Below are 144179 nucleotides of genomic sequence, written 5' to 3'. Positions count from 1 at the left end.
CATAGTCACAGTCAAATTTAGTTCAATAGCTCTTGAGTTCTGAAGGCCACAAATGATGTACGGCTAGGAGCCTTGGTGGCACAGTGGCTAAAGTACTGTTAAAGTAAAGCCAGCTGCCTGCAATTACTGCAAGTTCAAATCTCACCAGGCTCAAGGTTGACTCAGCCTTCCATCCTTTCGAGGTAGATAAAATGAGGACCCGGATTGTGGGGGCAATAAGCTGACTTTGTATAAAAAAGAACACCGCTTAGAGGGGGGCAAAAGCTCTACTAAGCAGGTATATACAAAAGTATGAAGGCTATTGCTTAATGCATTGTAAGCCGCCCTGAGTCTCTGGAGAAGGGCGGCATATATAAATCGAACTAATAAATAAATAAATAAATAAATAAATAAATAAATAAATAAATAAATAAATAAATAAATAAATAAATAAGATTCTTCCAATCAGAGGTCCTACTATTATATAATTATTCCATCTTTATTTTTTTACCCCAAATAATTGTCTTCTCTAAAGAAACAGATCATTAGGAGAAGCGGGGAAGGGAGGAAGAAAACAGGAGAGTTTCAATAAATGAAAGATCTCATTATCTGGAGCCTTTGTTAGATTTCATACATTCAATAATTTCAGAATACTTTTTTTTATTATTAAAAAGTACAATTTCTTAGCAGGAAGCTACATATAAGAGATAGAGCCTAGATCTATGCTCTTTTTATGTGGCTATTTCTACTTTCAGGGACTTCTGTTTTAACTGAAGGAAATATTTTCAAAATGCTACCCTACCTTCCAAAGTACCAATAAAAGAGAATATTTGCAGCTCAGGGTTTAACTGAAGGATCCTTACTGCTCTCTGAATGTGATGGTTTTCTTGCAGATGTTTCATGACCCAACATCATCACTGTTAGAAGGACGTGAGGTTTGTTCTCGGTTTATATACAAGTGGCTTGGCCTATCATTGTTGATGGGAGTGTTCTTGGTGGTTTCTTGATTAGGCCAATGTTGATAGTTACCGTATTATTCGGAGTATAAGATGCTCCAGACTATAAGACGCACCTACCTTTTTTGGTGAGGAAAAGAAGAAAAAGAAATCTGCCTCTGCCTCTGAGCAATTTTGCCTCCTTGCAGCAAACAGCCTGCTTTACTTTCATTTTTGTTTTCAGCATAGCTTGATTAGCACAAGAAAAAAAAATCTGCTCCCAGCAATTTACCTCCTTGCAGCAAGCAGCAGAGGCCCCCGCAACACAGCTGAGAGCAAAACAGCTGAGAGTTGGGAGGCCGATCCAATCAACTTCTGCTAATTAGGCTGTGCTGAAGCTGAAACAAGCTGTTTCTTCTTGCTGCTTGCTGCAAGGAGGTAAACTGCTGGGAGGCAGAGGCCAAAGGGTGGGGGGGCCAGTGGGTGGGCGGGGCTACATTCAATGTATAAGACGCACCTAAATTTTCACCCCCTTTTAGGGGAGAAAAAGGTGTGTCTTATACTCCAAAAAATTCGGTAGCTTATTTGTTTGAGTTGCTCATTTTTTGATTGGGTGATCGTTTATTTCTTGATTGTTGGTTTAGTGTTAACCTTGGTGTTAAACTCAGCTCATCTGGGTGTTAATTGCTGGAAAGGAGGTGTTTGGTCTTTTTGTTTCCTTTTTAACTTTTTGATTGTCTCTTTTGAATAGTATGTAGATGCTTACCTCTATGTGTCTATTGATGGCTGATTTGTCAGAGTCCCAGGCTTCCGGATATTCTCTAGCTTTCTTTGATCTTAGCTTGCTCTAGGATGCTCACAGTTTTCAAGTTAAAACTATAGTGAAGTCTGTCCATTTGTTTTGCAGTTACGGAGTCTCATACTTCCAGACTGTTGTCCATCGTATGGTAATATTGTTCATCTATGAATTCATACTTCTTATCTCCCTGGGTATATATGAGGATGTAGCTTGTATTTTTTACAAGTTACAGGTTGATAAGCAATCCTAATGAGTCATACAAATCCAACTTATCAGAACTGGTTGTGTTGTGGCTCCGTTACCTGAGCCTGTGTCATCGGCAGGAGAGGACTCCGAGAGTGAAGGAGAGGAGTTGGCAAGGCCTCCCTCTCCAGGACCCTCCTCTCTGGCAATGCCTTCGCTGTCCGCCTAAGGACAAGAGATAGGGCCAGGGCCAAGCACGTCCACGCAGCCACAGGTGGACAGTGATGAGGGTAATGAGTCTTGGCTGGATCCTCGGCAGCGTCGCAGAGATAAGCGCGTGTAACAGAAGAAAAGGTGTGCCAGAGATTAGGCTGAGTCACTGGACCACATCCCACAGGGTATAAAAGGGGGTGAGGTGGCCATTCAGACTCTGTGACAGACAAAACTAACTACTATCAAGTCACATTGCATCTTTGGAAACAACATTATCAGCCTTGGATTTATTTTACGAACTGGACAATTCTTGACTGTGGGTATTTTGTTTATTGAGTAAAGTTCTTGGCAAGCAGCTATTGGGTTGCTGCCAAGCGTCTTATCGGAAGAATTGGTTGTCTGCCAGTTTATTTAACCCCTGGTTGTCTGTTTGTGTGCGTGTGTGAGACAGGGACAGAACGGGTTAGTGCAAGGAACCACCAAAACCAGGAGTTCAAATTCTTGATCAGTGGTCTTCTGAGGATTGGATAATTTACATCAGGAGTGTCCAACCTTGGCAACTTTAAGGCTTGTGGACTTCAATTCCCATAATTCCCCAACCAGCAATGGGAATTGTGGGAACTGGAATCCACAAGTCTTAAAGCTACCAAGACTGGATAACCTGATCTACATCATAATCTTAATAAGTACATATGATTGTTTTCTCTCTCTCTCTCTCTCTCTCTCTCTCTCTCTCCCTCCCTCCCTCCCTCCCTCTCTCTCTCTCTTCCTCCATCTACTGAAGAACTGTTTAAATGACTAAGGCAGGGGTCAGCAACCTTAAACACTCAAAGAGCTACAAAGGTCCTATCCAAAAGCCCCCTGTTCAATTCTGGAGCTGACCGGAAGTCCGGTTCCCTCACCATAGAGTCTCCTCCTAGCTCAGCGTCCTTTTTCCTCTATCTGTCCTAACCGAAAGCCCTATCAATTGTGGAGCTGATCAGAAAACCTGCCCCTTGCCATAGAATCTCCTCCTGGCATGCCGTGCTTCCTCCCACCCCCAACCAGAAGCTCCTCTCGAAATTGTGGTGCCAACTGGCAACAGGGAGCCGTAACAGAGGGATGAAAGAGCCACATGCGGCTCCAGAGCTGGAGGTTGCCGACCCCTGGACTAAGGCAACCACATTCATTCTGCTGATGAAGAGGAAGAATTGATTCCTACTAGCGAAAGCAACGGAGATGAAAAGGCCTGTCCAAAAATGTGAGATCCCGTAATTCCTCTCTGCTACAAAAACATGAACCTCATTCACCCTAATTTCTTCCTTTGCACTGTCAGTAGCTCTATTCCATCCAGATGAAATCCAGCAGACAGTTTAGGAAACTAAACAGATGGCTTTGATGTGAAACAACCAGACAGTTCATTCCCTCTTGCCTTCCATTCTTTCTTCTCATTTGCCAGATAACTCTAATACATGTTAATTCCCCCGATGCCCATTTCAAGAAAGAAAACAGGAGTGAGATGGTTGAAAACATCCATTTATCCTCTGGATAAATAGTATCAGAAAGCCAAAAGGACAACATGTATCTAGGGCAGAGGTGCATAATATTTTTGGCCCAAATTTAGTTTTTGAGTAGTCTTCCCTGAAAAAAATAGGTGAAGTCAGGACCAGAATCAAGTTTGATTTAAGTTTATGGCATATTATGAATAAGTTAAATCAAAAGCTAATAATTAATCAAAATAGTAAATTTAATTCTAACTTTGTTTCAAACCTAGAGGACAGTGTAGAAAGGTTTTTATTAACCATTTGCAGATGACACAAACTCTTAGAATTATCTAATGATCTAATATTATAGAGAAATACAACATGAGGATACCTGAGTTACTATAGTAGCTAGAAATCCTGATATCTGCTTTTAAAACACTATCTGTGATAGAGTTTATCCCAGCATTACTGCAATGTTCTGCAAATCAACATAATGACATTTTTTTAAAAAACCTTTACAATGGACTTTCTTTCTTTCTTTATCAAAGAAGATAAAATAGCAATAGCACTTAGACTTTTATATATCACCCCATAGAGTCTAAGCAATCAGCATATTGTCCCCAACAATTTGGGTCGTCATTTTACTAACCTTGGAAGACTGGGAGGCTGAGTCAACCTTGTGCTGGTCAGAATCGAACTCCTGGCAGTGAGCAGAGTCAGCCTGCAATACTGCATTCTAACCACTGCGCCACCACGGCTCTTAGCAATAGAGAAGAACGGAATGGAATGGAATGGAATGGAATGGAATGGAATGGAATGGAATGGAATGGAAGAGTAGAGTAGAGTAGAGTAGAGTAGAGTAGAGTAGAGTAGAGTAGAGTAGAGTAGAGTAGAGTAGAGTAGATAGAATGGAATGGAATGGAACGGAACGGAACGGAACGGAACGGAACAGAACAGAACAGAACAGAACAGAACAGAACATCCATTGGAATATATGTTTCATTGTGTACTCGGACAATTTGAGGTTTACAGTAATGACACTTTGATTCTTTAAATCTAAATCATAAATAAACATGAAGAGTACTCCAAATTTGTGGACCAGGGCAACAAAAGAAAAAATATGCTTTAGCATTCGAAAGTTCAGACCCACCTTTTGAAGTTATGCAGGATTTTGAAGAAGGCCACATTCTTCTGTCTCATTGTTGATCTCATCCACTCTCAGCAGGGTTCACGGGAGCACTAGGAAACAACTGCAGCCTTTCACAGAGTCCTAGGCCAAAGCTTCACAATATCTCTGCCGGTCGGTTGCTGAGTTTGTGCATTCCGGCAAGGAAGAGATGGGATTAAAGGCCTTTCTTTATTATCTGTGCAGATGTTGGAAGAAGTCAAAGGGAACCAAGCCAGAAGTCATTGTGTGTATGTTGAGGGGAATGGAACACCATGAACAAGGCTACAAGAACAGGTGGCTCACACACACACACACACACACACACACACACAACAGTTTTTAGAAATAAGTTAGTTAAAGATGCACAAGAGGGCCATTTTCATTTTTTTAAAATGCCAAGTGCTGACTCCATAATCCAACCAGGTTCGCAAATGTGAGCGTATGTGCCAGTGGTGAAATCTAAAATTTGTTACTACCGGTTCTGTGAGCGTGGCTTGGTGCGTGTGTGTGTGTGGGGGGGTAATGTGACTGGGTGGGCGTGGCCATTTTTTTTTTTACTTTTAAAACCATTTTTTCTACAACCTCTTCGGCGAAGAGGTTGTAAAAAAATGCTTTCAAAAGGCTCTGACGATCCCAGCTGAGTTGCCTGATCGGCAGAGGCTTTTTTACTTTTAAATGCCTCTGCTGATCAGGCAACTCAGCTGGGATCGTCAGAGGCTTTTAAAAGAAAAAAAGCCTCTGTCAATCAGGCAACTCAGCTTGAAGCGTCAGAGGCTTTTAAAAGAAAAAAAAGCCTCGGCCGATCAGGCAACTCAGCTGGGATCATTGACGATCCCAGCTGAGCCGCGCAATCACCAGAGGCTTTTTTTAAAAAAGCATTTTTTTGGCTGAAGAGGTTGTAGAAAAAGTGCTTTTAAAAGTAAAAAAAAAAAAGCCTCTGATGATTGTGTGGCTCAACTGGGCATGGGTGTGTGTGTGCAGGGATTTTTGCTACCGGTTCTCCGAACCACCGTCTCCATCGCTACCGGATCGGGGGATCCGGTCCGAACCGGGAGCATTTCACCCCTGGTACATGCCCATCTGGGGAAAATGTGGCAAACCTTTCTTGCCACAGTTTGTTAAGTGAACCACTACAGTTGCTGGTCAGAAAGTCATAAAAGTTGATCACATGACTCCGGGACACTGCAACCGTCGTAAATATGAGCCAGTTGCCAAGCATCCAAGTTTTGATGACAGGACTGCAATGGCTGTAAGTGTGAAAAATGGCCACAGGCCACTTTTTTCAGTGCCATTATGACTTCAAATGGTCACCAAATGAAAAGTTGTAAGTCAAGGACTACCTGTCCCAAAAGTGCTTTTTCAGGAGCCATGGCTTAGGACCTGGCTACTTACAGGATAGCCTCCCACCGCCCGGTACGCTCTCATAGAGAGGGGCTCCTCCGGGTGCCATTGGCCAAACAGTGTTGACTGGTGGCCCCCAGGGGGAGGGCCTTCTCTGTGGGGGTACCCACTATCTGGAACGAACTCCCCCCAGAGATACGGAGGATCCCGGATCTGCGCACTTTCCGCCGCGCTCTTAAGACCTTCCTATTCCAGCAAGCTGGCCTGGCCCAACATTTTCCCCCCTTTTTCTTTTAAATTGAAAATTTTAAATCTGTTTTTAAATTATTGGGATGTTTTAAATTTGTCTCGGGCTAAATTGTTTAATCTGGTTTTATTTTTGCTTTTAAAGTTTTGCATTTATGTCTTTTATTTTTGTGCCTGTTCACCGCCCTGAGTCCTTCGGGAGTAGGGCGGTATATAAATCTAATGAAAGAAAGAAAGAAAGAAAGAAAGAAAGAAAGAACTGGACTTTCTTTCTTTCTTTCTTTCTTTCTTTCTTTCTTTCTTTCTTTCTTTCTTTCTTTCTTTCTTTCTTTCTTTTTGAAGGCATTTCGCTTCTCATCCAAGAAGCTTCTCTAGCTCTGACAGGATGGTGGGGAATGGAAGGATTTATATTCCTTGCAGACAGCTGGACATTTGCATCCTTTTTAGAGGGTCATTGAAGCACTTGGAAGTTTATCTGTGTCCTCAGGGTCACCTGAGTGGTGCTTCTGGTTCCTGTAGTCTGCATTTTTTTCCTCTGGAAATCCATTCCTACTCCCACACCATTCCAAGGATGTTCATCCCAAATTGTATAGGTAAAAGTCTGTAGAGATTCTCCATCATCCAGGTCATGATTGTCCCAAAGCTGCCTTTTCAGGAGGCAACTGGACTTCCTTGTTTTTTTCTTTGAAGACGTTTCGCTTCTCATCCCAAAAACTTCTTCAGCTCTGACTGGATGGTGGGGAATGGAAGGATTTATATTCCTTGCAGACAGCTGGACATTTGCATCCTTTTTAGAGGGTCATTGAAACACTTGGAAGTTTTTCTGTGTCCTCAGGGTCACCTGAGTGGTGCTCCTGGTTCCTGTAGTCTCCATTTTTTTTCCTCTGGAAATCCATTTCTATTCCCACACCATTCAAAGGTGAAATCCTTCCATTCCGCACTATCCTGTCAGAGCTGAAGAAGCTTCTTGGATGAGAAGCGAAATGTCTTCAAAGGAAAAAAACCAGAAAGTCCAGTTGCCTCCTGAAAAAGCACCTTTGGGAAAAACATGACCTGGATGACTGAGAATCTCTACAGACCTCAAGGACTACCCATACTTAGTATCTCCTTCCTTCTCCTGATGGTCCCTAAGTTACCCAGTAAAGTTTCGTATCTGAGAGTGGACTGGAACAGATTTCCCTCCTCTAACCTTGCATTAACCATTATCCCCCCCTGAGGAAACTGAAATATTTTATTTGAGGCAGGTATCAGATGGAAACTATTATTAGATTTAAGAAAATGTAAGCCCTCATTAAATCATACAATACGTTTCAGATCAAGGTTTTGGCCCCCCAAAAATGTATACATGAAGACATATGTTTGGATTAAGATTTTTGCATGTTTGGGGTTTAGTTGTACTCACACTTGATCAAAAATTTCGTGTGTTTTTTTTTTCCCTGTAGATACAATAACTGATTCTGTTATGCCTTCTTTGGTCTGAAAACTCGCATTTTGCTATTTATCCCTTCCATGTACAAAATCTATTCAGTGGCTTCCAGGTATTCGCTTTTGTGTTTGTTTTTTTTTTGTTTTAATTTTGTGGTTTCGGTATTGGTTTTGCTTGTGTGTGTGTGTATGTGTTTTTGCCTTGTTAATGGCTCAGAAGAGGGAACCTGAGAGGATTCATAATCTTGGTGCTTGCTTTGGCAGAAAGATCCTACTTTTTAAACAATCTTTCAGCATGTGTGTGTGTGTGTGTGTGTGTGAGTGAGTGAGTGTGTTTGTAAAAAGGAGATATTTAAGGATTCCAGAATTTACCTAGAATAGAGCCACTTCAGGGGTGAAATTCATCAGGTTCTGACAGGTTCTGGAGAACTGGTAGCAGAAATTTGGAGTAGTTCGGAGAACCGACAAATACTACATCTGGCTGGCCCCAGAGTGAGGTGGGAATGGAGAATTTGCAATATTCTTCCCTTGAAGTGGGGTGGGAATGGAGATTTTGCAGTATCCTTCCCCTGGAGTGGGCTGGGAATGGAGATTTTGCAGCACCTTTCCCTTGGCATGGGGAGGGAATGGGGATTTTGCAGTATCCTTCCCCTGGAGTGGGGTGAGAATGGAGATTTCGCAGTATTCTTCCCCTGCCACGCCCACCAAGCCACACCCACAGAACCGGTAGTAAAAATATTTGAATTTCACCACTGAGCCACTTGGTAAACAGCAGACCTTAAAAGTTCCTACCCCTTGGGGAAAAAGAGAATATACAATGGAACATTTTCCTGGGCTCCAAGATCACTGCAGATGGGGACTGCATCCAAGAAATTAAAAGATGATTGCTCCTGGGGAGGAAAGCTATGGCAAATCTAGACAGCATACTAAAAAGCAGAGACATCACCCTGCCAACAAAAGTGCGTATAGTCAAGGCTATGATTTTCCCAGTTGCAATGTTCGGCTGTGAAAGTTGGACCATAAGAAAGGATGAGCGCCAAAGAATGGAGGCCTTTGAACTCTGGTGCTGGAGAAGACTCCTGCGAGTCCCTTGGACTGCAAGGCGATCAAACCAGTCAGTCCTAGAGGAGATCAACCTTGACTGCTCTTTAGAAGGCCAGATCCTGAAGAGGAAACTCAAATCCTTTGGCCACCTAATGAGAAGGAAGGAAGGACTCACTGGAGAAGCGCCTAATGCTGGGAAAGATTGAGGGCAAAAGAAGAACGGGACGACAGAGAACGAAGTGGCTGAATGGAGTCACTGAAGAAGTAGACATGAACTTAAATGGACTCCCGAGGATGGTAGAGGACAGGAAGGCCTGGAGGAACATTGTCCATGGGTTCGCGATGGACGACTTCAGAACTAACAACAACAACAATGGAAAATATCAACCATCTGTAGTGATCAGTAGAGGGGTCGTGCATAAGTGCACTAACGTGCCCATCATCCCTGTCATTGTACTTTTATTGTTTTACCCTTATTCTCGTTTTTGTTTGACAAATTCTAATAAATAAATAAATAAACCTATGATAAGAAACACCCTATTCTAGAGGCCTCACAGTGGATTATTCCTCACAACCACAACAAAGATGTCTTCTTTGTCTTGTGACTTGTTGTTAGCAGCTTGGACGCCGTGCCTTCTAACTTGATCAGATGTAAATGGTGGGTCACCATGAGGTGGGGACTCAGGGGCCATGCTGGGAATGGTGGTGTTCCCTCCCGAGTCAAGAGTCATTAGCAGGATCCCTTGAGGGCAAACATTTCCCATTGTGTGCTGGTTGTGTAGAGCATGAATGCAAAATAACTCTCTCTGTTCCTAGCACAGTGGGCTATTATATCATCCCAAGGGCTTCAGAGGCAGAAGGACATTTGTCTTGAAGGGAGCATAATGAAAGTTCATTTGACTGGACTAAATGGTCTCCAGTCTGGCCTTCTGCAACAGTGACAGTGACAGTCAGATGCTCAAGAAGCTCATTTAGTCAGGAGCATTTTGATCATATCCTTGGTTTAGGTTGAAGGGAGGGAAAGAAAGGGGAGGGGAGAGGATGGGAGAGGAGGGAAGGGAAGAGAAGAGGAGGGGAGAGGAGAAGAGGGGAGGGAAGGGAAGCGAAGGGAAGGGGAGGGCAAGAAAGAGAAGGGAAGGGAAAGGAAAGGGAGAGGAAAGGAGAGAAGAGAAGGGAAGGGAAGGAGAGAAGAGGGAGAGGAGGGAAATGAAGGAAAGGGAAGGGAAGGACAGAGGAGGGAAGGGGAGGGAAGAGGAGGTGAGGGCAGGGCAGGAAAAGGAAGGGAAGGGAAGAAATCAGCCTTTTAGGTTCCCAAAGCTGAATCAAGAATGATCTAAGGAGTTCTGACCATTGTTAGATTTATTCTGGTGTGGTATCATTTTGAAGATGGGCATATTTTCGTGCTAATGGTTTAGCTTACGCAAGAACTACTAGGAAAGGAGTTCCGCTTTTTGATCAATAGCTGAGCATAAAGGATTGCCATTCAATCAATGCTCAAAAGACAGATGTCCACAGGATGTGATCAAAAATATCAAGATGGGGACCACAATGATACGATCAAAGTTCCATCTGGTTTTTTTGGATCTCAGATATTGGTCAGCCTTATCTTATCCATCACATTCATCTTGAAAAAAGTACATTTCTCTTCTTCATTAAAATCTTTCCAAGGTATTTCATCATAACAAATAACTTCCACTGCCTTCTAAATTTACATGGAAGCAGTGTTGATTCTATTCCATGTTTCTTAGCTACCATACCAATAACAGAAGGCAGGGGCCTTATTATTCTCCAATAAGGAGCCTAGCTCATATATTGAAGCAAAAGTTAATATAAATTTGCTTTTGGGGGCACAAATCACAGTATTTGTACACCTTGGAGTGGAATTTCTCCAGAAACTCTACAGGACCACATAAATCGCCAACAAATATGTCAGCATTGTTTCACTCAAGCTCCAAAATGGGTTATTCATTAAGTTTGGAGTGAAATGATGAAAAAATATATAGATATCTGGCAAAATTCGGAAGATGTTCTCTTCAAAAACATGCCTCGAAGTTGATAAAGCGTTTCATTCTCCTCATTGCTTACGAGGGAACAAGCTGTGATGAATTCATCCTTGGATGAAAGGATGGTCCCACCTGCCTTGAAGGATGAGATGGTCCTTCAAGAAGTTTCCTCTTCAAGCAGCATTCACCGGACCCAACCGCCATCAGGTCATCTCTGATCAGCTTCCAACTTTCTTCTAAACAAACCGAATAGCTAAATCCTTTTTTCATTCTTCAAACAATGTGCGTTGACTTTCACTCTAAGTAGCGAATGATTTTGAAGATAATGTGGGCAAATTAGTAACAGATTAAATTCCTTTTCCTGGAAGGGACATAAAATTCCAATCCGTTACGTCTGTCAAGATCTTTTTCCTTTCACGCTGGTAATTTCAGACAGAAAATAACATTTGCAAAACTCTGTGCACCTTTTAATTCCTTCAAATGTGGACGAAGGCAATCTAAATCTCTAATCCAGCTGTCATATCGTTGTCCAAATGTGATTTTTTTTTCACAGCAGAGTTCCCCTCCGTCCCCACCTCCTTCGCTTCTGCAGCTGTACAGAAAAGTAGCAAGGACAATTCCCACACCAAGCTCGAACTGTATCAAATGAATATTTGCAGTGATAATGGAGGGCCGGCAAAAAATATAATAATAAATTTAAAAAATGGGCTTTATTTTCTGTTCTCCAAAGTCTGGGAACAGCGGTCTGATGCCAAAAGAAAGGAAAAAGGATTTAAATAGAGGAGGATCATTTGAAAAAAAAAAAAAACACCACCACCAAATAATGCTCCACACTCTGAATCAAACATTCACTCCCTGGCATGATTTATGGTTGTTTACATAAGGGGGATATTATTTGTTAGAAGGCTGGTTTTGTTTTGTTTTTTTAAATAGCGCATTAGGAATGCTCATTTGGGGTTTATGAGCGTGTGGGATCCTCGCATGCAGAAGTAAAGAGGCCTGCAAGGCAAATCCCCAGAGAACAAAAGGCATATCTATGTAGAAAATGGTCCCCTTTGTTGCCAAGGGTGGGAAGTCCCCCTCCCCAGCTTAAAATTTTCTTTATTCTTAATATTAAGAGAGGTGGGATAGAATATTGCCCCAAAGGAGGAATGGAGAAACGTGTTTTTAAAGGCAGAAAGCAACTCCAGCCTTTCTTAATAGCCTCAAGCAGAAGCTTCAAGTTGTTGGAGATTGAGGTTTTGTATCCATTCAGGAAGATTGGGCCAATCTACTCATCAACAAAACTCACAGAAGGTTGGAGCCAGGGGTGAAATGCTACCGGTTCGGACCAGTTCAGGCAAACCAGTAGTAAAAAATGCTACCGGTTCAGACTAACCGGTATTTCCGACAATCAGCTGTGCCGCGCAATTTAGATTTGCTAGAAAAAAGGAAATCCTATTTTCTAGTGAACCTAAATCGTGCGGCACAGCTGTTCCCCCATCTCTGTTTTACTTACCTTAGAAAAGGCTTCTTAAGCCTCCTTTTTCAACACTGCACGGTAGAGCCTGCAGTGCACATGTGCGCAAAGTGCGCATTTGGGGCACACCGTGTATGTGTGCGTGCAGCAAACTGGTAGCAGACTTCGGAGCATTTCAGCATTGGTTGGAGCTGATGGGATTAAAAATCTACATTCCCCCCACCCAAATTCTAATGATAGGACATGACCTTTAGGACCTAATAGGATTATCCCACCACCATTAGAGTAGCAAAAGGCACAAGGCTCACTAGATAGTACAACCCCCTGGAGCATCTCATTCAGAACCCTATAAAGATCCATCCGCTCACTCAGCCATTTGGTTGGCCACCCCAGAAACATTTGCTGCTGGCACTGAAGCTTCTGGTAACCAAATAAACCTTCTTTCCATGCAGTCAGCCTCCATTTTATTTCCAACTCCTTTCTCCTGGCTTGGAACCGGACCAGATTCTAACTGTTAACTTTGCACAGCAGAGAGATAGGTCTCCAAGTTTAAATAAATTCTTGCTCACCCATGGCAAAAAAAACCCCCAAAAAACAGCCCCTAGCTTAAAGGCCACTTTGCCAGAAACCCAGATTGGTTATTTTAAGAGAAAAAAAAATATTCTGAAGAAAGAATCAGTGTCTTTAGAGACAGAAAAGCACAAATTGTACTGAACTTCAAGGCCCGGGAACATTGCAATAAAGAAGTAGGTTCTCATAATCCTGTTTCTTTAATAGGAACGTTGTCAAAACTATCTAAATGAATGAGTGAAAATAAAAGTATTAATAGGTTTTAATTAGTGAACTGCTAGGCAACTGCTAAAATCAGAAAAGTGGATCAAGTTATAGGAAGAAGGAATAATACTTGGAAATCAGTGTTAGGGTAGGATTCTTCAGAACCTGTAGAATTGGTGTTAATTGGTGTTATGTGCTCCTCATTTCAAGAGCTGGTAAGCATGCAGGCTACCATATTCTGGACCAATTGTTCAAACTCTTGTATATCCCGTCTTTAAAAATAAAATCCAAGTAGGAAATGAAATTTCTGTTTAATGCTACTACACTCAGACAAGGACTCCAAAATAGCCTCTCAAGTCGCCCAGTTCTATGCTGCTATTTGTATGATACCGTTATGTGTTGTTGTTGTTGTTAATTGCGAAGTCGTGTCCAACCCATCGTGACCCCATGGACAATGTTCCTCCAGGCCTTCCTGTCCTCTACCATCCCCCAGAGTCCATTTAAGCTCACGCCGATTGCTTCAGTGACTCCATGCAGTCACCTCATTCTCTGCCGTCCCCTTCTTCTTTTGCCCTCAATCTTTCCCAGCATTAGGCTCTTCTCCAGGGAGTCCTTCCTTCTCATTAGGTGGCCAAAGTATTTGAGTTTCATCTTCGGGATCTGGCCTTCTAAAGAGCAGTCAGGGTTGATCTCATCTAGGACTGACTGGTTTGATCGCCTTGCAGTCTAAGGGACTCGCAGGAGTCTTCTTCAGCACCAGAGTTCAAAGGCCTCCATTCTTTGGCACTCAGCCTTCCTTATGGTCCAACTTTCACAGCCATCCATTGCAACTAGGAAAACCATAGCCTTGACTATATGCACTTTTGTTGGCAGGGTGATGTCTCTGCTTTTTTGTACGCTGTCTAGATTTGCCATAGCTTTCCTCCCCAGGATCAAGTGTCTTTTAATTTCTTGGCTGCAGTCCCCATCTGCGGTGATCTTGGAGCCCAGGAAAATAAAATCTGTCACTACCTCCATTTCTTCCCCATCTATTTGCCAGGAATTGAGAGGGCCGGATGCCATGATCTTCTTGGCATTGTGTAGCAACAGCAATAGCACTGAGACTTGTATACCGCTTCATAGTACTTTACAGCCTTCTCTAAGCTGTTTACAGTGTCAGAATATATTTGCCCCCATCAATCTGGGTCCTAATTTTACCGACCTTGAAAGGATGGAAAGCTGTGTCAAACCTTGAGCCAGTCCAGGATCGAAAGAATCAAACTCCTGGCAGTGAGCAGAGTTAGCCTGCAATACTTCATTGCTATTTGTACGATACTCAGTACCATTATGTAGGATGGGAACATCTTATAATAGTATTTTATTTCAATTTATTTCAGTAACTATGTTCTTAATTATTTATAGATTCCATTATGCTTAATGTTTTTCTCTTATGCACACACAAACATGTGTTGTGGCCTAAGCTTCCTGAGTCATTAAAACACACGAGTAGTCCCAAAAACCTCTTTTATTGCAACAGCTGTGAATGACATTCATTCACAGCTGAGTCCTAATTAGTTGCAAAAAGTCCTTCGGGAGAAGTCCTTCGGGATAATCACCAACCTTTATCTCCCTTGACACTCTGCCAAAGACCTACTTGGCAAAGCCACACAGATTCCAGAATCAAACAGAGATGCCGACTGGGAACAGAATTAACAACGTTGCTTTCCTGCAAAGGGCCCACGTGCCTTTGCTCCTCTTTTAAGCCTTATGGGAGAGGTCAATCATCTCCAGGCCTTACTCCCAAGTCGTCCCTTTTGCTTTAGCTGCTCTTGCCTTCTGGCAGCTCTACGCATGTGTGCACTAGTTACAGGCTCCTCCTCTACCTCTGCCTCTGTGCTGTCTGACTTTGGGGGCTCCAGAGTCCGTGCATCTCTACCAGATGGCCCTGGCCCCATCTCTACCTCTGACGCAGAGCCCTCGTCCGGGCCTTCCCCAGACTCCAAGATTGGCCCATGTTCCTTCCCAACCTCTTCACTGTCGAACTCTGCTGCCAGCTCCGCAGGCTGCTGGCAGACCACAACAACATGCATGCGCGCACACACACACATATGTGTGTGTAAGAGTGAGTGGTGGGAGGGAGGCAGAGGGGGAGGGAGGGAGGGAGAGAGAGAGAGAGAAAGAGAGAGAGGGGGGAGAGAGAGAGAGAGAGAGAGACTTCTTTTATGCAGTGTTTTGTCTGGCCTTAGAGCTATAATAAATTTGAATTGAAAAAAATGATCAGTGCATTGTTGTGGTCCAATTGGGTAGCAATGATTGAGATCCTTCCAGTTGGTTGGAAGATGGGTGGCCACATAAATATTTTAAATCAATGCATAAACATGCATAGTAACAAGGGCACAATTATATTATTTAGGAATGAGTAATGATAGCTAGGGAGGCATAATTAGAGTCTACCAGACATAAATAATATTTTGAAGATAAAGAAACAATAGATATGTTCCCATTTCCTAAGATTCGTGGAGCAATGCTCATGATAGAAAAATAAATAACTCTTATTTCTTTTGCTGGTTCCTACATAAATTGATTACCACACATATTTATACATGTATATCTGCTTAGAAGAAGATGCTTGCTTAGAGCAGGAGTCCCCAACCCCAGGTCCATGGATCGCCACTGGGCCGGAAACATGCCAGAAACTGGGCCCCGCAAACAAGTGAAATGGGATGCAGGCAATATGTGAAATTACATGCCCTCTGGCCCGCAGAAAAACTTCTCTCCATGGAACCAGTCCCTGGTACCCAAAAGGCTGGGAGCTGCTGGTTTAGAGGAAAAAAATTACATTTTTTTCAAGAGATGGACATAATGAAATTAAACCTATGAGATTTAAGAGCCTTTAGTTCAACTCTGGAGCATGGCCAAGGCATGTTACTCAAGAATGGTTAGTATAAATGGGGAAAGTATATTTACCCAAAGTCCCATAAGATCTTATTCGAAGCATAAAAATGGGCTTAAATGGGAAATTATACCTGAGACAGCATGGCTGGAAAATCAATCAAGAGAAATCTGTACAGATAAGAATCCAGAATCTAGGTGAGAGGTGGGTCAGTCCCTGAACCTCTCTACCCGATATGCATCATTTCAAAATCCTTCCATCAAAGCTCGTATCCGAGTTATTTGTTCTTTTTTTTTAAGCAATTCATACCTTGTTGACATTCTATGGATGGAGTTTAACTTTGGAGAAGCAGAGTAGAGAAAGAATGAATACCTTTGAACTTTGTCAAAGATTGTTAATAGCAATAGCACTTGGATTTATATACCACTTCATAATGCTTTTACAGCCCTCTCTAAACGGTTTACAGAATCAGCCTATTGCCCCCAACAATCTGAGTCCTCATTTTACCGACCTCGGAAGGATGAAAGGCTGAGTCAACCTTGAGCCGGTGAGATTTGAACTGCCGAACTGCAGCTAGCAGTCAGCTGAGGTAGCCTGCAGTGCTGCACTCTAACCACTGCACCACCTCGGCTCTTTAAGAATCATTATCCTCTCAGGGTTCCAAATAATAGATCCATTGCAAGCAAAAACTCCACGGCCGGTGGATTCCTCAAAGAATAGCTTTATTGGAAATGTCATATTGACACATATCTGGTGAACACCAACTCTGAAGGATCCTTCAGTTTTCACCTAATTAAAAGTGAAAGTCCCTCCCCAATTCCAAACAATCAGTCACATGACCCAATCAAGGCAGCATCTGCTGGTCTGGTGACATCTCTCCTCCTTCCTCCTGCCAGGTGTGAGAATGTCCTTGGTTCCCAAGAGAAAGTATTTTGTTTTGACTACATAGCTATCTCTAATCCCCCCTCCCTATCCCTCAGCTCCAGACTAGCTTCAGGCTTTGGCCAGGCTAGCTTCAGGGTTGACATATCCCATCTTGCTGCTGGTCATCCTCTTCCTCTTTCATTCCAATTTTCCTAACATTATGGACCTCTCAAGGGAGCCAAGTCAGAAAAAGTCAGAAAAGAAACCACGTGGAATGCAGAAGAAATCAATCCTGAGTGAGAACTCTGGATTGATTAGTTCTGCATTCCACTTGGCCCATTCTAAAAACGTCATATATTTTATTTGGGCAGTGGCACATTAGTTTTAGAAACCAAAATGGTGGAAGTCATTCTTTACAAGCTAGAAGCAAGAGTGTCCAACATTGGCAACTTTAAGACTTGTGGACTTCAACTCCCAAGAATTCTGCATGGTTGGCTGGGCATTTCTGGGAGTTGAAGTCCCCAAGACTTAACAGGACAAGGTTAGACACCCTTGAGGTAGAGCGTCCCAAAGGAGAGGCCAAATAACTCTATATTGATTAGTAAATGGACATGGTGAAGGAGAACTTGGATTGGGAGGCCCGTTTAGTCTGCTGGGTATGACTTTCCCATTTCTGATATTTGAAAATATGTCAACCTGTTCAGAAGGAAAGTGAATACAGTAATGTTTGGTGGCCATTGGATCGCAGTGAAAGAAATTAGGGAACCTTCATACTCCTATGGAAGTTTCAGGATATTCCTTCTGTTTCCCTGCTTTAACCCAACTAATAGCGTTCCAATATCTCAGGGGCTGCTCCAAAGAAGAGGAAGTCAAACTATTCTCCAAAGCACCTGAGGGCAAGACAAGAAGCAATGGGTGGAAACTAATCAAGGAGAGAAGCAACTTAGAACTAAGGAGGAATTTCCTGACAGTGAAAACAATTATTCAGTGGAACAACTTGCCTCCAGATGTTGTGAATGCTCCAACACTGGAAGTTTTTAAGAAGATGTTGGATAACCATTTGTCTGAAGTGGTGTAGGGTTTCCTGCGTAAGCAGGGGGTTGGACTAGAAGACCTCCAAGGTCCCTTCCAACTCTGTTATTCTATTTCTGTTTCTAATATTGACACTAAGGAGTAGAAAAGGTGAGATTTAAGACAAGAGATTCAGTTCATTCTTAAAACAACTAAAGATCAGCTTTAAACTCCTACAGTGGTCAGACATCCATTCAAATTCAGACTTAATGGACCGGCCTTATCTCTAAATGCCTTCTGATCCCAAGTCGTGTCTCCAAATTATCCCCGCTGCTGTTGTGCTAACTGAAAAAGTATCTGCAGTAGTCTGCATGTAGACTACCTCACATGCTACCATCTCAAGTCCAAACTCTGCAGACAAGAAATGGGTGAGCTTTTGAGGGCAAGAAGGGGGAAATAGCCATCTGAAGCATTTACCTTAATATATAAAGTCACATCCCTTCTGATCATTGACCCCAAGGCTTATACAACCAATATCACCAGGAAGAAGCTATAGGTTACACTGAAGATGCTTACAAAGTCCCAACAGAATTCCATCATGTTCTGTCATCATCACATCGTTTTGAAGGCCAATTCATCTTAGTAGAATGGGGAGGCTGATAACTTACTGATTAAAAAATAAGTCCAACCCTTTCTGGTTAATTCACTCCTTCTCCTGTTGTATGAAATTCCCTTTTCCAACACATGCATCAAAAGGGGGTTGAAACATTAGCACAGAAAACAGGTGATAAATCATGCAGAAATGGATTCAAAACCTTCCAGCGAATGGAAAACAGATGGCAAAATGGTTCTAATTAACTGTTTGATATGGCAGAGTGTCGTTTCCAGTGTTGCAAAATTGGTTTTGTCCCCCAGCCCTTCACCATAGCAACTAGGTTTGCTGGAAAGCAAGAATCCTTTCGTTGTAGAGACATAAAGTCACCCTTAACAATTCAGCTAAACCACATTGGATTGAGAGAGAGAGAGAGAAAAGGAGGGGAGAAGGAATATTTTCATTGATTTGGAACTTCCTTTAAGTAAGAATTCTCTTTTCCATCTGGAAAACAAAACAAAATCAATCACTTTTCTGTCTTATTGATGCTTCTCCTGGATTGTGGAGAGGTGGGTTGAATGGGTTACAATAGTCCTGTGACAAACACTCAACCACTAAAATATGGTTTGCATAGGAAAAACACAGGTTTCCTCAAGAATTGTTGGCAGGACATTTTATATTCTATTCAGTTTGAGACCAACGTATAGTATAGTTCCACCATGGGCTGAAATAAATTGCTGTCTTGATTGATTAGGATCATTTTCAAGTTGAAAATTTCAACTCCTAGTCACTAGTTAGATAATAGATAGATGAAAGGATATATAGATGATAGATAGATAGATAGATAGATAGATAGATAGATGATAGATAGATAGATAGATAGATAGATAGATAGATAGACAGATAGACAGACAGATGACAGATAGATGATAGACAGACAGACAGACTGACAGATGACAGATAGATAGATGATAGATAGATAGATAGATAGATAGATAGATAGATAGATAGATAGATAGACAGATAGACAGACAGATGACAGATAGATGATAGACAGACAGACAGACAGACTGACAGATGACAGATAGATAGATGATAGATAGATAGATAGATAGATGATAGATGATAGCAATAGCACTTAGACTTATATACTGCTTTACAGTGCTTTACAGCCCTCTCTAAGAGGTTTACAGAGTCAGCATCTTTGCCCCCAATAATCTGGGTCCTCATTTTACCGACCTCAGAAGGATGGAAGGCTGAGTCCAACCTTGAGCCTGGTGAGATTCGTACTGCCAAATTGCAGGCAGCCGGCAGTCAGCAGAAGTAGCCTGCAGTATTCTAACCACTGTGCCACCACAGCTCACAGCTGATAGATAGATAGATAGATAATAGATAGATAGATAGATGATATATATAGAGACAGACAGACAGACAGACAGACATAATAGAGACAGAATTCTATCTATCTAGAATTCTTCAGTTCCTTTTCTATGGTACTGTGGGAGGGAGTGTTTTTCTGGAATGGAGGTTGGGTAGACTAACAATTATCATCTTCACCACTCTATAATAAAAGGCTTCCCTAAAGCAGGCTGAGTAATCTAGAAATAAATTTAACCTAGAAATAAGGAGAAATTTTCTTAAAGTTAAAACAATTCATCAGTGGAATGGCTCATCTTCAGAAGTTATGGGTGCTCTATCACTGGAGACTTTTAAGAAGAGATTGGAAAGCTATTTATTCAGAATGATACGGGGTTGGAATAGAAGACCTTCCAACTCCATATGTATGTTATTTAACCTATTGCCTTTCAGATCTTGTCAAACTACAACTCTTAATCATCTCGTCAGGAGGATCAGGATGAGGAAAGCTAGGAGTTCAGTATCACCTAAGGAACCACATCATCCTTAAACCAAACTACTGTATAAGTGTGTAGTAAAATACATAATTATTCCACCTCCCCAAAATATATTGGCTAATCATAATTTGCGAATGAGACCTATGTCCAAGGCAAGGGTGCTATTCAGCAAGTTCTGACAGGTTCTGGGGAACCGATAGCAGAAATTTTGAGTAGTTTGGAGAACCGGCAAATACCACTTCTGGCTGGCCCCAGAGTGGGGTGGGAATGGAAATTTTGCAGCATCCTTCCCCCAGGAGTGGGGTGGGAATGGAAATTTTGCAGTATCCTTCCCCTGGAGTGGGATGAGAATGGAGATTTTGCAATATCCTTCCCCAGGAGTGGGGAGGGAATGGGGATTTTGCAATATCCTTCCCCCAGGAGTGGAGAGGGAATGGGGATTTTGCAATATGCTTCCCCTGCCATGTCCACCAAGCTACGCCCACAGAACCAGTAGTAAAAAAAAATTGAATTCCACCACTGGTTCAAGGTCTTTGAAAAACTACCCAGTCTATCATGGAAAGGAGAATTAAGCCAAATTGAAAGTGTATCCTGAGCATTTTTTTGATTTATAATATAGATGTAACTCTAAGAAAGCAGCTATCATATCGCACATTCAATTCCTTTCGGAGATTTCCATTTCATTTCGTTATTTCATTTTAATCCTACCAGGGCCAAAACCATTGCTCCCACCAAGGACAATTATTCTTGTAGCTTAAATTCCAGTCATACCATCAGTAGGCTTAGGCCACGTTGAAACCCCAAAGATTTATTCTTTCTTAAATGACAGCCGATGAAGATCCAGGATGCTGGGAAGGGTGATTTGATCTTGTCCAGATCGTTTGCAGAAGTACTAATGCTCCGGGAGCTATATTTTAGCCTCCCAACTAAGGATATTCTTTGTATACCAAGATCTATTTCAACCTCTCCCTTCCCCAACTCAGCGCAAATCTGCAGGATTCCAAACAGATGAATAGTACTCTCCCATTTAGGAAAAAAACAAAACAAAACCCCAGCATAAGAGAGCAACAAAATATTGAACAAAGTAGACTGATGGCATTTTTCAGTACAATGGTTTTTATGTCCCATGTCTAAGGCATCAGGTTAGAAATTGACACTGAGCTTGTCGATCAGAAAAGTTGGCAGTTCGGCGGTTTGAATCCCTAGTATAGGTCTCCTGCGTGAGAAGGGGGGTTGGACTAGATGACCTCCAAGGTCCTTTCCAGCTCTGTTACTGTTATGAGTTCTAGTCCCATTTGGGGCATGAAGTCAGCTGGGTGACCTTGGGCCAGTCAATTTCTCTCAGCCCTAGGAAGGCAGCAATGTCAGTGTCAGGGTAGTACAGTGGTCTAAAGCAGCCTGTTATTAAGAACAGCTGCCTGCAATTACTGCAGGTTTGAATCTCGCCAAGGCTTAAGGTTGACTCAGCCTTCCATCCTTTCTAAGGTAGGTAAAATGAGGACCCAGATGGTGGGGGCAATAAGCTGACTTTGTATAAAAGTATGAAGGCTATTGCTTAGCGCATTGTAAGCCGCCCTGAGTCTCCGGAGAAGGGCGGCATATAAATCAAAAATTTTAAAAAAAAAATTAAAAGGGTTCCAAGTAATACACCCATAGTAATCATAACTCCGAGGCAAGTAGGTTCCTCAAAGAATAGTTTTATTTGGATATATCGTATTGGCACATGCTGGTGAAAACCGACTCTGAATGTTCCCACGGTTTTCAACTCATTAAAAGTATAAGTTTTCTCCCTTCCCCAAACAGTCACATGGTCCAATCAAGGTGTCGTCCGATTTGCCTGGTAACTTCACTCCTCCTCTCTCTGACCACCTGTGGGAATGTCCTTGGTTCCCAGGAGAAAGTATTTTGTTTTGGCTACAAGCTCCATGTCAGGATTCCAAGTAATACACCCCCAATGAATTTCTATTCCCCGCTTCCTATCCCCCAGCTCCAGTGTGGCAACACTGAAGCCTCAATCTTATTTTTTCTTTTATGTACACTGAGAGTGTACGCACCAAGACAAATTCCTTGTGTCTCCAATCACACTTGGCCAATAAAATTTCTATTCTATTCTGTTCTATTCTATTCTATTCTATTCTATTCTATTCTATTCTATTCTATTCTATTCTATTCTATTCTATCCTATCCTATCCTATCCTATCCTATCCTATCCTATCCTATCCTATCCTATTCTATTCTCAAAATGGCCTCGGTCAGGTCAGCTTCAGGATTGATAGTCAAACCCCTTCTGAAAAACCTTACCAAGAAAACTGCAGGGATTAGTCCAGGTAGTTTTTGAGAATGGAAGGGGGAAAAAAATAGAAACTATAACAGAATAATAATTGGAAGGGACCTTGGAGGTCTTCTAGTCCAAACCCGTGCTCAGGCAGGAAATCTAACAACAAATGGTTGTCCGATCTCTTCTTAAAAACCTCCAGTACTGGAGCCCCGCTGCCAACTTCTGATGGCAGGTCGTTCCACTGATTAATTGTTCTCACTGTCAGGAAATTCCTCCTTAACTCTAGGTTGCTTCTCTCCTTGATTAGTTTCCATCCATTGCTTCTTGTCCTGCCTTGAGGAGCTTTGGAGAATAGGCTGAGCACCTCTTCTTTGTGGCAACCCAATAAGTAAAGGTAAAGGTTCCCCTCACACATATGTGCTAGTTGTTCCCGACTCTAGGGGGCGGTGCTCATCTCCGTTTCAAAGCCAAAGAGCCAGCGCTGTCCAAAGACATCTCTGTGGTCATGTGGCCAGCATGACTAAATGCCAAAGGGGCATAGAACGTTGTTACCTTCCCACCAAATGTGGTTCCCTATTTTTCTACTTGCATTTTTTACGTGCTTTCGAACTGCTAGGTTGGCAGAAGCTGGGACAAGTCACGGGAGATCACCCCATTACACAGCACTAGGGATTCTTTCGATCGACAAGCTCAGCGTCTTAGCCACTGAGCCACCACATCCCAACGCAACCCAATAGAAGTATACAAAATGTAGCGGAATGGTATTCTTACAATATTGGCTAAGAATTGTGGGACCGATAGTCCAAATGTGAAAGGAAGGCACCAGGTTGGGCAAAAGTGATACAATATAGAGTGATGCACAGCTTTCTTGCGATCTGAAGGTCACACTTGTCCCTTTAAGTAGCATGCCAGGATTGTAGGTAGAACAAAAAAATCAAGTATGACTTATTTCGGTTGCATCAACATTCTGCTAAAGTTAAATTGAGTTATTGTGATGACCTTCAGAGACTTGAACGGTTAGGGACAGTTCTTTGTGGAGAAAATCTTTGCGGTTGCTAGGAGTCAAAAACAACTCGATGGCATGTAATCAATCAATTTATCAGTGATGAAATTCCAGCTGTGTATTTAATCATCTCCTGCCTGCTGGTGCATGGAAATTCATAATTCGATGACAGCTTTTACAGGTCTCCAGGAGATACATTTGAAGGTTTAGGGAACCAATATGGCTCTGAGGTCTGTCTGACTTTATGCACAGCTAGCACGAGAGGTACAGGAATCAAATTCTATGGTTGGGCTGGTGACATCCAGCTGGCCACTGCTAAACACAGGATGCTGGATAAAATGAACCCTTGGTCTTACATCACTTCTATGTAAAACCCACACAAATAGCAAATGTATCTCCCGACACACATCGTCTTTCAGTGGGAGAACAGGTGCTGGAAGTTAAGCTTCTAAAATGGCTCATATCCTCTCCGGGAGCTGTTCCCACTGGTCTCTGGGCATTTTCCCATCGCACAAGACCCTGGCATCTGCCCATCAGGGTTGAGAGGAAGGGAGGGGAGGCGGAAGCGTGATAATGCTGGAATGTAGCTTTTTCTCTGTTTCTCTTTCAGGAGAAGGAGGGCAGGACCGACAAAGGTTCAGATAGGAAGTCCTGGGAATTCACACTGGCCAGCAAACCCTGTCCTTTCTCGTTGTTGTTGTTTTTTTTTTAATTGCATGCTGCAATCACTAATAAAATAACAGAAGAACAGAGTTGGAAAGGACCTGGGAGGTCTTGTAGTCCAACCACCTATACCAGTGATAGCTTTTTGCCATCGCGTGCCAGGAGCAGGGGGAGTCACGCATGTGCGTGCCCACACCCATAATTCTATGTGCCCCACCCCTAAGCATGCATGCATGACCCTCACACACACACACTCCCCCCACTCCTGGCACGTGATGGTACGGTAGACCCGTTTTTTGCTCTCCCCAGCCTCCAGAGCCTTTCTAGGAGTCTGGGGAGGGCAAAAACGGCCTTCCCCATCTCCCAGAGGCCCTCTGGAGGCCAGAAAGAGCCCATTTGCCAACTTCCAGTGGGACCGGAAAGGCTCCTAGAAAGGCTCTGGAGGTTGGGGAGAGCAAAAAACGGGGCTTCCCTACCACCCCCTGAGGCCCTCCGGAGGCAGGAACAGCCTGTTTCCCTACTTCTGATGGGCCCAAAAAGCCCGAAAATCAGATAAGCTCACATGCCCACTGATATGGCTACACATGCCACCTGTGGCACATGTGCCATAGGTTCGCCATCACAGCCCTACACCAACCCCCTAAACCCTATACCAGTGATAGCTAACCTTTCCGGCACCAAGTGCCGAAAGCACACACACATGCACACACACACACACACATATAGTGCAATGTGCATGTGTGCCCCGCCCCCATGCATGTGTGAGTGACCCCCATGTGTGCCCTGCGCATGTGTGCACAACCCGTGAGCCCCGCCCTCGCCCTTGCACATGCTCATGTGACCCCCATGCATGCCCCCCCCACATACACATGCAACACATGCACCCCACCCCCCATGCATGTGCTCACATCTGCTGCATGCGTGGCAAAGACCCGAAAACCAGCTGGCTGGTGGGAGGCGCGGGCGTATGCGCAGCGGAACTGAGCCGCAGAGAGGTTCAATCAGAATAGAGCTGGAAGGGACATTGGAGGTCTTCTAGTCCAGCCTCCTGCTCAAGCAGGAGACCCGATACCATTTCAGACAAGTGACTGCCCAGTCTCTTCTTCAAAACCGCCAGTGGTGAAGCACCCACAACTTCTGAAAGCAACTTCTGTTCCACTGGTTGTGTTCTGCCCCAGCTCCGGATTTCCAAAGATATTAACACACACCAACGGTCCTTATCAAATTTATTAAGTAGCAAGAATAAACCAAAGTCCGGCAAAGGTTGGCAACCAGCCCAGAAAACAAGATACAATAAGATTTTTCCAAAAATGCTCTGATGATAATTACAAGTTGTTTCCAGCAAGAAACTTACTAACCGCGTGTGACTTAAATAGGCTAAGGGAGTGGCCAATTATCCTCAAGCCTTACTCTCGAGGAGACCTCCTCCTCCTGAGTAGCCACTCCTGCCTTTTGGCAGCCCTGCGTGCCTGAGCATTGAGGAGAGGCTCCTCCACTTCGCTCTCTCCACTTGAAGGAGCCTCTGGAGGTTCTGAAGGCCCTGGCTGAGTCTCTGCCTCTGGCACCACATCCTCTTCAGCCTCCTCGCTGTCCGACGCGAGCGCCGGCTGCGCAGGCTGCTGGCGCGACACCACACCAGCCTCCTCCTCATCGGGATCAGCTACAATCCGCGCAGGCCGCTGGCGGGCCACAACAGGTTAATTGTCCTCACTGTTAGGAAGTTTCTCCTCAATTCCAGGTTGCTTCTCTCCTTGATCAGTTTCCATCCATCGTTCCTTGTCCTGCCCTCTGGTGCTTTGGAGAATAAATTGATCTCCTCCTTCTTTTGGCAGCCTCTCAAATACTAGAATACTGCTTTCATGTCCCCCTTACTCCTTCTTTTCTCTAGACTAGCCAAATACAAATCCTGCAACTGTTCTTCATATGTTTTAATCTACAGGCTTTTAATATTCATAGTTGTTCTTCTTTGCACTTTTTCCAAAGTCTCAACATCTTTTTTTGTAAAGTGGTGACCTTGGGACTGAATTTCAATCTTTTGTATGGCTTAGGCAATATCTTTCATTCATCCAGAAAAATTCCGAGTTGTTCTCAGGTATTTTGCAGGAAAACAAAACCCCTGAAAAGTACAACTAAGTGACAACTGAGAGAACTCCTCTTTGGGAAGATTATGTGGCTTTGTAAGCGGGAAGCTATTCCTGTGTCAAGCCTTCATTACTCAAATTCACCTTCCAGTGATGTCAACACCGTGTAATTTTCTCAGAAACAACACAAGTAAAACTAGCTATCGTCTTTTTCTGAGAGGCTTTTGTTGACCTCCTGGGACAATATTATGTCCTGCAATTTCTGAGTGATCTCCTTTTCAAGTAATATCCTGATTTGGCTTGGCTTAAGTTTTTAAACTGCAATAAATGATAGAGATAATCTCATTATTACTATTTCCTTTGTTTTTTTTATTATTTGGATTTATAGTTCTCCTTGCTGACCCTACGACATGCCAAGTAATTAACAATCTAAAATGAGGTGGTTGAATAATTAATTACACAATAAAAACAATGGCATATATTGATGCAGCCTGGATGAAGATGCATAGGAAAGAAAAAGGGTTAAAATGTACAGCTCATTAAATTAATTTTTCAAAATTTTTAAGACTTAAGTATTTCCTTTAAGTGGAAATAATTAAATACAATAACAACTTGTGAGGAAGTGTATTCATTTCCACTCACAGTATCTTTAACTTTAATCATCTGCTAATTCCAGTGTCAGGAGAGGATCCAATAAATATTATCAACCTCTAAGCAATTTATAGCCTTAATCAACACCTTGAACTGTGCTCAGAAAATAATTACATTATTAATACAAATAAATAAATACAAAAATATACAAAAAATACTGTATTTTATGGTCAGTAATCACCAGGCCTCGAACTTTTCATCTCTTTCAAACTTTTCCTTCAGGAGGAGGAGAAGGAGGAGAGGAAGAAGAGGAGGAGGAGAAGAATTAGGAAGAAGAGGAGGAAAAAGAATTAGGAGGAGGAAGAGAGGAAGAGAGGAAGAAGAAGAGGAGGAGAATTAGGAGGAGGAGGAGAGGAAGAGGAGGAGAGGAGAGGAAAAAGAGGAAGAGGAGGAAGAAGAGGAGGAGGAGAATTAGGAGGAGGAGGAGAGGGGGGAGAATTAGGAAGAAGAGGAGGAAGAGAATTAGGAGGAGGAGGAGAGGAAGAAGAAGAGGAGGAGGAGGAGAATTAGGAGGAGGAGGAGAAGAGGAGGAGTGGAGGAGGAGGAGAATTAGGAAGAAGAGGAGGAAGAGAATTAGGAGGAGGAGGAGATGAAGAAGAGGAGGAGGAGAATTATCTCTTCAATTACGGCCAACAGCACGATTCCAAAAGCAATATTTAAACATTGCCGTTCTTGAATCTGGAAAAAATTTGTAAACAAAGCTTTTCTCAAGTCCAATATGTGATAACATAAGTTTATAAAAAGCATTTGGTCCATGAGGAATTGCCCTTAACATTGAGTTCTTCCAAGGACTTTCTCTCTTCTAAAATTCTCTGCCTTTCGGGAAAGCATGTGTTTTCATCACCAAGCCCGTTTACACCATAACTATTACATAAATAAGCACACATCCTTTTTCTTCTGTTGTTTAAGGCAAATCTTTAAATTAGATCAAGTAACTCAACCCTGCTGTGAAATCAAACGATTCAAGTGATTGAAGATCCTACCTAGAAGGTCCTAGAAAGAACATTACAGGGAGCTGAGATTTATTTATTTATTTTATTTATTAGTTTGTCAAACATGTACAAGATTTAGATTTTACATTTTATTGAACTTCTATACCGCCCTTCTCCCAAAGGACTCAGGACGGTGTACAGCCATATTAAAACACATATAAATCACAAAATTTAAGAACAATTTAAAAACAAATATATAAAATTTGGCCCACGAAATTAAAAACTAATTCTAATTATTCCAACAAGCCCGGCTTGTTGGAATAAAAGAGTCTTCAGGGCGCGGAGAAAGGTACGCAGGTTGGGGATCATACAAACCTCTAGGGGCAGCTCATTCCAGAGGGCTGGTGCCCCCACAGAGAAGGCTCTCCCCCTGGGGGTCGCCAGTCGGCATTGTTTGGCCGACGACACCCTGAGGAGCCCCTCTCTGTGGGAGCGTATTGGCCGGTGGGAGGCTATCGGCGGCAGAAGGTGATCTCGTATGTACAAGATAGCAGGTATAAATATAAACATGGACATGAACGAAGGAAATGAATACAAATAAATGGGGACAGTAGGACAGGGACGGTAGGCATGATGATGCGCTTATGCATGCTCCCTTTACCAGGGTAAAATGCCTTCGCTACCGGATCGGAACTGTGAGAGCGCACATGTCTCTTCTGCGCATGCACAGAGGGTCAAAACCAGGTTGTGATGACGTCCCGGCAGGTGGGTGGAGCCTCCCATCACTGCCCCTACTGGTTCATGCAAGCCGGATAGATCAGGCCAGATTTCATCGCTGCCCTTTACGGACCTCTTAGGAATGGGGTGATGTCCATGGTAGATAGTTTAAGGTTGAAGCTGTGAAGGTTTGAGGATGTAACAATGGAGTCGGGTAAAGCATTCCAGGCGTTGACCCCTCTGAAGTTGTATTTTCTGCAATCGAGTTTGGAGCGGTTTACCTTGAGTTTGTATCTATTGTTTGCCCATGTATTGTTGAGGTTGAAGCTGAATAAGTCATTGACAGGTAAGACACTGTAGCAGATAATTTTTTGTACTACGCTTAGGTCATACCGTAGGCAGTGTAGTTCTAAGTTGTCCAAGCCCAAAATTTCAAGCCTGGTGGCATAAGGGATTCTGTTGTGAGTAGAGGAATGGAGGACTCTGAAATATCTCTGGACTCTCACAATTGTATTAATATCCGATATACAATGCAGATTCCAGGCAGATGAGCTGTACTCAAGAATTGGTCTAGCAAAGGTTTTGTATGCCCTAGTTTGCAGTACAATATTACCAGAGAAGAATTTGCTAAATTCTTAAATTAAATTAAAAGAATATTTGCTAGAAGTGTTGCCCTGTCCCATTTTAAATCACAAACTAATGCCCCCATCTGACTTTTGAGACAGTTTTGTATACTATGCTTAGATCAGACCGCAGGCAATGCAGTTTCAGCTTGTCCAAGCCCAAAATTTCAAGCCTGGTGGCATAAAGGATTCTATTGTGAGTAGAGGAGTGGAGGACTCTTCTCATGAAATACCTCTCAATCGTCTTAATGTCCGATGTACAGTGTGGATTCCAGGCAGATAAGCTGTATTCGAGAATTGGTGATTCATTCAAGATGAATAAGATCAGAGAAAGGTTTATAAAGCTGCAAGTAACTTTGCTTGGAAAAGAGAATTACCTATCCAGCTACCCAAATCCAGACTGCTACTATAGGGTCACAATGGGGAGGAGTTTTCTGTGTCTTTCTGTGGCTATGTAGTTTCTTGCAGCCCAGATATGGTTGCCCTAGGCAGGAGAAGCAGTGGGTAGATGTGAAACAGAGATATGTGATGGTCCATGACAAAGTGAAGGAAGTGAAAAGACAGGAAGTCTTCTCTCTTACAGTACATACAATATGAGAACTAGAGATCATCTTAAGGAAAAAGTGGCAGAAAATCTGGACTAACAAAGGGAGATTGGAAAATTTATGGAAGAGAAGGCTGTCCAGGAGAAAAAATCATGATCAATATACAGTGTTACCAGGATCAGAGATACCATACGTCATGCCTAGTTTCACCATGCCTGATGAAAGAAGCCCCCCCCGTGTGTGTGTGCGTGTGTGCCTGTGTGTACAAAGGGAGAAAGGGAACAGCTTTTTCCAACCACCAAATCCATCCACCCCAAGACACACATGACGTCAAAAAGTGGTCCAGAAGAGCCAAAATGGGGAAATCATGAGGAGACCAGGTTTAGTCTTCTGCAACATATACACTCAATTTTTTGGAAACGAATACTAGATATTCTTTGGGGAAATGCATCTTTCTCAACCAATAGTCTTTCTATGCAGATTTCTGATGGGAGGAAACATGGATGCTCATGGATTCTTTCCAACGTTACCATCATTCCTGCAACAAAGTCAGTCCCCTGGACATAACAAATCTCTACTTGAACAGCTTCCAGAAGATTTATTTTACATCCGTGGGTCACATCCGTGACCACACCCCAGAACACACTGTTTCCCCTATTCTGAGAACCCCCATAATGAATGGGAACATCTGAGGAGGGTTTTAAGGCATATGGACTTCTCCATGCTTTCTCAGGTCTGGGATTTCATTCCGATTTGTCTTCTGAGTCATCTGCTAGTCCAGGAGGAATGAAGAGCTTGGTGCCACACATTGCTATCATGGTTAATCAATCAATTTTTTTATTACGGTCACAGACCGTATGTTTTGTGTCATAATCCCAAAGGCCCTTCAATCACATAACAAACAAATATGAAAAGAAGGTGGTTCAAGGAATATTTTGACCATCTTGATCAATTGGACAGTTGTGCTTTCTCTCTCTCTCCCTCCCTCCCTCTTTCTCCCTCTCCCTCTTCCTCTCCCTCCCTCTCTCTTTCTTTCTTTCTCTCTCTCCCTCTCTCTCCCTTTCCCTCCCTCTCTCTTTCTTTCTTTCTCTCTCTTTCTTTCTCTCTCTCTTTCTCTCTCTCTCTTTCTGTTTCTCTCTTTCTGTTTCTCTCTCTCTCTTTCTCTCCCTCTCTTTCTCTCTCTCCCTCCCTCTCTCTTTCTCTCTCTTTCTTTCTCTCTCTCCTTCTCTCTCTCTCTCTCTTTCTTTCTCTCTCGTTCTCTTTCTCTCTCTTCCTCCCTCCCCTCTCCCTCCCTCTCCCTCTCTCCCTCCCCCTCCCCCTCTCCCACACACACATAGAGAATATGGGGTTTAGAAACTTTAGATGTTGATTTACACACCAGTGGAACAAATCAGCAGGTCTTGCAAACTGGGCTGGGTGTCTTCGCTTATGATTTATGGAGCCAGCTGCCCACACTATTTTATATTTTTTTTTACCAAGCCACAAATTGAGTTGGGAGTTCCTTGGAGAAAACTTAAAAACACTCCGCTGATTTATAGAAGACAGAAACGATTTTATGTCCTCCTCAAATGGGCTCTCAAAAGGCTGGAAATAAAGGCTAGCAAACATCTTCTTTTAAAACAATGTGGTTTGTATTTGGCACCGCGAAGCTTTCACGGGAATGCTTAATCAGTAAACGGATTTTGAAGTTCCGTCGTTCCGATTGAGCTTGTAATATGCATTATATAAGCGACATGTTGCTAAGCCGCACTCGAGCTTGTCCTTCAGAAAATTTTTTCGTCAAAACAGTCCAAAGAATGATTATTTGCATTTTTAGATTATGTGCTATACGGTGTCTATTTATTCAGCTTGGATTTATCCAAAAAATCTAAAACCAGAGGATGAATAGGTTATAAGATCAGATGCTCCACCTTCGTTTCCAAGAATTGTCTCTGTCCTGGATTGGCCAAGTGAGGTTATTCATCGAAGTTCCAAAATCCTGTCAAATGTAGGATATGCTGGGCTAATTGTATAGTAGAAAAAGTGAGGAATCGCTTATCTAGTTTCTGTAATAATAGAACTTCTGACATTCATACTTCTTGGCTGCATCTCTGGCTAAGCCTCTTCTTCTAAGAAGTTCTCCTTTGACCTTTGAACGGATTGTTTTAATTGTGTGATTTCGTGTTTACACTGTTGTAAATCACACTGGGATTTTTACAATGGAAAGAACTGCTAATATACTGTATGCACTATACTTACTACAGCTATAGTAACAAGAATAAGCAGGCTAGAAAGGAATCATGAGATACGTGTTTTTCCAAGACGCCTAGCTCATTAGCAACCCTAGATATGAGAGGTTCTAGGGCCGTGATGGCGAACCTATGGCACGTGTGCCACAGGTGGCACGCGTAGCCATATCAGTGGGCATGCCAGCTCAGCTCTTCGGGCCTTCTGGGCCCACTAGAAGTAGGGAAACAGGCTGTTTCCTGCCTCCGAAGGGCCTGGGGGGTTGGGGTAGGCCTGTTTTTCTTTCTCACCTGGCTCCAGATCCTCTCTACACATCTGGGGAGGGTGAAAACAGCCTTCCCCACTCCCTCGGAGGCCCTCTGGAGGCTTGAAATGGCCCATTTCCCAACTCCCAGTTGGACAGGAAAAAGCTGTCCCAGCTGGGGACAGCAAAAAATGTCGCTTCCTGTCCAACCTGAAGTTGGGAAACGGGCTGCTTTGGGCCTCCGGAGGGCCTCTGAGGGGGTGGGGAAGGCTGTTTTCACCTTCCCCAGATGCATAGAGAGGATCTGGAGCCAGGTCCAGATCTGGAGCCAGAAAGAAAAACGGGCCTACCGGGCCATCATGTGCCAGAAGTGGGGGGGGGAGAGGGGGGATTGCATGTGCATGGAGGGTGCATAGACTTATGGGTGTGGGCATGCGCACTTGCGAACTTCCCCCACTCCACCCCCACTCCTGGCACGCGATGGCAAAAAGGTTAGCCATCACTGTTCTAGGGTGCCTCAGGGGTGGGTTCTACTTACTTTTACTACCGGTTCCCATTGCGTGCGTACTCTTCTGCACATGCACAGATCACCTATGATGATGTCCGGGTCTGTGGGCGGAGCCTCCCGCCGGTTTTACTACTGGTTCTTGCGAACCGGTCTGAACCGGGGGCAACCTACCACTGGGGTGTCTCCAATTGAGGATATTCATTCACAACAATGTTGTTTAAAGACATTGCCTTACCGGAGTGGTTTCTTCGAAATCAGTTCTAAGCCCACAGTCATGATGGACCGCTACTTCAATTTATACAACAGAGAGACAGTTTTATAACAGATTTCCTGTGTTTTTATCTTGGTTATGGTTTCCTGCTTGCTTTAACGAATGCATAATTGAGTAATCACACAATTTTTGATGAGAAAATCATGGGTCACTGGCTTAAAAGTTGCATTAAATGACCCCATTTTTTGCTCATTTCCCCTTGGGCTTTGAATTTGGGAGTTTGTTCAAGAAACGTCCTTAGGAAAGAAGCATTTCACAGGCTGTTTTGCATTCCGTTTTATAGAATGGAACTGTTTTCTATTCGCTAAACGTGGCCCTCTGCATTTTCTGGGAATATGCAATTGTTATTGTTCATATGAGACATGTTAATTGCGGTTCTTGTTCTTGATTCTTGTGGTGAAAATCAAGGGAATTAGAAGTGGTTGCATCTCAAAAGTTTGTTAACAGGCTGAGTTATTCCTTAAACAGTCGATCAGCAACTGATGAACAGAAAGTGCTTCCATTAGACATCATACTTAGTGTTGCACTGAGTGTACACTCGTTACGCTGAGACATAGTTTCACAGGCTGTTCCTTCTTTATCTGTATTCCCCACTCAAGCCCTGGCTCTACTGGTCCTCAGTACCAACAGCAGTAGGTCAACATGTGCACGAACAATCAACATGTGTGAATCAATGAGGGCTTATTAGAAATATGTAGGGAACGAACCCATCAGTCGGGAAAATCATTTTGCTGGACTTCCTCAGTGTGAAATAACTGCCAACGAAGATTAGTCGAAACTAAATATAGGACCTCTAGTGACCTGTATCCCTGAGGAGAGTTCTGCAAAAAAAAATGGACTGGCAAAACAAAATAGAAAGAACTCAAGAACTAACAAGAAAGAGGAATGTATTTTTGGAAGTAACGTCTATCCAGCCTGCCAGGAAAAATGGCATTGTCTTGAGGGACAAAATGTCTTTCATGTAATTAGATCATTTCCCATCAACACGAGAAGCGTTGAATGTTAATCAAGTGCTTTGAGCAAAGTCTACATAATGATTGCAGATTCTACAAGCCTGAAAAGATCTGGGTTTACGGTTGCAAAATTCTTCTGCCCGCCCCCTTCAAAATGGCCTTGGGACATTCAAGACACAGTTGTTGTTGCTGCTAACCAAGGAACCCCTCAGAAAACCTGGACAAACAGGTACAGGAAACCATTTATAGGGCTTTGGAAAATATGAAATTTCTGGCAGGATCCTGCAGCCATTCGCGTTGGCTTCATGCTCTGCAGTGTAAACGGTGGTATGAGAGCAAAATACACCCATGGAACTGAAGCAGGAACTGGCAACCAGCCGCAGAATGTTCTACCTGACTCTTTTTTAATACATTTATTTATTTTGTGACTGTAGGCTGTGCGTAGTGTCACCTAGGTGGATAACGGAAGAAAGCCCCTAGGTTCTGGAAAACTGGTAGCAGAAATTTTGAGTAGTTCGGAGAACCAGCAAATACCACCTCTGGCTGGCCCCAGAGTGGGGTGGGAATGGGGATTTTGTGGTATCCTTCCCCCAGGAGTGGGGAGGGAATGGGGATTTTGCAGTATCCTTCCCCTGCCATGCCTACCAAGCCAAGCCAAGCCACGCCCACCAAGCCACGCCCACAGAACCGATAGTAAAAAATAATTGGATTTCACCACTGGATCTGACCACATTAAATGTACATTGAGCACCTTAGCTATGCATCTCTATGGTAAAAGATGAACCAAAACAAAAGAAAAGGGAAGATTTTAGAAAATAAATAAATTTGTGGAGTCCCTGGGGCTCTCCGAGTTTAGTTGTTTTCTTGCAAGTGTTGTCAACCCTGAAGTGGACCTGGCTGATGCCATCTTTGTGACTTCAGGGTTGCCACAAGGCAGAAGAGGTGACAGGGTATGGGGGGGAATAGTTAGCTGGGGTTTTGCAGTCAAAACAAAAAGTTTTCCTATGGGAACCAAGGTCATTCCAACAGGTGGCTGGGAGAGGAGGAGCAAAGTAACCAAGCAACCAGCCAGCACCTCTATTGGACAATGTGACTGATGACTTGGAGAAAGAGGGAAACTTTCACTTTTAATCAGGTAAATACCACGGGAACTTTCAGAGTCGGTTTTCACCAGTTGTGCCAATATGATATATCCAAATAAATTGTTCTTTGAGGACTCCATCTGCCTTGGAGTTCTGATTTCAATGGGTGAATTACTTGGAACCCTGACAGATGTTTCATTGCCCCACAAAGTAACATCATCAGTGCTGCTGATGTTACCTAGTAGGGTAATCAAATGTTTGCAAGAAAACCACCAAGCCCAGGGAGCATCAAGGACTCCACAATTTAACTCTGAGCTACAAATATCTCTTCTATCAATATAAATACATCTAAAGAACTGAAATAAAGAACTGTCCTTGGCGATGAATGGTCAATAGTTTGCTTGCAAGTTGAGCCAAAAGTAGAGGTTCTTTGGTTTGCATAAGTGCAAGCTCTGAAGGACCAGTTCTCTAAAACAGAAAAGACAATATTCTCAGCGCTACAGGCTGACTGGTTCAGCAAATATTTAATATTGCACTTAAAGCAGAAAATATCAAATGACTTGGTCAACTAGATGAAGGTCATCAAACCACTTTTGCTACAACTTAACGTGTTTCTCCCAAAATAAGACATCCCTTGATAATAAGTCCAATCGGACTTTTGAGCGCATGGCAATAAGGCCAATCGCTTATTTCAGGGTTCAAAAAAATATTAAGACAGGGTCTTATTTTCGGGGAAACATAGTAGTTTGAAACCCACGTCTTTAAATCTTGAACTTTGTGGGAGAAAAATATCACATCGACGTTGTCGCTTAGAGGCAGATACCGATCTGCTGGCAGTCCTGCAAAAATTGCAGCTGTTTGTGCAATTAAGTTGCCATTAGAACATGGAGTTGCTAAACATTCATTTATTTATTTGTTCCTTCCTTTATTACATTTGTATGCTGCCAAATCAAACCAGCTCGTTGGGGTTTTGAAGCAGATAAAATCAAAGTGGGATAACATTGCAAAAGGAAAATAATCAAATAAAGCAAGAAGTAATAAAAGAAGGATAACTCAAGAATCCTAGGAAACAATCCCAGTGTCCTTAAGGGCAGCAATGGTTCGTTGGAGATCTAAGGGCGGAAAACCCATATTGATAGTCTTCTAGAAGAATTTATTTATTTATTTGTATCCCATCCTTATTGTTTTTACAAGTAACTCAAGGTGGTGAACATATCCAACACACCAGTGGTGAAATTCAATTTTTTTACTACCAGTTCTGTGGGCATGGCTTGGTGGGCATGGCAGGGGAAGGATACTGCAAAATCTCCATCTCCATTCTCCACTCCAGGGAAAGGATACTGCAAAATCCCCGTTCCCTCCCCACTTCTGGGGGAAGGATATTGCAAAATCTCCATTCCCACTCCATTCTGGGGCCAGCCAGAGGTGGCATTTGCTGGTTCTCCGAACTACTCAAAATTTCTGCTACCGGTTCTCCAGAACCTGTCAGAACCTGCTGGATTTCACACCCACCTTCCTCCTCCTATTGTCCCTGTGAGGTGAGTTGGGCTGGGAAAGAGGGACCGGCCGAAAGTCACCAGTCTGCTTTCGTGGCTAAGGTGGGACATGAACTCACAGTCTTTTGCATTCTAGCCTGGTGCCTTAACCAGTAGACCAAACTGGGAATGCCAGATAAAACATCATTGCTTCTCACCACTAATACCTAGGGAATTGTTAGCACCATCTCTGCTCAGAAGATACAAGAAGATGGAGATCTTAAGCATATTTATTTTTATTTTCTTTATTTATTTAGTTTGTCAAACATGTACGAGATAACAGGTATAAATATAAACATAAATATGAACACAGGAAATGAATACAAATGAATGGAGACAGTAGGACAAGGATGGTATGCACGTTGGTGTGCTTATGCACGCCCCTTACAGACCTCTTAGGAATGGGGTGAGGCCAACAGTAGACAGTCTAAGATTAAAGTTTTGGGGGTTTGAGGATGCAACAACAGAGTTAGGTAGTGCATTCCGGGCATTGACCATTCTGTTGCTGAAGTCGTATTTTCTGTAATTGAGTTTGGAGTGGTTTACTTTGAGTTTGTATCTATTGTGTGCTCGTGTATTGTTGCGGTTGAAGCTGAAGTAGTCATTGACAGGTAGTACATTGTAGCAGATAATTTTGTGTACTACACTTAGGTCGGACCGTAGGCAGCGTAGTTCTAAGTTGTCCAAGCCCAAAATTTCAAGCCTGGTGGCATAAGGGATTCTGTTGTGAGTAGAGGAATGGAGGACTCTTCTCGTGAAATATCTCTGGACTCTCTCAATTGTATTAATATCTGAAATACAGTGCGGATTTCAGGCAGACAAGCTGTATTCGAGAATTGGTCTAGCAAAGGTTTTGTATGCCCTAGTTTGCAGTACAATATTACCAGAGAAGAATTTGCTAAATTCTTAAATTAAATTAAAAGAATATTTGCTAGAAGTGTTGCCCTGTCCCATTTTAAATCACAAACTAATGCCCCCATCTGACTTTTGAGACAGTAAATCCATCATTAGGTAGAGTTTTTTTTTTAAAAAAAAAAGATGTAAGCCCTCACCAATCAAGTTCTCTGAGCATTCATATCAAAGATGAGTTTTGTCCTTGTTTCATTAAGACCTAACTTGAAGTACAAGCTTTTGATGCTCCTCTGCGACAACTAAAGTGTTCCCTAAGACCACAAAACTTCAATTAGTATTCTTTAATTGCACCTTTAACAATGGTGTCATTCAGAATTCATCTTGGAATGAACACGTTTGGTTTGTCCCTTCTTCTCATAGAGAGATAGTAGGGAGGTAATTTTCTTGTTTCCCCTGGGGACTCTTTTTGTACAGAAAGCTGGTTGCATTTCAAAACCTTCATCTTGGACTGAGCTGACCTGCAATGGTTTTTGTTTAAACGATATTTTACAGTTTGGTTTGGATGAGTTGGTTCACAGTTTATGAGTGTGCTCTGTTGCAACTAGTCAAAGCTGGGACACCTGGATTTCTCAGAAGGCTTCCATCAGGAAATACAGCCTAACTGTAGGACATTCAGTTGGAGACGAAGCATGGGGTGTGGAGTTCTACCAGGGGTGAAATCTACTTACCTTCCCAACGGGTTCAGACGTGCACGTGCTGCACATCATGTGCACGTGTGGGTCCTCTGCCCATTCGCAGAGGGTAAAAAACAGGTTACTTCCTGGTTAAAACCAGGAAGTAACGACAACTGGGCGGGTGGGCGGAGCCTCGCACCACCTTTGCTACCAGTTCTCTGAACCACCAGCTAAAAAACAGGTTACTTTCTGGTTAAAACCAGGAAGTAACAATGACTGGACGGGTGGGCGGAGCCTCGTACCGCTATCGCTACCAGTTCTCTGAACCACCGGCCACTATCGCTACCGGTTCTCCGAACCACTGGCCACCATCGCTACTGGTTCGGGCGAACCGGTCCAAACCGGGAGCATTTCACTTCTGAGTTCTACCTTACAAAGAACTCAGAATTATATCAAGTTAAAGCTGCTATATTCCCTCTGTTGTATATATGTATGATGGTAAAGTCAGCTGTATGTAATTTAATTTAATTTAATTTAATTTAATTTAATTTAATTTAATTTAATTTAATTTAATTTAATTTAATTTAATTTAATTTAATTTAATTAATTGAATTTATATGCCGCTCCTCTCCGAAGACTCAGGGCGGCTCACAATACATTTAAAAAATCATTATAAAAAGACATTGAAAAATTAAAAACATTAAAAACTCATTCACACCATTCATGGCCGGATCTCAGCAGATCACAAGAGCGAGATCAACGGCCCCAGGCCTGCTGGAAAAGCCAGGTCTTCACTGCTTTTCGGAAGGCCAGTAGGGTGGGGATGGTCCGGACCTCAGGAGGTAACTGGTTCCAGAGAGCTGGGGCAGCCACAGAGAAGGCCCTCCCCCACGGGCCCGCCAGCCGGCATTGTTTAGCTGACGGGACCCGGAGGAGACCAACTCTGTGGGATCTTACTGGTTGCTGGGAGCTATGCGGCAGAAGGCAGTCTCAAAGATAACCTGTGGTCTGTCAAGTTTCGAGGTCGTCTCAAATAAATTGCATTTCAAACAAAGTCTTTGAAGAAAAACTCCTATTTATTAAGCACGACATTCTAAACCCGACTCCAATCGAAGCCAACACTGACTTCCAGCCCCAAAACCCTCCCTTTCCGTTCCCCACTCCCCTGCACTCATTGGCCATCTTCCAAGTCATTCTACCCCTAATCTACTCCAGCTCAAAGGAATTTCCCCCCTCCCATCCCATCTCCTAGGGGATATTATCTCCAGGGAAAATAAGTAGGTGAAAAGTCAAACGTCCCTTTCCAGACGCCTTCGCTTCTCCTTCTTATGTCAGCACTAGAGTAAAATGCAGATTGAAGTGCTGACATAGTCCTTATAAAGGGCAGAGATAGACAGTTTACAATCTGGGGCTCACATACAATTTCCACAGGACATCACCTCACACAGACAGCATTCATCTAATGAAGGGAAGGAATCTTGCCGCTCTTGAGTGGGACTGGGAAGCACTCAAATATTAGCTCTTTAGCTGCCTTGGTTAAGCATGTTGTGCAAATCCACCCCTTCAATCTTAGGAGTTAAGGCTAAGCAATATATTAATATGGCTATCAACAAGTGATTTATTGATTTTTCACATTTTTGAACTGCCCATCTCCCTCAATATCTATGGAGATTCTCAGTCATCCAGGTCGTGGTTTTCCCAAAGATGCTTTTTCAAGAGGCAACAGGACTTTCTGGTTTTTCTTTGAAGATGTTTCTCTTCTCATCCCAGAAGCTTCTTCAACTCTGACTGGATGGTGGGGAACGGAAGGATTTCCACTCCTTGCAGACAGCTGGTCATTTGCATCCTTTTAGAGAGTCACTGAGGCCACATGGAGGTTTACCTGTGTCATCAGGGTCACCTGAGTGGTGCAAATTGGGTGTGCAGCCTTCTTGGAACTGAAGTGAAAGAAGATCTGAAGAAGCTTCTTGGATGAGAAGTGAAAAGTCTTCAAAGAGAAAAAAACAGAAAGTTCTGTTGTCTCTTGAAAAGGCACCTTTGGGATCTCCCTCAATAGTGGGGCAATGCTTGTTTCCTCTAACGTGTGCAGACTTCTACTGAGTCAGAGATCATAAATAATCAAAGTAAGTTGAACAATATTAATGAGCCATTTTTTTTAAAGAAAATTCAAACCACTGGGACCTGAGATCATGTCATAATTTTTTGCTGCAAAGGTAAATCTTTTGCTTATGCCTTATGCCATAGAACAGGGTTTCCTAAACTTTTGGGCTTTCCCTTTAGAGTAAATTTAATGCACGCTCCTCTCTTAAAATCCAAACACCAACATGAACACAAATGCACAATGAAAACAACACAATGAATCTTTGGGAAAGGTGGATTTATTGTGAAAATGTAAGTAAAAGTTTCTTCACAATTCCCTTGGACTCCCTAAGGCAGCTCCCTAAGGGATATACACCAGAGGTCAGTGGTGAAATCCAATTTTTTTTACTACTGGTTCTGTGGGTGTGGCTTGGTGGGAATGGCAGGGGAAGGATATTGCAAAATCTCCATTCCCACCCCACTCTGAGGCCAGCCAGAGGTGGTATTTGCCAGTTCTCCAAACTACTCAAAATTTCCGCTACCAGTTCTCCAAATTGCTCAAACTTTCCACTACCGGTTCTCCAGAACCGGTCATAACCTGCTGTATTTCACCCCTGCCAGTGATAGTATTCAGCAGGTTCTGACCAGTTCTGGAGAACCGGTAGCGAAAATTTTGAATAGTTCAGAGAACCGGTAAATACCACCTCTGACTGGCCCTGCCCCATCTATTCTCTGCCTCCCGAGTCCCACCTGATCAGGAGAAAATGGGGATTTTGCAGTAACCTTCCCCTGGAGTGCGGTGGGAATGGAGATTTTACAGTATCCTTTGCCTGCCACGCCCACCAAGCCACACCCACAGAACCGGTAGTAAAAAAATTTGAATCTCACCACTGCACCATACAGTTGGGAAACTCTGCTTTATAAAATTGTATTTTATTACTAAAGTTTATTACCTACATAGAACTAGATAGGCAGGTTTTCTTTTTATACTGTGCTCTGATATGTTCTCTGTTATACAGCTGTTATACTTACTTTCTTAGGAACTATATATAAGCATAAGATGAAGTAACAAAAGAATATGCTTTGAAAAGAATAGGTTGTGTCCTACACTTCTATGTATGGTTAGATGCTTGATGACACATCTGTCTAGAAATAAGGAATGTGAATTGAATGTTATACCCGCTCTTTAGTCTTCGTGATCTGGGTTGACTCATCACATCATATGCAAAGGGTAGCTAACCATAAACTGTTGACTTCTAGAGGAATTGCCCAGTGGTGGGTTCCTCCCGGTTCGGTCCGGTTCGGCCGAGCCGGTAGCGGTGACGATATGATGTCACCGAACCGGTTCTCCCCCCCCGCCTTCCCACCCCCCACCCATGTTATTCTTACCTTTTATTTGGTCCCACCCCCAATCTATTGCTGCCTCCTGAGTCCCAGCTGATGACTAGAGGGAAAAAAACTGTTTAAACTCTTGGCGAGGGGCTTCAAAGGGCCGTCCTACAGCTGATCAGTGTTAAAAGCAAACAAATGAGTCAGGTCGTAAGTGCGAGGACTGGTCGTAAGTGTGAGGACCTTCCAGAAATGACTCTGACCAGCTAGCCACACCCACCTAGTCACATGACCCCCCCAAGCCACACCCACAAAATAAGCCACGCCCACAGAACTGGTAGTTAAAAAATTTAGAACCCACCCCTGGAATTGCCGAAAGCTTCTTTGATGTTTGACAGGACACCGACAGATGTGTCAGGATCACCTCCTCCCCCAAGAACATTGATTGTCTGCTTTGGAAGCCTAACGTAACACAGGAAGGTCTAAACTCAAGGCCTGTGCTTAGATCTGGTCTGTGGGGCTGCCCTGGAAACAGTGAAGGACTGGCCCGCGATGCCTCTGCCAGTGAAAAGGGAGCACCGGAGGGCTGTGTGCGGCCCTCCCAAGCTCCGTTTTCTCTGGCAGAGGGATGCAGGAGCCTGTCACAGCCAGAAATGGAGCTCGGGAGCCCGTTTTCTCTGGCAGATGATTGCAAGAGGCCGTCGCAGCCGGAAATGGAGCTTCAGAGCCCATTTTCACTGGCAGAGTACTCAAGCCACCACAGGCGCCCCCCATACGAGTGACATCGAGCTGGTCACACCCACTCTGGCCATGCCCATCCCAGCCCCCTGAGGTCAAACACAACCCTGATGCGGCCCTCAATGAAATCGAGTTTGACACCCCTGGTCCAGTGGTGAAATTCAAAGGTTTTTTTTACTACCGGTTCTGAGGGCATGGTTTGGTGAGCATGGTGTGGCATGGTGGGCGTGGCAGGGGAAGGATACTGCAAAATCCCCATTCCCTCCCCACTCCTGGGGGAAGGATATTGCAAAATGTCTATTCCCACCGCACTCTGGGGCCAGCCAGAGGTGGTATTGCTGGTTCTCCGAACTACTGAAAATTTCCGCTACCGGTTCTCCGAACTACTGAAAATTTCCACTACCGGTTCTCCGAACTACTGAAAATTTCCGCTACCGGTTCTCCAGAACCTGTCTGAACCTGCTGGATTTCACCCCTACCTGGTCTAATAGAACATAGAATCATAGGCACGAAGTCACTTCAGACATCTTCTAGTCCAAATTCCTACTCAAGGTAGGAGATTTTATAGCATCCCGGTAACCTCCCATCTATTTTTGAAAACCTCCACTGATGAAGTACCCACAACTCCAGGAAGCAAATTATTCCCTGCATCCCTTTGGAAGTTTAAACAAAGCTGGTTTGCGCTGGACTTTGATAAACTGCATTTCCTCCCTCCTCACCCTCCCAAACATATTTTCCTTTCAAAGCCAGACATCAACAGGCTGCGAATCAAAACAGAATCAAGGATTTGGACGGAGAGGTTATGCTTCATTTTAAAAAAATAAACAAATAAGTGAGCTGTCAAAAGACAATTATGTGATCTGGGAGGGATTGTTTTTCATAAGAGAGCTATTATCTCCAGTTTTAAGGTGGGCAGAGCATTGCAAGTAATGAAACAGCTTTTGCAATGCTGCCATAGTTCACAGTTTAGTCTAGGACGCAGAGAGTTGAATGTGGTTTGTGCAGGAACCGAATGATACTTACAATTAACAAGTGGTTTTTTTTCCTTGCAAGTTGTTCTGAGCCTGGCATTTTTTTGCTTTGGGAAATATTCCTTTCGCTGGGAGTGAGTATGAAAGAGAGACACTCTCTAAATCATAAGAAATCTTTAAATTTTATAAAACAGTTTACTGAAAGTTCAATCTGTAAAAAAAAAAAAAGGAGGGCAACATATAAAGAAATCGTAGTAGAGAATATTACGAACCATTAATTAGAATTAAACAAATAATCGAAAGAATCTTATTATTTGTAGCACATTTCTAATAGATGCGACTTCCCCTAATGAGAACAAACTCTCAGCTACGTTTAACATGCTTGTTTTCAAATTTTAAAGTTAAAAGTTTCTAAATGGCAAATGATAAAAACCAACCCTTTTTATAACTTCAGACTCCTGAATAGGGGAACACCGAAAAGTTATTCTCATGGGCAATGAATAGATGCACCTAAGAAAGAAAAATTAAAACGGAAGATAAATCATAAGAATGTCTTATGAAATGAAACGTAGAAAGATTTATATGTTTGTTTGTACAAATTTATTGTTTTTACAAATAACTCAAGGCAGTGAACATATTCTTTCCTCCTTTTATTGTCCCCACAACACAGTGGTGAAATCCAAAAATTTTTATTATCGGTTCTGTGGGTGTGGCTTGGTGGGCATGGCAGGGGAAGGATACTGCAAAATCTCCATTCCCACCCCACTCCAGGGGAAGGATACTGCAAAATCACCATTCCCACCCCACTTTGGGACCAGCCAGAGGTGGTATTTGCCAGTTCTCTGAACTACTCAAAATTTCCACTACCGGTTCTCCCGAACCTGTCAGAACCTGCTGGATTTCACCCCTGCCACAACAACAACATTGTGAGGTGAATTGGGCTGAGAGAGAGTGACTTGGCCAGCTGGTTTTCATGACTAATGTGAGACCCAGAGACTCCTGGTTTCTAGCCTGGTGCCTTAACCACTAGGCCAAATTGGTTGTCACTCAAGACGCAATCTTATTCAAGATTCAATCTTGGTAAAAGGAAGGACTGAATATGATGTGTATAGTCAGACTATGACATTTGCTGCAGTCTTATATCCAAATGACCACCAGTTTTGATGGCTGTAAAGAGGCATCGGGCCAATTCACCGAAGGAGTTATCACCAGCCTTGGAAGAGGAATGGCATAAAATTTAAAAAAAGCAAATAACAAATACGGCCATTGCTACTTCCTGAATGACAAGAAAGAATAAAACATAGCCTCTCTTGAATCCAGCTCTATTCCTTATGATTATATGCAGGGGTGGGATTCAGCCAGTTTGGACCATTTTTGGCAAACTGGATGTTAACTTTAATCTGGTTTGGTGAACCAGATTATTTATTTATTTATTTATTTTATTATATTTCTATACCGCCCTTCTCCTGCGGGACTCAGGGCGGTGCACATCCGAGATAAAACATAATATATAAAATTTAAAAAACAATTAAAATAATTTAATAATAGTTTAAAAACAATTAAATAATTTCGGCCCAGTAATTAAAATAACCCAATTAAAACCAATTCAATTAAAACTGAGAGGATGGGATCAAGCCAGCCCAGCTAGATGGAACAAGTGTGTCTTCAGGGCCCGACGAAAAGTCCGGAGGTCTGATATCGTGCGTATCTCAGGGGGCAGGTCATTCCAGAGGGAAGGCGCTGCCACAGAGAAGGCTCTCCCCCTGGGGGTCGCCAGCCGGCACTGCCTGGCCGACGGCACCCTGAGGAGGCCCTCTCTGTGTGAGCGAACCGGTCGGTGGGAGGCTATCGACGGCAGAAGGTGGTCTCGCAAATACCCCGGCCCTAAGCCATGGAGCGCTTTAAAGGTGGTCAGTTGTTGCAAGGACTGGCTGACTCCTGCCAGGAGTCTCCACACAGCCCATTTTGGATGCCAGGTAAGTGCAGGGCCCACACGAAGACTCTTGGGAGGGTGAAAATGGGCCTACTTGAAGTTCCAGAAGTTGGGAAACGGGCTGGTTTCCGGCCTCTGGAGGGTCTCCGAAGCCCGGGGGAGGCCATTTTCACCCTCCCAGAGGCTCAAGAAAAGCCTCCGGAGTCTGGGGAGGGAAAAAACGCCCCCCACAATGTGGTGCAGGAGACCGAGTAGGCCACGCCAACCATGGCCACACCCACCCAGCAACTGGGCAGAGAACCGGTTGCTAAAATTTCTGAATCCCACCCCTGATTATATGGATACTTCCAAGTCACTTTCTTGGACACAATAGAGAAGTGGTTTGGCATTGGCTTACTGTATTCTAGAATGCAAATCTAGTCTCCTGCTCGGGAATGTTCTAGTGATCCTTCTAGATCTAGATCCCAAGGTCAGGGGTGGGTTTTAAATTTTTTTACTACTGGTTCTGTGGGCATGGCTTATTTTGTGGGCGTGGTTTGATGGTCATGTGATAATTCTTTAGGATTTAGCAGAGGTACTGGTCTACCAGGCTTTTAACTGCTTGCAGAGCTGTACTGGTCTACCCATTTGTTCTTGGAGCATCCTGGTCTACCCATTTGTTTTTCAAGCGTCCTGGTCTACTCATTTGTTTTTGGAGCATCCCAGTCCCAGTTTTTGGAGCGTCCCAGTCTACCCATTTGTTTTTGGAGCGCACTGGTCTACCACCACACTGCCTTTTAACACTGATCAGCTGTAGGGCGGCCCTTTGAAGCACCGCGGCAAGGGTTTAAACAGTTTTTTTTCTTCTAGCCAATCAGCTGGGACTCAGGAGGCAGCAAATAGATTGGGGGCGGGGCCAAATAAAAGGTAAGAATAATGTGGGAGGCGGGGGCGAGAGGGCCCAGCTCCCGAACAAAGAGAACCGGTTCGGTGACGTCATATCATCACCGCTACCAGCTCGGCCGAACCGGGAGGAACCCACCACTGCCCAAGATGTTTCCTTTTTTAAAAACAAAAAAGGATCAGTGTTGGGCCTTGAGTCATTATAGATCTTTCCAGGAGCATCTGGTTGAGCACTGTGGGACATAGAATGTTGTGGGACGTAAGATGGACACTGAATCTGACCTAGCCACAAGTTTCTTCTGCTCATCCCCATTCTTAAACACCAGCCTTTCTTGCCAAACCCCAACTGCACCGTAGCACTCCCCTCTGACCCACACTGTGATTTCCAAGTTCCAGCTGATGATTACTGTCCAAGAATGGCAGTGTCTGGCATTGTCCACACCGTGCATTCCTAGTCAGCCCACCGTGCATGCCTGCTTTTGCAAATCGGGTGTATTTTTAACCTTCCAGACACTCTTCCTTTAAGCGAAAACATCTGCCTCCCAAGCATAAAACCCCTTAGCCTGCAGAGTTCTTGTTTGTAAGGCCCTTTTCTAACACCAAACACTCTTTTCAAACACTGACTTGTTTAAAGGCAGTTTGACAGTAAAACAAATGAACGCTGATGTGACCCTTTGTTGCTACAGAAAATCTAACATTTTCCCAAAAGGGCTGGCTTAATGATTTTTGAGGATGCAAAGCTGGTTTCTTGCGCCCTGTTTCATTCCCATGAAAAAGAGATTTTTGACCTAAACCCTCCGCCAGATATCTGCTCAAACGTCTGCCAAATTTAGGGCTGCATTATGGGTTAAAGTATAGATGATGGGAGTTCATTCGTCATGCCAATAAGCAATCAAAAACCGTTGCACACAAGAATAAAAATAGAAACGGCTTTTTCACAATGTTTTCTCTTGTTTTCTCCTGATGTAATCTGAGAAAAACACCATATCAGGGGAAAATAATTATTGGAAATAGAAAACCAAGCCACAGTCATGGTCATCGTGCAGTTAGTTATTGTGTAAACAAAGGCATTAAATATTGGCGTGCTCTTATGGTAAAGAATGCCATAACATCAACTGACTTAACTGTATTGGGAAGAATAAAGAATAATTTACTCATATAATTTATATGATACACCTGAAGGCCAGACAAGAAACAATGGATGGAAACTGAACAAGGAGAGATTCAGCCTGGAAATAAGGAGAAATTTTCTGACAGTGAGAACTATCAGCCAACGGAACAGAAGCTGCCTTCAAAAGTTGTGGGAGCTTCATCACTGGAGGCTTTCAAGAAGAGATTGGACTGCCATCTCTCATAAATGTAGGGTCTCCTGTTTGGGCGGGAGTTAGACTAGATGACCTACAAGGTCCCTTCCAATTCTGTTAATCTGTAATCTCTGTATGGTTTTATTTTGTTATAAATCACTCAGACTCACTTGGGTGAGAGGAGGAGGGGTGTATGGGAATTAAATAAATAAAAATATAAAATATACAAATCAAGGGTGAAATGGAGCCTGGTGGCTCAGCAGACTGATAGCATTGTGATTAACACCAGCTGCCTGCAATTACTGCAGGTTCGAATCTCGCCAGGCTCAAGGTTGACTCAGCCTTCCATCCTTTCTAAGGTAGGTAAATTGAGGACCCGGTTTGTGGGGGCAATAAGCTGACTTTGTATAAATATACAAAAGTATGAAGGCTATTGCTTAACGCATTGTAAGCCGCCCTGAGTCTCCGGAGAAGGGCGGCATATAAATCAAATTTTTTTAAAAAAATGTACTTACCTTCCCCACCGGTTCGCCAATGCTCACACGCGCTGTCGTCTGCACATGCACAAAGCCTTCTGCGTATATGCAGAGGCTTTAAAAAGCGACGTCGCTTTATTATGAGCTCCCGGAGCACCAGCCGCTACCGATTCGCCCAAACCTGATAGAACCAGCTGGATTTCACCCCTGATACAAATGTGAAAAATAAATAAAAACAGCCTTAGAAAGCTTGGATATCGCCTTCAGATCTTTCCTAAAAGTTTCTTCCACTTACTTAATGTGTGAGGAATAATCATGCAAACTGCGTGCATTTAATATTTTATACACCTAAATCTAAATCTGAAAAAAATCTGCACTGCTACGTAAGAGGAATCGCAGCTGGGAAAGAGATGCAATCCAAATGCCAAATTGGTCTTCCTCTTAATAGAAGGGGAACTTACCAAATTTGCAGATGATACTAAGCTGGCAGGAACAGCCAACACCTTAGATGATAGGCTTAAGATCCAGAGGGATCTTGACAGACTTGAACACTGGGCCCTATCTAACAAAATGAAATTCAATGTAGAGAAAAGTAAAGTCTTACACTTAGGTAAGAAAAAACAAAAACACACATATAAACTGGGGGAAAACAGGCTTAATAGCAGCAACTGTGAGAGTCTCAGCAGACAACCAGTTAAATATGAGTTAGCAGTGTGCGGCGGCAGCCAAAAAAGCCAATGCAATCCTAAATTGCATTAACAGAGGGATATAATCAAGATCAAGTGAGATACTATTTGAGGGGCTGCCATGGAGAGGAGTGGGTCAAGCTATTCTCCAAAGTGCCTGAAGGCCAGATGAGGAATAATGGATGGAAACTGATCAAAGAGAGATTCAACCTGGAAATAAGGAGAAATGATATGATATACCTGAAGGCCAGACAAGGAATAATGGATGGAAACTGAACGAGAGATTCAACTTGGAAATAAGGAGAAATTTTCTGACAGTGAGAACCATCAATCCATGGAACAGAAGTTGCCTTCAGAAGTTGTGGGAGCTTCATCACTGGAGGCTTTCAAGAAGAGACTGGGCTGTCAGAAATGGTGAAGGGTCTCCTGCTTGGGTGGGGAGTTGGACTAGATGACCTACAAGGTCTCTTCCAACTTTGTTAATCTAATCTAACTCCTTCAGTTATTGACTCAAACCCTACACCAGAACGAAGAAGACAACGAGATGATGGTAACTCCTCAAGATCATTGAAGAAACCAGTTTCAGGAGTCTTGAAAAGTTGAATGACCTGAAACTTTGAATTCTGCAGGGATCATTAATAAAAACCAAAGTGGTCGGTGATGGGGAACAGCTTTCAGAGGGTCTTGTTTGAGTTCCAGTTTATTTACCTTTGCTGAAGTGAACATTTTGGGGCAGAGCCATCTTCTGATCTTCTTGTGAAAAGGAGGATTGGATCCAGTGATTAAGCATTCCTTACTTTGCTTCAAAAGGCAAACTTGGGGCACTGCCAACAAACCAAACTAGACCCTTGGAATTGCCCCAAAGCAACCTATGATGTGTGGAGGTGTTATCAGAAAGCATGAAGGACGTATCACTTTGAAGGGACTCTTGAAAAGGAAAGTGTCCTGCGACTGGAACAGAAACACCTCCTGCCCTTCCTCAGGTTGAAGGGAATTTGATTAGCCCCCCAAAATGAATGGGGGGGGCACCTTAAAAGGAAACCCTTGGACCTCTCTGTGTGTAAATTGGAGCTGGAAATATTTTGATTCTGAGCTGTGTCGGGCCTTCAGACGCATGAGGGACTTCTTCTACCAGCAACCTTTACCCATACAGCTGCCATAGATGAATATTTCATTTTCCTTTCATCCCAGAAAGAACAGCATGGCTGTATGGTAACCCAGGGGTCTTCAACCTTGGCAACTTTAAGACTTGCGGACTTCAACTCCCAGCTTTGCTGGCTGAGGAATTCTGGGAGTTGAAGTCCACAAGTCTTAAAGTTGCCAAGGTTGAAGACCCCTGGGTTAACCAAAACATTTTCAAAATGTCCCTATCTACAATGAATGAGCAAAAGACTGGAATTGGCTAGGTTTGGTCCCAAAGATCCAAAATCTAAATCGTGCACTCATAGGAGAACATTCCTCCATCATCTGGACCATGACTCTGCCCAGGTAATCCCTTCCAGGACCTTCTAGGTTGGAGTTGTGGATAGTCTGATTCATATCGGCAAAAATTCGCAACTTGAAAGTTCGTCATGTCTATAAGACCATTTCTTCCTTGTTTTGGTTTCCACGCCCTATTTAATTATCTTCCTCCTTTCTGTTGCTCCCCTCTGGGAGGAGTTTTCAAAGTATCTTTAGCAGGATTACCAGATTCTGTAACAGCTTGGTTCCCCATGCCATCCTTTTGGTAAACTTGCAAGATTTGTTTTTCTCATCATGTACATGTATACAACAGTGGTGAATTCAAGTGGCTCAGTGGCTAAGACGCTGAGCTTGTTGATCAAAAGATCAGCAGTTCAGCGGTTTGAATCCCTAGTGCCACATAATGGGGTGAACTCCCATTACTTGTCTCAGCTTCTGCCGACCTAGCAGTTCGAAAGCAGGTAAAACATGCAAGTAGAAAAATAGGGACCACCTTTGGTGGGAAGATAACAGCCTTCCGTGTGCTTTTGGCGTTTAGTCATGCCGGCCACATGACCATGGAGACATCTTCGGACAGCACTGGCTCTTTGGCTTTGAAACAGAGATGAGCACCACCCCCTAGAGTCAGGAATGACTAGCACATATGTGTGAGGGGAACCTTTACCTTTACCTTACTTCATTTCATTTCATTTTACTACATATTTCATTGCATTTCATTGCATTGCATTACATTAGATTACATTAGATTAGATTACATTAAATTACATTTTATTTATTGCCTGCATATGGCACTTCCTCAAGGTCAATCTAGAGAATTTAACTCTCTGTCTTTTCTTCTTCCCAATTGTTGAGTCTGCCTTAACAAGAGACTAGATTCCTTCTGAGGCAATGTTATTTTTTAATCAACAGCCACAGTAATTATAAACTAGGATCCCATAAGCAATCAGAATTCAGAAGCGGTGGAAAATTTCCCACCCTCAGCTCTGAAGAAGCTCCAGGAAGAAAGATTAACCTAAACAACACACAAATCCATTTCTCATAAAAGACAGACAATTGCGAAGCTGGAGTTACTGTATGTGAAAAGATTCAGGGGGGAAAAAACCCAGTTGCATCTGGTTGGAAAATCAAGATTAGCAAAGTGTTTACTTTGCCATCAATGTCAATACCTTATTTGGAATTATGAAAGGAATCTCTCTCTTTTTTTTAAAGTAGGCTTCCTGACTATTTCTGTCAGCATCGTATTCCTAAAAATATCCAGATTTTACAAGCATTCCTTACAGGGGTGGGCTTCAAAAATTTTAGCAAGGCATTCTCTGCCCGGTTGCTGGGTGGGCATGGCCATGGTGGGTGTGGCCTAGTTGGCCTCCTGCACCATGGTGGGGGGGGGGCTCCGGAGGTTTTGTTCGAGCCTCCGGGAGGGCAAAAATGGCCTCCTCAGGTTTCGGAGGCCCTCTGGAGGCTGGAAACAGGCACGTTTCTGCCCTTTCCAAACTTCTGGTAGGCCTGTTTTCACCTTCCCCGAGCCTCCGCGCACACCCTGCACTTACCTGCATCCAAAACGGGCCGCGTGGGGACTCCTGGGAGGGGAGGGGTGGGCGGGGCCAGCTAGGAGTGGGATTTGGGGGTTCTCCAAATTGCACAGAATCTTAGCTAAGGATTCTCCCAAACCCCTGTGAACCCCCAGCAGCCCACCCCTGATTCCCTACACTATGAGAACCAAGCAATATAATACACATTATAAGATTTATAGAAAGTTTGAGAGCCAGTTGGGTCTAGTACTTAAGGCATCAGGCTAGGAACAGTGAGTTCTAGTCTCATCTTGGGCATAAAAGCCAGTTTAGGTGATTTGGGGTCAATCACCAGGAGGCTGTGAGTTCTAGACCCACCTTAGGCATGTAAGCCAGCTGGATGACTCTGGGCCAGTCCAGCTGGTTGGGCAATTTCTGTCACAAGCAATGGATTAGCACTCAATTGATTGGAAAAAAGCAAATCCTACCTTTCTAGGAAAATGATAGGAAGAGAAAAAAAGTAAAAATTGCGAAAAGTGATAGGGTGGAAAGCATAAGAACAACAACAACAACAACAACAACAACAGCAATAATAATAATAATAATAATAATAATAATAATAATAATAATAATATAATTATTATTATACATTATTATAATAATTATTATAATAATGCATGGGTATGGCTTAAGATGGGAACCATCAAGAAAGAAACGGAAGGTTTAATACTGGCTGCTCAAGAACAAACACTACGAACTAATGCCATGAAAGCAAAGATACAAAAATCCACCGACAATCCAAACTGCCGACTTTGCAACAACAAAGTCGAAACTGTTTCACATTTAATATGTGAATGCAGCAAAATCGCACAAACTGATTACAAAGCTAGACACGACTGAGTTGCTAAATTAATCCACTAGTCATTATGTAAAAAATACGACTTTCCTGTATCCCAAAAGTCATGGGAACATAAAGGGGAAAAAGTTATAGAAAATGAGAAGGTGAAGATCTTGTGAGACTTTCGAATACAGACGGATCGTCATTTGGAACACAACACGCCAGTTGTCGAAAACCGAAGCGTACAATTTATTGACATTGCGTTACCAGGAGATGCCAGAGTTGAAGAAAAAGAACTGGAAAAAATCATGAAATATCGTGACATGGCCATCGAAACTACACGGGTATAGATGAAATATGTAACAGTGATACCCATTGTCATCGGGGCACTTGGTACCATGTCCAAGAATTTTATAAGATACATCAACAAATTGCAGCTTCCTGCAATAACACCAGCGGAACTGCAAAAAACTGTGCTACTTGGAACATCGTACATTTTAAGAAGGTACTTGGTTGATCCCTACGACGCTGGCAGCAACCTGTATCAACCATTAGCACCAGTCAATGGTATTTGTGATGCATTTTTGAATGTTCAGTTGACTGAGTTTCATGTTTAACGAATAAAGTAAATAATAATAATAATAATAATAATAATAATAATAATAATAATAATAATAATAATAGTAGTAGTAGTAGTAGTAATGGTAATGGTAATGGTAATAATAATAATAAAATAATAATAAAAAAACTGGGAACATCAGGTTGAGAAAGTTTTAGAGAATGAGAAACTCAAGATCTTGTGGGACTTTAGGATTCAGACTGACAGGCACTTGGTCCACAACACACCTGACATAACAATAGTTGAAAAGAAAAAAGTATGGTTCATTGACATTGCAATAGCTGGTGATGCACGGATTGAAGCTAAGCAGCAAGAAAAAATCACAAAGTACCGGGACTTGCAAATCGAAGTTGAGCGACTGTGGAAAAAGAAATTGTGTGTTGTCCTGATTGTAATTGGAGCCCTTGGAGCAATACCCAAAGGGCTACCCCGCTATTTAGAAATTCTAAATTTGCCGGACTTGAACATTTTGACTCTACAAAAAACCACCTTACTCGGAACAGCTTACATCCTCCAATGAAACCTTAACAGTTCCTAGGTCCTTGGTTAGGACTCGAGCTGCTGAGCTATTAACCAGCCTCAAAGGCTGTGAATCTTACTAAAGATTAAATAATAATAATAATAATAATAATAATAATAATAATAATAATAATAATAATATAATTATTATACATTATTATAATTATTATTATAATAATGCATGGGTATGGCTTAAGAAAGCCATACCCATTAAGAAATAATGTATGGGTATGGCTCAAGAAAGAAACAGAAGGTTTAATACTGGCTGCTCAAGAACAAGCACTACAAACTAATGTCATGAAAGCAAAGATACAAAAATCCACTGACATTCCAAACTGCTGACTTTGCTGTGAATCTCACCAAAGATTAAATAATAATAATAATAATAATAATAATAATAATAATAATAATAATAATAATAATAATAATAATAATAATAATGGGAACATAAAGTGGAAAATGTTATCGAAAATGAGAAGGGGAAGATCTTGTAGGACTTTCAAATACAGACGGATACACCACTGCTTATAATCTTCTCCAGCTACCTGGTTTCCTCTACTCCTTTTATTCAGTTGGCACAGAAGTGCAGATATAAGCTATAGGAAAAGGACCTTGAAGTCCAACTGCAGTCTTTTGCATTTTTATTTGCTATACTGCTCTATAAGGAGAAGCAGGAGGAAGAAGGAAAATCTGTTTTCTGATGTTCTGGCGTGGGGTCACGTTACACATTTTGGCTCATCTGCTTGTTCTCAACTGCCCCGTGACGAGCGAGGAACAGACAAGCACATGCATATTTTTAATGAGCTCGTGCGCCTTTTTGATACTTTTGCCAAAATTTCTAACCTATGGTTCACGTGCCACCATATTTTGTTTTTTTTAAAAAAAAAAGAACAAAAATAACATTTCCACCCACCCACCCCCGAAAAAAAAACCATTTAAATATTGATGAGAGCCAAGACACCCCAGAGCAGAAAATCATCCTTTAAAATATGAGCACAACTTCTAAAAGAAACATTTGCCCTGTCAAGCATTGTCCAAGAATCACAGGATGAATGATTGCTTAAACATTCCAGTGGAATTAAGGAAGGAGGATTGGTTAATGAATGAAAACGGGAGAGAAAACATTCAGTATCTTGGTGGTTGACTTGAGTCAAGCTTGCTTCTCTGGCTGGGACACTTTCCTTTAAAAAAAAAAAACAGTTATGCAGAACGTAAATTCAGTGAATTCCTGGGAATAAACTAGTGAGACGGGTCCATTATTATTATGAGCATCACCTGTGACCTCTTGCTTGTCTTATAGTTTGTGATACGTTTTTTATTAATATAATCATAATTGTTTTAAGCAAGGATTGATGGTTTTATCTTTGTGGCATGCCAACCAGGAGTCACCTGCTGGACACGGACAAGAGGAAATAAATCAGATGCTCTCGTGACATCCTCACAATTGTCAATCATTAAGAGTTCTATTGGCTTTACCTCCTGGAATGCTCGGGCTTGTGTAGGTCATGGGAAAGTCTTCGCTCCACAAGCAATTCCATCAACAGACACACTGACCTACAACCAGCCTATGAAACCCTCAGAATTCAAATCAACTGCCCAGCTTTTTTTTATTATTATTTTTTTTTAGCGTATGGCACATGTTAGCTAGGGAAGCAGCTGGGTGCCTCTGTGAAAGGAATTCTTTCGGGCAGTGTTATCTTGCCCGCGGGATGCCTGGATGCCGGTAGGCAATTGGGGGAGGCTCCTTTCCTGTCCCTCCGTGGTTTATTTGGTGGACCATCTGTGGCCAGCAACAGCTCCCCATCTCCCAGTGCGTTCCCACAGGGAGGGCCTCCTTGGGGTGCCATCAGCCAGACAATATCGGTTGGTGACCCCTAGGGAGCGGGCCTTCTCTGTGGATGCACCTACCCTGTGGAATCAGCTCCCCCTGGGGCTCCGGGTGGCCCCTGACCTTCGCTCTTTCCGCCGTGGCCTTAAAACATGGCTATTCAGCCTGGCCAGCTTGGACTGAAGGGGTTTTAGAGGGGATTTTTTTAAATTTAATTTAATTTATTTATTTATTTATTGCTTTAATTTATGTGCCACCCTTCTCCGGAGACTCAGGGCGGCTTACAATGCGTTAAGCAATAGCCTTCATACTTTTGCATATTTATACAAAGTCAGCTTATTGCCCCCACAATCTGGGTCCTCATTTCACCTACCTTTGAAAGGATGGAAGGCTGAGTCAACCTTGAGCCTGGTGAGATTTGGACTTGCAGTAATTGCAAGCAACAGATGTTAATAACAGTGCTTTAGTCCACTGTACTACAGGCTCTTCTTCACTGTACTACAGGCTCTTTTAATGATTTTTATAGTTTTATTGGGTATTTTTTTAAAAAATTGAACTTTGTGTGTTTTATTGTTGTGAGCCGCCCTGAGTCCTTTCGGAGATAGGGCAGCATATAAGTCCAAATAATAAATAAATAATAAATAAATAAATTATTTGCTCACGGGAATCGAGCCGCTGAGCTGCCGACCTCGCCAGAGCGCATGTTCAAGCGTCTTACCAGGTGAGCTACCACGACCCCAATTGCACAGCTAACCGGAGACAACACTGACCCTCAACCAACCCACGCAAGGCCCCCCTCCCCGCCCCAACCAACACTTCACCTCCCAATGACCCTCACCTGATGTAACCTCCCCATCACAAGACCCATCACAAGACTCCCACTGATGACTCACACCTCACCAGAGGTGGTATTCAGCTGGTTCAGACCAGTTCGCCCAAACCGGTAGCGGAAATCGCAGGTGGCACCCACTCTGGCTCTATGCCTATCTTATTTAGGCACGTTTTTAGCCGTGCGCAAGCCACGCCACATGTGCAAGCCATGTGCGTGAACAAAGTGCATGCACGGAAGGCCATGAGCATACATGGACTAGGGAGTATGCACACACTCATATTTGTGAACTGGGAGGGAAGGTAAGTGAATATCACCCCTGCACCTGACCCATCACAAGACCCTCACTTGACACACCCTTCTTCTTCTTCTTGTGCCATATCCGTCATCGGACGTTGGCGATCGTGTTGGCAATCCTATTTTTGTCAACAACCATGTGAAAAAGTACTTCTGAGTTTTGTCCAAACCAGTCAGTCCCCTAGATTTTGAAGCCATGATGTTCTTCTTCTGCCTGGACCTCATTTGCCTTCAATCTTTCCCTAGAGGATTAAGTGAAGGATGCCGTATTTTTCTGGGTGTCGCATCACATGTCCAAAATATTCTAACTTTTGCTTTTTTTTTTGACACACCCACCCAATCACAAGACTTACTGACCACCCAAAGCCCTTATAAGCAGAAGAACATTGACACCCCCTAAACTCCACTGAAGATGTTATCTAGGCTGGTAACCAAATGTTTAGAAACCAACCTACGAGCCTGGAGAATGAACCTTCACCCGAGCTATAGATATTTGCCACTACTGCAAGTCGTCTCTCTTGTCCCAATAGGACATTTCTTCAGGTAATGAACCGTGGATGTGCCTATCCAGTTAAAGCTCATCTACGGGCATCCATACGCACAGACCAGGACCACTGAAAAATTTCATTGGTTTATTAGAAATCTTGGCATCACTTGGCATCATCAGCAGGTCACTTTAAACAGATATTTGGGGGAATTTGAAACTTCCTGGAAAGTTTTGCCCGCCAATAAAAGCTTTTTTCAGACTTTTATAATATTTAGAATAGAATAACAGAGTTGGAAGGGACCTTGGAGGTCTTCTAGTCCAACCCCTTGCCCAGGCAGGAAACCCTACACCACTTCAGACAAATGGTTATCCAACATCTTCTTAAAAATTTCCAGTGTTGGAGAATTCACAACTTCTGCAGGCAAGTTGTTCCACTTAATTGTTCTAACTGTCAGGAAATTTCTCCTTAGTTCTAAATTGCTTCACTCCTTGATTTGTTTCTACCCATTGCTTCTTGTCCTGCCCTCAGGTGCTTTGAAGAATAGTTTGTGGCAACCCCTGAGATATTTAAGGAAGAATATTCTACATTTGTTTTGATGGTTATTTTTGATCAGTGTTTTCCAGCTTTGGCAGCTCTTAAGTGTGTGGACATCAGCTCCCAGAATTCTCACCAATAGCCATGCTGGCTGACCTTTGGGTGCCTTGGAAAATAGCTTGACCCCTTCCTCTCTGTGGCAGCCCCTCAAATATTGGAAGACTGCTATCATGTCTGCCCTGGTCCTTCTCTTCACTAGACTAGCCATGCCCAGTTCCTGCAACTGTTCATTGTATGTTTTAGCCTCCAGTCCCCTAATCATCTTGGTCGCTCTCCTCTGCACTTTTTCTAGAGTCTCAACATCTTTTTTATAGTGTGGTGACAAAAATTGGATGCAGTTATTTCTCATTTCCGCTCAACATTTCAGGAATCCATAAACTTGATTTGCAAAGTTAATGTAGAGAACTATATCTTCCCAGACGTTGAGAACAACCCCTGGCCTCCTTCACTGTTGTCTCTGCTGGCTGGAGCTACTCAGATTTGTAGTTCTTCTGGGTTCTTCACCCCTGGCTTATAAAGATTTGACTTCCAAAGTCTGCCAATGGCAACAGATATGATTTTATTACTTCTAAATCCCAAATGTTTGAGAGCCGCCTATCTCGGCCTTCCCTTCATTTGTTGATAGAGTCTAAAGGCTGTTCCAGAGAGTAAAATAAACCAAGGGAGGCCAAAATGTGACCAAACAAGTAAGGGCCCTTAATCATGGCCTGTTAGAAGATTGGAACAAAACAATGAGTTATTTTGACCTTGCAATGAAAGAGCAGAACAAGAGGTTCTCTTGTTTAGGATAAACAGATTGCATTTGCAGAACGTTGATCTATCTAGAGAGATTGCAAAGTAATGACCCAGAGAACAAGAAAGAAATGAAGAATTGTGGCTTCTGAAGAGAGTTAGACACAACATCCTTGGCAGGATCTGGGACATCAGAATATGTTGGTCTTCGGCCATCATAAGTTTTTTGCTTGTTTGTCACATCAGAAAGAGTATAACCCAAAGTAATCTTGGTACCCTGGGCAATTTATCCAACCAGCATATTTTTACCCTGAACTACTGCTGCAAATAAATAACCTGTGGCCAGGGGTGGGCTTCAAAAATTTTAGCAAGGGGTTCTCTGCCCGGTTGCTGGGTGGACATGGCCATGGTGAGTGTGGCCTAGTCAGCCTCCTGCACCAGGCTTTGGAGGTTTTCCTTGAGCCTCCGGGAGGGTGAAAATGGTCTCCTCAGGCTCCGGAGGCCCTCTGGAGGCCAGAAATGCACCCATTTCCGGCCTCCAGAGGGCCTCCGGAGCCTGGGGAGGTCATTTTCTGGCCTTCCTGAATTTCCGGTAGGCCCATTTTTCACCCTCCCCGAGCCTTCATTCATGCCCTGCACTTACCTGCATCCAAAACGGACCGCGTGGGGACTCCTGGGAGGGGTGGGGTGGGCAGGGTCAGCCAGGAGTGGGATTTCAGGACTCTCTGAACTGCACAGAATCTTAGCTAGAGGTTCTTCCGAACCCCTGCGAACCCCCAGCTGCCCACCCCTGCCGGTGGCTATGAACCAATGAGATATTACAGAATGTTGTGCCCTATTCTTGGTAAGCCTTTGCTCAACTCTTTCTAAATCAGGGCTGTCAAACTCCTGGCCCGTGGACCAGATGCATCATATGCTGGCCACACCCATGCCTGGTTTAGCAAAGGGGGGGGAGTCCTGATACGTCACGTGTCACCATCGTGACGATGTGAGTTTGACACCCCTGTTCTAAATTTTCCATGCAAGTTTAGAATCAGGTTCTAACTAAGAACCAATTAGAGACCAGCCTTCGTCAACCTGCACCATTGGAAACTAGCTCAGTTAAGTGTCTGTGAAGATTCTCAGTCACCCAGGTCATGGTTGTCCCAAAGGTGCTTTTGCAAAAGGCAACTGGACTTTGTTTTCCTTGATGATTTTTAATTTCTTATCCAAGAAGCTTCCTCCATTCTGACTGAAAGGTGGAGGATGGAGGAATTTATATTCCTTGCAGTAATCTGGTCATTAGTACTTTTTCTGAAAGTTGTTGAGGGTGCAGCTAGCACTTAGCAATAGCACTTAGACTTATACACCACTTTACAGCCCTCTCTAGAGTCAGCCTATTGCCCCCAACAATCTGGGTCCTCATTTTACCCACCTCGGAAGGATGGGAGGCTGAGTCAACCTTGAGCCTGGTGACATTCGAACTGCCAAATTGCAGGCAGCCGGCAGGCAGCAGAAGTAGCCTGCAGTACTGCACTCTAACCACTGCGCCACCACGGCTCTTGGAGATAAACCTCCAAGTTCCTCAATGACTTTCAGAAAGATCTGTCAGAACAACTGGCTACAAAGACAGGAATCAGTCAGTCCCTGCTTAGTTGCTATGCAGACCATCTTTTCTTCTTTTAAGATGGTGGCCAAACAACAGGAAATCTGGTCTCGGCTATGGTCACTAAACCCTGCAGCTCAACACTTCTCAATGCAGGTTCCAAGCAGAAAAATGGTCTAATGATATATTACAGATTAACAGAGTTGGAAGGGACCTTGTAGGTCATCTAGTCCAACCCCCCACCCAAGCAGGAGACCCTACACCATTTCTGACAGATGGCAGTCCAATCTCTTCTTGAAAGCCTCCAGGGATGAAGCTCTCACAACTTCTGAAGGCAACTTCTGTTCCATCGGTTGATTCCTCTCACTGTCAGAAAATTTCTCCTTGTTTCCAGGTTGAATCTCTCCTTGTTCGGTTTCCATCCATTATTCCTTGTCTTGCCTTCAAGTGCGTATATATGTATAAGGCAGGGGTGGGTTTCATATATTGTTGCCACTGGTTCGCTCACGCGCTTCAGTTGCAAGTAAACACCTTCCATGCATGAGCTTTGTTTGCGCGTGCACCTTCCGCACATATGCCCGGCCTCGAAAACGTGGCTAAATAGGACAGTATTATGTCTGGGCGAGGCGGGTGGGTGGGGGCAGGACAGGCCCACACCCGAACCGATCCGAACCGGCTGAATATCACCTCTGGTATAAGGGTAGTGAAATTTGGCAAGTATGATAAATGGAATTCCCTAGACCAGGGGTCTGCAGCCTTAAACACTGGAAGAGCCATTTGGACCCATTTCCCACAGAAAAGAAAACACCAGGAGCCACAAAACCCTTCCCGTGCCTGACTATTGCTTGAGTGGCCACAAAACTAGCATATGTAGTTGAATTAAATGTTCTGTTTTTCTTCTGAAACTTTTATTTTCTTGGATTTATCCATGGTTGACCTATCGGGGTTTGAAAAGCTCAATAAATTGCATGCCAGTGAGTGTCACACATTGGCGGTTGTGACGCATATTTTGAGTGACAGGGAGCCACAGCAGAGGGGTGAAAGAGCCACATGCGGCTCCAGAGCCGCAGGTTGCTGACTCCTGTTCTAGAAGCTTGTTGCAATGAAATCTATGGGCAGATAAATTTCTATTCCATAATGTAGATCCTCAGTTTTTTGGTTTTTGTTTTTAATTTGATTTATATGCCGCCCTTCTCCGGAGACTCAGGGCAGCTTACAATGCACTAAGCAATAGCCTTCATTCTTTTGTATATTTATACAAAGTCAGCTTATTGCCCCCACAACTGGGTCCTCAAGTCCTCAGTCCAGGGTTCAGCACTAAATCCTGGTCTCCTGAGTTCCCACAGCTTAATTTGGCTCAGATTTAACTGTTGTGGCTCCGTTACCGGAGCCGGTGTCATCGTCAAGAGAGGACTCCGAGAGTGAAGGGGAGGAGTTGGCAAGGCCTCCCTCTCCAGGACCCTCCTCTCTGGCAATGCCTTCGGTGTCTGCCGAAGGGCAAGAGATAGGGCCCGGGCCAAGCATGTCCACGCACCCACAGATGGACAGTGATGAGGGTAATGAGTCTTGGCTGGACCCACGCCAGCATCGCAGAGATAAGCGCGCGCAACAGAAGAAAGGGCATACCCGAGATTAGGCTGAGTCACTGGACCACACCCCACAGGATATAAAAGGGAGCGTGGTGGCCAGTCAACCTTGTGACGAACAAAGCTGAAAGCTTCCACGCCATTCTGCATTGCCGGACTTTTGCTATAAGACTTTGCTGGAGTATCTCTGGACTTGATTAATTCCATAATTATTGAGCTGCTTTCCTTTGATGTATCAGAAGTGGGGAGAAGTTATCTCTCATCTTTGTAAATAATAAACTCTTGGCAGGCAGCCACTAGGTTGTTGCCAAGTTCTGTTATCATAAGGAAAAGGATTTTGCTGGCTGGTTTGGTCTTTAACTCCTGAACGTCTGTTGCTGTATGTGCGTGGGGTTGGGGACAGAACATTAACCTACCTGTTTCAGATATTTAGCTAGGTATGGCTGAACTGGAGATCTGACTGGAAACCAGAAGCAAGCTGTTATGAACAATTGATTGCATTCAGCTAATATCTTTTCCTCTCACACTCATGGCAATGCTTCTTTTTGCTTCATGTCTGCACTTGTGAAGTCAAACAGTTGCTTGCTGTTGACATAACCAAGGTCTTTGACCTGAAAACCACTGGATTTTAGCTTCTGTCATAAATGGCCAATGAACTGGAGTCAACCTAGGGTGACTTCCCCAGCTGATCCATCAAATAACTTGTCTGCCTTGAAATGTTAACTAAGATGGGGGAAAGTAACTAACATAACATAGAAGCAAGAAGTGCTTAATAACAGCCTCCTATATATGTGTGTGTGCATAATTATAGCAGTTAAGAATCAGGGTGGCACAAAAGATGTTGAAACCACAGGAAATGGCTATTTGGGGTCAATTTAACCTGCTTAGCAGTACCTGCCAAAAATGGTCTTTGTTACAAGCCAAGTCATTATCCCCTTGTTTCACAAGAAGACTGAAAGCGTCGCAGTTTCCAAAACTACACACAACTGAGTCACATCTGTTTACAAAATGTCTTCAGTGCTATTCCTGGTAAATCTCTTTGTTTTGAACAATGCATTCTTGGACTGAATAACCTCAGAAACTGGAACGGAAATAGCCTTTGCCTGAGAAGGCTGCAGAAAATAGAGGCCGAAGAAATGAAAGCCGGGATAAGAAAAAGGGAGATGGGACCGTTAGGAAGGAATGTATGTTGTGCGTGGCGAGGCGCTTAAAAAACACAAGTTTAAATTGTCTTTTGATTTTAAGCCAACCGCCGGTTAAATTTTTCACTCCAGGCTTCTGGGCCTATATATTATCCTTAGTAGGAATGAATTCCAATGCCACATTTTTCTCATCGCAGAGGAACACCCGTGGAGGAATGCATGAGAGGAAATAACGTGGGGAATGCAAAAAATCCGCGTGAAACACCCAGGAAAAGATCTAAGACAAAAAGTGTGCAGGCATCTATTCTCCTGCCCACAGAGCTTTCCTTCGTCTTTCCTCGGTGTTGCATCCAGACAAAAGATTTCTCATGAGCGTTTCTTCAGGCAGGAAAGAAAAATATGGGGCAGTGGGGCAGTGCGAGCCATTTTGAGGGCCCAAGAATGGCCTTGTAACACCACTGCTCCACGAGCTGCATCTGGGTGTGATTCAAGGAGCCTTGGTAGTACAGTGGTCTAAAGCACCATGTTATTAAGACCAGCTGCCTGCAATTACTGCAGGTTCGAATCTCGCCAGGCTCAAGGTTGACTCAGCCTTCCATCCTTTCTAAGGTAGGTAAATTGAGGACCTAGTTTGTGGGGACAATAAACTGACTTTGTATAAATATACAAAAGGATGAAGGCTATTGCTTAGCACATTGTAAGCCACCCTGAGTCTCCAGAGAAGGGCGGCATATAAATCAAATTTTTTTAAAAAAAAAAAGGAGTTTGTGATCATCTTTGAAGCCTTTCATGGCATGGATCTACAGCAGGGGTCTGCAACCTTAAACACTGGAAGAGCCATTTGGACCCGTTTCCCACAGAAAAGAAAACGCCAGGAGCCACAAAACCCTTCCCATGCCTAACTATTTCTTGAGCGGCCACAAAACTAGCATATGTAGTTGAATTAAATGTTCTGTTTTCTTCTGAAACTTTTCTTTTCTTGGATTTATCCATGGTTGGCCTACCAGGGGTTGACAGGGAGTTGATAAATGGGAGGATATGATGCCATGAATTACAATTGGGAGAGTTTCCAAGGCCAGGTAGGGCCATAATTAACCAAACATATGAAGAACAGTTGCAGGACCTGGGCATGACTAGTCTAGTGAAGAGAAGGACCAGTGGAGACATGATAGCAGTCTTCCAATATTTGAGGGGCTGCCACAGAGAGGAGAGGGTCAAGCTATCCTCCAAAGCACCTGAAGGCCAGACAAGGAATAATGGATGGAAACTGAAGAAGGAGAGATTCAGCCTGGAAATAAGGAGAAATTTCCTGACAGTTAGAACAACCAACTGATGGAACAGAAGTTGCCTTCAGAAGTTGTGGAAGCTTCATCACTGGAGGCTTTCAAGAAGAGACTGGACTGCCATTTATCAGAAATGGTTTAGAGTCTCCTGCTTGGGTGGGAGGGTTGAACTAGATGACCTAGGTCCCTTCCGACTCTGTTAATCTGTTAAATCTGTTAAACTTCCCATTTCACAGCTTCTGATCCAGGGCTCTCCGTATGTCATCATCCCATATTGATGTGGAACAATGGGTGGAAACTAATCAAGGAGAGAAGCAACTTAGAACTAAGGAGAAATTTCCTGACAGTTAGAATAATTAATCAGTGGAACAACTTGCTTCCAGAAGTTGTGAATGCTCCAACACTGGACGTTTTTAAGAAGAGATTGGACAACCACTTGCCTGAAATGGTATAGGGTTCCCTGCCTGAGCAGGGGGTTGGACTAGATGACCTACAAGGTCCCTTCCGACTCTGTTAATCTGTTAAAAAAAGTGGTACTAGACTCTCCTGGACATGGGTTCCACCTGCCCATCTAGCAGTATCTTGTAAGCCCAGGAAAAAAAATCAACAGGCAATATATGGAACATCAGAAAACCCCAATTAACAAACAGGCATGGCAAAAATGCAGGCCTGAATTAGGGCGGGGATGGAAGGGGGAAAAAAAATGCCAAGCTTTCATTATTGTCCAAGTTACCCACAATGAACTCCAGACCACCTCGTGTCTGCCCAGGGCCAATGCGAAATAAATTAGCAAGGGTTTAAGCAATAATAAAACATGTTTTGGAACTTAAGAGAGTCATTGTACACGTACTCATAAAGGAGACGATCCGTGCATTTTACCCTTAAGCCTAACTAGCTTCTTTTTAACCAACTGCAAAACTGCCAGTCAGCTGTTTTTTTTTGCAAAACAGCCCTCCCAGAAAAATCACTCTTCCTTTTGCTATAGCCCTCTCCGACTCAGCAGCCCCGAGCCTTGGTGGGTTGGTTGAGAGACCACCCACATCTCCCATTGTTCTCCTTTCTTTTTCCCATCCGCTGGATTCCCTTGCCTTTAGAGGCAGTCCTCCTACCCGGCCTCTCTGTCTGTCTGTCTCTCCATTCTTTCAAGAGCCTGCCCTTATTAAGGGGGTGACACTGGGCAATTATTCCATTTTGCTTTGGACCACAAGAAATTGGGTGTGCTGCAAAGAGCCCAAGCAAAACTGTGTCTTTTATTCTTGGAAAGAGAAGAAGAGCAGGATGGGCCATCTAAAGATGAAAAAAAATAAAACCGTAGCACTGAATTAGAGGGCTCTCTAGGCCCGTGATGGCAAACCTATGGCACGCGTACCCAAAGTGACATGCGAAGCCATGTCGCCTGGCACGCGCGGCCTTACCTGTTTGTCTTCCAGGTTTCTGGCATGCGTGCACGTGCTACGATCAGCTGTCCTTCACGCGCGCGGCAGTGCTGAAAACTGATGTGCACATGCAGGCCAGCCAGCTGATTGTCGGGTGTGCATGCACGCCAGAACCCGGACGTTCAGCTTTTTCTGGAGCATGATCCTTTCGCGCACACAGCAATGCCGAAAACTGGCCTGGGCATGCATGCCAGCCAGCTGATCATCGGGTGCACATGAGCACTAGAAACTGGAAGTTCGGCTTTTCCGGAGCGCAGCCCCAATGAGCTACGTTTCCGCATGACCTTTTCGGCACTCGGTGCCAAAAAGGTTCGCCATCATTGCTCTTCTAGGCTGAAAGAAAGCTTGGTCAGGCTGGTGGACTGAATGGTTCCATTGTTCAGAGTGATGACACAGACGCTATCAGTTTTGAGTATGACAGTATGTACAGGGTCCTTGGTGCTCTCTGAGCTTGGTTGGTTTTTTTTTTTTTGTTTTTTTTTTAATTTGATTTATATGCCGCCCTTCTCCGGAGACTCAGGGCGGTTTACAATGCGTTAAGCAATAGCCTTCATACTTTTGTATATTTATACAAAGTCAGCTTATTGCCCCCACAAACTGGGTCCTCATTTCACCTATCTTAGAGGGGATGGAAGGCTGAGTCAACCTTGAGCCTTGGAGAGATTCAAACCAGCAGAAATTGCAGGCAGCTGTGTTAATAATAGGGTGCACTAAACCACTGTACTATCAAGGCTCTATCAAGGTTTTCTTGCCGATGTTTCATTATCCAATGAATTAGGTAACATCATCAGTATTTATGGGGAATAGGTCATGGCTTTTGAAACTTGTTTCAAGCACAGATCAAAGCCTTTCCTATTATCTATAGGCTAAGAAGTTATCACAACTGTCTTCTTGGTCCACCGTATGTGGGCTGCAAAACTCTAGGTGACTACTAGATGGCAGCAAAGAAGCACCAACAACTCGACTCGGTTGCCCTCTAGCTGTCAACCTGCAAAATGACTTCAGCTGAAGCCATGCTTACTTCTATTCGTTTCTTGGTTGCCATTAATATTGGAGGGGGGAGAGCATGTGGGGGTGGGACTCAGGAATGTGGTGCCTCAGCCAGCTAGCCATAACATCTACTAGACGGTGTGTGAACCAAGGTCATTTTAATGGACACTTGTCAAAGTTGAGTGGGAACCTACATCTGGACTGATGGCCCATGTGACCTGAGAGACAATGGGGGGTGGACAGGAATAATTTAGAGCTCGTTTCACCTTTCTAAGTGCCAATATGATATACTCAATAAAGGATCTCTTGAACCTGAACGAAATGTCAGAGTCCTGATTTCCCTGAGTTCATTACTCAGAACGATGACACTAGTGACTGATCTGAGATTTGCAGCCCAGAACAGATCATCTTACTTACGTTAAGATTCAAGTTGTCTACTCCACAAACCTCTGGCCAGATGAATATTCGTCTCCAGAATTCTTCTCAGCCTTGTCATCTTTTAATAGACAACGCCAGGTCTGAGGCTGGAACCATTTACGTCTGTGGCACATATCCTTTTGCTGCCACCGTGCATCCCTCTTCGTAGCACTTGGAGCAAAGTCTGAGCCATGTGTTTTTCATCAAACCCATTGGCTCAATAAAATGGAGCATCAAGAGGAAGGGGGTTTATTTTTGGTAGAATTCAAATCCATCCATTGCTTTCTGGGTTTAGCCTTGGAGAGTTTGGCAGAGAGGGCCATGATTGAAAATACCATGTTCCTCGAAAAGAAGACTGGGTCTTATTTCCTTTTGGGTCCCAAAATAAGCACTAGGGCTTATTTTCAGGGGGTATGTTATTTTTTTTCCCCATGTACAGGAAGCCCACTTTTGCTTGCTCACAGTGGGGCAGGAGGCTGGTTGTGCAGGCTCTTAAGTAGGGCTTATTTTGGGGATAGGGCTTATATTAGGCACATACCGTCTTTTTCGGAGTATAAGACACACCGGACTATAAGACCCACCTGCCTTTTTTGGTGAGGAAAACAAGAAAAAGAAATCTGCCTCCCAGCAATTTTGCCTCATTGCAGCAAGCAGCAAACAGCCTGCTTTACTTTCATTTTCGTTTTCAGGATAGCTTGATAAGCACAAGAAAAGAAAAAATCTGCTCCAGCAATTTATCTCCTTGTAGCAAGCAGCAGAGGCCCGGGCAAAACAGCTGAGAGCAAAACAGCTGAGAGGCGGGAGGCCGATCCAATGGACAATCAAATTGTGCTAATTAGGCTGTGCTGAAGCTAAAAGGAACTGTTTCTTCTTGCTGCTTGCTGCAAGGAGGTAACTGCTGGGAGGCAGAGGCCAAAGGGTGAGGGCCAGTGGGTGGGCGGGGCTACATTCAGTGTATAAGACACACCTAAATTTTCACCCCCTTTTGGGGGGGGGGGAAGGTGTGTCTTATACTCTGAAAAATACGGTGCATAAAAAACATGCTAGGGCTTATTTTCGGGATAGGTCTTATTTTCAGGGAAACAGGGTAATAATACCACTTTTACACAAATGTGGTTTTTTCCCAGCCAAATTTAGAAGTTGACAAAGTTGCCAGAAAAAAAAAATCATGATATGATAACCTCTTTATTTCTTTGGAAGAGAAGAATCTTTTTTTAAAAAAATAAAAAATAAAAATCAGTCAGGAGAACAATATGTCCTGGCACAACTTTTATTTTTCTTTCGACAACCCTCTCACTAGAGACACATTTGAGACAATTGAACAAAAGAGGAGGGGGAGCCACAAGGGGCTAGGCTGCTCATTTAGTTCCAAGGTTGGCCCTGATAAGGACTTCCAATGAATGGATGAAGTCACACAAGGCATCCTGGGGGGGGGGGGAGAGAAATGGAAGGAATCTGGATTGGTTCACTTTGCAATGCCTCCAATACGACTCAGCGGGTGGAGGAGTTGAATTCCACTGTGGTTGCTGATAGTTAATGGTGTCATTTTCCTGTTAAGATCCTCCTGGAAAGACTTTTAATTAGTGAATTCATCCCAAAGAGTTGCCAGCTCTCACTGTGCTCTCAGATGCTTTCTCAATGCCATTAAGCTTTTCAACTATTTCATGTGTTTGTGTGGGGGGGGGGGTATTTATATGTCTGTATACATGTGTATATGTAAATAGCATAGTAACAGCACTTAGACTTATACACCGCTTTACAGTGCTTTTACAGCCCCTCTAAGCGGTTTACAGAGTCAGCCTCTTGCCCCCAACAATCTGGGTCTGCATTTTACCCACCTCGGAAGGCTGGGAGGCTGAGTCAACCTTGAGCCTGATGAGATTTGAACTGCCAAATTGCAGGCAGCTGGCAGTCAGCAGAAGTAGCCTGCAGTACTGCATTCTAACCACTGTGCCACCGTATGCTCATCTAGTAGTTCGAAAGCATGCAAACGCGAGTAGATTAATAGGTACCAATTCGGTGAGAAGGTAACAGCATTTTTGTGTATCTTTGGTGTATAGTTATGCTGGACACTTGACCATAGAAAATGTCTTTGGACAACACTGGCTTCCACAACTGGACATGGAAAATTTTATCTTTATGTATTTGTATTTTTTTAAACAAAATAGGAAGCACAAATCTGTAAAATTAACTTTATTTCCCAAACTGCTGCTGGACCCCAGACTTTGTAAGCATTCTTAGAAAATAAAAAGGGAGGGAGGGAGGGAGGGAGGAAGTTAGAAAGGAAGGAAGGAAGGATACCAGCCATTATATGTCCGTGACATCCTTTCAACATTTTTAAAGATGACCATAAAATTTAAATATTTATCATCAAAAGAAATAAAATGAGAATGTAGCATTCTCATTGGACCATTGCCAGTCCACTGAATGAATGAAAGAGCTTGTGATATGGCACATGGCATCCTACACCTTGGCTCACAGAGCAAAGTAGATCCACTAGATTTGCAATGAGGAGAAAGTCTTCAAGTCAGATTTGACTTCTGGCAACTGCCTGGACTATTCCCAGATGTTTTCTTGGCCAGGTTTTTCAGAAATAGTTTGATATTGCCTTTTTCCTACAGCTGAGAAGGGAGTGACTGGCCCCAGATCACCCATCTGGCTTTGTGCCTAAGGCAGGACTAGAATTCACAATTTCTTGGAAGCGAAATGCCTTTTAATAAAAACTTATTAGTTAAAAGGGGGCTACCAGACCCCTTCTGATTCCATCCTTCCTCCAGTAGATTCAAAATAACTTTCATAAGTTGAGTAATAAGGTCATATTTCAATTTAATGCTGGTAGGATTATTGAAAGCAGGACTCAAATCGTATCACAAAAGACGAAACTCTTTAAATATTTAACCATTTTTATTTCAGGTTTGCCACTGACACACAAATAGCAAAAAACTGACATACAGTATACATGGTATACACCAAGCACCCAGTACCAGAGGCATTTCCATCCTTTTGCTGTATATTTTGCAAAAGAACTATTTAAAACCCACATACAATTAAAAGCAGTCCTCTCCCCAATATCACCAGAACCAACACAAGGACTTCAGTGCTATATAGTTTAACGAGACGCAACTGTTGTGGAAGTGAAAAGTTTAAGGCAATGAGAAGCCAATCCATGAATAAAAGGGGAGAAACATGATAGGCCAATCCATGAATAAAAGGGGAGGAGAAATCTTTAAAAACATCCAATCAGATCCGTCCTGGCGGAATCAACATTCCGCTTGAGGTCTGTGCTTAATCTATATTTGCATTGTAGGATATTCCCCCCTATTTTTTTTTTAATATTTAAGATTTTCTCAAACTCTTTTGGCTCTTCAGCCCTGAATTCCAAATTTCAGAATTCGATGGAATGGAATGTCCCCAAAGATGCTTTCTTCAAAAGGCAACTGGGACTTTGTTTTTCCTTGAAGACGTTTCCTTTCTCCATCCAAGAAGCTTCTTCTGTTCGAGTCAGAATTGAAGAAGCTTCTTGGATGAGAAGTGAAATGTCTTCAAGGGAAAAAAAAAACAAAGTCCAATTGCCTTTTGAAAAACAACTTTTGGGTCAACCATGACCTAGATGACTAAGGATTTCCACAGACAAAATGGAATGTAATCACAACTCATCTTAACCAGGGAAAATAGATACCTACAGTTTTACTAGATGAGTGACAAGGGCAAAATCTTTGACACTGACACATTTATCAATCTAAAGAAACGAGATCCCTCTGCGAACAATAATTACATCGTGATTCAGGTGTATAATAGGCAGGGTATTTGTGTGAAGAAATCGTTTAGCATTTGAACCTCCCCCCAAATATAAACACATCTGCAAAGCTTTTGGGACAAGGAAAGACAAAACAGTTGAATTGGTGGACATAACTAAAAACCTAAATTAGTTGAACAGCTGTTTCTTCTCCCCAAGAGAACTTGGGAAACATAGCTGTTTGTGTGGAGAACTGTAACTTCTTACTGACATTTCTCATTACCCTTGCCAAACTACAATTCCTAGGATTCTTAAACAGTCCACATACACACAAACACAAGTACGCACGCCATATTTATAGGAGGAAGACGGTCGCCTTCCACCGTCTGCCGTTTGCTTTCCTTAGAGATAATTGTACACCATAGAATTAAATGGATTTAGTCATCCCCCTTTTCTCTAAATAATGGGAGCGATGGATTTCACAATGTCTCTTTACCCTACCGACTCCGGAATCGTTTAGAGAAAGCCTTGGCAGGATCATAAAAAAAAAATTAAAATGGACAAAAGCTTGTGGTGTAATCAGAACCAGAAACCGACTTGACAATAAGAGGAAGTGTGAATTTTTATGAGCTGGTGGGAGCCAATACATCTATCTGGAAGATTAGTTAGGCCTCAGAATCTTTGACATTGTTCTTTAAGCATCTGACGCTCAGAGCCTTAGAACAGCCATCGCTGGAAGAAGTCCACCACACCAACTGGTCCCACAGCCCCATGTTCCCATAAATATTCAGTGACTCATGCTTCCTTTGCATGTGGAAGTGTGTCATAACCAGCATGACACATAGAGACAGGCCATGATTGATTATGCCCCAGGAGCCAATTGAATAACCAAGTAATAGTGACCAAGACCAGCTGCAAATTTGACAAGTGACATCTAAATAAAAAAAAGAAGAAGAAGAAGCTCTGAAACGGGTTTTAAAGCCAACCTGTTATGCAACCTTACTTTCCTATTTAGCGGACATTTACAGCGGACAGATAGTACTTTCTGGAATTTCTCATCCCTAGAGACCCACTGGAATTATTAACATACTCAAGGACGTATCCATACCAAAAAACATATATTTATACCAGGTTAGCTGTCAAAAGAAACTGGGGGGCGGGGGGAAACAAGAACAATGAACTCAAGTCTGCACCAATAGCAACCTTGCTCAAGTTCGTGCCATAGCCCCCCCCCCTTTTTTTTTTTTAGTAAAATCAGATAGTTAATTTTTAGAAAGTAGCTGAATTCCCTCGGAAAATGATCATTCAATTGATAAAATTTCAAAGAACTTCTTAAATGTAACAGGGTTGATATTTTCAATCTGAATGCTTTCACATAAAAGTGTGTGCTGGAAGCATGAGAAATTAATCTGTTGGTTTGGACTCCACAGATTAATTTTAGAACCCTTCAAAAACATTTTTACCTAAATTCTATACAAAGGTCTAGAAATAACAGCAGTCAAGCACCTTGGAATTACAGTACCACTAGAGAAGAAGGACAACAACAAAAATTCTGTCCAGTCCAGAAATTTACCATTCTACACACTACACTATTGGCCAATGAATCTTCATAATTCTTCTTTCTACCATCTTAAAACAGTGATGGCGAACCTTTTCGGGTCTTCTAGTTTCTGTCACTACCAAATGAAAAAGGCCAGCTGATCGTTGCGTGCGCATGCACGCCAGAAACCCAGAAGAGGAATGTTCGACACCTTACATGCCAGGCGACATGGTTCCGTGTGCCACTTCGGGCACGCATTCCCTAGGTTCGCCATCACGGATCTAAAAGGTCAGGAGAAGCCCTCCCATAAAAGGTCTAATTCAGTGGTGGGATTCAAATAATTTAACAACCGGTTCTCTGCCCTAATGACCAGCTGGGTAGGCATGGCTCGGTGGTCATGTGATCATGTGGGCATGGCCAACTCCATGTCACTCACATCAATGGGCGCTTCGCCTTAGCTGTTACAATGTAATAAGGGCTAAGCAGAGAGGCAGTTTCTGTAAGCAGGGCAATAAAGATCAGGCTAGAAACACCACCAGAATGTTTCCTTCCTACCTTCCTTACAGGATTAGCCCTGTAAAGTGGGAAAAAAACAAAATGAGATTTCTTCCAACAACCGGTTCTCCAAACTGCTTAGAAAGTTAACAACCGGTTCTCCCGAATAGGTGCGAACTGGCTGAATCTCACCACTGGTCTAATTCTGCTTCTCTAAAATAAATCTATTGGTTTCCATGGAGCCATTTCAACAGATTTGGATATGGCCTCGTAGAACGTAAGCCCCCGTTATCTTTGCTCATGGTTTTGTGAGTATAACACAGTTCTTTAAAAAAAAAAAACTTGTAAACATTCTTGAAGGAGAGAGAGAGAGAGAGGAATGGTCCTGTTTTTTGTAAATAGAAATCCTATTCAAAAATAGAAAACAAAAAAAAACCTCATTATCAGAAGCACCATTTCGAAAACCCCAGTTCCTCTCTTCACTACATGCGGCTGAAAAGAAGCCCGTGATTATTTTTGGGGAAGGCGTGAAAAACCTGGAGGAAGAATTTAAAGATTTAGAAGCTCTAGCATAACTTGTCTTTCACCAAGATACACATTGGAGACTAGAGAAGACTTTGGTTTTTTATTTCTACTCCAGACTTCAACGTGTGCATTTTGGGGTGGGGGTGGGGGATGCTTACTACTGTTAGAGAATCCACAGATATCAAACCCACAGGATGTGGAAACACAAACAGTGATGCTTGTTGGGGTTGCCATCAAGGATCAGGCTTCGCTTGAAATAAATCCAGGACCAAAACATTAAGGGATGAAAACTCCCTAAGGCCAAAGTTCTTCCATTTCAGGACTTGTTAGTGTTATCTGATATTCCACTGTGATGGCTTTCTCCTGAAGGTTTCAAAGGGCATCTGTAGTTCAAAGCTCCAATGCATTTTACCTCAGAATTCAAACTCTCTTGGAAGGCATGGAGAGCAGCTGTAAAAGAATGATCACTGACACAAACAACATAGACATGTCTATTCTCTTTCACATGGAAATTGGACTGTCTTCTGGAGCATTGTCAACGGCTGTTTTCACCTGCAGATAATAGGAATAGCCTATTAATTTGTCCTTAGATCGCCAAAGGCTAATATAATGATTGCTATAAGAAATCCTGGCAGCTGCCTAAGAATATTGTCTGGTGTCCTCAAAGGAAGATGTAGAGACTGCATCCTAAACCAACAACCCTAAGATTACACGGGCCCTTGACTCTGGATATAGTTTCACTTCACGTGTCATTTGTCCTGTCCTGCTTTGCCTTAGGATGAGCTATAGGACTCAGAGGTGGTATTCAGCAGATTCTGACCAATTCTGGAGAACCAATAGTGGAAATTTTGAGTAGTTCGGAGAACCGGCAAATACCACTTCTGACTGGCCCCGCCCCCATCTATTCTCTGCTTCCCGAGTCCCAGCTGATCAGGAGGAAATGGGGATTTTGCAATATCTTTCCCCCAGGAGTGGAGAGAAAATGGGGATTTTGCAGTAACCTTCCCCTGGAGTAGGGTGGGAATGAAGATTTTACAGTATCCTTCCCCTGCCATGCCCACCAAGCCATACCAAGCCCACCAAGCCATGCCTACAGAACCGGTAGTAAAAAATGAATTAATCCCACCACTGATAGGACTGCATTCCCACCTGGTCTATCTTATGGGAAGGTACGCCCCAAATACTGCCCTTTAAGCTATCTATAATATCCAGGAATATTCTGCTTTTCATGAGATGGGAACTATATTTTTTCACATACTCCCCAGGTTGCAAAACAACAGCTATTCTAACAATTCAATTTTAGTTTACAGAATTTATATAGGAAACATTTAGGTGCAATATCACCATAATAGGTTTTCAGCACAGGATGACAGAGGCTGCTTCTGTATTACAGATAAGATTGTTGGTCAATCTAACAGAATAACAGAGTTGGAAGGGACCTTGGAGGTCTTCTAGTCCAACCCCCTTCCTAGGCAGGAAACCCTACAACCACTTCAGACAAATGGTTGTCCAATCTCTTCTTAAAAACTTCCAGTGTTGGAGCATTTATAACTTGTGGAGGCAAATCGTTCCACTGATTAATTGTTCTAATTGTCAGGAAATTTCTCCTTAGTTCTAGGTTGAGTCTCTCTTTGATTAGTTGGGCATTACTTACAACTATACTTTCTCCCTTACTTGTTCAAGTACTCCAGCGAATCATCCTGGGAGAATCACGTTCATCCCCTTTTCATATTTTTTACATACCAAGCTAGCCTTGCCTGAATCCAAAATCCAACGGAGTTGGACTAGATGACCTCCAAGGTCCCTCCCAACTCTGTTACTCTTAAAGGTGTTGATGTGTATTTTGCAGGTGTATTGTGGATGGGAGAATTCAGGGGTGAAATCCAGCAGGTTCTGAAGAACCGGTAGCGGAAATTTTTAGCTGTTCGGAGAACCGGCAAATACCACCTCTGCCTGGCCCCAGAGTGGGGTGGGAATGGAGATTTTGCAATATCCTTCCCCCAGGAGTGGGTAGGGAATGGAGATTTTGCAGTATCCTTCCCCTGCCACGCCCACCAAGCCACGCCCACCAAGCAACACCACGTCCACTGAGCCATGCCCACCAAGCGACACCACGTCCACCAAGCCACGCCCACAGAACCGGTAGTAAAAATAAATTGGATTTCACCACTGGGCGAATTCTAACATGAAACAGTGACTCTGGAAGATATATGGGCTTATATGGACTTAAATAACAAAAGCAGGGAAGAAAAGACGAAAGACACGTTCCTGTTCACTAAGCAACATAAGATGCAGCTCGACCTTACCCAACATGGTAGATCTCTTGGCACGAACCATGAGAAGCAGGCAAAGCCAACACTTCAGAGGCAATTTGGTCCAGCACCATTAAAATGTAATTTGCTCATAAACGTTAATTGGTAGCTACCAATCAGTGACTGGTTATTAGTCCTGCACAGAAGTATGAACCCCGTGTCAGTCTAGAGAGTCTGCAATTCCATCAGAGCTAGGAGATCACTTTCTTAGGGGTACCATGTTATGCTCATGGAAGTCTGACAATTCCTTTGTTCTAGGTTCAATGGTACTTCCTTATGGTCCACTATAACCCTAGGAGTTGAAGGAGGAGGTGGGTGGTCATAAGAGTCCCTTTTATATTTTAGATCTTTTTATTATTATTATTATTATTTTGGAAAGGATTTAGAGCCATGGCTCTAAGGAATCACCTTCCTTGTCTTTGGTCCATCTCAAAATAGTGCTGCTTTTCAGTTCTGACCTTGCCTTCTCCTTCAGGGCCACAGAATACATGGCTGAATGGTGATAACATCTAGGAGGTTTGGGCAATTTCGAGGTAGTTGTTTACTTCTGCTTTACTACTAAGTGACTAAGATGGTCAAAACCTCTGTCAAGCCCCCTTCTTATTGGTACTCTTCTTCTCCCCCCTCTTAGAATGTCCTTGGTCAAAATGCACTATGTAGCGGACCTCCTTCGACTCAGCTGGATCCCACTCCCTCCCCCCAGAGGCTATTTTTACACTTTCAGCCACTTGATCACCGAGAGTCAGAAAGTAGCACATTTGCCTTTGGTCAATTAGCCCGATCAGCAAGGTCTCAGGCTGCAGAAGTCCAACTCTTGTGGTTTCTTCCTGAGGTTGCAGCGTTCGCGGGGCAGCAGGGTGCCGCCCCTCCCTGTGCATCTCAGTATGCGCCTTTTAAACCCCCTGCCACAAGTTTTGGAGCACGAGGACCAGGGAGATGCCTCCCAAGTTGGGCACGGATCTCCGCATATCCTGATGTCAACAGGCCTCTGAGTGGTATCGCAAGAGGAGGCCAGCTGGCCAAGGGCGTCGCGACACAGCACCATGCGTTTCTGCAGACCGTTGCCGCAAGTGACCGAACAGTCTTCCCAGTTGGTGGTAGCCCATTTGTAAGCAGGGCGTTTGTAATCCAGCTGACCCAGGTCCAGGCGGTTGGACAGGCTGAGAATACTGTTGTTGAGGACCGGAGGACGCTTCCCATCTTTACGGTGGTAGGAAGACTTGTCCTCTTTGCTTTCTTTGGGCAAGTAGAAGGAGTAGCGTACTCGAGGTGGCGTCATCTTCCCAACTGATAGCACTTCCACCGTCAGGGGTTCCTGGATGGGCATAAAGGCCTGGAGACTTTCCACTGCTGTACCTGTTCCACTATAGCGGATCACACTGCCCTTGACTATAAAGTCCCTTTCCACCGCAGAGACAATGAAATGTCCATTCAGAAGATATTTGCCATGTGCATTCTTCAAGGCCAGGTAATTGTCATCACTAATCAAACCCTTGTAGCCTCTCTGACGGATGTCAATGCTGGAGGCACCAGCTGGGAGGAGCACCACAAAGTTGTAGCCATGCCTAGAAGAAAGACAAAACGTTAGGAAATGTTAATTACCTAACTTGTTGGGTTGGCAATATATAAACCTCAATATAGCTTTAAGACTGTATTGCTGTATTGCATCATACTGTGTCCTGATTGGTTAGCTCTGTAGCCAATGTCCTTAAGAGAGAGCTTGAAACATGGTTTGTCTTCTCTTTGCTGATCATTATTGCTTTTGCTGATCGTTACTGCTCTGTACTGCTCTTTGCTGTGTTTGCTACTGTTTGCTACTGTTTTTAATGTGTATGACTACGATGACTGGTAAGAAGACTTTGTTATTAGAATATCCCTGGACTGTTGTTTTACTATCTACTGCTTTATCTGTGTATGACCTGGACTGTTTATTGGACTGTGCCTTATTGCTATTTCCTAAAAGTAAACACAACTCAGTGTATATGTGTGTTGGCTGTGTTTATCGGCAACTGCTCTCCGTCGCTTTCATGTGCACACCCTTGCTACTCTAGGGTTGCTCTGCGAATTCCTCAACACAAAAGGTAGAAGAAAGCATTAATATGGGTTAGCATATTCACCTACAAGATACTTAATTTAATTAATTTAATTTAATTAATTCAATTTATATGCCGCCCCTCTCCGAAGACTCAACACAAGACTTGTGTTGGCCAAAACAACAAGGGTGTCAGGGTTCCAAGTAACACCCCCCAAAGAAAAATTCCCCATCCAAAGAAAAATTCAAGCCCCTGCCCATCACCCACAAGTCCATCACATGGTCTAATCAAACATCGTCCCAGCTGGAGATGCCTCCCAGTTCCAGCCTTCCAGATGCAGGGCAAGTTGACCTTGACTTTCTGAGAAAAGAATGTTATTATGACTATATATCATCCCTGCTCCATACAATCCCCCCTCCCAGGTTCCCACGTGGGCAGGTCTGAAGGCCTAATGCAAAAGATGGCTTCCAGGCCTGACAAAGGGTTGCAAAGGTAAGACAATGATCCAAAGCAGGTGAACTCATGCAGCGTCCCTATACGGGACCACAAATTTCAGCTGATTTAATAGATTTAAGCATGGAGAATGGATTTTGAGCTATGGGTGCTATAAGTTCCAGCACTGTGGCCAGTACTGGCAAATTCTGAAGATTGTTAACACACTAGGCTTCTGCCACAAAAATGATGTGTTCATTTTCCTCAAATGTCTGGTTTGTTCTCTCAGAAGGGTATGGCACAAACATAGCCCATTAATTTATGATTCAGTATATCGAAAGGACCAAGAAGATGGGTTGATTCAGTCATTCAGTTAAGCCTCTGATACAGATCTAGCAAAACATGGCCTTGCACTGAATCAGGGCATTGGTCCAGCTAGATCCATTCAGTCTTTATGGTGGCCTTTCAATGACTCTACCTAAAGTTCACTCACTGTTGTGGCCTGCCAGCAGCCAGCAGAGCTGGCAGCAGAGTCAGACAGTGAGGAGGTTGGGGAGAAACATGGGCCAGTCCTGGGGGCTGGGGAAAGCTTGGACGAAGGCTCTGCATCGGAGGCAGAGAGGGAGAGAGGGAGACAGCAGTGAGGCAGAGGAACAGCTGGAGCCCGTTCCCAGTGTGCGTATGCACAAAGCTGTCAGAAGACAAGAACAACTCAGAAAGCAGGATCATCTTGGGAGTAAAGCCACACCTTGGAGATGATTGGCCCCTCACATAGGAAACAAAAGAGGAGCGAACGGGGAGGGGGCTTTTGCAGGAAACAATTCATTCGTTCGGTAGTTTCAAGAGTGGAAAGTCCTGTTCGTGACTCTAAGAGACTCTGTGCCAGGTTTTGCCTTACTCTGCATTTGGAAACAAGTTACGTGGCAGCTTGCCAAGCGAGATAAGGTCTGTGTTGATAAATATTTCTTTGAAAAACTGTTTGGACAAACCTTGCTGACTGTGAATGAATGTAATTCACAATTGTGTAAATAAAAGAGGTTTTGCCGGGACCAATTCCTGCTTCCTGCATTTTAAGGAGGTCAAAACACTCACATGGGTTTGGTGAACAAGCCTGAAACTTTTTTGCAGCTTTTGTTGTCTCCTCCACACACGCCGCACTTGTCAAATTTCTTTTTGGAGCCAAGTTTCCCATCGCACCCAGCTTTGATACATTTCCCCTGTACGCATAGCGAGCTCGAGTCTGGAGAACACGGTGTACCGTCCACCACCTGGAAATCAGAAAGGTAAGACTAGAATCCAGTGCTGCTTTAGTCAAAACTAGAGAGGGTGGAATATTGAGCCGTATCCATTTGTTTTGAAACCAAGTAATCATCAGTCATCCCTGCCCATGGTCCTAGCAAAGGAAATGTTATCCTTTGCTCTGCCCATAGAAACTAATCGCCCCAATTGTCATGTGGTTGAATATTCTGCAGTGCTATATATGATGAATAAAGGTAAAGGTAAAAGTTCCCCTCGCACATATGTGCTAGTCGTTCCCGACTCTAGGGGGAAGTGCTCATCTCTGTTTCAAAGCCGAAGAGCCAGCGCTGTCCAATGACATCTCCATGGTCATGTGGCCGGCATGACTCAACGCCAAAGGCGCACGGAACGCTGTTGCCTTCCCACCAAAGGTGGTCCCTATTTTTCTACTTGCATTTTTTACCTGCTTTCGAACTGCTAGGTTGGCAGAAGCTGGGACAAGTCATGAGAGCTCACCCTGTTACGCGGCACTAGGGATTCGAACCGCTGAACTGCCGACCTTTCGATCAACAAGCTCAGCATCTTAGCCACTGAGCCACCATGCCCCATGTATGATGAATACCTGTACATGAATCTTGATTTTTTTAAAAAAAAGATATTACTGAGATCTTGGGGACCATTTGGAAGTGGAACAGGGATGAAGATTCAAAACCGCCAAAATGATTCCGAGTAGCATTCTAGCTGCGCTGTAACACAGGTAGTTCTTGACTTACGTCCAGTCACTTAACGACTGTTCAAAGTTGTGATGGATCCTCGACCCCCAAAAAAGCTACTTAACAACCTGTTTTCATGGTCATAAATACCCCCAGTCAAATGATCACATTATGGGCACTTGGCAACTGGCTCGCCCTGCAATTTGCAATGTTTTTTTGCTGGTTTCCAGCATTTCCTTCCAGTTTCTAGCAAAATATATTACGTGGGAAAATTGAGCTGCTTAACAACCATGGTGTTCATTTAATAGCCATGGATGTTCACTGAAGAACCACTGCAAAAAATGTCAAAAAAAAAATAGGGTCTGGTCACAACTGCAGCAACTTGTGATTGTAATTCCAGGCTCAATTATGGTTGTAAGCAGTGGTGAAATCCAATTATTTTTACTACTAGTTCTGTGGGCGTGGCTTGGTGGGCGTGGCTTGGTGGGTGTGGCAAGGGAAGGATACTGCAAAATCTCCATTCCCACCCCACTCTGGGGCCAGCCGGAGGTGGCATTTGCCGGTTCTCGGAACTACTCAAAATTTCCGCTACCGGTTCTCCAGAACCTGTCAGAACCTGCTGGATTTCACCTCTGGTTGTAAGCCAACTATTTTATCACAGAATTGTCCGTGGCTCCCATTAAAAACCAAGGCTCTGCTTCGTATGGAAGCCAGCAAAATGTGATTGCAAACATTACACAAATAATTGTGAACAGAAGTGTAGTATTATCATTGAGTACATTTGTAGGTTTAATGAATCCAAATAAAGAACAAAGGAAAGACAATCATTTGTCAACGTTTAATGTAAATAAAATTAAATAAATAAATTTATTAAATTTATATCCCGCCCTTCTCCCCGAAGGGACTCAGGGTGGTGAACAGCCGAGAGTTAAAATAACATGCAGTATAAAAGTTAAAATAATTAAGAATAAATTAAATTAAATGGCCACCCCAATTTAAAACCCCTAGCAATACAATTAAAAACCTCTAAAACCTCAATAAATTATGGAACTTATCTGTTTCCAGGGAAAATCTAAATAACTTTAATCAATTGCCCTTCAACAAACATCCCTTTATAATTTCTCTTTTTCTCTAAATAGAAGAAGAAGAAGGAGGAGGAGAAGGAGAAGGAGGAGGAGGAGGAGGAGGAGGAGGAGGAGGAGGAGGAGGAGGAGGAGGAGGAGGAGGAAGAGGAGGAGGAGGAGGAGGAGGAGGAGGAGAAGAAGAAGAAGAAGAAGAAGAAGAAGAAGAAGAAGAAGAAGGAGAAGGAGAAGGAGAAGGAGAAGGAGAAGGAGAAGGAGAAGGAGAAGGAGAAGGAGAAGGAGAAGGAGAAGGAGAAGGAGAAGGAGAAGGAGAAGGAGAAGGAGAAGGAGAAGGAGAAGGAGAAGGAGAAGGAGAAGGAGAAGAAGAAGAAAATCCAGCTTACCTTTGGGGCTAAAACATAAAAGTAGCCAGTTCCATTGGCTCGACAGATGAGTTTGCACTTATCCCGGGGAGACACCCCAGAATATTTGGGGACCCAGGAAACAATGGCAGTGAGCCGATTTGTGCTGTGGTTGTAGCCATTGAAAGCCTCACATTGTTCTTCCCGGAAACTCTTCCCTGGAACTATGAGAAATCAGTTTCAGAAATGAATTTAGGAGCTGGTTCCTACCATCACAAATAGAGGGACCATCTAGTGGAATCTTCAGACAACATTGTACGTGTTCATAAATATGGGACTTGAACATGAAGCAGAGGAGGAAATCCAAAACAGCAGAACATTTTCTCTCCATAATGGCCAGATTTTTTTATATCCTGCTTTTATTTTTATAAATAATTCAAGATGGTGAGTTATCTAATACCTCCTTCCTCCTCACATACCTAATACTCACAACATGCCTAATGCCTCACCTAATATCTCCTTCCTTCTCCTATTGTCCCACAACAACAACTCTGCAAGTGATTTGGGCTGAGAAGGAGTGACCAGCACAAAGTCACCCAGCCAGCTTTCATGCTTTAAAGTAGGACTAGAACTCCTGGCAATCGGCTAAAAGTCACCCAGTGTCTTTCTTTCCTAAGGTGGGACCAGAACTCACCATCTCCTGGTGATTGGCCCAAAGTCACCCATGCAGCTTTCATGCTTAAGATGGGACTAGAACTCACCATCTCCTGGTGATTAACCCAAAGTCACCCAGCCAGCTTTCATGCTTAAGGTGGAACTAGAACTCACCATCTCCTGGTGATTGACCCAAAGTCACCCAGCCAGCTTTCATGCTTTAAAGTGGGACTAGAATTCCTGATGATTAGCTAAAAGTCACCCAGTGTCTTTCTTTCCTAAGGTGGGACCAGAACTCACCATCTCCTGATGATTGACCCAAAGTCACCCAGACATCTTTCATGCTTAAGATGGGACTAGAACTCACCATCTCCTGGTGATTGACCCAAAGTCACCCAGCCCGCTTTCATGCTTAAGGTGGAATTAGAATTCACCATCTCCTGGTGATTGGCCCAAGTCACCCAGTCGGCTTTCATATTTAAGGCAGGACTAGAGCTCAAAAATCAGCTGGTTTCTAGTCTGATGCCTTAACTCCTGGACCAAAACCAAGTCTAATCGTGGTCTCCCCTCCAAAGGAATGATCATGACAGTGCTGTATTTGGCACCTTCATTAAATCTCACCTGAAGCAAAGCAGGGATCCAAACCGCAGGAGCGATATTTAACTCGAACGCCTTCGCAATACTTCCCTTCATTGGCTGGAGGGGGATTGTTGCATTGACGTTTCGCCAACTGGACACCTCCACCGCACGTCCTCGAACAGGATCCATAAGGTGCCCACTTTCCCCAGTTGCCATCCACCTGTCAGGGCATAAAACACTGAGCAGATACAAAACTCACAAAGATGCCGTCCCTATTTTTTTTTTTTTCCTCAAGGAACACAATGCATTGGCTAGCTGGGACCACGAAATGCGGCGCACAATGCTTTTTCAGCATTTTTAATAATCATCCGATTAGGAATCATTTTTCTCTCTGGCATTTCGAAAGAGCTGACTCGCTGTGGAAACTAACAAGCAATTAAATCAACTGCTCGTGCAGATCTCTGCAATTTTCTTAAGTGGATTAAACCAAAGCATAACAAAGCAAATCAGCAATGACTCAGGAGAATATGAGTACGACTATCCAAATCCATGTGGAGTACAATAGTTAATTTAGATGCTTCCAAAATTCTAAATTCTGCATGCCTGGATTGAATTATGTTGAGTTGCCTACTTAGCATATTCTTTGTTCTGTTTTGTTTGCGCATGCGAGAGTGTATCTGTGGCCTGAACTATAGACTTTGGTGAACCTCAGCCGTTGGGCTGTTCTCCACCTGAAGAGCCAACAATACTCACCCGGTACTTACTGATGTTATGCCTCTCGACACAGACACCTTTCATGCAGAACCTCCCTTCTCCACAGCTGGTGCCATCAGCCCAAGGGAAGTGACGGGTCTGGCACATGATGTGACCGCGAGCCTTCCCGGTGCACCAAAGCTTGGTGCAGTATTGCATGTACGGGCAAGGCTTGGAGCCAATGCCAAAGGCCAGCTCACACTGCTGATTGAGATTGTACATGGAACCGGGAAGCTCTTGAGGCAAGGAGATCGGCTTGGTGGGTTGGTCCAAGAGGCAATCACCTGAGAGAAGACAGAGGAATACAATGGGAGGTCATCCTAAGGGATCCGTCCATTAGCAATAGCACTTACACTTATATACTACTTCATGGTACTTTACAGCACTCTCTGAGCAGTTTACAAATGTCAGCCTATTGCCCCCAACAATCGGAGTCCTCATTTTACTGACCTCGGAAGGATGGAAGGCTGAGTCAACTTTGAGCCAGTCAGGATCAAACTCTTGGCAGTGGGCAGAGTCAGCCTGCAATACTGTGTTCTAACCACTGAGCAACTATGTGTCAGGGTTCCAAGTAATAACCCCATATCAAGCAAAACTCTGAGGCAGGTAAAGTCCTCAAGGAATAGCTTTATTGGAAATATATTGGCACAGATCTGGTGAAAACCGACTCTAAAAGTTCCCACGGTTTCCACCCAATTAAAAGTGAAAGTTTTCTCAAATCCTTAGTCACATGGTGCAATCAACATACAGTCCAGTTGCTGGATGACCTCAGTCTCCTCCTTCTGAACACCTGCGGGAATGTCCTTGGTTCCCAAGGGAAAGCGTTTTATTTTGGCTACAGCACCCCAGCTATCTCTATCCCACCCTCCCTATCCCTCAGATCCAGTATGTGACAGCATTGAAGCAGGAAAATAAAAAATGGCCTCAGTTCAGCCAACTTCTGGGTTGATACTATGGCTCTGTAGCATCAGGACGATTTCTCTTTCTTTGTTACTGATATTAGTCACAGTGGTGACAGAGGTGAAAACCAAGTGATTAGGATTTACCGTATTTTTCGGTGTATAAGACATACTTTTCCCCAAAAAAAGTGGGTGGAAATGTCTGTGCATCTTATACAGCGAATGTTGCCGAAGCCCTGCCCACCCGCCAGCCCCCACTCTTCAGCCTCTGCCTTCCAGCAATTTACCTCCTTGCAGCAAACAACAAACAGCCTTGTCAGCTTCAGCACAGCCTGATTAAGCACAAGCAGCTGATTGGCAGTTGGATTGGCCTCCCGGAATACCTCCTATCAGCTGTTCCAGGCTGCAGGGATCGCCACCACCCGTCGCCGCCACCCATCGCTGCTGCAGCCTATTGCCACCTCCACACACCCCATTTTTATCCTCTGTGCGTCCCGTTTTTGGCCAGTTCCAGGCGGTGGGGATAGGCGGAAGCAGCGATCCCCACTGCCTGAAATGGGCCAAAAATGGGACGCGCAGAGGCCAAAAACAGGGTGCACAGAGGCTGAAAATGGGACATGCAGAGGCCGAAAATGGAGTGTGCAGAGGCGGCAATAGGCAGCAACGGTGATGGGCGGTGGCGATCCCTGCAGCCTGGAACAGCTGATAGGCGGTATTCCAGGAGGCCAATCCAACTGCCAATCAGCTGTTCGTGCTAAATCAGGCTGCGCTGAAGCTGACCAGGCTGTTTGCTGCAAAGTGGTAAATTGCTGGGAGGCAGAGGCAGATTTTTCCCCCTTGATTTCCTCCCCAAAAGCTAGGTGCGTCTTATACTTCGGAGCATCTTATAGTCTGAAAAATACGGTACATCTTTAAACTGTGAACTGATTTGGATATATAGGGTGGAGGTTGGCACAGAAACCTGATATAAATCCCATTTTTAAAAAAGAAAAAAAATCTTTAGGCAAGGAAGAGTACAGTTGACCTGCTGCCATACAGTTCCAGATCCTTCTAAAATGGGTGTTCCAAATTAGATTCAGCCTTAGCATTCCTAATGATTTACAGCTTTCCGAGTGTAAATTGTTTAGTAAAAGTAGAGGAGTGAGCCAAAAAAGCTTGATCGGGTGATGATTCTATTTTTCTAGACAGCTGGTTTTAAGAATCTCCAACACCCTCCAGGTTTAGCTTCTCTAAGGGGCTCCGTTGCTCTATACTCCTAAGAGTTGATTCACATAAACATCTTGATAGCATAAGATCAAGCATTCAAAATGTGCAGAAACTATCTGAGATGCTAACAAAAATCTTGATGAAATATTTAGTTTCCCTTTCTCCAAAAAGATTTGTCTCTTTCTCTCTCTCTCTCTTTTAATTAAAGGAAGAATCTTAACATTTCAGGGGTATTCGGTAGCAAAATGATTATTCAAATTAAAGGGATTTTTTTTAGTAATTTCAAACCGGGATTTAATAATGTCACGATCTAATACTGTGCTTGCATATAGCAAGAGCACTTACACTTATATACAGCTTCACAGTGCTTTACAGCCCTCTCTGAGCAGCTTACAGAGTCAGCTTATTGCCCCCAACAATCGGGGTCCTTATTTTACCGGCCTTGGAAGGATGGAAGGCTGAGTCAACTTTGAGCCGGTCAGGATCGAACTGCTGAACTGCTGACAGTCAGCAAAAGTAGCCTGCAATACTGCATTCGAACCACTGCGCCACCATGGCTCATTTCACCCTGAGTCTTAAGGAGGTTGGCCTAGTTTTGACTTAGCAGTGTCTAGTGCAGTGGTGAGTTTCTACCAGTTCTAACCGGTTCGGGCAAACCGGTAGCGGCAGTGGGTGACTCCACCCACCCGCCCAGATGTCATCATGGATGCTCTGCGCATGCGCGCACTCACATTTGCGAAACGGTAGCAAAGGTAAGTGAAACCCACTACTGGTCTAGTGTTTTATAAACTATGGTTTATGGCTTTGTATTCAGTGTAAACCCATTGTGACTTATTAACAAACCATTGTTAGAACAAAAGCCAGCTTAATACAGTACATGGAACCAATTTGAAAAAGTATTACATCACCAGCTCTGGACTGCAACAGGAGATCCATTACTGATGAACAAAGGATGATACAGTATATCTAGATTATATCTTGACTACAGTGTCTGCTCATGTTTTGAGGCTTTTAAGTTTTGGAGAATCCCACCGAGTTTTGCTTGATGCTCCAGAATAAAAGTAAACTCCAAGATTTGTCCCGAAATTCCACATCAGCACACTATAAAAAAAGGTGAACTCTACTGGGTAGCCTTTGTCACATGTACTTTGGCTGAGACTCATTGCCACCAAGAAGTATCATAAACTCTGATCATCTGAGGCAAGAAGTGTGTATTATAATATACTTGTGTAAAAGTCAGCAGTGACTAACCAAAAGAATGTATTATTCCAAAGTAAATCAAGGTGAGAAAAGATAGCTTTGGGAGTTGAACCTCTTTCCTTTCTCCTAAGTAGGTATCAAGGCTTTGGTTTTCCCAGTTGCAAAGTATGGCTGTGAAAGTTGGACCATAAGGAAGGCTGAGTGCCAACGAATTGAGGCCTTTGAACTATGGTGCTGGAGAAGACTCCTGCGAGTCCCTTGGACTGCAAGGCGATCCAACCGGTCAGTCCTAGAGGAGATCAACCCTGACTGCTCTTTAGAAGGCCAGATCCTGAAGATGAAACTCAAATACTTTGGCCACCTAATGAGAAGGAAGGACTCACTGGAGAAGAGCCTAATGCTGGGAAAGATTGAGGGCAAAAGAAGAAGGGGATGACAGAGAACGAGGTGGCTGGATGGAGTCACTGAAGCAGTCTGTGTGAGCTTAAATGGACTCCGGGGGATGGTAGAGGACAGGAAGGCATGGAGGATAGTTGTCCATGGGGTTGCGATGGGTTGGACACGACTTTGCAACTAACAACAACAACAAAGTAGGTATTATTTCACAGCTACAATTCTGACTTGTCCACCTCCATTTCGGTGACAAGGGTATTATTTACCAGCCTGTTTCCAGCTACACATCCGTAGTCTCTAACCGCCATCTCTCTTTCATGTATCTACCTCCTCTCCCACTCCTCACCATGTCCGCTGTCCAGGAAGTCAGTGATGATGGCCGTACTACAAGGTGACCATGGGTTGATACGGTCAATTTGGATGAGAGTGGGAGACATCATATGGTTGGTCTTCAGTTTGCCAAAGACTTCTTCACAAGCCTTCACGTTATCATGGGGCATGTTGAACACATGTCCTAGAAAGAGAGAGTTGTGGTTTGAAAATTGCAGGCAGCATTCTGGCACTTCCTGAGAAATGAAATTAGCAATGAATAGAAGCGATTGTTAGTTTCTCCTTCCCACATGCTGTTTCCTCTTTCTGAAACCTTTTTTGTTTTCTTTATGCAAAATAGAAGATGGTAAACTTGACTCCTTCTCATTCAAGAACAGTGCTTGTGTTCTCAATAATGGTTAATTTGGTTATTGATTAAACCGGGGGTGTCAAACTCAAGGCCTGGGGGCCGGATGCAGCCCACGGAGTGCTTAGATCTGGCCTGCCCTGGAAACAGCGAAGGACTGGCCTCCAGTGCCTCTGCCAGAGAAAATGGAGCTCAGGAGGGCTGTGAGTGGCCCTCCCGAGCTCCGTTTTTGCTGGCAGAGCGCTCTGGCCGCCACAGGCACCCTCGACATGAGTGACATCGAGCTGGCCATGCCCACCCTGGCCACGCCCCCCCCATCCCCCCCCCGAGCTCAAACACAACCCTGATATGGCCCTCAATGAAAGTGAGTTTGACACCCCTGGATTAAACCAATTTTCTTATCTGAACAACTGGTCAGATTCAACCCATTCATATATATCAGGGGTCTCCAACCTTGGCAACTTTAAGACTTGTGGACTTCAACTCCCAGAATTCCTTGGCCAGCTTTGCTTGTGGACTTGTGGACAGCAAAGCTGGCTGAGGAATTCTGGGAGTTGAAGTCTTAAAGTTGCCACGGTTGGAGACCCCTGATATATATTATGGAAGGAGTCATTAAGGGGTTTAAAAAGAAGTCTCTTTTATGCTGTCCAGGCAACAGAATGGACACCAGATATCAAGACCTGAACAAGCCACAAGACAAATCTGTTGGACTTGGCATGGTCTAGAGGTTTCATCAAGGTTTCATTTGTGTGTCCTCCGCCTCCTCTTTGCTTTTCCTTCCACAATCCATGAACGAAGTGACCTCTGTTGCATACGGCTTTAGAATAGGGCCTGTAGCAAAACTGTTGTAAGTCTGCATTCCCTTTCCTAGATCCACAAACATCTTCCTTCTCATGTTCTAATCAGGTTGTCCCTCAAAGGCCAATAAATTTACAACAGATGCAGCGTGCAATTCCTGCCAGCAAGACCTGCAAGCCAGCAGTTTTCTTTGCCAAGACTCACACCATTTACTATGTGTGCAGATACTTGTCCTTTCGAATGTCTTGAGGAGGGAAAAAATGAGAAACCAGGGAGGAGAGAGAAAAAAAGAGAATTCCTTATTCAAACTCCTAGCTACTCTGGGTGGAACATCTGAAAGAAGGCCATAGGCATCCTGGGGCTAGCGGAAGAACCTCTAGTTAAATCAGGCCAGAAAGGAACTGTATTTGTTTATTGTAATTTCAGAATATTGACTGTCCTCCTGCTAGAATAAGTGATAAGCTATCTCACCCAAGCATTCTGCTTCTCACTGGGACTGACAAGTTGCTTTTGGGAGCCATTTTTTTTTCTTATTGTCGTGTTTTTCCACAAGTGCAGGGTCTGCAGAGTGACTGAACCAAAGTCACCCAATCATCTTTTATTCCTAAAGTGGGATTAGAACTCATGGTCTCCTGACAATTGGCCCAAAGTCATCCAGCTCTCTTTCATGCCTAAGGTGGGACTAGAACTCACAGTCTCCTGGTGATCGGCCCAAAGTCATCCAGCTGTCTTTCATGCCTAAGGTGGGACTAGAACTCACAGTCTCCTGGTGATCGGCCCAAAGTCAGCCAGCTCTCTTTCATACCTAAGGTGGGACTAGAACTCACAGTCTCTTGTGATTGGCCCAAAGTCATCCAGCTGTCTTTCATGCCTAAGGTGGGACTAGAACTCACAGTCTCCTGGTGATCGGCCCAAAGTCAGCCAGCTCTCTTTCATACCTAAGGTGGGACTAGAACTCACAGTCTCTTGTGATTGGCCCAAAGTCATCCAGCTGTCTTTCATGCCTAAGGTGGGACTAGAACTCACAGTCTCCTGGTGATCGGCCCAAAGTCAGCCAGCTCTCTTTCATACCTAAGGTGGGACTAGAACTCACAGTCTCTTGTGATTGGCCCAAAGTCATCCAGCTGTCTTTCATGCCTAAGGTGGGACTAGAACTCACAGTCTCCTGGTGATCGGCCCAAAGTCATCCAGCTGTCTTTCATGCCTGAAGTGGGACTAGAACTCACAGTCTCTTGTGATTGGCCCAAAGGGCCAAAATTGGACACCCCTGGTCTAGAGACAGGATAATCAAAAATGTACAGTCTTCACAATTTTTTGGTTGGTTGGCTTTATTCAGACATTACATGATATCTCTTGCTCACGGTGATCGTTGACTCTGTGAAGAGGTTGTCCTACAAGACAATGCAGCTGAATTTAATCCAGCATGGGTCACTCTCAGATAAAAGTGCCCCCAACCCTGAAGGGAACCATCAAAAGACAGCAAAAGGGCCTTGCCATGGAGCTGGTCTATCCCAGCCCAGAGGAATCTAATTTGCAGTGAAGAAACCATTTCTAAGTTTGGGAGCTATTTTGAATCGGAATGATTTGATCCTCTAAACCCCAAATCCTCTTTTCTGCTCTCTAAATGAGGACCAGGCCGTTTGGTTGTCACTTCAGGAGACGCTCTGGCGCTCTGGATCGAGGTGTGTGTCTAACGCATCCCAGCAAATTATATATTATTTCAGGATCTCTAAAGCCTGGGAACAGAGCAGCCAGCAACGAGGAGTCCTCCTCCGCTTGGGATTCCTTCACTTTCGAACAGCTGTTCTCCAGCAGCTTCCAACTGAGCCTTTCCCCGTGGCGCAGGGAATAAAATTGCAGGCTGTTGCTCTCTTTTTTTCCTCCACAAACATATATACGCACATTCATTTACAAGGCTGCGTTTCCCACAAAACTATTCTTAAACTTTTGCCATTGTCAAGACTTCCTGAACCAAGTACTGGGATTTATTTTAAACGTTAAGCTTTCTTTCCCTAATTAGAGAGAGAATTCGTCTGTTAAAAATGGATTCAATCCACACACACAGCCTTCCCTCCGTTTCCTTGGCAAAATCTGCTTGGCAGGTGTCAACCACAGGTGTGGGCTCTGCCTCTGGCCTGTGGCTTGGGTTAAGTGACCACTTCCAAAGTCACTGGCTGATGGATTGAAATTTCTGGCCAAGAATAGTCTGCCAGACATGGGAAGGAGAGCATGTGAAACCAGGCAGATGCAAAGCACAAGCTGCAAATGATTTTGATGCTGCTGGATTCGAAGGCTAAACAGGCTGACTTCGAACCATCTTCTGGAGATCTGGGTTCTCCCAGTTCCTAATTTCCCATTTTTTCCTTTTCTAACTGTAGATGACCACCACAAAAATCATAGAACTGAAATGCCCCAAATAGTTTTGGATTACAAGCAATGGTGGGATTCAGCCAGTTCGGGAGAACCGGTTGTTAACTTTCTGAGCAGTTTGGCGAACTGGTTGTTGGAAGAAATCATTAGGGCAGAGAACCGGTTGTTAAATTATTTGAATCCCACCACTGATTACAAGCCTGGTATCTCTGAAGGTGAGGAGGTCTTTGTAATCTTCAGAAGTTTCTTTTTTTATTTTCTTAGAATTTATTCTTACCCGACCTTTATTATTTTTATAAATAACTCGAGGTGACGAACATAATTAATACTCCTTCCTCCTCCTATTTTCCACACAGCAACAAACCCTGTAACCCAGGTTGGACTGAGAAAGAGTGATTGGCTCAAAACCACCCAGCTAACTTTCAGGCTTAAAGTGGGATTAGAATTTAGAGTCTCCTGAAGATTAGCTCAAAGTCACCAGTTTGTCATTCATGACTAAGGCAGGACTAGAACTCCCAGTCTCCTGGTGATTGGCCCAAAATCATCCATCCATCTTTCATACCTAAGGTGGGACTAATAAATCACAGACTCCAGGTGATTGGCCAAAAGTTTCTAAATGAGCTTTAGATGTTCTTCTTAAATCTTTTCTTCTAATCTTTCTCTCCTTTTTGGAAGCCATTCCTTACCTAGCTCATCATCTTCTTTTAACAGCCCCATAATCCCTTGCGGGATGGAGTCTGGGCAACTGGACTGGAGCTGAGTGTTTACTGGCTGGATGCCCTTCCTGTTGCCAATGCAGAGTTATATTCAGCAGATATATTCTCATGGTGCCCAGAGAGAGAAATCCTCTACCTAGGATCGAAATCCTTACCTAGCTCATGAGCTGTAGTAAAAGCAGAAGGAAGACCATCATCCTCAATGACGGAGCAACTGCGTTTGGGGTCACACATGGTGCCGACATCCGCCATTCCCAGGGTGTCACAGGTGGTAGCCCCACACAAATCCTGCCAGAAGAAAAAAAAACTATCCTTTAATCTCAACAGTTTTTTAAAAAAAATAATTTAAACTGTTACATAGAGACAATTTGGTTGTTGCAGCCAAAATGCTTCCCAAATATCCATTTGCTTGGATTGATTTTGTGGAATTGGGATTGTAGAAACACCCAGGAGCATAGAAGAGTTCAGAGGCAGATGCATAAATAAATGTCTTAAACGTATTTATTCATATGATAAATCATATTAACTATGTACAACAGAGATCAAGTCTCATGAGGAACAAACATGAAGAGAGAGAGATGGAGAGAGCGGGGTGGAAAAGGTTGGAGGGGGTTTTATACTCAGGGTAAGCCCCTCTTTTCCACATAGGGGTGGAGACACTCTCTGCCTCCACTGGTGTTTATATGACACATGTGCCAATGGCTTGCAAATACTTGACAATTTTCAACTTCAAAGGCAGACTTTTGAAGCAGTTCCAGCTATGCGTTTTATTCATTTACAAAACAGTTGATAACAGGAATAATAACGAAGAACCTCTCAGGATACAATCCTATATACACACCTATCGGTGAATAAACCTTGTTAAGTGCAGTGGAACTTAATTCTAAATAGATTTGTTTCTTTGCTTATTTATAGTGATCTCCTGACCTTTCAGCCCTAAAGCCATATACTGTATATATATATATATATATATATATATATATATATATATATATACACTGCATATCCGACATTAATTCAATTGAGAGAGTCCAGAGATATTTCACGAGAAGAGTCCTCCATTCCTGTGCTCACAACAGAATCTCTTATGCCACCTGGCTTGAAATTTTGAGCTTAGGCAATTTAGAACTATGCCGCCTATGGTCTGACCTAAGTATAGTACAATGCCTGGAATGCACTACCTGACTCTGTGGTTTCTTCCCCAAATCCCCAAAACTTTAACCTTGGACTGTCTACTATTGACCTCACCCCATTCCTAAGAGTTCTGTAAGGGGACGTGCATAAGTGCACCAACTTGCCTACCATCCCTGTCCCACTGTCCCCATTTATTCGTACCCATTTCCTGTATTCATAATCATGTTTATACTTATATCTGTTATCTTCTACAAGCTTGACAAACTAAATAAATAAAATAAAAATAAATAGGTGGATTGCCTTTGCTGAAGATCGTCAAGTAGTTGCTGAAAATCACAGGAAAGCTTTTATTCCAGGTTATCTAAGCTGAACAAAAAAATTAATCTGTTGATCTACAAGATCCTTCCAACTCTTCTGATTATGCTTGGCCTTTGAAGCACTAAATTGCTGACATTTTACCCTGAAGAACTGCAATTAACCATGGTGGACTTCTAGATGTCTATCAACACAGAGATTTTTTACTTGAGAGAAAGAGTTACAGGTGATAAGAAGAACCACATTTGAAAGTCTGAGTAGAAAGGGAGATGAATCATCTCTGCTTGGTCCTGCTCACTAAACAATACAGCTACGGTAGTGGCCAAAATTGTGGAAACCTTTTGGGGAAAGTGTATTTTTGAGGTTTGATGGCTAATAACACCACTTTTGGGGGGGAATTTCAAGATAATCCTATTCCACTGCTGGAATGGCCTGGGAATAGCCCAGACCTTAACCCAATTGAAAATCTATGGAGCCGACTAAGAAACTTGTTAGTCAGAAGCAACCCAGCAATGAAACCCAGTTAATAGAAGCAATCCTTCAATCTTGGTTTCATATTATAACAGCTGCAGAACTAAAAGACTTGGCTCACTCCATGGGAAGATGTTGTAAGGCCGTAATTCATGCTAAAGGTTACCCAACTAAATATTAACTGACATGGTGATCATTTTTGTATATCTCATTTTTTTCTATGGTGATCATTTTTGTATATCTACGTGTTTCACTTTTCTTCTTTATACTGTAACTGCTATTCAAATAGCAAATCCTTCATAAAAGTTACATTAAAGTGCATTACATTCTTGATTAAATTACCTTTCCATTGATATATAATTTTATGGTACTTCTAAAAAAAAAAGCAGTGTTATTAGCTAGTTTTAGAAAATACACTTTTCCCAAAAGGTTTCCACAATTTTGGCCATACTGTAAATTCAGACTAATTGCCTAATGTTGTTCATATCCTCCATAGGAGGCTGGTTCTAACACATTCTATTTCTTATTTCCCTGTTCCTTCTTCCCTCTTGTTGCTTTCAAGGATGCATTTATTACCTGTGAGATGGTCATGTGATCACCCTCATATTTGGAATATTTGTACTTGAGCTGAACCCTTCGCAGGCCAAATCCAGCAAGCTGAGATCTACAGGATAAGCCAACTCTTGTTGAGAATGATTAGAGCTTAGTCATAGACAGCTGTCAAAGAACCAGCCAATAACCAAGAGCCAGACATGAGTGTTGAGGGGTTGAAGCCAGAATTCAGAACTAAGGTAGTTGAATTGAGAAGTCATGCCAGGAAATAAACTATCATGGCCAAGCTATGTTTTCCCAGCCTGATTAAAATGCCCTCCTTATTCTTTATAGCAAAATAACAGAGTTGGAAGTCCTTGGAGGACTTCTAGCCACCTGTCTGAAATATTATAGGGTCTCTAGCTTGAACAGGGGGTTGGACTAGACGACCTCCAAGGTCCCTTCCAGCTCCATTCTATTCTAGTCCAATCCCCTCCTCAAGCAGGAGACCCTATAGAATTTTAGACAAATGGTTGTTGAGTCCCTTAAAAGTCTCCGGTGATAGAGCATCCACAACTTCTGGAGGCAAGTTGTTCCACTGCTTGATTGTTCTTACTGTCAGGAAATTTCCCCTTAGTTCTAGATTGCTTCTCTCCCTGATTAGTTTCCATACATTGCTTCTTGTTCTGACTTCAGGTGCTTTGGAAAATAGGTTGACCCCCTCTTCTTTATGGCAGCCCCTCAAGTATTGGAACATTGCTGTCATGTCACCCCCCTAGTCCTTCTTTTCACTAGACTAAAGGTAAAGGTTCCCCTCGCACATGTGTGCTAGTCGTTTCCAACTCTAGGAGGAAGTGCTCGACTCTAGGAGGAAGTGCTCATCTCCGTTTCAAAGCTGAAGAGCCAGCGCTGTCTGAAGACATCTCCGTGGTCATGTGGCCAGCATGACTAAATGCCAAAGGCGCACGGAACGCTGTTATCTTCCCACCAAAGATGGTCCCTATTTTCCTACTTGCATTTTTTACGTGTTTTTGAACTGCTAGGTTGGCAGAAGCTGGGACAAGTAATGGGAGCTCACCCCGTTACGCGGCACTAGGGATTCGAACCACTGAACTGCCGACCTTTTGATCGACAAGCTCAGCGTCTTAGCCACTGAGCCACCACATCCCTAGATATTCACTAGACTAGACATACCCAATTCCTGCAAATGTTCTTCCTATGTTTTCGCCTTCAGCCCACCTCCCAATTATCTTTGTCGCTCTTCGCTGAGCTCTTTCCAGAGTCTCAACAACTTTTTTATATTGTAGAGACCAAAATTGGATGCAGTATTCCAAGTGTGGTCTTAGCAAGGCATTATAAAGCAGTAGTATCACTTCTCGTGATCTTTCATGAGGAGTGATTTTTCTTTTCACAACGAGTGATCTTTCTTTCCAAGAGACTCAGGAATATACTGAGGACCACAAACAGTTTACGGTCTAGGAAGGTATCCTTATGTAAAGTACTGGCTCATTGTAGCTGCAGCAGCTCCTGAAAGAAGGTATGTGACTTCTAAGAAGTGAGAATAAGGGTGTAGACAGATACGTCATGAATTTAGCTCCGTGTCAAATAGAGCATATAAAAATAGGCATATTCGCTGGAAGGCAAAATCAGAAAATTCCACCTTACTTATTTTGGCCATGTCATGCAATCAAACTCGCTGGAAAATTTATGCTTGGAATGGTCAGTGGTAAAAGGAAATGAGGCAGCCAAAAAACACAGCGACTAGACTCCATCAAAGCTGACACCAGCCAGAACATAAAACGACTGAAAGAAGTTGCACAAAATTGGAAAATGTAGAGAAATTTGAGTTCATAGAATCACCAAGGCTCGGATTCAATTGAATGGACAGCACTGTCATCAATAAGACTGCTTTGAATGCCAAAGCTCCCAAATGTGAATGCAATCAAAAATGATTTCATACATCAGTGGTGATATTCAGCCGGTTCGGCCAAACTGGTAGTGGCGACCTGTGCCCTGACCCCGGCGCTATGCCCTCCTATTTAGCTATGTTTTCTAAGCCGTGCACATGCATTCAAGCTGTTGTGGTCCACCAGCAGCCTGCGGAGCTGGCAGCGGAGTCAGACAGTGATGAGGCTGAGGAAGAACAGGGGCCAGTCCTGGAGGCTGGGGAAGGCCCAGATGAGGGCTCTGCGTCGGAGGCAGAGATGGGGCCAGGGCCATCGGGGAGTGATGTGCGGACTTCGGAGCCTCCAGAGGCTAACAGTAGAGAGGCAGAGGAACAGGAAGAGCCTATTCCTAGTGCACGTATGAGAAGAGTTGCCAGAAGGCAGGAGCAGCTAAAGCAGAGAGGACGACTCGGGAGTAGGGCCAAGAAATGATTGGCCCCTCCCATAAGGCTTAAAAGACCAGCAACAGCTCTTGGGCTCTTTGTCGGAAAACAATGTTGATAGATTTGCTTCTTGTTATGCTGCCATTTATTTCTTGTCGGCGTCTTCTGCTTCTGAACTTTTGCCAAGAGAAGCCTTGGGCAGTTTGCCTAATTATACCAAGGTTGGTGGTTAGACTGAAGACTTTGTGTTATGAAGAGTTTGTTTTGATTTAGTTTGGACTACGCTGAGAATGAGTTAATTCTCAGCTGTTCTAATAAAGTCTGTTTGTTTTGGAACTGTTTGCGTCAATTATTACCTACTTGGGCCTGGGTCACAACACAAGCCAAGCGTGTGAGCAAAGCACATGCGTGGAAGGCCACGCACACGTGCTGAAGGCGCGTGCGTTCACACTTTTGGCGTGCGGCAAACCGGTGGTAAAATTATGTGAAACCCACCTCTGTCATACATTATCCAGAAACAAACCCAGTTTATTTTGAATGCATTTGCATCAGAGTCAGTCATAGTTACCTGATTCACAACCGAAGACCAAACTAACTCAGAATTCTACTGGCTGCAATGCCAAAATATCCAGTGCATATCAAGTTGCAACCAGTGGTGAAATTCAAATCTTTTTACTACCAGTTCTGTGGGCATGGCTTGGTGGGCGTGGCAGGGGACGGATACTGCAAAATCTCCATTCCCACCCCACTCCAGGGGAAGGATACTGTAAAATTCCCATTCCCTCCCCACTCCTGGAGGAAGGATACTGCAAAATCTCCATTCCCTCCCCACTCCTGGGGAAGGATACTGCAAAATCCCCATTCCCTCCCCAGTCCTGGGGGAAGGATATTGCAAAGTCTCCATTCCCACCACGCTCTGGGGCCAGCCAGAGGTGGTATTTGCCAGTTCTCCAAACTACTCAAAAGTTCCACTACTGGTTCTCCGAATTGCTCAAAATTTCCGCTACCGGTTCTCCAGAACCTGTCAGAACCTGCTGGATTTCACCCCTGGTTGCAACCTATTGATATACCTCCTTGCTTATAGCAATAGCAAAGACACTTAGAATTATATACCACCCCACGGTGCTTTACAACACTCTTCGGGTGGATTACAGAGTCAGCATATTGCCCACCCACCCCAAATATTTGGGTCCTCATTTTACCAACCTCAGAAAGATGGAAGGTTGGGTCAACCTTGAGCTGGTTGGATTGAGCAGAATTAGCCTGCAGTGCTGCATTCTAACCATTGTGGCCCCCAGGGCTCCTTATTGCACAGTCATGCTTTACAGCTACTCTTAAAACATCTCAGATGTTTATCTAGTAATGGTATGGATGAAGCACCCTTGGTAGTACAGTGTAGCCTTGGTAGTACAGTGGTTTAATGCACCCTGTAATTAACACAGCTGCCTGCAATTTCTGCAGGTTCGAATCTCACCAGGCTCAAGGTTGACTCAGCCTTCCATCCTTTCTAAGGTAGGTAAAATGAGGACCCAGTTTGTGGGGGCAATAAGCTGACTTTGTATAAAAAATATACAAAAGAATGAAGGCTATAGCTTAACGCATTGTAAGCCGCCCTGAGTCTCCGGAGAAGGGCGGCATATAAATCAAATTTTTTTTTAAAAAAATGGCAATCCTATTAATGCTGGGATTAAGTGGACCTGTGAAAAATGCTCATAAATATGGGTTTTCTGGCAGGCTTGACAAACTGACCAAAGGGTGGGACCTTTCCTGGTGAAGAATACTAGGAGAAAAGTCATGAGCAATGCAGTATGAAGTCATGAGAAGAAACTGAGAACATAGTTAAAGAATTGGGCAAGAGACAAACATTTCACCGTGCCAGAAACGGAAGTATGGCAAGTTAAATTTTCAATGCTCAAAAAAGCATCTCTGGGTGGAAGCCAGTTGACAAGGTGATGCTGGTCAAACGTTTGCTTGTCCTTCATCATGGAAAATGCTGAGTGGTGCTCTAAAGTGAGATGCCAATAATTCAGCTAAGATCATTCAAGGGGAACAAAAATCATTTCCCCAGCTGGAAACATGAAAATTAGCTACGTTTTTTTTTTGCTTGTATTATATTACATGCTCTAAGTATGAAAGCTTCATGCCATGACTGGCATAGTTGGAAAAGATTAAAACCAACCACTCCCTTATCCAGCATCAGGCAGAACATAAGGGAACCTTGCCACATCCCATTCTGGGATCCAGGATTGACATCACATCCTGAAGAAGCCAATCTACAAACTGGAGCATGGACAGCATTGTTATGTTCTTATTACAAATTGCTTCCATATCCTCTTGTTTCAAAAGCCACAAGGAAGAGCTCCAGGCCATATCCTGCAAGACTTGAGACACATGTTGGGATGAAAAGATACTTCTGGGAAATGAGAAAGCGGGGGAATAAGAAACTCAAAACAACTCCACCTTGATTGAGTTCGATGTAGGTTGCACTAGAGCAGTGGTCTGCAAGCTTAAACACTCAAAGAGCCATTTGGACCCATTTCCCACTGAAAAGAAAACACCGGGAGCCACAAAACCTGGGTGGGTTTGGCCAACTCAATGTCACTCACTTCCACCAGTCACATGAACCCTCCCTAGCCACGCCTACCCAGCCAGTCATTAGGACAGAGAACTGGTTGTTAAAAAACACTGGGAATCACAAAACCCTTTTGACATCTCTCTCTCTCTCTCTCTCCCTCGCCTCTCTCTGTATCTCCCTATGTCTGTCTCTCTCCCACTCTCTCTGTATCTCTCTGTCTCTTCCCTGGCCACTTCTCCATCCCCTGCCATCGCCCTTACCTTCTCAGGCCCGGCAAGGAGTGACTGGGAGGGGAGGGAGAAGGGCGGGGCCAGCCAATGGTGGGATCACTTGACATGGAGGCATAGCAGAGGGGCCAAAGAGCCACATGCGGCTCTGGAGCTGCAGGTTGCTGACACCTGTACTAGAGAGAAGCTTTGATAGACTTAGAAACCATGTTACAATAGCCTGCCTAAAATAGATTCCAAGATTCCTAGCCCCTCTCGTTTCTTGACCTTGACTCCCTTGGAAGACTGACAATATTTGATCTCTATCAATCTCAGCAATCTAGCAAAGAAATCTGCCGAGACTAGACTTGGACTATAGGAGAGACATGGAGAAACTGGCCATAATGTCCATAATTATGAAAAGAATTAAGACTGCACAGTCCAGATGTCTATAAAACAATCAGCAGAAAGGTCCACGAGTAGCTGGATGGTTAGCAGATATGGTGTGATCATCTCCAAACCAGGCAAGATAAAACTGATCCACAAAAGTCAAAGTGGAATAGCACAAGGGTTGTGTGCTAAAAATTTGTGAGTTGCTTTTTCTGATCCTTCTCGGTCTAATGAGGAAAAAATACTTTTGTGTGTGTGTCTCAAAGGAGAAGAGTATTTTGGTGAAATATTTATGGGCATAAGAATCTTGCAAATGACCTTAGGCAGCTAAGCAATATGCTTGCGTCCAGTTATTGTTGATACAATTCCAACGATCTTCCATCTTCCCAGTTTTCCATATTTCAGTTCAGTTTCCCAAGGGAAAGCAGCATCGGTTTGCAACCATCAAGTAAATTTAGACACATCATTACAAAAAAAAAAAAAAAAAAATCTGAAAGAAATATTGAAGCACCCTGAGAATGAGAAAGAAAGGGGGAAAAAAACCAGGAAGCTGGGAAAGAAAAAAACTTGGAGAAATTTGGACAGATTTTGTAACAGAATTGACTACATTCACATCATCAATCAGCTACATTTTCTGCCAAAAATAGGTATACAATTGACATCCCACTGACTAAGATCTCTTTTTCACGTTTCCGGCAACAGGCTAATAAATCAACCCCCCAGTTGAAATTATGTCTAAAAACGTAGCCAGAATTGCTCCGTGCATCCTTGCTTCCTTCCTCTTCTCAATGGTCATCTCAAAAATGCCATCGACTGAGAAATGCAGGCAGTCTTACATCATCTTTACAAAAAAGACACATTTCGGAGCCAGCAGGCTCCGTTGTGGTGGATGTAAATCAACCAGAGCAGATGATCTGGCACTCACTTTTGGACAAAATAAAAAAAAAAAAGAGGAAACTAACCTGCCTGACAAGCCAAAAAACATCTTCTCCAAGGCAACTGCTGATCCTTCAGAGGAAGCTAGCAGTATCGGTCCTCGCATGGGGAAATTAGATGGAGAGAGTCTTTGAGTTTTAAGCCAACATCCGGATAAAAAAGGAATCAGTTGAACAGAATTGAAAGGTCCCAGCTTGAGATAGACCAAGTTTTTTTTTTTTAAAGAATGTATGCTATTGTGTATTCTACATTACAGCTAGATGACAAATGGCTCAAAGTTCACAATGTACATTGTTTCTTGATTTACCATGTCTAAAGACTCCAGCAGACTCGTTCATTCATTTATGTCATCCGTGGGTCCTTGTACAAGATTGCAACCAACAATACCACCAAGGATAAACCTAAACAAAATAATTAAAAAGAGATCTGGCAGACCTAACAGATCAACAGAGTTGGAAGGGACCTTGTAGGTCATCTAGTCCAACCCACCCCCCAAGCAGGAGACCCTACCACCATTTCTGACAGATGGCAGTCCAGTCTCTTCTTGAAAGCTTCCAGTGATGAAGCTCCCACAACTTCTGAAGGCAACTTCTGTTCCATTGGTTGATTGTGCTCCCTGTCAGAAAATTTCTCCTTATTTCCAAGTTGAATCTCTCCTTGTTCAGTTTCCATCTATTATTCCTTGTCTGGCCTTCCGGTGCTTTGGAAAATAGCTTGACCCCCTCCTCTCTGTGGCAGCCCCTCAAATATTGGAACCCTGCTTATCCTGTCTCCCCTGGTCCTTCTCTTCACTAGACTAGCCATGCTCAGTTCCTGCAACTGTTCATTGTATGTTTCAGCCTCCAGTCCCCTAATCATCTTGGTTGCTCTTCTCTGCACTCTTTCTAGAGTCTCAACATCCTTTTTTTTATAGTGTGGTGACCAAAATCTGTCAGTGAGTCATCCAGCCTCCTGACCCTCAGGCCCTGGGGCAGTTTTTGAAACATTTAAAATTCATAAAGCAATCATTAAAGATCCCACCAACACAATCTAAGCCCTGGCATCAGAGGTTCATCGTGTGCCTTAAACATCAAAGTTTTAAGGAAAAGTTTGATCCTGACAATCTTCCAAACCCAGCAGAGAAAATGCTATGAGATTCTTTGAAGAAACGGTGGTTTCATAACAGGGACGAGCATAAAATACAATGCAATTATTATCTCAGGATCTCCAGCTCTGTCCTGGTATCCAGATCACTAGCAAGAAAAAGCAGAGGGAACACACTTAAAGGACAGCTGTTGTACCATGCTAAACTAAACTTTCACCACTATTTTTTTATCTTCTAGCTTCAACAAAGCAATCCGTTTTGTGCTGTGAATCACAACCCAACATTCGGAAGAGATAGTTAATGGTCCAAAAATGTTCACCCTTGTTCCACAGAGTCATTACTACATCGCTACTCTGTCTTTTGTGACCCTTGCCACAAGACCGAACCATCTCAAAAAGCAAAAAAAATAAATAAAACATGCCATAAAAAGTAGCCTATCATTGGGACATAAGCAAAAATTTTAGCAAGGAGTTCTCTGCCCGGGTGCTCGGTGGGCGTGGTCATGGTGGGTGTGGCCTAGTCGGCCTCCTGCACCACAGGGGGGGAGTGTTTTTGCCCTCCCCGGGCTCCGGAGGCTTTCTTCGAGCCTCCGGGAGGGTAAAAACAGCCTCCTCAAGCTCCGGAGATCCTCTGGAGGCCAGAAAAGGACCCATTTCCGGCCTTCCCGAACTTCCGGTAGGCCTGTTTTTCGCCCTCTCTCAGCATCCACGTGCATCCTGCACTTACCTGCATCCAAAACGAGCCGTGTGGGGACTCCTGGAAGGGGAGGGGCAGGTGGGAGGGGAGGGGTGGGTGGGCGGGGCCAGCCAGGAGTGGGATTTGGGGGTTCTTCCGAACTGCATAGAATCTCCCAAACCCCCAGCAGCCCAACCCTCGATATAAGACTGCAAAAGGTCATATTCCTGAAGATCTAATTTTGAGTGCTCCTTAGACATAACAAACTGAATTGCGTAAAATTAGCTGTCAGAAGGAGAACATCGCAGAAATATTCTTATAAGCAGTGACTGGAGCTGGTATACAGTTCCAATTGTGCTGGAGCCACCCAGTATAAAGTTTATTCTAATTATGTGTATATGAGTATATTGTCCTGAGTTTTAAGAAGAAAAAAACCCATCAGCCAGCCATTTGCAAAAATGAAAATCTTAAAGTTAAGCTCCAAGATCTCCATTTCAACGTACAGTAGACACTGGGAATGCAACCCAACTCCCTGAGGTCTGTCAATCAAAGTCGATAGTACTGGGCTTGATGATAAAACCTTCAGCCCATATCCAGGTCAGGATCCCACTTAAAATTGCAAAAAAATATATAAAATAAAATCCTCCACTAATATTCACCATATGTGAGGTAGAATTCCCAATGTCTGTTATTTTTGCGCCAAGAAACAATCTGAGATGAATGCTAGAAACAGACTGAATTATGTGGCCGTTGGTGCTACAATTGTCCCACAGCAGATATTCCAAACAAACGTCCTGCTGGAAGTACATTTGTTGGCCACAGGTGGCTTCCAAACAGATAGCAATAGCCCTTATATACCGCTTCATAGTGCTTTACAGCCCTCTCTAAGCGATTTACAGAGTCAGCATATTTTCCCCCAACAATCTGGCTGAGTCAACCTTGAGCCGCTCAGGATTGAACCGCTGAACTGCTGGCAGAGGGCAATCAGCAGAAGTAGCCTGCAGTACTGCATTCTAACCACTGCGCCACCATGTGTTTGTTAATTAGTTAGAAACAGGGGTGAAATCCAGCAGGTTCTGACAGGTTCTGGAGAACCGGTAGCGGAAATTTTGAGCAGTTCGGAGAACCGGTAGTGGAAATTTTGAGTAGTTCAGAGAACTGGCAAATACCACCTCTGGCTGGCCTCAGAGTGGGGAGGGAATGGGGATTTTGCAATATCCTTCCCCCAGGAGTGAGGAGGGAATGGGGATTTTGCAGTATTCTTCCCCTGGAGTGGGGAGGGAATGGAGATTTTGCAGTATCCTTCCCCTGCCATGCCCATCAAGCCACGCCACACCCACCAAGCCACGCCCACAGAACTGGTAGTAAAAAAATTTGGATTTCACCACTGGTTAGGATGCTAACTAAGCTCACCCATTACCACCAGTTTCTCAGGACATCAAGACAAGGAAGCCACTAATCTTCATACATAATGTCCGATATCTCCTTATGCAATGAGATGACTGGAAAATGCAAGGATATAATCCCTAAGAGAGTGCAGCACAATATGGCCTGGGGCCCTCAGAGGAGCCCTCACCACTGGAGTTGGTTGACTGGGTAGAAGATCTCATCCCCAACCCCCCATCCCGTTCGTCTCTTGGCCCTTTTAGATGTGGTTTGAACACTGTTTTTTAATAATAATTTAATGTTGTCTATGGAGATTCTCAATCATCCAGATTATGATTGCCCCAAAGGTGCTTTTTCAAAAGACAACTGGACTTTGTTTTTGCTTGAAGACATTTCGCTTCTCATCCAAGAAGCTTCTTCAGTTCTGAAGAACTGACGAAGCTTCTTGGATGAGAAGCGAAGCATCTTCAAGGATTTCATGTATTAGATTTATCTTGATAAATGTATGTAATGTAAAATTGTAATGTAAAAAAGATGTTGAGACTCAAGAAAGAGTGCAGAGAAGAGCAGCAAAGATGATTAGGGAACTGGAGGCTAAAACATATGAAGAATGGTTACAGGAACTGGGCATGGCTAGTCTAGTGAAGAGAAGGACCAGGGGAGACATGATAGCAGTCTTCCAATATCTCAGGGGCTGCCACAAAGAAGAGGAAGTCAAGCTATTCTCCAAAGCACCTGAGAGTAGAACAAGAAGCAATGGGTGGAAACTAATCAAGGAGAGAAGCAACCTAGAACTAAGGAGAAATTTCCTGACAGTTAATCAGTGGAACAACTTGCCTCCAGAAGTTGTGAATGCTCCAACACTGGAGGTTTTTAAGATGATGTTGGATAACCATTTGTCTGAAGTGGTATAGGGTTTCCTGCCTAAGCAGGGGGTTGGACTAGAAGACCTCCAAGGTCTCTTGCGACTCTGTAATTATGATCTATGGCATAATAAATGTTTTCTTTGATCTCTCCAATTTCCTTACTATTTATTACTTACTATTTGCAACTCCGATGCAAATCCAGTTTTTGAAAAAGGTATTATCAGCTCCTGCAAGATATTCCAGACTTAGTACTGTATATATATTTTTTCTGTTTTCTCCACCGAACATATTTTGACAGGGTCTCTCCAAATCTTGCACACAAAGACTAAGCTACACATTCAGAATAAATGCACATGGAGTAACCCTACAGGGCCATATTCCCTTCATACGAATTCATACACTTGAGACTACATAACACATCTGCATTGACCTAAGAGCAGCAACCCATCTGAATACAATGAAATTGCACCAAAGCCATTATCCTCTGCATGGAGCTATCTGGTGCACCAGAAAGTAGCCTTTCTCCATTCGTTAAAGCTTTGTAGGTGGTTTTGGGCTTGTGTGGTTATTGCTTTTTAGAAGAAAGAAACATTTAAACATAGCAGCCTCCATATCTACCATCTGACGTTGTTCATTCTCTAACAGGTTGTTTCGCTGAGCTTAAGTACAGCTTTTTCTTAAAGATTGAAGACACTCCTGGTTTTGAGGTGAGGAGGAAGAACTTCCCACCTAAGAAATGTCACTTGACACAAGATACGATCAATAGCATCCTGGTTTTACTTCTTTGCTCAACTTCCTCTCCATCTTTAATAATGTCTTAGTGAATAGTTTCAGGGGTCCCCCCCACCTTAAACAGGGTGGACTAGAGAAGCCCAATATTTTTTAAGTGAAAGAAAGTTCAAAGGAAGCAGATATCTCTAGCTCAGAGGAGCTAGGTGAGATGCCAAAAAAAAAAAAAATCTATTAAATGCATTGCCTTGAGCTTGTCCTCCCATTGTGCTAGTAACAGATGTATAACATCACCCAGCATAAAAGGTAAAGGGAAAAGTTCCCCTTGCACATATGTGCTAGTCGTTCCCAACTCTAGGGGGAAGTGCTCATCTCCATTTCAAAGCCGAAGAGCCAGCGCTGTCCGAAGACGTCTCCATGGCTGGCATGACTAAATGCCAAAGGCTCACGGAACGTTGTTACCTTCCCACCAAAGGTGGTCCCTATTTTTCTACTTCCATTTTTTACGTGCTTTCGAACTGCTAGGTTGGCAGAAGCTGGAACGAGTAACGGGAGCTCACCCCTTTACGCGGCACTAGGGATTCGAACCGCTGAACTGCCGACCTTTCGATTGACAAGCTCAGCGTCTTAGCCACTGAGCCACCATGTCCCCTCACCGAGCCTATAGGGCAGACAATTGTAAGACAGTACATTCAATGGCATTTCCTGATTTTCACTCATCCCTCTATTCTCTATGCTTCCTGAGCAAGAATAAAAAGTGTAGATTCTCTTGCAGGTATGACATATAAACAGGGCCTGGGAATTCAGAAGATCCATTTTCAAATTCTTTTCGTGAGCACTTAAGTTGTTAGTTCCTGGAGACGATCATGTCTCCACAGTCAAGCTGAACGTGTTAAAAATGTTCAGAAGTGATTATTTTCTTGTCTAGACTAAGAAGAGTATTTTTGGAGGTAAGAGGTTATTCCCTACTTGACCCCATCATTTGCTCAAGAGTAGCCTGTAGAGGTATCACCCATGGGGAAAAAAAAGTTGTTTGGAGATGGAAAATCCAGATGTAAGGTGTTTTTGTTTTGTATTGTGAAAAGATTTTTGAGCAAAAGCCAAGGAGAATATGAAAATATTTGACTTCAAGTCAGAGAGTGGGAAGTTCAGAAAGACATTTGGCTGGAGCTACTTGTCTACAACATGCTAAGTTAGATGGTTCTGTTGAAAGAAATTTCCAGGTCCAGTTCTGAGCCAGGAATAAAATGGAAGCTGATTGGAAAGAAAGATCTGTTCATTGGTGAACAGAACCAACACACACAGAGTGCAGTTCTGGGACAGCTGAAAAAATGGAGTTGAGAGTGGGTGGGTTTTATACCTTTTGGATCCCTATGGGGTCACACAGGGGTCATGGTTGGCTGTATAGGCAAAAGGAGAAATGCAAATCCTAGGTGTTTGTTGTTAATCTTGTCCACCTTTGGCTTGTTGCTTATCTGGAGTTTCTATCTGACCCAGCCTTTCTGAATGGATTACCAAATCTGCATTTCTAAAAGCTGGCCTCCTCAGTTTCTGCTTGGGGCAGGGAGACTGGTACTGATTTCTGCCTCCCTTTAGATTTTTTTTCATTTCTCCTTTAGGGGAAATATTCTATCCTGCCTTTTTAATATTCCCCAAAATATTTCATTCTCTAGGAAAGTGGGTGGGTGCTGACTTTCTACAATCCCTCTGTCTGATCTATAGACAGCTCTTCAGAGTCACAGATTCTTCCTACAAAATCTATGTGGATACTTTCCAGGATCTATAAGTGACATTTTCCAGCCATATTTGCCTGCATTCATTTGTGGAAGAAACATAGCAACCTAAATTACAATAAGTTCTTGTCTTACAACCACAATTGAGCCCAACATTTCTGTTGCTAAGCAAGATAGTCGTTAACTGAGTTTTGCCCCATTTTTTCTTGCCACAGTTGTTTCACTGCAGTTGTTAAATTAGCCTACAGTTGTTAAGTGAATTTGGCTTCTCCCATTGATTTTGCTTGTTGGAAGGTAGCAAAAGATGATCACATGACTCCAGGACACTGCAACCATCTGTGATGACCCAGGGCATGGCACAAAAGCAACACAGCCAGAGAACAAGTCTAACTCCCCTTTATTAATCCAACTTTGCCCCCAAATGTCCTCACATTTACTACAAGTCCTGGAGCAAAGATCTCATGCGCACCTTCAGCAGCCTCTGGCTGCAAGTAATCCAGTAAGTAAGGTTAGCCAAACAGTAACCTCCAGGCTCCATAGATTCAATGCTTGTTCCCAACAAATGCCCCTCCCACCAGCACCTCCTTACATCTCAGTCTCCAGGTGTGCCTTGTGAAGGGGGGCAGGGCACTCTCCTCTCTTATAGCCGGCTCAGTCTGTGTTGTTCTCACCTTCTCTCTTCTCTCCATGCTCTAGGATCAGGAGGGGGTGGTCCTTGCTCTTTGCCTGAGCTCTGTCTCTCCTGCTCCTCCCTGTCTGCAAGCCTTTCTAATCCTGAAAAGCCTTGCCCGGATTGACTCTGCTCTTCCCCAGTTTCCTCCAAGGCCAATGGAGCCGCCCGCTTGCTCTTTTTCGGCTCTTTTTCCAGCTCATCTTCCCCCGCAGATTCAGAGTCCGACGGGGGCATGACGCCATCATAAATACATGCCGATTGCCAAGTGCCTGAATTTTAATCACATCTTCCTAAGGATGCTGTAATGGTCGTGTCGAGAACAGTCATAAATCACTTTTTTCTGTGCCATTGTAATTTCAAATCAGAGGTGGGTTGCTGGAGGTTCATAGGGGTTCGGGAGAACCTCTAGCTAAGATTCTGTGCAGTTCGGAGAACCCCCAAATCGCAGTCCTGGCTGTCCCACTTACCCTGCCTCTTCCAGGAGTCCCCACGTGGCCTGTTTTGGATGTAGGTAAGTGCAGGACGCACGCGGAGGCTCAGAGAGAGTGAAAAACAGGCCTACCGGAAGTTTGGGAAGACCAGAAGCAAGCCTGTTTCCAGCCTCCAAAGGGCCTCTGGAGCCTGGGGAGGACATTTTCGCCCTCCTGGAGGCTCGAGGAAAGCCTCTGGAGCCCGGGGAGGGCAAAAACACCCCCCCATGGTGCAGGAGGCCGACTAGGCCACACCCACCATGGCCACGCCCACCCAGCAACTGGGCAGAGAACCCCTTGCTAAAATTTTTGAAGCCCACCCCTGCTTCAAATGGTCACTAAACCAATTATTGTAAGTTGAGCCATATAGCTTAAGGGCTCTCTAGATCCTGGAGTTGAAATCTCAGTCCCTTTAGAAGGCACCAGGAGAGAGATCCATCCAGAATTAAGCCAAATATCCATCATGATGCAATATGAAACTGCTCTTAAATGGTCCCTATTTTTTACTCAGAGGAAGCACAGTTTTGGAGTCCTTTGGTTCCAGAAAAATCTTCTAAATTCAGAATGCCTGAGTTGCAAGTACAACTTGAATTAATCTGAGAGGGTGGAGGGGAAGCTGTTCGGTGGAAACTTGCCAGTGGCCATTTGTTTCCTTTGCTCACTCATTGTCTTTCTTTTCTTTTTTTTTTAAATAAAATGTTTCCTTACTAGCTGAAAGTAGGCCTTGGCTCTTTGCCAAACACCTGCATTGACACACTGACACACTTTCTCTCACTGTGGGGCTGAAATTAACAAATAGCTCTTAATGCACATTCCTTAAGCCCGGGTTCAAGGGGATATTAAGAGCCATAAAGAGTCACATCTTCTCTCGGAAGTTATAAAGGTCAAGTTTGACTTCCACCAAAGTTTGCAAGATTGCCTTGACTGTGCAGGAAACTTTCTCACCGGATCTCTGGAGGCTTCTAACTTATAGTCCATGAAAAGGGTACTTAAAAGTTACCCATGATTTCTTTTTACGGAGATATGCTATTAAGAGGAGTGGTAAATGAAAGAGGTGAGAGGTAATGGAAAATTTTAAATCGGAAGTCGTGCAACAGTAGGAGAAATCCTGCCAGATAGCTTGCCCAATGCCAAATAGTTATCCAAACCATCTGAAGCAGTGGTGGGATTCAAATAATTTAACAACCGGTTCCCTGCCCTAATGATTTCTTCCAACAACCAGTTCACCAAACTGCTCAGAAACTTAACAACCGGTTCTCCCGAAGTGGTGCGAACTGGCTGAATCCCACCACTGTATCTATCTATCTGTCTGTCTGTCTGTCTGTCTGTCTGTCTGTCTATCATCTATCTATCTATCTATCCATCCATCCATCCATCCATCCAGTGGTGGGATTCAAGTAATTTAACAACCGGTTCTCTGCCCTAATGATTTCTTCCAACAACCAGTTCACCAAACTGCTCAGAAAGTTAACAACCGGTTCTCCCAAAGTGGTGCAAACCGGCTGAATCCCACCACCGATCTGAAGGGGCAGGCCAATCGCCTTGCAATTCAAGACTACCAGTTTCTTCTTTTTAATGATACCTTGTATGGAGAGTTGAAAGAAGAAAGCTCAGAAGAGAACGAAAAAGGAGTTTGACCTGACACAGAAAGTCTAGACCAGTGATGGCTAACCTTTTTGCCATCGCGTGCCAGGAGAGGGGGGGCGGGGGAGGGTCGTGCACACACGTGCCCACGCGCATGTGCACACAACCCCACCCACCCCCGCTCCTGGCACATGATGGCCTGGTAGGCCCGTTTTTCTTTCTTACCTGTTTCCAGATGCATTTCCCACTCCCTTGGAGGCCCGTTTCCCAACTCCCGGTGGGACATATTTTGCTGTTCCCAGCCTCCAGAACCTCTCTAGGAGTCTCTAGGAGCCTCTCTAGGAGTCTCTGGAGGCTGGGGACAGGAAAAAACGTCACTTCCTGTCCCACCAGGAGTCGGGAAATGGGCCCTTCCAGCCTCCGTAGGGCCTCCGAGGGAGTGAGAAAGGCTGTTTTCGCCCTTCCCAGTTGCATAGAGAGGATCTGGAGCCAGGTAAGAAAAAAAAAACGGGCCTTCCCCACCCCACCCCCAAGCCCTCCAGAGGCAGGAAACAGCCTGTTTCCCTGCTTCTGGTGGGCCCAGAAGGCCCGAAAATCAGCTGGCCGGCGCGCGCATGTACCCCAGGACTGAGCTGGCGTGCCCACTAATATGGCTCTGCGTGCCACCTGTGGCACGCGTGCCATAGGTTCACCGTCACGGGTCTAGACTGCTTAGGATCAGGCAACCAAGGGCCAACTTGTCTGTTCTAAAGACTCAAAGGGTGAACGCTAATCTGGATTGGCAGCCAAGCAAGCTATGTATACTTTCTACATTGGCCTGTGTTTCTAATGTTGTTAGTATAGTAAGCAGCCTAGATGCTATTGTGGTCTGCCGGCGGCCTGCGGAGCTGGCAGCAGAGTCGGACAGTGAGGAGGCTGGGGAGGAACATGGGCCAGTCCTGGAGCCTGGGGAAGACTCGGACGAGGGCTCTGCGTCAGAGGCAGAGAAAGGGCCTTCTGGGAAGTATGTGCTGCCTCGAGAGCCTCCAGAGTCAGACCTCAGGGAAGCAGAGGAACAGGGGGAGCCTGTTCCCAGTGCAAGCATGCGCAGAGCTGCCAGAAGGCAAGAACAGTTAAAACAAAAGGGATGACTCAGGAGTAGAGCTTGGAGATGATTTGGCCCCTCCCATAAGACTTAAAAGAGGAGCAAAGACACGTGGGCCTTTGCAGGAAGCAACGTTGTTAATTCTGTGCAGTTTAAAGTCTGAAGCTCTGTTTGATTCTGGATTCCGTGTGGCTTTGCCAATTAGGTCTTTGACAGCGTGTCAAGGGGGATAAAGGTGGGTGATTATCAGCCTTATCCCGAAGGACTCTTTACAACTCTTTACAAAAAAATCTGCCACACTGATGCTATATATGTTGACGGCACAGCAAGATTACTTGATGCACAAAAATGGAAGGATGCTTTGATTCCCACAATGGATGAATGAATGGCTGCAAAAGTTGATGGAGTTGGCAGAGATGGCCAATCTGACTGCTCTGATTAAAAACAAAATATACAACTATTTTTGTTTCTACTTATAAGCCGCTTCTGGACTTTGTGCTTGAGGTGGGGAAAAAAAGGAAACTTTGATTTTGGGTTTTACCGATGAGATAGATTTGTTGATATAGAAATAGCTAACATATTTTTTGGAGTATAAGACGCTCCTACCTTTTTTGGTGAAGAAAAAGAAATCTGCCTCTACCTCCCAGCAATTTGGCCTTGTTGCAGCAAACAGCAAACAGACTGCTTTACTTCCATGTTTCTTTTCAGCAAAGCTTGATAGAGACAAAAAAAAACTGTTCCCAGCAATTTACCTCTTTGCAGCAAGCAGCAGAGGACCACGCAAAACAGCTGAGAGCAAACCAGCTGAGAGTCGGAGGCCAATCCAATCAATTTATGCTAATTAGGCTGTGCTGAAACTGAATCAAGCTGTTTCTTCTTGCTGCTTGCTGCAAGGGGGTAAACTGCTGGGAGGCAGAGGCCAAAGGGTGGGGGCCAATGGGTGGACGGGGCTACATTCGGTGTATAAAATGCACCTAAATTTTCACTGCCTTTTGGGGAGGGAAAGGTGCATCTTATACTCCGAAAAATACAGTAGTTTATACTATTATGCAAAAGTAAAAAAGTCCAGGTTTGATGTTATTATTTTATTCTACTGCACAAAAGGTAGTCGGAAATCAAGGTGTTTTCTTTCTTTTTTCCCCCTTTTCCCACACTTCTCTCTTCCCTTTTCCCTCCCCTATATTCCCCCCTATTTTCTTTTGTATTTTTGTATCTTATAGTATTAATAGCAATAGCACTTAGACTTATATACTGCTTTACAGTGCTCTACAGCCCTCTCTAAGCTGCTTAGAGAGTCAGCATATTGCCCCCCAACTATCTGGGTCCTCATTTTACTGACCTCGGAAGGATGGAAGGCTGAGTCAACCTTGAGCCTGATGAGATTCAAACTGCCAAACTGCATGCAGCCGGCAGTCAGCAGAAGTAGCCTGCAGTACTGCATTCTAACCACTGCGCCACGGTGGCTCATAATACCCAAATAACCTAAAATAAAGAGTTTCAATGCCACTTCTAGGAAGCTTACCCTTTAACAGGAAAATTACTTTGATCCACACTAACTGGCCATGCTTCTCCCAGCTTTCAAGCAAACAAGTTTCCAATCTGAATTGGCCATGAAAAGAGTAGCCCTTCTGCCTTCTTGCACACAAAGTATGTGCTTCGCAGTTGAACTCTAGCTCTTTCTTTCTAGGCTGAAATGTAGGGAGAAGGTGAACAGCGATGGAGGACAAACCATTCTGCAGCACTTGTCCATTTTCTTGTCCATGCCTTTGCTGTTTGGAGAAGCTTCCTCAAAAACCAAAATAAAAGCAAGCAAGCAGTATCCTCAACTTGTCCATAACACACACACACACACTTTCTCTGTCTCTCTGCCTGTATCTCTCTTTCTCTTTCTGTCTGTCTGTCTGTCTGTCTGTCTCTCTCTCTCTCTCTCTCTCTCTCTCATCCCTCCTCTCACTCCCCTCTCTCTTCTCTCTGTCTCTCTCTCTCATCTCTCTCTCTCATCCCTCTTCTCTCTCTCATCCCTTCTCTCTCTCCCCTCTCTCTTCTCTCTCTCTTTTTCTCTCTCTCGTCTCTCCTCTCTCTCTCATCCCTGCTCTCTCTCCCATCCCTCCTCTTTCTCCCCTCTCTCTTCTCTCTCTTTCTCTCTCTCCTCTCTCCTCTCTCTCTCATCCCTTCTCTCTTCCCTCTCTTTTCTCTCTGTCTCTGTCTCTCTGTCTCATCTCTCATCTCTCTTCTCTCTCTCATCCCTCCTCTCTCCCCTTTCTTTTCTCTCTCTGTCTCTTTCTCTCTCTCCTCTCTCTCTCATCCCTCCTCTCTCCCCCCTTTCTCTTTGTCTCTCTCTGTCTCTCATCTCTCTCTCATCCCTCCTCTCTCCCCTCTCTTTTCTCTCTCTCTCTCTCTCTCTCATCTCTCTCTCTCTCATCCCCCTCCCCTCTCCCCTCTCTCTCTTCTCTCTCTCTCTCTCCCCCCTAATGAAATGAGAGCTCTGGGTTTATATAACAGCTTTTGGCAGGAAAATGGATTTTATGGTATCAAGAGACCACAGATGGAAGAGTTCAAGAAAGGCAGATGTCTTCGCTGATCCAGTGCCCTCTCAGTGGGATTTGAGGAATGAGTGAACAGCGCAATAAGGCATAACAAAACCCAAGTGGGCATTGTTTAAAAGATGGGATGAAACACTCAAAGGGTCGTGGAGGCCAAGCCCACCTGAAGATAACTCTATAGACTTCAGAGTACAGGGTCCTTGGTGCTCGCTGAGCTTGGTTGTTTTCTTGCAGACATTTCGTTATCGAAGTAATATCATCAGTGTTAGAAGGGATTGGGGTTTGCTTTCCACTTATATATTTATATTAACATGGAGCAAACCTCACACTCACTCACTCACCCTGATGATGTTACCTAGTTGGGTCATGAAATGTTTGAAAGAAAGGAACCCACAGTTTAACCCTGAGCTACAAATCTTCTCTTCTATTGGTACTTTACAGTAACACTATCAAGATTTATGAGTTAAGTTGGAAGACAATGTGAAGCAAAATGAGTAGGAGATGAATCTGTGTAAAATGAAATGTGCATTAGATGAAAAGTTTAAGAAAATTAAGTGTAACTGTTAAAGTTTAAGATTTAAAGATTTGATGAAATCGGTCTAGAGATTAAGGAATATTGATAGAATTTTGATTTATAAATTGAAATAAAAATAGAGTTGTATATATTTGGGAACTAAGACCTGTGGTGATAAAATTGTAAGGTAAACTTTTAGATTAAGATGTTAGAATATTTTTTTTTAAATCTGTGTTTTTGACTTTAATGTTAAAAGATGTAATGGAAGGAATTAAGCTAGATAGAATTTTGATTTACAATTCGATATAAAAATGAGCAGAGTTCATTTGGAAATTAAGGTTTTTGGTGATACAATAGAATGGCTTAGATTAATGAATCTGTGTTGAAAATTTTTGTTTTGATTTTTAATTTTAAAAGATGTAACAGGGAAAACTGGGAATAGAGCTTGTTAAAGGAATGTAAGGGATTGTACCTATCTGTGACCGGATCAAGACTTTGTTCTTAAAAGATATATTTTATGTTTATGTTTGGAAAAAAAATACAAATATTTTTCAAAAAAAAAGAGTTATGAGTTAAGCAAATTAATCTTGTAAACCTCAGATTTGTAACTCGGGGCATTTTCATCAAGAATTCTGTGCCAGTTTCAAAGCAACTCCAGATCTGTGGTTTTTCCAACTTGCCAGCACTCCAAGAGCCTTGGTAGTACAGTGGTTTAATGCACCCTGTTATTAACACAGCTGCCTGCAATTTCTGCAGGTTCAATTCTCCCCAGGCTCAAGGTTGACTCAGCCGTCCATCCTTTCTAAGGTAAGTGAAATGAGGACCCAGTTTGTGGGGGCAATAAGCTGACTTTGTATAAATATACAAAAGGATGAAGGCTATTGCTTAACGCATTGTAAGCTGCCCTGAGTCTCTGGAGAAGGGTGGCATATAAATCAAATTTAAAAAAAAAAGGTAAGCCAGTTAATCACTGACTCCTCTACAATGTACTTGAAACTGCAGTGAGTCTAATGTTTTCTTTGCATTATTAAAGCTCTCTAGTATGCCAAGGCTTTCTCAGTTAGGAGGAATTCTTGCCTCACTTTCTCTCCTCGTTTCTTGATCTCATCCATCTTAACAGGCCCTTTCTCCCTCAGCTCCCTTGGCTCAGCTCAAACTTCTGTTTTCCTTTTTTGCATGCAAGACAAATCCACCCAATATGAAGTTAGACCGTGGGAGGAAAGGAAGGGAAGCAATTGGGTGTTGTGGTTCCCTTCGTCATGGAGTAGAGGTGAGTGAATGTTGGTTTCTCCAGGGACTGTGACACTACTAGGTAGTACAAGCCTTGCTGGTGCAGTGGACTAAAGTGCTGTTAAGTGCTAGCACTTAGCTGCCAGCTGCCTGCAATTAGTGCAAGTTTGAATCTCACCAAGCTCAAGGTTGACTCAGCCTTCCATCCTTTCAAGGTTGGTAAATTGAGGACCCGGATTGTGGGGGCAATAAGCTGACTTTGTAGAAACACCACTTATGGGGGGGGCGAAAGCCCTAATAAGCAGGTATATACAAAAAAGTATGCAGGCTATTGCTATAATGCATTGTAAGCCACCCTGAGTCTACGGAGAAGGGCGGCATATAAATTGGACTAATAAATAAATAAATAAATACAAGGGGGTGGGGAATGTGGACTGTCTTCAAACTGCTTTTGACATATCAGAGAATAGAAATGATGCCAGCAATGTCCTAAAATAAGACTGGGACAAAGGGGAGAGAGAGAGAGAGAGAGAGAGAGAGAGGGGGGGGAGGGAGGGAGGGAGGGAGGGAGGGAGGGAGAGGGAGACAGAGAGAGACGGAGGGGGAGAGAGACGGAGGGGGAGGGAGAGGGGGAGAGTGATGGAGGAGTGAGGGAGGGAGAGAAAGGGAGAGGGAGAGAGGGGGGAAGGGAGGAAGAGAGATACGGAGGGGGAGAGAGAGACAGACAGACAGAGGGGGAAGGGGAGGGAGGGAGAGAGACACAGGGTGAGGGGGAGAGGGGGAGAGTGAAGGAGGAGGGTGGGAGGGAGGGAAAGATGGACAGGGAGTGAGAGAGAGAGAGAGGGAGAGAGACAGAGGGGAGAGAGAGATGGAGGGGAAGGGAGGAAGAGGGGAGAGAGAGGGAGAGAGGGAGGGAGGGAGAGAAAGGGAGAGAGGGGGAAAGGGAGGGAGAGAGACGGAGGAAGATAGAGACAGAGGGGGTGGGAGGGGGAGAGAGACAGAGGGGTGAAGGAGGGAGAGAGGGAGGGAGAGAAAGGGAGAGGGAGAGAGGAGGGAAGGGAAAGAGAAAGATGGAGGGGGAGAGAGAGAGACAGACAGAGGGGGAAGGGGAAGGAGGGAGAGAGACACAGAGGGTGAGGGGGGAGAGGGGCAGAGTGAAGGAGGGGGTGGGAGAGAGGGAGGGAGGGAAAGACGGACAGGGAGTGAGAGAGAGGGGGGAGAGAGAGAGGGGAGAGAGAGATGGAGGGGAAGGGAGAGAGAGGGGGAGAGAGGGAGGGAGAGAAAGGGAGAGGGAGAGAGGGGGAAAGGGAGGGAGAGAGAGATGGAGGGAAATAGAGACGGAGGGGGTGGGAGTGGGAGAGAGACAGAGGGGTGAGGGAGGGAGAGAGGGAGGGAGAGAAAGAGAGAGGGGGGAAGGGGGGAGAGAGAGAGGCAGAGGGGAGAGAGATGGAGGGAGAGAGGGAGGGAGAGAGAGGAAGAGGAAGGGGGAGGAAGAGAGAGAGAGAGAGAAGTACATGTAGTCAACTTACAACCGTTCATTTAGTGACCATTCGAAGTTACAAAACTACAGACAAGTGACTTATCAGGTCTATGACAATTTACCATGGCCAACTAGCTATAACCAACTCACCACAGCCAATTTGCCGCAGGACAACTCACTGCGGGACAAGAGATACACGAATATCAAAGAAATATTGGTATGAATAGAAATCATTAAAGAAAGGGTGCCAACGGAGGCAGAAAATGAAATGCGAACGACAAAAAAAATAAAATAACTGATTATTTATTTTAAATCATTGAATGGAATTGTTCAATTGTCCTGTGGTGGGTTTTGCCGCAACGAGTTGGCTGCGGCGAGTTGGCCCGCGGTGAATTGTCCCATTCCATGACTTACAACCAGTGCTCACGCTTGCAATCATTGCAGCATCCCCATGGGCATGTGATCAAAATTTGGACACTTGACCGCTAACATTTATTTGCAACGGTTGCAGCATCCTGGGGTCACGAGATTGCCACCTTCTCAGCCTGCTTCCAACAAACAAAGTCAATTGGGCAGGGGTGATAAACCTGGCGGCAGGCGTGCTGGATGCATCATGCACAGGCCACGCCCACCCCCGCTCTGCAAAGGCCAAAAAAAAATAAATCACGTGATACGTCATGTGATGCGTCAATGACGTGATCGAGTTTGACACCCGTGCAATAGGGAAAGCTGGATTTGCTTAATGAGTCTGTGATTCACTTAACAGCTTCAATGATTGACTTCACAAACATGCTTCACAATGGAAAATCTGAACTCAACTGTCAAGGATTACACCAGGGGTGAGTTCTAACCGGCTTTACTACCGGTTCTCTTTGTGCGCGCACTTCGCGCGCGATCACCGTGCGCATGCTCGGTTTGCTCGCCTGTGCGCCAAATTTCCGCTTTGTGCAAGCACGTTGTGAATCTGCCCAGCTGAGGTGCGGCAATCAGCTCTGCCGCACCTCTCAGCTGGGCGAAAAAAGAAGAAATATAAGGTCGGCATAACGCTGGGGCGGGCGGGAGGGTCCAGCTCCTGAAGACAGAGAACCGGTTCGGTGACGTCATATCGTCACCGCTACCAGCTCTCGCGAACCGGGCCGAACCAGGAGGAACCCACCTATCTTCAACAGAAAGCAAATAGACACCGCAATTGCAGGAAGTACCCATTCACTCTTTTTGAGCAGTGAGGTTTTTAAACTTGACTGCGGAGAAGGCCAGCATCTCCTCAGCTGCTGGAGTTGAAGCACATCTTGTGTTAATTATGCGGCTTGCTGTGAAGTCTGGGAGCTTCACAATTTAAAGCAAGCACCATTAAAAAAGCGGAAATAATTTGCATCTGGTCTGAAGGAGATGTTCGTTCTGTCTTCTCCAACCTAGCCTTGACACTGACAGGGCTTACCGTATTTTTCGGAGTGTAAGATGCACCTTCCCCCCCCCCCCACAAAAGGGGGTGAAAATTTAGGTGCATCTTATACACCGAATGTAGCCCCACCCATCCACTGGCCCTCACCCTTTGGCCTCTGCCTCCCAGCAATTTACCTCCTTGCAGCAAACAGCAAGAAGAAACAGCTTGTTTCAGCTTGAGCACAGCCTAATTAGCACAAGTTGATTGGATCAGCCTCTCGACTCTCAGCTGTTTTGCTCTCAGCTGTTTTGCTTGGGCCTCTGCTGTTTGCTGCAAGGAGGTAAATTGCTGGGAGCAGATTTTTTTTTTTTTTTTTTTGTGCTAATCAAGCTATGCTGAAAATGAAAATGAAAGTAAAGCAAGCTATTTGGTGTTTGCTGCAACGAGGCAAAATTGCTGAGAGGCAGAGGCAGATTTCTTTTTCTTGTTTTCCTCACCAAAAAAAGTAGGTGTGTCTTATACTCCAAAAATTACGGTAGTTACCTCCCTGAAATTGGTATTGGGGTGGGGGAAGCTTACCATTGGTGGGAGTCAAATGACTATCTGAGAAGTATCTCAGAAGCATTTGGAGATGCCATGGATGAGGAGGAATTAATCCTCTGCACACACGATGCTGTAACCCCCAGCCAGTCCTCCTAGTATGCCAAGGATGAGATCTTTCTAATCCACTGATAAGAGTGCAATGCTACACAATTAACATTGCACACTAACTGTGTTCACAAAATATACTTAAGCAGGAGGGCTTAAGTTGTTACATGAAGCTTGGCGGTATTCCTTCTATGGAATGGTGGGTTTCAAAAAATTTTATTAGCCGTTCTGTGGGCGTGGCTTGGTGGGCATGGCATGGCTTGCTGGGCGTGGCTTGGTTGGCGTGGCAGGGAAGGATACTGTAAAATCCCCATTCCCACCCGACTCTAGGGGAAGGATACTGCAAAATCTCCATTCCCTCCCAATCAGCTGGGACTCAGAAAGCAAAGAATAGATAGGGGCAGATAGGGCCAGTCAGAGGTGGTATTTACCGGTTCTCCAAACTACTCAAAATTTCCGCTACTGGTTTTCCAGAACTAGTCAGAACCTGCTGAATTCTGCTCTGCTTCTATGGCCCCTAGAGACAGCCATGGGTGGATGGGGCTCAAAACTTTGTCTCTCTGTTCATTTGGCGCGGGTGTGTGTATGAGATTTTTAAAGAGTAAAATCATCACAATAAGGTTTACAAATACTTGCAAACTCCTTCATCCAGTTCCCAACTGATTCCTACCCAAAACATGGAAAGCCTAGAGCAGGAGTATCAAAGTCAAAGCCTGGGGGCGGGATCTGGCCCATGGGGTCCTTAGATCTGGCCTGCAGGGTCACCTTGGAAACAACGAAGGACCGGCTCACGGTGCCTCTGCCAGCAAAAATGGAGCTCACGAGTGCTGCAGGCGGCCCTCCAGAGCTCCGTTTTCATTGGCAGAGGGTTGCAGGAGGCCGTCGCAGGCGAAAACGGAGCTCGGGAGCCTGTTTTTGCTGGCAGAGCGCTCAGGCTGCCACAGGTGCCCTCGACACGAGTGATGTGGAGCTGGCCATAGACACCCCTGCCCCTCTCCCCAAGGTCAAACACAACCCTGATGCGGCCCTCAATGAAATTGAGTTTGACACCCTTGGCCTAGACATAGTGAGTTTTCAGTTGATGGAAGGATATTTCCCAATTTAACTGCTACAGACACGTACTACATATTGTGCAAGTGTAAACTCATTGCTGAGTTGGACCATTTTACTTTTCGGGTAGAGTTGGGTAGGAGGCTGAGATGAGAGAAAATTCTTGCATACAACAACTTTCTTTCCACAATTAGCTTTCGAAGGAGGATGCTATTCTTGTCTTCTCTCTGAATAGGTCCAAGACATTCGCTCACATCACACCTCTTTCCTTCCATCCTGAAGTGGAACAGTCTCGCACTTAAGCCTACTTCTTCACCACCGTTAGTGAGAACCTGTTGTGACACAGGCCCAAGTAAGTAGTAGGAAAATCAGTCAGTGAAAAAACAAACTTTATTCGAACAACTGAGAATTACTTCATTCCCAGTGTCGTTCAACTAAATTAAAGCAAATTCCTCCTCACACAAATTCCTCAGTCCTATCTCAAACCTTGATCCAATTAGGCAAACTGTCAAAAGCCTTTCTTGGCAAACGTTCAGAAGTCACAGATACAAAAATAAATATAAGACGTAGCCAAAGAAGAAGATGAAGCTACCAACGTTGTTTTCCAGCAAAGCCCAAACTCCATTCCTGGTCTGTTTTAAGCCTTATGGGAAGGGCCAATCATCTCTTGGCCCTACTCCCGAGTTGTCCTCTTTGCTTGAGCTGCTCTTGCCTTCTGGCAGCTCTTCTCATGTGTGCATTAGGAACAGGCTCCTCCTGTTCCTCTGCCTCTCTACTGTCAGCCTCTGGAGGCTCCGGAGTCTGCACCTCACTCCCCGAAGGCCTTGGCCCCATCTCTGCCTCTGACGCAGAGCCCTCATCCGGGCCTTCCCCAGCCTCCAGGACTGGCCCATGTTCTTCCTCAGCCTCATCGCTGTCCGACTCCGCTGCCAGCTCCGCAGGCTGCTGGCAGACCACAACAGAACCAAGATACAGCACCCAAGCTGAGTTAAAAGTCAATTCTCCATCCACTCACCACAACATCTAAATATCTACAGAACGTGCTGAGTTCCAGTTACTGAGTTTCCAAATGAATTTATTCTGGAACTTTTTATGGGGAAAAAAACCCAAAGCAAGAGGATCAGAGGTGGTATTCAGCTGGTTCAGACCGGTTCAACCGAACCGGTAGCAAAAATTGCAAATGGGCTCACCCACCTGCCCCGGCTCTATGCCATCCTATTTAGGCACATTTTTAAGGGTGGGCGAAGGCGCGGAAGGCACATGCGCGAGCAAAACACATGCATGGTAGGCCGGGCACATGTGCAGAACGCAGGCATGTGCATGAACTGGTAGTAACAAAATGTGAAACCCATCACTGAAGAGGACGTGATTCCTCACGAGCTCCAGGATTAAATTCTATGGAATGAGAAGTTAGGGAGGAAAAATGAGAGACACCTTTGCATTATCTATATAAAAACATTATTTTTCCTTTCTTTGTTGTGGTTACAGAAAGCAGGAAACTGTAGATCTGATTTCTACAACTCATTTCTACAATCCCCTTCCTTCTCTGCAAAGAACTCTCGAACCAGCCCAAAAGTTGTATCCCTGTGGATACACGTTCACGTCATTCGCAAAGTGTCGTGAGAAAGCCAGTGGGAAGAATTCTGCTCTCTCTCTTAGGACTGATGGGAAATCTTCCAGGATTCACTTGGCTAAAACAAAGGACTCACCCACTGAGCTTGTAATGCGCATCATGTGAAGTCCCCAGCTTCTGATGGGTAGAGGGAGAACAGCCCAAATGTGCTGGCTTTCATTTTTAGATCACGTAGAAGAAAAAAGTGCAAATCACTGGTGAAATGCTACCTGTTCGCACCGGTTCGAGCGAACTGGTAGCGGTGGCGGCAGGTGGTTTGGAGAACCGGTAGCAGTGGCAGTGCGAGGCTCCACCCACCCATCCAGATGTTGTTACTTCCTGGTTTTAACCAGGAAGTAACCTGTTTTTTACCCTCTGCACATGCACAGAAGGGTTTGCACATGCGCAGAGGGTCCAAGCGTGCATGTGATGTGCATATGCACTTCTGAACTGGTAGGGAAGGTAAGTAGATTTCACCCTTGGTGCAAATATATGTCTAAGTCTCATGTCTTCGTTCAGCACCTTGTAAGGCAGCATATACCAAAACACTAAGGCCAGTTACATTCATTGACAAGTCCTGCCACTCCAACGAACAATGAAGTGGCTGTTTCTTAATGACCTTCCCTTCACCCCCTTTTGTTTCATTCATGCAGCCTACAGGCCGTCAGCAGCTCTCCAACCCCCTCCTTTCTCCCACCCCTAAAGTCCATTGAAACCAGACAGGGTTCAATTGAAATGGCACATGATGCCCATCTTATTAGGTTGTAGGGGATCATTAAGAACCAAGTTATCTAAGAGCATCTTTGATTTATCGATGTCGCCACATATTTCTATTGCTGGTCGGTCGGCCGTTTCATGCTTTTATCTATGATTTTATTGGGGAAGGGAAAACTGCTCCTTTGTTATTGGCAGGCAATTAGAATTCTTGTTATGCTGGCAAACCACAAAGAGTCTTGCAGCCGGGCAGATTGTGGGAGGTAAAATTTTAACTAAATGGAGGGGTAAACAAATAGAGACGCCATTGAACTTTGGCAAAGCAACTGAGCCCCTTCCGAAAATGTGTGTGGTGGGTTTGATACCCTTTTAATGAAAGAACCCCGTGGAACGTAGAGTGTCGGTCTTAATAATAGGCTTATCAGACTTGGGGTGGGGGGGAAATTAACGTTCTCTTTTGAGTTGTGATGTTGATGATTAGACAGGACAGATTGTAGAAAGAAGAGCAATATGGTGCAACTTTAGAGAGAAGGGTCAAAGTATACTTGTACCTGTAACTGATGTGAAGACTACTGCAGGAAAAAAAAAACTGCAGAAAAAACAATGGCTACCAACCTGCCTTCCATTGAGGACCTGTATATTGCACGAGTCAAAAAGAGGGCTGTGAAAATATTTACAGACCCCTCGCATCCTGGACATAAATTGTTTCAACTCCTACCCTCAAAACGACTCTATAGAGCACTGCTCACCAGAACAACTAGACACAAGAACAGTTTTTTTCCCAAACGCCATCACTCTGCTAAACAAATAATTCCCTCAACACTGTCAAACTATTCACTAAGTCTGCATTACTATTACTATTAATCTTCTCATCGTTCTCATCACCCATCTCCTCCCACTTATGACTGCATGACTGTAACTTTGTTGCTTGTATCCTTACGATTTATATTGATTGTTTCCTAGTATGATTCAATTGCTTATTTGATGACTATCATTAAGTGTTGTACCTTATGATTCTTGACAAATGTATCTTGTCTTTTTATGTACACTGAGAGCATATGCACCAAAGACAAATTCCTTGTGTTTCCAATCACACTTGGCCAATAAAGAATTCTATTCTATTCTATTCTAGTGGAAGACTCTATTTTCTTCCTTTTCCTTTTATTTTTCTTCAACTTGCCTTTCGTTTCTTCTGCTTTGTTGCTTTTTCTTTGCTTGCTTGCTTTCCCTTTTTTTTCTTCCTCAGTTTCTATTAGTTTCTCTTCTTGCTTAAAAGTTTTAATAAAAAAATTACATACAATAAAAAGCAAAAAGTTCTACCTTCCCATGGAAAAGTCGGCAAGGAGCACTGAAAAAGGGAGAAATCCAGATCAGGAGTGCGGAAACATCTCTCACAAATGTAACTGAGTTTGTTGCCATGCATTGAAATGATAGGATTCAACTTGAGCATATCAAGAAAGTCCTCAATGAAACATGAAGTCCATTATATGCTTAAATCCCATCCAGGCAAAGAGAAAACAAAGAGAGCCCTCATGGCACAGTGGTTAGAATGCAGACAGTTCTCTGCCCACAGCCAGGAGTTCGATTCTGACCAGCTCAAGGTTGAATCAGCCTTCCATTCTTCCGAAGATGGTAAAATGAAGTGAAGCAATATACAAGTCTAAATGCTATTGCTATTGCTGTAGCTGTTTGGATGTTGCATTAGGAACCATGGTGGCACAGTGGTTAGAATGCAGTATTGCATGCAAACTCTCTGCCCACTGCCAGGAGTTCGATCCTGACGGGCCTTCCATCCTTCCGAGGATGGTAAAATGAGGACCCAGATTGTTGGGGGCAAATAGGCTGACTCTGTAAGCTGCTTAGAGAGGGTTGTAAAACATTGTGAAGCAGTATATAAGATCTGCTGTCGCCGGGGCGGAGAGTGGGAGGTGGGGGGATGATTTTGTTCTATTGTACTATATTAATTCATTTGATTCTTTTTGTTAGTTTTTATTGTTTTAAATATGATCTTTTATTCTGTAAGCCACCTTGAGTCGCCATGGGTGAATAAGCGGCAATATAAATTCAAGGAAGGAAGGAAGGAAGGAAGGAAGGAAGGAAGAAAGAAAGAAAGAAAGAAAGAAAGAAAGAAAGAAAGAAAGAAAGAAAGAAAGAAAGAAAGAAAGAAACAAACAAACAAACAAACAAACAAGTGCTATTGCTAAATCTCTCTGGGTCTTTACTGATGATTGATATGGACAAGGGGTGGGTTCTACTTACCTTCCGGATGACGTCGGAGTTGGTGGGCGGAGCCTCCCACCGGTTTTACTACCAGTTCTATAGAACCGGTCTAAACCGGGGGCAACCCACCACTGATATGGACTGAGAACTTGCCTTCCTATTGGTCAATAATCTATCACACAGACCAATCACAAAGTATCCTTAAGTTGTCAGCATCCATGCAAAAGAAGCAAAGTGAAACGCCACACCAGAGAGGCACTTAAAAAAAAAAAACCAATGAAATCCAACATCTGATCTCAGGATTTACTAGGAGGAAGCTGTGAGGACTGTGATGTTTCTAAAGTGTGGTGCAACTGAACGACACCCACACTCTACCCCCTGAACTCCATGGGTTTGTGAAGGATATTCCCCTAAGCCTCAAATGAAAGGAAAAGAAACCACATTGCAAGGAATAGAGTAGCAAATCCTCCTCTAATTAAGAACAAATCACAGGATTTCCCTTGAAGGACAAAGAGTCAGGCAATTAGATGAACGGAGTTGTTTACCACAGCAGTAAATAAATCTTCCCATGAAAAATGAGACCTCCGGGGAAGAAATGGTGAACTGAAGACAGCTCCACTAAAAGCAAAGCCAATGATGCCAGCAGAATGAAGAGCGGGCAATTAAACTGGCTTTTTCTCATTTCTCTCTGGACAAGGGGAAGACTTGAGATGACCCACTGGGGCTCCATTACAGTTTTGTCTCATGAGGAGACCATAAGACGGAGGTCTACAGTGGATTTACAGTTGCTACCAACCTGCCTCTCATTGAGGACCTGTATACTGCACGAGTCAAAAAGAGGGCTGTGAAAATATCTACAGACCCCTCGCATCCTGGACATAAATTGTTTCAACTTCTACCCACAAAACGACGCTATAGGGCACTGCACACCAGAACAACAAGACACAAGGACATTTTTTTCCCGAATGCCATCACTTTGCTAAACAACTAATTCCCACAACACTGTCAAATTAACTACTAAGCCTGTATTAGTATTAGTATTCTCATCCTTACTAGTACCTATCTCTTTCCACTTATGGCTATATCCATGTTGTTTGTATCTTTACAACTTTTATTGTTTCCTAGTATGATTGGATTGCTTATTAGTATCCTATAACTATCACTAAGTATTGTACCTTATGATTCTTGACAAATATATTTTATTTTTTCTTTATGTACACTGTGAGCATATGCACCAAAGACAAATTCCTTGTGTGTCCAATCATACTTGGCCAATATTCTATTCTATTCTATTCTATTCTATTCTATTCTATTCTATTCTATTCTATTCTATTCAGAGCTCTGGGAGATTAGGGAATAGCCATCTTTTTGCTCAAACAATAGTTGGCACGTTCAAAAGGATACTGGATTCATATACTTACTTCTCTACTGATTTTTGAAAATTGCTTGTCAATTGCTGTGCCATGGTGGCACAGTGGTTAGAATGCATTATTGCAGGCTAATTCTGTCAACTGCCAGGAGTTCAATCCTGACCGGCTCAAGGTTGACTCAGCCTTCCATCCTTCCAAAGTTGGTAAAATGAGGACATACAGATTGCTAGGGCAATATGTTGATTCTGTAAACTGCTTAGAGAGGGCTGTAAAGCACAATGGAGTAGTATATACTATAGGTCTAAGTGCTAATGCTAGTGTTTTTTTAGCTATTAGAAACCTTTGGATCGACAGGTTTTACATCATTCAGTGAATTTCCTTCAATTTTTAGTGAAAGAAATTTAAATTTGACTTATTAATGTAGAATAAAGCGGATATTTTTGGACAAAGCACTCTGAAGATAATGAAGATAAGAAGACTGTATTTAAAAGATGTTATGGAAGAGGAACAAGTTTTGCCAGACAAGATTGAGATTCATCTGAAAATGGATTTAAAAATGGCAGGCTACAAGAATGATGTAGAGAAAAATGTTACACTGAACATACTAAAGAAATCAGCTGATGTCTTAGTAATTAAAAATGATATACAAATAACAAGTCACCTGAATAATTTTCCTATATTGAATTCAACAAAGGGACTTGTTAAAGTTTTGAAGAATTTTGTGAGAAGGGACAAGGGAAAAATGAAGAGAAATCAAGTTCTAGGCCGTTATTCGAAGGGACTAAAGATCAAGATTGTTAAAGGTAAAAGGAAGGAACATAACGTTGGTTCATTTGATCAAGGTTAAAAATATATTATTATCTCTGGTAACCCTTAATGGAATTTTGCTGACCAGGACTGAATGACATGACTTTATGGATTTGTTTATGGATAAGAAATAAGATATAGGAAGGTAAAAGCCTATTTTTAAAAAATAGCTTATTCTTCTGATGAAGGTGGAAGTTTTTATTTATGTTTTTTTTCTTTTTATTTACTATATTCTTTTTTCTTTTCTATTTTTCATTCTATGTTTTTTTTTTCTGCAAAAAGAAAAAAAAATTAAACTTGGAAGGAAATAAAACCTAAAGAAGACAATTGGAAATGCTTGGAAGAAAAAGAAAAAGAAATAATTCCAGTTGCTCTCAAGTCTCTTTAGACCTTCTTTCAATCAAGGTTCCTGAAAAGACTTTCCAAAGGAAGAGGCTGCTGTATCCTGCTGTTTGAGTGAGTTCAGAAAACAATTTCCTGACTCCATTGAGTACATAAGAAAATAAGAGCACTGAATAAATAAGTACCTACGAACTTCATATAGCCCAGCTCTCTCTTGCTTGGTTTTTATTTTTTTCAACTTTAGAGCAAATGTTTGTACTACAATCCCCATTATTCCTTAGTCCTGCAGACATTCCTGGGAAGCTGATTAAGCAGGGTTATAACTCACCTAACCATTACAACCAGTGGTGGGATTCAAATAATTTAACAACCGGTTCTCTACCCTAATGACCAGCTGGTAGGCATGGCTCAGTGGTCATGTGACCATGTGGGTGTGGCCAACTCAACGTCACTCAGGTCGATAGGCGCTTTGCCTTAGCTGTTACAATGTAATAAGGGCTAAGAAGAGAGGCAGTTTCTGTAAGCAGGGCAATAAAGATCAGGCTAGAAACACCACCAGAATGTTTCCTTCCTGCCTTCCTTACAGGATTAGCCCTGTAAAGTGGAAAAAAACAAAAGGAGATTTCTTCAAACAACCGGTTCTCCGAACTGCTTAGAAAGTTAACAACCGGCTCTACCGAATAGGTGTGAACTGGCTGAATCCCACCACTGATTACAACCTCAACACAAGTTTAGGAAAACTACTCAATGGTAATTTGAAGGACTTAACTGCTTCTGACCATAGAGAAGTTCTATGACAATGTTGGTGAACCTTTTTTCCACAGAGTGCCGAAATGGGAGTGCGTGCGTATGCGCCCACCCGCATGCCAGGAACCAGAAGAGCAGCCGCCCAGCAGACGTGTGTGCCAGAAAGATAATCTTCTGGTTTCCGATGCGCACATACGCACCAGCCAATTTATCTTTGCGTGCGCATGCGCGCCAGAAACCGGAAGACCAGGCAGACGGCACACATGCGCATGCTGGAAACCAGGAAATCATCTTCCTGGCATGTGCACCGAGCAGCTGCTCTTCTGGTTTCCGGTGCTCCCGCGTGCAGGAAAACCAGCTGGCTGGTGGGCCGGAAACTGGAAGAACAACGGGCGGTGGCTCACATGTCCGGAAAGATGGCTCTGCATCAGTGGTGAAATCCAAATTTTTTTACTATCAGTTCTGTGGACGTGGCTTGGTTGGTGTGGTGTGGCTTGGTGGACATGGCAGGAGAAGGATACTGCAAAATCCCCATTCCCTCCCCACTCCAGGGGAGGCATACTGCAAAATCTCCATTCCCTCCCCATTCCTGGGGCCAGCCAGTGGTGATATTTGCCGGTTCTCCAAACTGCTAAAAATTTCCACTACCGGTTCTCCAGAACCTGTCAGAACTTGCTGGATTTCACCCCTGCTCTGCATGCCACTTCCGGCACGTGTGCCATAGGTTTGCCATCACGGTTCTATGAGAAGCTCTAGAGAAGGTGATAGCTCCCCGTCTCAAATTCTTAATCTTTGTAGCAAGAAAGCCCACTGAGTCATTCTACCCCAAAGAAATGTTTTGTCCTAAACTTGCTATCTGATCAGACGATGGCCTTAAATTTGGGGTAATCCGCAACCTGGAGTCCTTCAGGTGTTTTAAACTTTTAAGCCATGTTAGGCAACGAACGGTGGAAGTTGTAGTTGAAACACAAGGCTGCCTATGCTTGTTCTAAGTCAAGTGCAGAAGAAGTAGAGCTGCAAGTAGCATCAAGAAAGTGTTCCAATGCAGACCAATTATGTCTTGTGTACATTTCACCTGATCTGCTCTCCCCAACCCCTTTGTTTGTCTCTCCTATAAGTGAAAGACAATAGAAACCTTCTACCGTAGTGGCCAACATTGTGGAAACCTTTTGGGAAAAGTGTATTTTTGAGGTTTGATAGCTAATAACACCTCTTCTTCTTCTCCTTCTCCTTCTCCTTCTCCTTCTCCTTCTTCTTCTTCTTTTTCTCCTCCTCCTCCTCCTCCTCCTCCTCCTCCTCCTCCTCCTCCTCCTCCTCCCTCTTTTTCTTCTTCTTTTTTTTTTTTAGTTTCAAGATAATCCTATTCCACTGCTGGAATTGCCTGGGAATAGCCCAGACTTTAACCCAATTGAAAATTTAGGGAGCCGACTAAAGAAACTTGTTAGTCAGAAGCAACCCAGCAATAAAACCCAGTTAATAGAAGCCATCATTCAATCTTGGTTTCACATGATAACAGCTGCAGAACTAAAAGACTTGGTTCACTCCATGGGAAGAGGTTGTAAGGCCGTAGTTCCTGCTAAAGGTTACCCAACTAAGTATTAACTGACATGGTGATATTTTTTTGTATATCTCGTTTTTTCTACGTGTTTCACTTTTCTTCTTTATACTGTATCTGCTATTCTAATAGCAAATCCTTCATAAAAGTTATTGCATTGCATTCTCGATTGAATTATCTTTCCATTGATATATAATTTTACGGTACTACTCCAAAGAAACAAAGTGGTGTCATTAGCTAGTTTTAGAAAATACACTTTTCCCAGAAAGTTTCCACAATTTTGGCCGCTACTGTATGGCATTTACAGATGGAACTGTTCAGACCAGAAGATGGTAGACACCCCTAGTCAATCCATGGAGCTACCAGACTGGAGATCTAGCAGCAGGAGGAAAGAAGGGAAGATTCCAACATCCCCTTAGCAATTGTTGTCGCTCTTGGTCAAAGAGGGAGCCCCTTCAATTCTACCTTCTTCCTATGACCTATTTATTGATCTCACTACAAACTGGGCCAGAAATGTTCCAGCCCAAAACTAGGTTCAAAAGGAATGCCAGGCATGTCAGATTGACCACCAATGGCTGCAGAAAATCACAAGAGGAAGCTTTGAGGGAGGTGAGCCCTGAAATGATCCTTCCAGAAACTATCCATGCCAAAGGGGCTATTTCAAGAGGCAACTGGGACTTTCTGCTTTTGCTTAGAAGATGTTTCGCTTCTCCTCCAGGGAGCTTCTTCAGCTGAAGAAGCTTCTTGGAGGAGAAGCGATACGTCTTCAAAGAAAAAGTCCAGAAAGTCACCAGTTGCCTCTTGAAAAAAAGCACCTTTGGGACAACCATGACCTGGAGGACGGAGAATCTCCATAGATATCCATAAATCACTTGTTGCCTTCTCCCACAGCAAAGCAAGACATTCTAGAGCAGAGGTCTGCAACCTTAAACACTCAAAGAGCCATTTGGACCCGTTTCCCACAGAAAAGAAAACACCAGGAGCCACAAAACCTGGATGGGCATGGCCAACTCGACCTCACTCACTTCCACCAGTCACATGACACACACCCCCCAGCCACGCCTACCCAGCCGGTCATTAGGGCATAGAACTGGTTGTTAAAAAACACCAGGAATCACAAAACCCTTTTGACATCTCTCTCTCCCTCCTACCTCCCTCTCTCCCTCTCTCCCTCTCTCCCTCTCTCCCCACCTCTCTCTCTCTGTATCTCTCTATGTCTCTCTCTCTCCCCCTCTGTCTGTATCTCTCTCTCTGCCCCGGCCGCTTCTCCATCCCCCGCCATCGCCCTTACCTTCTCAGGCCAGGTGAGGAGTGACTGGGAGGGGAGGGTGAGGAGCAAGGCCAGCCAGTGGTGGGATCACCCAACAGGAAGCCACAGCAGAAGGCTCAAAGAGCCGCATGCAGCTCCGGAGCCGCAGGTTGCTGACACCTGTTCTAGAGCAAGGCTGTCCAACCTTGGCAACTTTAAGACCTGTGGACTTCAACTCCCAGAATTCCCCAGCCAGCCACAGGTCTTAAAGTTGCCAAGGTTGGATATCCCTGCTCTGAGTGTCATTGGCCCATACAGCTCATCCCGCTACATGACAGCACCCAGCTGGCCTTGCCTGGCGGACATTCCATCCAGACCTAGTGTGTCAAGTATTTGCAAGCCATTGGCACATGTGTCATATAGACACCAGTGGAGGCAGAGAGTGTCTCCACCCCTATGTGGAAAGGAGGGGCTTACCCTGAGTATAAAACCCCCTCCAACCTTTTCCATCTCGCTCTCCCCATCTCTCTCTTTTCACGTTTGTTCCTCATGAGACTTGATCTCTGTTGTACATAGTTAATATGATTTATCATATGAATAAATACGTTTAAGACATTTATTTATGCATCTGCCTCTGAACTCTTCTATGCTCCTGGGTGTTTCTACAATCCCAATTCCACATAGTGAGCTGCAGGATGGGAGGCCACACAGAAAATCGAGAACTGTGGTTTCAACTGGGAAGCCAATACCAGAGAGGAAAGCAAAGGCCCAGGCTGCTCTTCCAGGCTGCTAACAAGGAAACGAGAGATGGATATATGCATGAAGTCAGGCTGACTTACCTGACCTCTCCTTATAAGCATGTCCAAACAAGTAATTTGTACCATCACTCCCACTATCAAGCAGGCAAGCTTTTACACAATAGCAGGTGATGCTCTCAATCCCTAATGGGCACATTTTGAAAAGGGTCTTCACCTAGAACCAGCCTCTTCCCACCCTCAGCCCTCACTCCCTGCTTATTTGGAAGCTACCACATACTGTGCCTTGTCCCAAAAGGTGCTGTTTTGAAGACTTTCTGGTTTTTCTTCAAAGACCTTTCGCTTCTCGTCCAAGAAGCTTCTTCCGCTTTGACTGGATGGTGAGGAATGTAAAGTCAGAGCTGAAGGAGCTTCTTGGATGAGAAGTGAAACGTCTTCCGAGAAAAACCAGAAAGTCCAATTGCCTCTTGTAAAAAGCACCTTTGGGACAACCTGGATGACTGAGAATCTCCATAGACATACTGTGCCTTGCTTCACGGAGATGCGTCCTAGATCGAGTCGCTGCCTAAGAAAACAGCCGGGAGGGAAAACCCAGGCAAGGGAACAAGGAGGATTTCATCACCACCATCCCTGCAGAAGCGTGCATCATCTGCACCACATCTGGATTCTTACGGCGCCTCCTCCTCCTCCTCCCCTGGTCCCGCGGAGAAGACAGTCGCTCCAACACGGGGGGGGGGAGCTCAGTGCTTCTGGAGGCGGGGAGAGGCGACAGTATCTCTTCCCCTCCCCACATCCTTCCCTTCCCGCCTGCAAAGGCACGCAGCCCCCGAGGGAGGGGACAGGCAGAAGCACCCAGAGGGGGGAGAGAGAGAGAGAGAGGTGGGCCCCCAAGCTTGTTAGGAGGCGGGAGTCCCGCTCCAAGAGCGCAGGGAGCGGAGCCGCCTTCCCCGTCTTTCCCCGGCCATCCCATCCCGTCCCTCCGACCCGTTCGAGCCCCCCCACCTGTTTGGTGAAGAGGATGGCGGTGTCCCAATACTCGGGGTGCTTGTCGCTGCCCTTGTTCCACTTCTTCTGCCAGACGCAGAAGTTGCGCAAAGTCAGCGCCGCGTTGCCCGTCACTTTGGGCCCCTTGTCGTCTTGCCCGATGACCATGAAGTGGACCACCGCCAGATTGATGGGGTTCTGGATGCTGGGGTGCCGGTAGAGCCGGGCGGCCGTGGCCATCAGGGTCAGCAGGTAGTGCTGGAGGTCATCGCCGTGGAACTTGACCATGGACTCGTCGGCCACCACCAGCGTCTCCACGTACCTGGGGATGGAGACGAAGCGCTTGGCGCGGCCGCTCTTCCTGGCCCCCGAGGGCGTCCCCCGGCCCGTCTCGTTCTGGCCCGGCTTGGCCCCTCCGGACCCGGAGCCCTTGTACTTCTCTAGGGCTTGCACCAAAGCCGGGTGGGAGGCCGAATCCACCCCGCAGCGAGAAGTGGCCGCGGCGTGGCGAGGCGCGCTCCGCCGCTGCAACAGGTGCGCCCCTTGGCTGTTGCGCAGCGCCCCGCCGCCGCCCTCGGTGGCGCTGGCGTTGCGGACCGGGCTGATGAGATACTCGGCCCCGCGGTAGCCGAAGGCGCCGGTCAGCCCTCCGCAGAGGCTCAGGGCGGCGAAGGAGTCCCGATCCGAGTTGACATCGCCGGAGTAGAAGCAGCGGCGCAAGTCCCGGTGCTCAGCCCTCCGCGGGGAGCCCAGGTAACGGGTGGCGAAGGCGGGCGCCAAGAACTGGGCATCCGGGCTCAGGTTCAAGTAGAAATCCTCCTGGAAGGCGGTGATCTGGAAGATGGCCCCTGGCTGGGGGGGTTCCTCGGCCCCCCGCTGGAAGTACTGCCGCCCGTTGAGATCCGGATCCAGGCGGATGGGAATCACGATCTCCGTCGGCATCGCAACGCCCAAGCCGGGCAGCAGAGCCAGGCACAGCCAGAAGGAACCCCGCAAGAGAGGCGGCATGGCTCGCCCAGCCCGGAGGAAGATCTGGCTTCGCCTGGGCGGCGAGGTCACTTGCGCATCCGCCCGGCGGAAGGCAGAGTCTCCGCGTAGGTCCGCAGTCCCGACCGGCGCCCGTTCCGCCCTCCGGTTCCTTGCCCGGCTTTTAAAGAAGCATCTTCGCTTCTTGCTCCTTCTCCTTCGCCCTCTTCTTCTCCTTCTTCTTCTCCTCCTCCTTCTCCTCCTCCTCCTTCTTCTTCTCCTTCTTCTCTTTCTCCTTCTCCTCCTTCCCCTTCTCCGCCGCCTCCGGGTCTTCCGCCACCCCCCCGCGCGCCCAGCACCTGGGTTCTCCAAAAGGCGCTGGGCTTGTTAAGGCTTTATATACAGGGCTGTCATGTGCCAATTTTTTTTTTCCCCCTTCTCCTTCCCCGACGGATCCAAAGGTTTGTAACCAGACTTTCTTTTTGTGTTTCCAAGGGGAGGTGCTGAAAGCTCTTATTGGGTCTGCCCGCAGCCACTTGAAGCTCGCGGAGTTCCTCGCTGGAGCTCGGCACCGGCGCTTTCGCCCGCGATTTAAAGAGGCAGCGCTGGAGATCGCCTGGTGCGATTATCTCTCGTGTCCCCCCCCCCACGTCCCCTCCCCGCCCCCCCTCGCCTCTTCTCCTGCCTCTCTCTCTCTCTCTCTCTCTCTCTCTCTCTCTCTCTCTCTCTCTCTCTCTCTCTCTCTTTAAGGAGGAACGTTTTGCAGCGCTGCCGTGTTTAGTGAGCCTTTTTCTGCTTGTCTCTGCAGCCGCTTCGCTCTTTGCTCTGATTCAGTGCAGTCTCTCTCTCCCTGTGGGTCTCTCCCTCCCCCTACCCCGCCCTCGTTTCTCTCTAATTAAAGTTTCTCTCAGCCCACTGTTTTGGGGTTATGTTTTGTTTATAGCCAAAAGTATGAATGGTGCCTGATTCCCACAAGTGTTGCCAAGTTAAAGGCAGCTGTAAGGGTGCTGCACATGAAGAGGGAACAGTGGTCTGACCCAACAGTGTCTAAGGCTGCATTGTCAGCTAGATTAGACGGACCGACGGATGGATGGATGGATGGGTAGGTGGATGGATGGATGCATGGATGATAGATAGATAGATAGATAGATAGATAGATAGATAGATAGATAGACAGACAGACAGACAGACAGACAGACAGACAGATAGATAGATAGATAGATAGATAGATATAGATAGGTGGGGGTGGGGGGGTAGATGGATGGATGGATGGATGGATGGATGAGTGGGTGGGTGGGTGGGAGATAGATGATAGATAGATAGATAGATAGATAGATAGATAGATAGATAGATAGGATAGACAGACAGATGGAGAGAGAGAGAGAGATGGATAGACGGGTAGGGAGGGAGGGAGGGAGGGAGGGAGGGAGGGAGGGAGATAGATAGATAGATAGATAGATAGATAGATAGATAGATAGATAGATAGATAGATAGGGGTGGGGTGGGGGTGGATGGATGGATGGATAGACGGATAGGTGGATAGATAGATAGATAGATAGATAGATAGATAGATAGATAGACAGATAGAGAGACAAACAGATGGAGAGAGAGAGAGAGATGGATAGACGGGTAGATAGATAGATAGACAGACAGACAGACAGACAGACACTTTTGACTCCTGCGAACTTGATCCTATGGCTGAGATACAGTGACTGGCCCAACGTCATCAAACTGGCTTCATGTCTAAGAAGGGACCAGAATTCACATTTACCCAGTTTCTAGCCTAATGTCTTCACCACTATAGGTAATCCTTGTTTAGCAACCACAATAAGGACCAGCATAAAGGTCACCAAGTGAAACCATTGAGGACTGAGCTTATGAGCTCACTTCAACTTTGCTTTGCTTTAAAAACCTGTGACGATTACTTGCATCCTGCGACGGTACCTTTAACGTCATCGAATAACAAGATCTGCCTCTCCCAAGTTCTTGGGAAGGGCTTGAGAAGTAGATAAAAATGCCAAATCCAGTTTAAACATCTGGCTGATTGTGCAACCAATTATAATAATATTTTATCCTTTTTTTTTTAATTCTTTATAATGAACAGTTGCAGGAACTGGGTATGTCTAGTTTAATGAAAAGAAGGACCAGGGGAGACATGATAGCAGTCTTCCAATATCTCAGGGGCTGCCACAAAGAAGAGGGAGTCAAACTATTCTCCAAAGCACCTGAGGGCAGGACAAGAAGCAATGGGTGGAAACTAATCAAGGAGAGAAGCAACCTGGAACTAAGGAGAAATTTCCTGACAGTTAGAACAATTAATCAGTGGAACAACTTGCCTCCAGAAGTTGTGAATTCTCCAACACTGGAAGTTTTTAAGAAGAGACTAGACAATCATTTGCCTGAAATGGTATAAGGCAGTGATGGCTAACCTTTTCGGGACTGAGTGCCCAAAGTACATGTGCATGCATGCGAATGCGTGCCCACACGCCCAAACCCCCAAAATGCAATGCCCATGCAGCCCCTGCACATGCACACGCACCCCCCCGCATGTGTCCCACCCCCTGTGCATGCACGGCAGAGACCTGAAGACCAGGAGGCATACGCGCATGCGCAGTGGAGCTGAACTGGGACGACGGCTCGCGTGCCCTCAGAGAGGACCCTGTGTGCCACCTCTGGCACGCGTGCCATAGGTTCTCCATCACGGGTATAGGGTTTCCTTACTGAGCAGGGGGTTGGGCTAGAAAACCTCCAAGGTCCCTTCCAACTGTGTTATTGTTGTGGCCCGTATGCGGCCTGCGCAGATTGTAGCTGATTCCGACAACGAGGAGGCTGGTGTGGTGCTGCACCAGCAGCCTGTGCAGCTGGCACTTGAGTCAGACAATGAGGAGGCTGGAGAAGATATGATGCCAGAGGCGGGGATTCACCCAGGGCCTTCAGAACCTCCAGAAGCTCCCATAAGTGAAGAGGAAGAAGAGGAGGAGCCTCTTCTTGATGCACGAGTGCACAGAGCTATTAAAAGGCAGGAGTGGCTCCTCAGGAGGAGGTCTCCTCGAGAATAAGGCTTGGGGCTAATTGGCCACTCCTCAAACCTATTTAAGGAAGGACGACGACTGATGCAATTTGCAAGAAACAACTTTGTTCATATTCCTTCGCGTCTTGATTCCAGAAACGTTTGATTCGGCTCTTGTTTCTCTCTTGTCAGTTTTCCTGCAAATTGCTTCTGGACATTCTGCCAACCACAGTAAGATTACGGTTATCTGAAATATTGTGCTTCAGAATTGAGTTATTATTCTTTGGATTCTTGTCGACTGTTAATGAAGTTAAATTAACAGCCCTTGTTCAGAAAAGACTGATTTAAATTGTACTTGTGTTCGAACAACTACTAAGAAAGCTCAGTAGTAGTCCTTAATTAGTAAACTAAGGTTTGTATGGACTTTGTGTGTGCTGCATTCTTTGGGGTCCGTAGCTGGGGCAGAACAGTTATTCTGTTATTGACTTGTCAGAAGCTGGCTGAGAAAGGATGTTGTGACTCTCATAAATGCAAGGACCGATTATAGGTGACTTTTTTCAGCATTGACCAATAAGGAAAGAATAACAATAGAGGTGCCAGGCAAGGGGTTTTGTCCCAGATGAAAGACCTATTCAATGGTCATTAAAAATATGACTTCTTCTTCAACTACCGAAGTGCAAATTTGCTTTGAAGACTATTTCAACTGGGAAGAAAATTTCCAGGTTCCTGCAAGGAAGGAAGGAGGTGTTTTTGTATGTGATTTCTTATGAGCTGGTTGGGGGGAGTGGGGGGCGGGGGGAATTGGCCAGGATGTGCATATATGTCTTTGCAAAATCTTGCCAACAGGTTGCAGCTTCCCATTCTTCAGATAAATCTCAAAAGATGTCTTCAGAATGAGCATTTTCCATTCCAGTTTCCTAAAAACTAAAAGCAGTTCCTAAAAAGGGGTGAAAATTTAGGTGCGTCTTATACACTGAATGTAGCCCCGCCCACCCACTGGCCCCCACCCTTTGGCCTCTGCCTCCCAGCAGTTTACCTCCTTGCAGCAAGCAGCAAGAAGAAACAGCTCCTTTCAGCTTCATCACAGCCTAATTAGCACAAGTTGATTGGAGCGGCCTCCCGACTCTCAGCTGATTTGCTCTCAGCTGTTTTGAGCAGGGCTCTGCTGCTTGCTGCAAGGAGGTAAATTGCTGAGAGCAGACTTTTTTTTTCTTGTGCTAATCAAGCTATGCTGAAAATGAAAATGGAAGTAAAGCAGGCTGTTTGCTGCAAAGAGGCAAAATTGCTGGGAGGCAGATTTCTTTTTCTTCTTTTCCTCACCAAAAAAGGTAGGTGCGTCTTATACTCCAAAAAATATGGTAGCTCATCGTTATAGACCTCTTGTTTCTGTTTCTATTTATAGTCCAGGCTGTAGGTTAGAGCAGGGTTGTCCAACCTTGGCAACCTTAAGACTTGTGGACTTCAACTCCCAGAACTCCCCAGTCAGCCATACAAATTGTTTGTATGGACATGTTTGTAAGGGGAGGCCAGGTAAATCAACCTGGTGACTTCATGGATATATCCACCTCTCATTGCCTTCCTAAGGGTAACATTAAGTCACATCTTTAATGTAACTGGTTACTATTATTATTGTTGCTGCTGCTGTTGTTATTTACTACCAGTTAGGTATATTGGTCCATCCAGCTATCCTTACAGATAAAGTGACTTTTTTCTAAACGTTAAAGATTTACAGCAGAGGTCTTCAAACTTGGCAGCTTTGAGACTTGTGGACTTCAACTCCCAGAATTCTCCAGCCAGGAGCTGAAGTCCACAAGTCTTCAAGCTGCCAAGTTTGAAGACCTCTGCTATGCTGGCTGGAGAATTCTGGGAGTTGAAGTCCACAAGTCTCAAAGCTGCCAAGTTTGAAGACCTCTGATTTACAGGGATACAGCGTGAAGTGAAGGACTGCATGCATTTTTAAAAAATCTAAGCTTCACTTTTATGTCTGGGTGGGTGGGTGGGTGTGTTTATGTATGTTCAGGACCCACTGGGATGCATGTGGACCCCATCCCAAAAGCTTCAAGTAAAATAAAACCCACCACTTCAATGCAGCGCTTTCCTAAAGCCATGAGTGGGTGTGAGAGGAATGACTTTTTCTCTTTCATGGTATCGTTCTTACTTTTGAAATTGTAAACCTTTAAGTGTTCTTAGGAGTTGGGTGGTCTCTACGTTAATTACATACATACATACATACATACATAGATACACACACACACACACACACACACGCACATACATATAAGGGGTGGGCTTCAAAAATTTTAGCAAGGGGTTCTCTGCCCGGTTGCTGGGTGGGCGTGGCCATGGTGGGCGTGGCCTAGCCAGCCTCCTGCACCATGGTGGTGGGGGTCATTTTTGCCCTCCCCGGGCTCCGGAGGCTTTCCTTGAGCCTCCAGGAGGGTGAAAACAGCCTCCCCAGGCTCCGGAGGCCCTCTAGAGGCCAGAAACGGGACAATTTCCAGCTTTCCCAAACTTCTGGTAGGCCCATTTTTCGCCCTCCCTGAGCCTCCGCGTGCGCTCTGCACTTACCTGCATCCAAAACGGGCTACGTGGGGATTCCTGGGAGGGGCAGGGTGGGAGGGGCGGGGCCAGCTAGGAGTGGGATTTGAGGGTTCTCCGAACTGCACAGAATCTTAGCTAGAGGTTCTCCTTAAGCCCTGCACACCCCCAGCAACCCAGCCCTGATACATACATACATGCATACATACATGCATGCATACATACATACATACATACATACATACATACATACATATGTGGGTGAATGGTTGGACAGATAGATGATAGATAGATGATGAAGATGATAGGTAATAGAGATAGATAAATGGTAGAAGATTAGAGAGAGAGAAAGAGAGAGAGAGAGAGAGATGAGAGTGGGGAAGGGGGAAGGGGAGAGAGAGAGAGAAAGACAGAGATGATAGAAATAGAGACAGAAATATGGTGGATAGATGGTGATCGAGAGATAGATATGAGAGAGAGTGAGATCTTAATTTAAGGGGAAAACATAGAATGGGAAAGAATTAAACTCCTGTAAGTATGCTTGAATGAAAGGATTACATAATAATTCAACATCAGAAACAGATTCTTTCTTATGGCAGGCCCTTAGCTGTGGAAACGTCTTTTGGATGAATTGCCCTTTCACCCTTATTGGTCAGGGTTCAAATCCACTTTAGGATGCTGCATCTTGAATGCTTCAGGAGTTTTTAAAACTGTTCTGAGTATATGAAAAGAAATCGAAAACTAATCTTCAATATGTGCAACTACAACTCTGGTTTGAAAAATAATGTCCATGGTATTATTTGTTTTTATCCATGTCTGCAGAGGAAAGAAAGAAAGAGGGGGTGGGAGGAAGGAAGGAAGGATATAGAGAGAAGCAGGGAGGGAGGGAGGGAAGGAGGGAGGGAGGGAGGGAGAGAGGGAGGGAGGGAGGGAGGGAGGAAGGAAGGAAGGAAGGAAGGAAGGAAGGAAGGAAGGAAGGAAGGAAGGGGAATGATGTCACAGAGAGGAATGAAGGAGGGAGGAAGGAAGGGAGGGAGGGAGGGAGGGAGGGAGGAAGGATATAGAGAGAAGCAGGGAGGGAGGGAGGGAAGGAAGGAGGAAGGAAGGAAGGAAGGAAGGAAGGAAGGAAGGAAGGAAGGAAGGAAGGGGAATGATGTCACAGAGAGGAAGGAGGGAGGGAGGGAGTAAGGGAGGGAGGGAGGGAGGGATGGAGGAAGGAAGGAAGGAAGGAAGGAAGGAAGGAAGGAAGGAAGGAAGGAAGGAAGGAAGGAAGGAAGATTCATCCTATTCTTTGTTGGTTTCAGCATATAGGGAAACAGTATCAGATCTGCACTTCACCTCTTTGTCTCTGTGTAACATAATTTCTAAGGCAGCGCATAGAAATGGACAATTCTTTGCCACTTCTCCAATCTCTGATTTTCATATTTGCATTTCAAGCACGGAACTACAAAGGTAAGGGAAGAATGAGGGACGGGGTCGTTATTTGCTGAAGTCAACAGGAAAGTTCTCCCCACTGAATGAGCTCATAAAGAATTTTTGGCAGCCGTTGAATAAGAACTGATGATAAGGGTGGGGTTTGAAAGCAGAGCGGTGGGTCAGCTTCATCCGGGAGAATGTGGAATCTTGAAAAGTAGCCGATAACAATTATGTAAAAGCAAGGCTTGTTTTAATTGCTGGTTGTATAAAGGCACAAGAGTCAAAAGTACAAGCAGAAAGGATTTGGGGTTGCTATAGTTGAAGGTGTGGTCAGACCCAGCAGAATGTCGGTTGGGGATACAGGGTACCATTAGAAATTGAGAATCAAGAGATGTTCCCCATTCCCTAACTCAGTGGCCCGGCGAGCTGGAAATACTCAAGGCTTCCATTTCAAATTCACCCACCTTGGGGGCTCCCATTGAAGCCAATCCCAAGAGAAGAACTTCAAAGGCTGCAGGGCTACATTCTTTGAGAATGGAAGCCTGATCCATGGGCCTTTCCCCTTTCGATACATTTTTCCAATCCTGGAGAATGTATTGAGACTTGAGGCAGGGATAGGGGAGAATGGAGTTCTGAATTTCAGTGGCAAAGGAGGGCAGAGGACAGATGGACGAGATGAGATGAGATGGATGGATGGATGGATGGATGGATGGATGGATGGATGGATGGGAGGTAGATGAGATAGATAGATGGATGGGAGGTAGATAGATGTGATAGATAGATGAGATAGATAGATAGATAGATAGATAGATAGATAGATAGATAGATAGATAGATAGATAGATAGATAGATGATAGATAGATAGATGAGATAGATAGAGAGAGAGAGAGAGAGAGAGAGAGAGAGATGAGATAGATAGATAGATAGATAGATAGATAGATAGATAGATAGATGATAGATGATTGATAGAGAAATAAAGAGAGAGATGATTGAGAGAGAGATAGGATAGACTGACAGATGGATGGATGGATGGATGGATGGATGGATGGATAGAGAGATAGATAGAGAGATAGAGAGATAAATGATTGATAGAGAAATAAATAGATAGATGATTGAGAGAGAGATAGGATAGACTGACAGATGGATGGATGAATGGATGGATAGATGGATGGATAGAGTGACAGAGAGCAATAGAGAGATAGAGAGATAGAGAGATAGAATAGATAGATAGATAGATAGATAGATAGATAGATAGATGATTGATAGAGAAATAAATAGATAAATGATTGAGAGAGAGATAGGATAGACTGACAGATGGATGGATGGATGGATGGATGGATGGATGGATGGATGGATAGAGTGATAGAGAGAGATAGAGAGACAGAGAGATAGATAGATAGATGACAGATAAATTATTTTTTAATTTATTTTTATTTGTTTATTTATATCCCACCTGTATTATTTTTACAAATAACTTTGGGTGGTGAACAGATTCGACACACCTTTCCCCACAACAACTGTCAGGTGGGTTGGGCTGAGAGAAACTGACTGACCCAAAGTCACTCAGCTGGCTTTCATGGCTAAGAGAGGATTTGAACTCATGGACACCAACTGTCTAGCCTAGTGCCTTAACCACTAGATCAAACTGGCTCTCAAGATGGATGGATGGATGGATGGATGGATGGATGGATGGATGGATGGATGGATATAACTAGATGTTAGATGGTAGAGAGAGACAGACAGACAGACAGACAGACAGATTTCTTAAGTAAGCAGGATCAAAACACAATGACAAAAAGTCAGTGTACCTTTTCAGAAATCTGGATTTTGTTTTTGCTTTCTTTGTTCCCCAAACTTTGTTTCTTATTCTGAGTCATCAATAGGAACTTGATCTGTCCACTGAAATGTGTTGTGAGCCCCTTGGAAAGGATTATGATTGGTGGGGAAACTCATGCCTTGTTTACTTGCCAGATTTGCTACTTTTTGAGCAAAGATATGGATAAATGGGTTTCCATTTTGGAAAGAGACAGAAACATCTGGAGAAGCATTCAGATGTCAGTCACAGAAAGCCACTTTTTGCCACCAAAATCTTAGCTCAGTTGGAAAAAACAAAAGGAAGAAAAAGGAAGGGGAAGATGCTGAAAATACATTCCTATTTTATTACTTAAGTTTCCTCTACTGTCATTTCAACCAGTTTACTCCTCATTAAAATGGTAAAAATTGCAAGCAAACTTTCTTTTGGTGATAAAATGCAGTGCGGTTTCCTCTAGAAACATTTGACTACAAACCCCAGAAGTCTGAAGCATAATTATCATGATGGCTGGGGATTATGTATCTGGAAATAGCCTAAGAGATCTTTGAATATAGAATAGAATAGAATAGAATAGAATAGAATAGAATAGAATAGAATAGAATAGAATAGAATAGAATAGAATAGAGTAGGGTAGGGTAGGGTAGGGTAGGGTAGGGTAGGGTAGGGTAGGGTAGGGTAGGGTAGGGTAGGGTAGGGTAGGGTAGGGTACATTAGAACAGAACAGAACAGAACAAAACAGAACAGAATTCTCTATTGGTGATTGGACACACAAGGAATTTGTCCAGTGGTGAAATCCATTTTTTTTTACTACCGGTTCTGTGGGTGTGGCTTGGTGGGGCTTGGTGGGTGGGGCTTGGAGGGCAGGGCAGGGGAAGGATACTGCAAAATCCCCATTTCCTCCCCACTCCTGGGGGAAGGATTGCAAAATCTCCATTCCCACCCCACTCGGGCCAGCCAGAGGTGGTATTTGCCAGTTCTCCGAATTGCTCAAAATTTCCGCTACCGGTTCTCCAGAACCTGTCAGAACCTGCTGGATTTCACCCCTGAATTTGTCTTGGTGCATCTTAATCTCTTTAACTTTCTGAAGCCTCCATCTTACATCAAACCAGGCTATGATGACATTAAATATATTCAAAGTTGCAGATTTTTCTATACCCCTCACCTAATTGTCCAAGAATCACTTTTTTTTTTCCTCTTTTCGATCTGGAAACCATTGTTCTATTTACAGACATAATTTTTCCTGTCATTTCATGTTATTCTGATTTGTATTTGAGGGGGGGAGGTGAGGAGTGGGTGAAGGCATGTTTTGATCCACTCCCAAGCTTTGTTTGAAAAGTCAAATAATTAAAACCAAGAAGAATGCAAAGGCAAGAAAAACTCCGCGATCTCAATGAGGTCCTGTGTGGGGGTTTTTTTTGTTGTTTTTTTTTAAAATAAAGATGCTGTTTCTAATAAGAGTTCTTCAGAGGGTTCCAAGCCAAAGATAGACTGGAAAAGGCTTGAAATGGTAAGGAAATGTTGGCGTGGTTTGCTCTGCACTTGTCTTCACTCAAAAGGCTGGCAGCGAAATGAAAGCTGGATTTTAGCCCGAGAGAGTTGAAGCGGCATTCTTCCTGTTCCCGCAGCCAATTGCTCACAGACTGACCAGGAAGAATGGACTCTCGTTGCAAAAAAAAAAAAGAAGAAGAAGAAGAAGAAACCCAGACCAAGTCCACCCTGGATGCGATGGAATGCTTGCAGTTCTACAGAAGAATTATTGAGTCTGTCATTTGTTCTTCTATAACTGGTCTGGAACAGCAACCGAACAGGACAGGTACAGACTCGGACAGGTGGGCTGTGGCCAGGATGGGTGTGGCCAGCTCAACGTCACTTGTGACAGGGGCACCTGTAATGCCCTGAGCACTCTGCCAGCAAAAACGGAGCTCGGGAGGGCCCTCCTGAGTTCCGTTTTTGCTGGCTGAGGGTTGCAGGAGGCCGTCGCAGCTGAAAATGGAGGTCAGGAGAGCTGCACGCGACCTTCCTGACCTCGGTTTTCGCTGGAAGAGGCACTACGGGCCAGTCCTTCACTGTTTCCAGGATGGCCACGTGGGCCAGATCTAAGCACACCGCAGACCAAATCCAGCCCACGTGTTGTGGCCCATCAGCGGCCTGCACGGATCGTGGCTAATCCCGATGATGAGGACGCTGGTTTGGGGTCATGCGAGGAGGCTGAAGAGGATGTGGTGCCAGAGGCAGAGATTCAGCCTGGGCCTTCAGAACCTCCAGAGGCTCCTTCAAGTGGAGAGAGCGAAGTGGAGGAGCCTCTCCTCAATCTTTGAGCATGTAGGGCTGCCAAAAGGCAGGAGTGGCTACTCAGGAGGAGGAGGTCTCCTCAAGAGTAAGGTTTAAGGATAATTGGCCACTCCCTTAGCCTATTTAAGTCGCACGCAGTTAGTAATTTCTTGCTGGAAACAACATGTAATTATTACAGAGCATTTTGGAGAGTGAGTGTCTTATCGTATCTTGTTTTCTGGGCTGGTTGCCAACCTTTGCTGGACTTTGTTTATTCTTGGTACGTTATAACTTTGATAAAGACCGTTGGTGTGTGTCACAATCCTTGGGAATCCGGAGCTGGGGCACAACACCACGGGCCTTGAGTTTGAAACCCCTGCTTTACATGTACACTGAGAGCTTCTGCACCAGAGACAAATTCCGTGGGTGTATAGTTGGCCAATAAAGTATTATGTCCTGTCCTGTCCTGTCCTGTCCTGTCCTGTC

General features: G+C 44.2%; 1 protein-coding gene across 1 annotated transcript; it reads right to left on the bottom strand.

Annotated features, from left to right (window-relative positions):
- Positions 1-75568: 75568 nt before the first annotated feature.
- On the bottom strand, positions 75569-136073 carry ADAMTS15 (ADAM metallopeptidase with thrombospondin type 1 motif 15). Its single transcript, XM_034421979.3, has 8 exons — positions 131698-136073; positions 91460-91592; positions 87091-87258; positions 83047-83330; positions 82336-82513; positions 81103-81284; positions 78778-78953; positions 75569-76785 (listed from the first exon to the last, which is right to left on the bottom strand). Exons 1-8 carry the CDS (start codon positions 132685-132687, stop codon positions 76002-76004), a joined length of 2895 nt encoding a protein of 964 aa, XP_034277870.2. The 5' UTR covers positions 132688-136073; the 3' UTR covers positions 75569-76001.
- Positions 136074-144179: the final 8106 nt, after the last annotated feature.

Source organism: Pantherophis guttatus, chromosome 9 (genome assembly GCF_059756535.1).
Source record: "Pantherophis guttatus breed Tessera chromosome 9, ASM5975653v1, whole genome shotgun sequence".
NCBI classification, from domain to species: Eukaryota; Metazoa; Chordata; class Lepidosauria; order Squamata; family Colubridae; genus Pantherophis; species Pantherophis guttatus.
The sequence above is the reverse complement of the archived record's forward strand: the minus strand, read 5'-3'. Positions and strand labels throughout refer to the sequence as shown.

Bases quoted from the DNA above. Each gene is read 5' to 3' on its own strand.
- ADAMTS15 (XM_034421979.3), bottom strand. From the start codon at position 132,687: ATGCCGCCTCTCTTGCGGGGTTCCTTCTGGCTGTGCCTGGCTCTGCTG. The intron at 82,514-83,046 runs GTGAGTATTGTT...ATGCCCTGACAG, and splicing joins ATAACATCAGTAAGTACCGG to GTGGATGGCAACTGGGGAAA. The intron at 81,285-82,335 runs GTGAGATTTAAT...GATTTCTCATAG, and splicing joins GGATCCCTGCTTTGCTTCAG to TTCCAGGGAAGAGTTTCCGG.